Source organism: Osmerus mordax, chromosome 6 (genome assembly GCF_038355195.1).
Source record: "Osmerus mordax isolate fOsmMor3 chromosome 6, fOsmMor3.pri, whole genome shotgun sequence".
In the NCBI taxonomy this organism is placed as follows: domain Eukaryota; kingdom Metazoa; phylum Chordata; class Actinopteri; order Osmeriformes; family Osmeridae; genus Osmerus; species Osmerus mordax.
In genome coordinates this window covers 3785402-3896019 of record NC_090055.1, presented here as the reverse complement: position 1 = coordinate 3896019, position 110618 = coordinate 3785402, and the positions used below count along the sequence as shown (strand labels likewise).

The window sequence follows — 110618 nt, the reverse complement described above, 5'->3', positions numbered from 1 at the left end:
GGAATGTTGAGGCTTCATCAAAAACATACTTGGCTAAAAACTTGAATGTCCTTTGCAATGCCGTAAGCCTTGTGTAGTGCACTGTAGCTGATAACAAATACAATCACCTTCTGACAACAACTTGAATACTAGTTTGAACATTTGGAAGGACATGTCTGAACAATCTCCTTAGTTTGACACGGACAGAATACGAAACATGGATTTTCTACAAGTACACGGGAACATTTAGTGCTTTGAGTTTCAACAAGCAAATCGATACCCACTCCAGCTACTTCTACCTGCAATTTTGATACAACAAAAGACAATATTTTCACTTTTCAGGTTGCACAAAACGTGTTTGCAGCCCTGTTTTTATGACCAAGCACCCTGTCCAATGTACAGTACTGTAAAACATTTTACATTATTATGTACTATTATATGTAGTGTCCACATTATATGACATAGAATTGCAGCCACTGGAAAAGACCCCTTTGTCTGCAAGTAAACATTTTTAGCCTTGCCTGTAAGGCATATTTTTTATTTGGGTGGAATATTGAGGTTATGTTATGAAAACGTGTTCATATAAAAATGTTGACCTTCATTAAATGATAAACATATTTACCATGCACAGTGATGCATGTGAATTATCACTGACTTCATGTACAATTGGGCAGGACTCAATGAACACTCTGTTTCATTTGTTCTGCAGTCCCCTCAGCAAATTATTTCCAATTATGACTCTCGATAAGTGTAATAACATCATATTGTGGCCTGAGAGGAAAAAAGGTGACGCAGCATTTCTGGGAGTAAAAAACCATTACCATACAAACGAGAGTCTGCAATTGTCATGTCTCACACGCTCATACAGGCACGGACACAATTTACAAGAACATAGTCATTTTCAAGGCATAATCAAAGTAATAATCCCAAATCCTAAGAGTGAAATTGCCTTGGGATCTTCTGCAAACATGAGAGAGAGAAAGAGAGAGAGAAAGAGAGACAGAGAGAGAGACATACAGAGAGAGAGAGACATAGAGAGAGAGAGACAGAGAGAGAGACATAGAGAGAGACAGAGAGAGACAGAGAGAGAGAGAGAGAGAGACAGAGAGAGAGAGAGACAGAGAGAGAGAGAGACAGAGAGAGAGACTGAGAGCAAACCAAGATGAATATTATGGATGATGATGGATGCACACAGTAAGAAATGTTTGCAGACTAACCTTTTGAAATGTACCATGTGAATCCTGTTAATGATTTTGCAATTTTGGCAGATATTTGGTAATATCTGCCAAATGTTCTGACTAGGTGTTTCAAAAGTAAATGCTTCAAACATATTTCCTAAATGACACATGGAAAGTTGGGCTAATCTAATTTGTGTTTGTGGATGAGCCTTTATAAAACTGGCATTAATGATAGTTATTAATGACAGCATTCATCAGTTAAGTTATGTTGTAGTCAGACTGTACTGTGTTTTTTGAATAGCACTGCCTGTTTTCATTGTGTTGATTTTAATGGTCAACAGTAAAAAGCTGTACAGTGTGACTAAGATTGTCTTACTTGAAAACATTAGATTTGACATGCTTTTACATGGCACATAAACGTTGGACATATACATGCAACTGCAATGGCTACACATATCGTTATAGTAGTTCATCTTGAGGTGGAGGAGAAGCACAGATGGTGGTTATCTCTATGCAAGCAACATGAGACAATTAGCATTTGAATTGATGATGATGCTGGCTCAGTACTAATTGGAGGCTGGTAAATGAATGCAATTTCTCCTTGCGTCTCTGTGGGCAGCAACATCAGGTAGCAGTGTTATAAGTCTATTTCCATAACCAGCTCTGGCAGCATATAATGGGCTGATCATATGCGAAGTGCAGCCAATCTGCACCCCAGTCACCAGTACTAATCACACACAGATTACATTAGTGAGAACTAGGATACGGTTTCATAAAAATGAAGCATCCCATTCCACACGTACTCGCCTCTGTTCATCTGATTTTTTTTTCTTCTTCCATAGCCTAGGAAAATGTGTCAACTTTGGAGATGACTTAGCAATGTGTTTGAATATGCAATTCCCTGTGCTGTCATTCATAAGACAAACCTGTGCTGCTACTTCCTATTGAGCTAAATGCTTGTTCACGCCACAGCTTTCAAAAGTAGAACAGGTTTGAGGCAATTTGATGCCAGCCACTTCAGATGTAATACATCTACTGTGTGTCCCTATTCGAGTAATCTTATTAAGGCTTTTCTAAGTCTCCAAATCTCGTACAGCACAATTTTCCTTTTCTTGTTTGGAGACAAACAAGAAAAGTCTTAAGTAATTTAAGATGTGAGGGAATATCCGAGCTGGCGTTAGGTAGGAGACATCTGTGCAGCTTGATGACGCATGAAACCTCAAATCATGACTTTCCTCTTTGATAACTTCAGTGGCAGTCAGGAATTAGCACAGGAACTCGGTCCTCAAATTATAAATTGACTTAACATCTGTTTCTTCAGGTGTGTGTCTTTGTTTAGCTAGTGCAGACAACAATTGTGACTTCCTGCTGATGTTCCTCTTATAAAGTACTGTAGATCTATTCTTTACAATTGTATGTCCTCTGATTACAATAGGAGTCAAAACCAACTAATGTACTGTGCACACATTTGAAAAAAGTGCATGGTTTACTGAATATTGGCTAATTAACGCTATTGTGTACAAATTTGCTGCTCAATTATTCCTGCATGATTGTTCCTGAAGCAGAGAGCCTCATGGGAAGTCTTGCTTGGAAATGTTCCCTTTGCCAAGTGGTCAGGCCTTTTTAAGAGCTTGCAGTCCACTCCAGGAAACCAGTGGCAAGGAGCAGTAAATCAATAGGAAACGCAGCAAGGGCAAATGACAACCCGTTTAGTTTGGCGGCCTACTTCGTTTCACAACATGTGGCCTGGCCTTCTAAACCAAAAGCAGGGTCTCGGGGAGAAAATATTTCCCTGCACTAAATCAGATTTGGCGGCAGGTGGTCCTGAGGGTTGGGATTGAGCTGCCCTCTTCTGCAGTGATATAGGCCTAGCAGAGAAGCAAAAAGAAGGGGAAAAAATACTCTCAGCCTGCTTTACCATGACTTCATGAGCTCAGCAGATTGGTTGTTAAAGCTTGGCACACATTTCACACTGTGATGTCTGGGTGACCATCATGTACAGTAGGTGATCATCTTGTATAGCCTTAGTGATTCGGTATTTCAATCGCATACTATATTCAGTGTGTCAAGTCAGAAAATTCAGTCACGGTACGTGAACAAAGGGTGTGAAATGTTCACATGATGCCTGCTTTTTACATTTATTTGAATAAGACCTTGGTGTGCGTGTATACAGTTTTGTGATACTACTTTTACTCTACATACTGAGTTAGATCATCTTTTGAACTATATGTTCCTAAATACACAATGATTTAGCAAACTCAACCCAAGTAAAACATTTTGTTGAAGCAAACCGAGATGAAGAATGCATGTACGATAAAAGGGGTTTTATAAAACATTATTTATCTGATTGACTGGTGCTCTGGCTTCAAAGTTAAATTTCCGCTGCCTCACACACACTTCATAGCCCCTATCTCTGTGATCCACAATCTTTACTTTGAAAAATAGTGCAAGATCCTTTCTCTTCCCTACCACTTGTTCCTCCTATGCTGAACAGTTGTCTCCTGCATCTCCCTGTAGTTGTGTGTGAGATATTAAGAATCAAAAAGCAATATGCAGCTTTAACTATATGTATATTCTGAACTAGGTTTTGAATCTTTAAATACGATGAAACATACAGCATGTGCCTAGGCCAACTTCCAGGGGGGTTCTAATAAAAGTGAAGACAGATCTAAATAGAATAGAATTAGCCTCAATAACATCCCCCCTCCCCTGTGTGTGAGACCCTTTAGGCCTTTGCACACCGAGTGCGAAATTTTCGTATGCGTTTTTTGGCAATCGTCAGCCTCAACATTCGGTGGCTCTGAATTGCCCAAAAACCTATCAAAATGCTGGCTATGGATGCGAAAAATGCATAAAATCGAACCTCATCTGAACTTTTTTTTGACGGACCAAAGTTTTGGAGGCAGTGTGTAAGCGCGATTTACATAACGTGAAGTCGTATTTATTTTTTTACGTGCGAATATTTCGGACACAAATTTCGGACTCAGTGTGCAATGGCCTTAATAGGCTACGTATCACATTTTAAAGGACACATTGCCCGTGATGCAGTCGGTGATTATGATGTCGGTTAGACAGACAAACAGAGATTCATTGAATTAGACAGTGCAGTTTTGACATGCACAATCGACTGAGGAGCAGGCCCGAATCATGAAGTTACAGACCCGGTGCAGTGCCCCGTGATGCAAATGACTAGCTACACAACCTTCCTGTTTCGGGAGTACCTGGTGAATCCAATGTAACAATGATTTATTTATGTAAGTTAAGTTTATACCAATGCATGTTAAGCAATTGTAACATATTTAAACAATTCTAAACAGTGTGATTCATGACATAAAGCCATAAGCCGAAATAAACTATAAACTTGTAGCGGTTTTGGCTTGACTATCAGTAAAGGCAAAGTAAGCAAAGAATCATCACAATATTTTGTAACACATTTCATGACTTTGAGGTGGAACCTCTTCTTGTTTTGGCTGCCTTCTGATAACAAGGCCTCGCCATGCTTGTAAACTGTCGAGAGTGCAGCACATTGTCAAATTGCTTTTAAGAGCCTATAGATGCCTGCACCATGGCTCTCAAACCTCCCCAGATTATTCAATCTCACAGTCCTATTGCTGGCCAGTGATAAGATGGAGAATCCATGCAGCAACGGCTTATCTGAACGTAACATACGCTCCCTGGAGTATGGGATTTCACCCCAAATTCATTCCCTGTGCATAAGGTATGACCCAATTAATGCGGGAATCTGCCTTTACCACAAGGAAGGCCACGTCAATAAGTGATAAGAAGTTCCACTCGATTTCGATTTCGACTTTTAGCAAAAATATCAATTTGGACTTTCAAGCATGTCTCTCGTTTCATATTTGGTGAATGAAATGATTTTAGGCTTCCAGGCCTGAAGTACTGTGTAAAGTAAGTGAGTTTATAAACAGATAGTATTTGTTCACAATTCCATTTCATCTATACATTTCTTCCATTACCACAAGGCTATGTTCAGACTATATTCAGTCACAAGAAATGCCATTCCTTTTTTGCACTGATTTTCTTTTTCACTCAGGCAAAATATTAAATCTGAACATATTAAGCAAATGAACAATCTCCTCTTAACATCTCAAATGACTACATTCTCAGATCAATGCAATCCCTACTCAGGGATTGTCTGCACCCTGTTCATAAAGAATGCCTCCTTCTTTTTCCATTATATGGATCTCCACTGTCTAGTCCTCTGAGACATGTAAAACAAAATGGTATTAAAGATTTGGCTGGGAGCTCTTTGTTGCTTTTCAGCTTAGTGAGATCATTATTGTCATTAGTGCTAATCTGGGGGCAAACGCCGGAGCAGCTGTCTGTCCTAGGCCTAAAACAGAGCAAGGATTGCTGGCAGGAAAAGAGTAGTCCCACAGCTTAGACACAATGCCATGAATGATGGTCAGGGCCTAATCTAGGCCAGAAACTCACTAATTACTAACTGTTGCTGTTCATCCCTCCTCCCTCTGAAAAAAACGGAATCAAGAAAAATAATGATCACCTATGGGATATGAAAATTCATGGCTTCTTGTGCTTGAATGTGCAAATACAGTCTTGAAACATTAAAATGTCTTGTATTTCTTTCTTAAACTTAAAGTTTGTTTCACAAACACCAACTTTGTTTTGACCCGCTCAGTAAAGCACACATCATGAACTTCATTCTTGCTACCGGTCTTCATAGATAGTGTGTGATGACAGAAGAGATAGTGGCGAGACTCTGCTATGTAGTTCCCCATTCATTAATCTTACCTGGAGTCTTCCATTGATTTCCCATCAGCCAAGTTGAATCAAAGTGCCACTCACACACCATCAGACTAGGGTACGGGTGAAATTGGTAATTTGAACTCAAATCCTCTGTATGATTTGTATGAAGGTTGTGTACAGTGCACGTTGGCGTGCCTGTGCTTGCCCCCTAGGATCCTTACAATCAAAGAAAGAGAAGATAATAATTCAAATGACCTCAATTGTATCATAGCCCACACTCGTTATTCAGACCTGATGCTCTGTCCTCTGTTGAATGGTACCTTTCAATTTAGTTCACCTAACAATAGCTTAGGTGTATTTTACCAAACCTACTTGGACAGGCTTCCCCTCCACCCTTTATTTACAATTCAATGACAGGAGAGCTACAGAAGCATTTGGGGGGGATGATGGGGTGGAATTGATTTCCTCTACAGATACGAGTATTAAATCACTTTCCTCAAGCATTTCTATTGCTTGCACTTACAAGTTACATGTATTCTAAAGAGTTGAATAAGGAAAGTGATCAAAGATGCCATAGATTCAGGAAATTGGTTCTGTCAGACTTCAACAAAAGGCTTTTTGTCCACTGTAATGATCTGAATTCCTTGAGTCTCTCTTTCTGTCCGTTGCTCTTGAGCTTGATCACATTCACATGTGCATGTAAACAGTGCACTTGGGGCTTTGCTGGATGTACTGAAGACTGTTCGATGACTTGAGAGGTGGCAGACCTCAAAACCAGGAAGTCATGATGGGGGTGTGACCGGTGTTTTGATGGAACAAGGGGACTCCACTTCTTTTTACTCTGTATGAGCACAACCATCAGGATGCAGCAACACAGCATCAGAAACAAGATAAATGAGTACAACTAACTAATCTAAATAGATTATTTAATGTGCTCAACTCTAATCATTTATAAATAGTTGAACACAGATATTAAAGTAAACAAGAGGGATATTAGGCCCTTTTCGTCAGGTTAGCTTGAGCAAAGTTTAGTTGCCAGGGGCAACATAAATTGGAGAGGGATCGCTCACCCTCTACCCTGCACACAACACCCACCATCCCACCCCAGTCCTCTCTTCTATCTGTTTGTCAGGAGTTAATAAGAATCAGAACACCTTCCCCCCCCCAACTACAGATTAGATGCCACAGAAAGAGGAATTGCGTTTTCCCCACAAATCCTTTTTTCTCTATTCCTCTCCATTAGGGATGCTAATGGGGTCAGATGTGAGTATTTCTTCATCTCTGCTAGACTTTGAGCGTGTCCACACTGCCCTGAGATTTACATGTACAAGTCAAGTAATTGCTGTAAGTGCAGCTTGACGTTATCTCTAATCAATAACATGAAAAGACAAAAGACATAACATGTGAGGCTGCAGTTGCTTCATGGTGTCTTAAACGTAAGTTTGTCAATAAAACCAGTGCTGATTACACCACAGCAGTCTTTAAATCACAGGCAGGGAAATGTCAGCAACGACACAGGGTTGTAAAGTACATTTCTCTAATGTAGTCACTTTCGTCTATTAATGAAAAATGATTTGAATTGTGAGGACTTGTGTTCAACCCCTTTGTTCAACCCTGTGGCTAGTGGAGGTTAGCACGTCAAACCATTTTGAACTTCTACACTGTGGGTCTCCTAATGTGCTATGACATACTGGAAAACCTGGAGGTGCGACCAGGCCAGAGGGTGTCCCAGGGGAGACAAGACCCTTTAACCAAGGCTCAGGCCTACTCAAGCCTAGTCATATCAGGGCCCTCATAGCCTCCAACCAAGACACAGAAATGAAGTTAGTGAAGTGGAAGTCACAGATTCGAGTTCATGATCCAACAGACAAAAAAGATCAGAACCCAGCTCAAGGCACTTGTTTACTGTACAGATGGAAACCTATTCAGCATGTTCAACAAACTGTACTGAATTATCAACAGACTGCAACCTGGTGGCAGTGCAGAGGGAGGAAGGAAAACGGGGGTGGTGTTGGGTTCTGATTCTAGAATCAGAATCTGATTCTGATTCTACTACATAACAAAATAGAAAACCAGTTTAAAAATGTTATTTCTTGTTGAACCCTGTACATTTCTGTAAACTGTAAACAAACAAAAAAGTTTACTCTTTTTTTTTCTTCCCAAATGCTATTAATACTATTAATAAAGTTGCTAATGTTGCTTTACGTGATTTACTGAGAATGGTTCATAAATTAGCATAGCTACCTCCTGGTAGGCAGATCACAGACCTGCTAGGCTGCTACCGGAGTGACAGTAGTAGCAGCAGGAAACAGTTCATTACAGTTTTTCCCTTTAAAAAATGTCTACCTTGCAACAGTTTTTTGTCAGCAGATATACAGTATGGTAACAAGCTCGCAAGGGCAAAAGTTTGTAAGTATACTGTAATAATTGATTTGGTTACTTACTACAGTACATGGTGGAAAATGTTAGTCACATGGGCTGATTTATATGATTTCGCTACTTTGTACATGTGTACATGGAAGTATGCAAACATATTTCAGTAAGTCAAAATCATAAATAAAAAACAAAAAACAGGACAGGACCACAAAAGAGAAAAGAATCACAGTTTGTGGTCAGCATTGGTCCGGGCACTGCTTCCAAAAATGTTGGTTCGTATCATTTATCTTTGACAATATTCAAATATATAAAACAGCTACACGGTGCACTGTAGCTTAGAAACTGTACAAAAAAGGGAAAAAAATTGAGGAAAGGACATCAATGGATGTCAGCCAAAGTACCCTGTTGGGAGGCAGACTCGTTTTTCATTAAGATTAAGTGTGTAGTGGGGGCGGCCTATCTCTCTCTGTGCCTCCAGCTGACACTTGTCTTCCTTTTTCGCGTGTGTGTGTGTGTGTTTGCATGAGTGTGGCGTTTTCTGTGTGTGTCTCACCATGGTCTTAAACAATAAGAGTGTTGTCAGAGGTTGCCCTAGGCAAATTACAGGCACAGAGGGGAATATTTGCCTCAAATCAGAATGTTCCTCAAGAAGTAAAGCACATGAGCGGAACTGAAATGTCCCTTTTCTTCAAAACTTTTTTTTTAAACTATAGAATGGGAATTGTAGAGGCTTCCTACAGTAAATATAGCACAACAAAAGCTGAATACGTCGGTTAAAAGCTTTCCAGGAGAATGTATGTTCATATGTCATATATTGTTGTTTTGCAACATAGACTAAAGGCTTTGGTCATTACACTACTAGACTACATAAAGCTTTAGTGTGTGACTCCAGGGGGTATTGGTGCTCACCCAGTGCAGCAAAGATAATCATTGCTTTTTCTCTCCTGTCTTCGAAGACACTTTGGATGGACACAGACCGAAAAGTCGAACTCTGTTTTCTTCCAAATCCTCTTACCAAATACCAAATCATTACATTACAGTTAAAAGGGTCAAAAGTCAGAATTAAGTCCAAAAATAGAAACATATTTCTTTTACACTTCCCAATTTATTTCTCTCACAAAACGTTGCCGCATGAATGTCCTTCAGAATTGATAGTTCTATCTTATCTTAAAGAAATCTGTTAAGAGTCTTTAGAAGACAATTATGCTCAAAAAGGCATGACACACCATTAGATCTTATACTGTAATCTCTCCCTTTATTTGACCATCTGATAAATACGATAGCGTTCAGGTTGCTCTGAATTGGAAACTCAATCTAGACAAACGTTGGTTAGTATCAGTCGTTTCAGGTTTTCATCCTCAATCCTATTATGAGATCTTTGCTTTTTCTTAAACAGATACGTTACAGGATACGTTAATTTATCGCACCAGGTGAATGTGCCAGCAGATGGTAGCTCAGGCAGATGCTAAGAAGGAAGTTTTCACTTTTTGGTGTTACCTCTCACACTTTCTCTTCCTCAACATATGCTTGACTAGCATATTGCGCCAAAGCCAACCTTGCCAACTCTGCTGCATAATTTGTTCATTCTCAAAAGCTTACATTGGAACTGTCATTGCATTACACCACGCTTGAAAAGAAGTATCAATTTCGGGAATTTAGGTAGTCAGGTGGCTGAGTGGTGAGGGAAGCGGGCTGGTAATCAGAAGGTTGCCAGTTCGATTCCCGGGCCGGGCCAAAATGACGTTGTGTCCTTGGGCAAGGCACTTCACCCTACTTGCCTCGGGGAGAATGTCCCTGTACTTACTGTAAGTCGCTCTGGATAAGAGCGTCTGCTAAATGACTAAATGTAAATGTAAATTTCAGGAATGTGGGAGAAATTTTTTCTCTTATCGTATAACGCTGCCGAGCAGTATGTCAACCCTACCCTGAATAACGAACACAACAGCATTTCTTGCTATTATGTCACATCTTCCTTCTTGGGTTTGGTAAAAGCACTTCAAGTTTGTAAATGTTAATGCCGTCCTTATGATAATCAAGACAAGTTCGACTCTCAGATGCTTTTATGCACTCAGTGTAGCTACCATTGCCCTCCATAGATCACCTGGGAGTAGCAAGTGGAATAATGTGTCACAGTGATGTAAGATAGGGTTCAAGGAGTTATGGCTAACTCTCTCCTGTTATCAGGTTGTTTGTGTTTTAAATCAGAAACTGACTAACTCACACAGAGATAATGAAAGACAAGACTAAGGTTGAAATTTTTGCTGCCACTCTTGTCACAGGCAGCAGTCAAATGGGTGATGTACCAGGCATTACAAGATTTTCATGCCACCTAACGTGCTTTGTAATTTTCAACGAATTTCATGCAAGTCCTTAAAACTAACATCTTTGGTTGTTTATACAGAAGATCCTGAGAATACAGATCCTGTAAGGCTGCTCTTTAAAACACAAACAGCACAGAACAGGAGGACATCTGCTACGTTTATGCATAGAATCTATACAACACTAAACAAAGTAAATGAAGCCTGAAGTCATTAAAATAATTAAATCTGGGAAGAACAGTACACTGTGCACAGTAGGGGTTTTTACCGCTTAAGAAGCTCACTGAGTTCATAGTGTTTGTAAATTGAATGGACGTGATACAGGGACTTGTCCATGGTGCTTAAATGGAAGACTAGTACAGTTACAGTAGTGTTCTTGCCTTCACACCCTCCACCCAAATTAAGTCAGACGAGAAGAAAGAACAAATTATTGGCTAAATAACCGACAGACTTATTTTTCTCTTAAAAAAAACATATTTATTAATTAATGTGTAAGTTATGGTAATGCACTGTCAACACAATGAGTTGAAGAAGAGAAGAAAATGTCTCAATTCATTAGTTGTGAAGAAAAACAACTTAAAATCAAACTATTTTACCAGCAATAGTGAAAGGTTAATGGTTGCCATTTCACTACAGTGTTTGTTCATTATCCAAATGCCAAACAAGCAAACTTTAATCAATGTTTGGCACGATTTGTGGGTTATGTGCCAGATTCTGAATATGTTCATTAGATTTCTCATGTATTATTTAAGTAATCAGAGCGTAATCTACTTCTATTCAAGTAGACAAGTGGCTGCTTTGATTCAAAAACAAGAGAGATAAATTACGTTTATTATCATAGTTTTAGGGTAATGAAATACCATTTTTTGGTATGAGATTCTCAATCATATAAAAGCAGACATTAATAGACCAAAGCAGACCATCTCTGTATAGGTCTGTCGCAAGTAATTTACTTTTACTGTTGCATGTAGTCATTTAAAAGAGGCTTTTAACCGAAGTGACATACAAATAGTGAATGAAGTGCAACAGATAATCAAGGACTAGAAGTTCACAGTTCTAACAGTATGCCCGTGCGTAGTGCCAAGGGACTATCGTTTTTAAAGACACAACAATAGCCTTATCTCATCTAAATGTTGCACGATTTCTGCAGATATGACGGCAAAAACGGTGATGCCAAATATAACATTTCACAGATGCTGTCAAATACATGGCCAGTTTCTCTAAATACAACATAAAAAATTTACATTTTGCTGAGACCAAGATAGGTACAGTAGTGCACACAGATGCAGTGCTGCTGGAAGGGATCTCTCAGGTTAAGTGATAAGTCCAGATAGAGTTTGAGGAGGTATTCAGAACTTGTCAGAAGGACTGCAGTGACTGAGATAGGATGATGGGGAGATCATTCCACCACAGCAAAGTTGAGAAGCCCCGCAGGGTGGATGAGCGACAACACTTCCCACTGAGAGCCAGAGTCACGTGATGTCTTGTTGCAGAGCGAAGCGCCCAAGGCGGAGCGTGCAAGATGTTCTGCAGGTATGGGGGGGAAGTCGTGTTGGCCACAGCTTAGGTGAGGGTTCAGTTTTGTACTTGATCCTAGAATCAACTGGCAGCCAGTGCAGCAACCCCAGCAGGAAAGTGATACGTGAGAACTGAGGGATATTTATTTATCCGCTATGTTTCTCCATGGCAAACAAATTCTCTAGTTTGACATTTACATGAGACACTTTTCCTAATGATAAAGAGGTCTGTTGAAACTAATGGGTGTAGGCCAACAAAAAAGAGACTTCTGTTTGTTCGTCTATGAAATAAATGGCAATTTTTATCAATGCATTGAACTTCAGTAGCCTGCATTCAGCAGCCACTTATCCCAGAACTACAGTTTACTCAAGAGAGTTCAAAAGCTTTAGCATTAAAATTAAAGTTGCCACAAAAACACTTCGAAAAATCGTTCCCCAAAAATGTATTCCATCTGAGAAACGTAATTCATGGTGTAATTAAGTAAAAAATGGAAGAGAATGTGAGAGAAGTATGGAGAACTAGAAGTTAAAAACCTCCTCAGAAAGATGAATGCCATTATGGAGTGAGTCTGAGACGACTGGTGTGGAATAACAACTTTCCCCAGCCGCATTATGTTAGTGCACTTCTGATAAGATTGTTTGAAAATGGCAGCTGTTTGAAATAATGCAATTCATTCTGTATTGCTCCAGGACACCACAGGGACCTAAATGAAGCATATCTTCTATTAGACCCCTAAAGAAACAAACTAATAGCCCTGCAAAGACTTGCCATTTGTAATATTACTATAATTCGCATGATTCATTAAGCAGGAATAGAAAATGATAGTATATTCTGATTAAAATAGTCCTCAGGGGACATTCGTACATTAGTTTACACTTAAATCTTTCATTGACAAAGCAACTTGTTCTGCCACTGTGTAGATTAGCTTCCTGGGTTGGACTGCATTGTTTTTGACTGATTGTCTTTATGGTATATAAAATAGATTAATGCTGTTTACATGTGTTTACAATTGTTTTGTGTCTGGGGACTGTGCAAATGAGTCTTCCTCCTACCATCCTACTTATGGTTGATGACAGAGGAAAAAGAGCATATTTAAATGAACATCATTTAAAGACTCCACTGTCACAGCTCATAGCAACAACACGTATTAGGCAAACAGCTTGTTAACTTTCTTATGAAAAATGTATAAGATTATCGTAAAACAAAAGGAAATCGACTGTGAGTTGTAATCTCAAGTGTGACAAGACTGCCCTCCAAAAATAATGCTGTCCCATCTAAATATTGCAATCACTCAAACTCATGACGCTCTATCCTCTCTTTTTTTCTACCTTTTAAAGAATTGAACGGTTTGATCAGCCTAGCTTCTTAGTCATGCCATAATAATAACAAAACTCCTTAACAAAGTAACTAAGACTAAGGAGGCACGGTACTATATACACACTGTGTACAGTAAAGGTTCCTTTAAAGCAGGCAGGATGAGGACTTGGGAACGAGCAGAAGGAATCCACCGTCAGCATCTGACAGCAGCAGGGTTCCAGACCTCAGCTGGAAAAATGATCAGGCCTCCCGCATCCTAGGTCATCTGTCTGGAGGATAATTGGTATCCTCTTTGCCATCTTTCACCTTGCAGCTGTATGCAGTCTCCATAAGGGGGGATGTGTGTGTTGGCGCAATGGCTGTGTGTGAGTGCATATTTGTGATGTGTGTATACTGTTGGTGTGTGTGTGTGCACATTGGTTGATGGAGGTTTCATGGGTCCACCTGCTTGGTCCACACCATAGTCCATTCATCAAACTCTATTAAGCAGCATCCTTGTGTGGGAGCTTGCTGGGGGGCTCTCTGAAAGTGATGCATCCCCATCAAGGCCATGCTTTGTTAGCCAAAACATCATTTGTTAATTACCTTTTAAGCCCGGCTATCCTGCTCATACATCATCGCTTATCTGCTGTAAACACCATAAGGTGTGCAGCCATGAAAGATCACCTCTACCCTTATGTCATTCAAGGGCAAACAAAAAACAACAAAAATGCTTCAGCTGTGATTTTACATTAAGGTATTTGTACTGTCCGAACGATGAGTGCATGGATCAGTATCTCTTGTAATGCTTTGCCGAAAAATGTATCTTCTCTAAAAGTCAGACCTGATATAAGATGTGATGGACATGCATGTTTTGTTGATTGTAATTATTTGATTTGGAGTGCATGACAGAAGGGTATTAGTATCAATAAAAAATAATGTAATCAAGCTAAAATTGAACAGCAATATTCATGTCTAGATATCAAACTAGATATCCTCTAACGAAATTACAAGAACTAGCAACAAGTCACAGTTGGAAATATAGCCTAAGATTATTAATTGAGCTACTTGACGATTTGGCTGAGCTTAGCTACACCAAGCAATGGAGTTATGAATCACTCACACGGGCACTGCACTCGTTGTTTTTAAGATGTTCGCCTACCACATACATAAATGGTTCTGGTCAAGCTGCTCTACATTACATTTACATTTAGTCATTTAGCAGACGCTCTTATCCAGAGCGACTTACAGTAAGTACAGGGACATTCCCCCCGAGGCAAGTAGGATGAAGTGCCTTGCCCAAGGACACAACGTCATTTTGCACGGCCGGGAATCGAACCAACAACCTTCTGATTACTAGCCCGACTCTCTAACCGCTCAGCCATCTGACCCACCGTCTGCTCTACACTAAGTGTGTCTCATCATAGTAGCAAGTTTGTCACCTCAGGGGGAGAAACGAGACACGCTTCCCTCGCAGTTGCCACCACTAACGGAGAATAAGATCCCTTTAGAAGCCTTCCTGTTCCATCTCCCCTTAAGGCGAGAGATGTGGTGTGACAATGACCAGGGTTTTCTCTTAGAATATGGCCTTCTCATTGAGGCCTTGATAACTGTACCTGACACCTGGCACTGAGTATGAGATCCCACTGGGTGACTGAGGGCAGAAAGGTATGTTGTTTTTGTCTGGTCTGGCAGTGCCGTGGTCTAGGTTCAGTCTGAAGCACTTACAGACATGACTTTACCCCAGATGCTTATAGTGCTACTTATGTACATTTGACCAAGACTGACTCTTTTAATATCTTTATAGGTTGTAAAAGCCCAGCTGATTATCTGTTAGATCATCTATCCATGCTTAGATATTTAACATTCAACTGTTTGAGGCAGTATGACAACAAAGATGGTGTTGGTAATTGTTTGCGGCAAGGTAGTTGGCGGAATATATTTGAGAAACTGTTTAACTTACAAGGGTCCCAAAGGGGTGAACCCATAAGCATTAACGGTTGGCAATTTTCAAGTTAATTTAACTTGCAGTGCTCAAAGAACATCCTATAAACGTGTAGTATTAGCTTCAGGCTGCTCCAACTTTGCAGATTCATTAACCACAATGGAACAAGTAATTTGATCAGGGCTAATTTGGTTATTAGTCTGATTGTGTCCTCTGTCTGACCCACACAAGGTGACACTGATGGATCAGAGGGTATTTCCAAAGCTATGCATGCAGGAAACAACAAAAAAACTTTCATTATTTTCAACGTGAAGGATTTTCACGTAGAAAATGGCTATTCGAACGTGTATTAAAAAAGGTATACCTTTATAATATTAAAATATTTGAAGTGATGATACAGACCATGAAAATAGTGTGCCAAACAGGAACAAGATCAGTTAAAGCATCAAAAATATGCTTCAAAAAATATTATTTCCTGAACAAACCACTCTTCAAAGACTGCAATCACACAAATTGATTGCCCTCAATCACTCCCAGCTGCCTTCCGTTCTCAAAGGGTCTAATGCTTCCTCTCTCACTAGTACCTTCCTGATAATGAGCTATTTGTTCTAAAAGAGCTGTGCGTCTTTGCTTCAAAGCAAATATCCAGTAACCATGGTAACCATATATTCTTAATCACATCTCAAATAAATGACTCGCACCTTAAAAGCTAAACATTTAGTTGGGATACACACAATGTAAGACATGGTTTCGGATAGATTAAGCCACAAACGTTGTGGTACATGTGAAATGCATCCAAAAAGTGGGCTGATACACTGCATTTTCATTTACATAAGTACATTCACTGTAGCAACAGCCAATTTGCCTTGGTGGTATTGAGATGGCCTCATCTTCTCCTAAGTCTGACCTGACTGTCTCTGCCTTGGCAGACAGGACCCCTGCATGAAATGATGGTGGGTCTCGAAGAACCTTGAGCGATGCATTTCCATTACAACCTAACTTAGTATGACATGCATTCCCACAGCAAAACTGGATTTGATGACACATAATCCGGCTTTACTGACTGTAAGAATACAGGGTCTTATTTAAAATATAGTTCCTGAAAGAATACCTTCCTTTAGCCAAACTGACAATGCCCAAATTGAATCCTGGAATCAGTATCAATGACAGCGTGGCTGAGTGAAGCATCAGAGTAAAGACTGCAAGAGAGACTTTTTTATTTTTGTTGAGTGAAATACCTATTCCCTTTCTGTTCACCAAGCAAAATGTGACTGCCTTAAAAGCTCAAAGGAATAGAATGTCAATCTCTCGTGAGTCATACATTAAATTACAGTTTATGGGACAAACTGCCCCCTGCCCAGATTTTCTTTTAAAGAAGTCACTGTGTCACTTTCTTTTATTTAAGAGCTGACCACTGATTTCTAGCAGTCTGTCACAATGAAGCTTCCATCTTCAAACTCTTGGTAAATAGTTAGGCGGGCCCAGCCAGCAGTACATATTGTCCTACAACCGTAACTTACAAGACATGGCTTCTGGTACAGTATGCCACTGTAACTGAGAGCAATAACCATGGCTATCAGCATGTACATGATGCTACCGCTGTAAAAATGTTATGCTTCAACATCCAGCAGGGTGTGAACATCTGTCAGCCTACTAAAGAGTTATGTCGGCAGGTAATCGGAAGCATGATTATCGCCACTAAAATAAGATCCGGCGACAGTGATAATTCATATTTTCAACGTCATGCACAGTGTTTTACAGTGTGGTCCTTCTATTATAGTCACCTCATTACCCTGCGGTGCAGATTTCTCATATTTGCTGAGACGAGAAAATCTTTCCGTGTTTGTTGTCTCATGGATTGCCATCTCAGCAACTAGGTCTTCTAAAATTGTAACTGGAAGGTGAAAAGACAAACTCATCTCACTATTTATGTTTTGATTTATTGGGCTTTGTAATTACAATAACCGTAGGGACTTGGTTTGATGTGCAACATTAAAAGACAGCAGGCTGACATATTTGCTTCCAACAAACCAGTGTGTATTATAAGTAGAAAGAGAGAGACATTTCATTATTCATAGATTATCTAAAATAACAGTTGTCGGATAACGCTTAAGTTAGGTAATGAAATGTTCGATATACCCATTCACTAAAGAATATGCATTTTGTGTCTATTTTTTGTCATCATGTGGAATGATTAAACAGTAAACGTTGAAGCTAGGGACTCCAAAAGTAAGTGTAAATAAAGTATGTAAATCGGCTTCTAGAATAAATAGGTTCAGCTCTCTAAATTCTGTCAGACTTTGGAAGAAGCAAAAACAAAATGCTGATAGTTCATTAACGAAGGCAATGAGAAGCATTATTCTAGTCATGGGTCTGGCTTCAAATGTGATTTCCACCAAAAAAACAGGACCTTGATTTGTTCATACCTGAATGCTTTTTTCAAATTATAAAAACTGCATGCCTCTTTAACGTTCATATTAGATTTTCCGGCGGGTGTTTTTTTGTCAGAGAAAGGTTATCTGCCCTTATAAGATAACTCAAAGGCTTGTTTCTCAGATATAAGAGATTAAGTTAGTTTTTTGGTGTTGTTGTTTTTAAGCTTTGCTTTGTTTAGATTAGGAAAATAGATGTTTCTGATGTTGCTGTTAGAAGCTAACTTTAACAAGTAGAAACATTGTGTCAACTTTAAATTCCTGGGGCAAAACATATTCAAATTAGAAACCGTAAATTAAAGGTCTTGACTGTCATTAAAAAATTAGGACTCTTTTTGCTCTTGAAGCAAAACATGATAGGCCTACAGTCGTGTAATCAGATAGATAAAAGAAACAGAGACAGTGTTCCAGCTTAGTTCTTGTTGATTTGGGATATTTAGTTGTATTGTAATGTACAATATGTTGTAGGCTTACATATAAAACCAAGAGTAAAACTCTCAAAGATCCCTATTCAAGTGGTATTCCTCTAGATTTCAGAAAAACTGAATAAATATAATTAATGAACACATTCCCATATTCAACAAAACTATAATAGAATAAACATAAATGGAATATATCACTTTTGCATTTACTTGTATATTGTTGATGGTGATAATACAAGGTGAATTTACCATTTCATCTCCAGATGGCATAGAAATTTATGGCATTAAAACATATGCAAATCATCCTGTGCAAACCTTCCAGCTCATGTCTCCTGTCGACTAGACCCATCTGTTGTGTTTTAGCAGGTTTTCCCTTTACACCGCACTGGTGACTGTGTCTAATATTTAACATGATAAAAGGCAACCCCTCCTGTATTGCTTGATGGAAACAGATCACCAATAATTAGAACAAAGCAAATTCCTTGTCTGTGCAAACTTTCATGGCAAATAAATCCCTTTCTGATTCTGAACATAAAGGCAGAAATGAAAGTCAAATTACTGAACATTTCCTTACACAGTGTGTATTACTGAAGGGTGAGGTATTGTATTTGGACAGGGCAGACAATAGGGAAAGAAGCAGGACAACATTGTAACATTTGGCAAATGCAGTGTTACAAGACAACAAGGCAGAGTTTGAAGATGAGAAGTTAAGATGTGCTGACCTTTTCGGAAAGACGGCAGTGACAGAGATTTGTAGTTGAATGGGGAGGTCATTCAGCCACTGGTGGTAAACATGCATTGTGATTATAAGACCAACGTGTTGGAAGACAATAAACACAAAACAATTGTACATTCACTAGCCACTCTGTTTTGCCATATGGTTTGCAGAATTTTCACACATCACATTTTCACCAGTCACAAGAACAATCTCCAGTTGGCAGTTTCCAGATCTGTAACCATTTATACTTCTCGGACAACATCTTCTCAGACTGTGTCAGATTGTATTGGTTCAGAAACCACCAAAGGTTTGCGAGACAAACGTATCTATCTTTTCGATATGTATTAGCATCTGTAAAAGAAGCAGGTGGATGAAAGACCACAGTGTGACAGGTAAAGTAATACTCACCACCATGTTTACTTGAAGATTTCCATATCTGCTGAGGAGGTAGAACATACACACAAGACTGAAGCCGACAGCCCCTCAGTACATGTCACCTTCTCATCAACGTACAAAGCAGATATGAGAGAGAATAACATCTTAACTGGTTCTTTGCCTAAGGGATTTGGTTAGCACCAGTAAAAATACTGAACCTTTTCGACATTCAGGCCTGGAAGAAATATGTGAGATTTACAAATAAATGGGTTCTTTACAGTTTTCTCTTCTTGGAAATACCATATAGCTGTAAAATGTAATGGTTTATTACAGTGAAATTAATAAATGTCTTGTGTGAAATTACACAAAGCATTTAATCAATTTTAAGACAATGGTCAGGACATTTTGGGGCATCTACCACTTTCTGTAGGATCTCTGACACAATAGCTAGCTTTAAAACGCAGACCAGGTTAGAAAAGTGTGAAGTTTGTACCCAGAGGGCTGCCCATACGAATCTTGCTACTGCACATATTCCTCTAGCAAAATTAAAGGCTAGCAGCTAGCCTAGCCTACAATAGTCGGTTCCAATCTCTCTAAACATATTAGAAAAGGATCTTACTGCTTTCAACTCATACATACATGGATCCCTTTTAATTAAAATCTAGCTAAAGTGGATAATACAGTTATATCCGTAGGAAGACAAATTGCACCATCAAACTCTCAATAGGTTAGGTCAGTCTCTTAGTCGCGGTCTTAGCGAGGACGAGTAGTCTGTATCCTGATGTTGTTTTAGGCGTTAGTGGGTGTTTGACGACTAAAGCGCTAACGAGATAGCGATCATAGGGATCTTGACTCCAAAGGCAGCCTGGTTGCCTGGCAGCGCTTGATAATCTGCTTCGTTGGTTTACTCGGTTTTCTTTAATCTGACTTCACATAATCCTTTATTTTCTCCTGATCAAGTGAACGCTTAATTCTGGCTAATGAATTCCATTCAGAGCATGGGTAAACATGCCCATCAAACAGGATCGTGCAGAGTTTTTTCAGAGCAAAGAAAAAAATGGCAAGGAAAACATTTATAATAGGTAAAATAGCAAATATAGGATTGCCTTCTGTTTAGAAACCCACAAATCTTAAATCTTTAACCCTTAAATTCTTTCTATCAAAGACTGTTAGGGTTACATACATGGTTAAAAGGATCCATCCTGATCCTCCCACACGGTTTGCACTCAACTCCTACTCAATAATTCAGTCAGTCAGTTTTTGTTAGGTCAGGACATCTTTCAAAACTGACACAGAATGCTCAGGATTGGTCATTCCACAGTGGTCACCGACTGGTGTGAGTCATCTACCCAGTCAAGTCCCTTGGGTGTCGTAAATTCCAAAACAGATGAGTATTCTAATCCTGTCAGAGGTCTCAGGAGGTCCCCAATGTGCATGGTGGGTGGATAACACCACAGTAATAGCATGAGACCCCTTGTTTATTCTTATGGGAATGGGGAACCCCCTGCCCCAGCCCTCCTGCAAATCAAACATTTATCTTAATTGCAAGACGATGGGCATGTCTTTTGCACTCACGCAAGATTTAGCAACTATACTTTCCAGTGTGTGTTTCAAGGGTATTGAATTGTTTACCCAAGCAACCACACTAGCTATGCTACAGTGGCTCTCAAGTTGCCAGCATGATACACATTACTCCATTAACTCAGAGACCACGGTGCACTTTTCCGTCACACTCCTTGGTTCATACTGTTGTTTATTGGAGGATCCCGCGTGTGTACTGGACACCAGTGTTTGATAAAAAATAATGTAATTATTTAGCTGACACTTTAATCTAAAGCAACACACAAAGGGGATTTGAACATTTTACATTTGGGTCTGCAGTCAAATGCCTTACCACTGGGCTAGACCAATCCAGCCCTTGAACTATAACTACAGTATTCCTAAAATGTGATGTTGCCATTGTCATTCTCTTCATGCTTGTCAGTTGGGCCCTTGCAATTGTTTTTGGCATTTCTCAGTACGCAGAGCCCCCCACCCCCTCCCCCACCCAATTCTCGTTGATCCACCGGGGGTCCTTGATGCGCCACAGTTCAAATGTTAATCACCCAAGCTACTTTGGCAATTTGACAGTGCTCCATTCAGCTCTAGCTCTGTGAAAACAGACTCGACAAAAGCTAGACTTGTATGTCTACATGTGGGAATAGAAAGAGGGGGGGGGGGGTTCCTTGCCTTACTGCCCTATTTCACAGTCCTCAGCTTACCTCTTTCGTTTTTTTTTCTTCTTTTTTGGCATTAATGGACGGAGGAAGTGTTTCCCCAGAGTTTCACCCTAGGGACGGCACTGTGGCCAGCAGACATGGCCCTATCCGGACTCCCTCCATCATCATGTCAGCTTTCACTAAGGGTTCAGCCTCACAAAAGACACTTGTTTATGCATCTAAACTGTCTTCTCTGGCTGTGGGATGCTAAAACCAGTTCCAATGAGGAACATCATCGACTATACAGTGTTAAACAGAATTGTTAGGGTTGATCTAAGTCATAATACAAAAATATATAATTTTGTGTCTTGTATGTTCATAATCAAACAATACACCTCAACTACTGGCAACATGTACTGGCACCGATTGGCTACTGGGTATTCTTCATGAACGTCTCATTGTTCCCAGTGTCATCAGTGGTGCAGTGTTGGACTGTGTTACCGTTTTCTCAAACAAACAAAGCTAGCTTTAGCATTTTTGGTTTGTCCACAATCATAGCCCCTTAGGTCACCGTTATGGATTTTGCTCTATTGAATGCAGACCAATCTATATTTATATAGCTCTTTACCAGCAGGAGGTCCTAATGATTCAGTGCTGGCCAACTTACGGTTCATTGAAGTCCAGGTGCTCAATCACATTGTGCACAACATGCCCATACAAATCCCAAGGATTATGGCTGTTTATAACCCATGTTCATTGCCAGGCTAGCTGGAAGACTCTCAGCGGTCCTAACGACCAGCGACAGCATAACTCCCAGTAGAGAGTTGATGAATTGCAGCAACCAGAATATTTCTGTCCTGTAAATCTGCAGCAGATCTCGTGTTCCATGGTCTCTCTCTCTGGTGGGAAGGTTCTGGTTTCATTTCAAGTGAAAATGGATAGATGTTGGGATTTGTGATATGCAAGCTTTAGCTGATGCACTCTGGCTTTAATAATACAATGCAACCTACTTTACCGTCATGTTGTTGCTCCAGAGTGAATGGGCTTCTCTGCAGCATCTCCAGTGTGAAGGAGTGCGATTGAGACATCTGTCGCTGACTATGATAAAACATGTATTTAACACAAGTCGACAGCCGCCACCTGAAGAAACATCACTATCGCAAGGTGTGGAAGTGCTACTCTCATATTGCAAATAGCATATTCATGTGTGAGATTTCTTTCCTGTTTTAAAACTTGTTAAATAATCCATTACTCTTGTGCCACGAAATGAATGTGTGAGTTGAAGATGTTGTCTTATCTACATTAATTGGCGGAGCTAGTTCTGGCAAGACACTCAAGCTGCGTGTCATGACGTCAGCTGATGTCACTCAAGCAATCAACTTCACGTGTGCTAACTGAAGGTCTAGGCCTTCCCCTTTAGAGGACTTGAATACTTCATGCCTTCACAGACCCGAACATACATGCTCACACATCATGCGTTGCTGTGTACCTGCATATTGTACTATTGCTGCCACTCTCCACCATTTCCAGCTCTTCCATACTGGAGTGTTTGATTTTATTTGTGGCGGTAGGCAGGGGCGGAGCCAGACAATGTAAAAATGTGGGGCTGAGCCCAAAGCTATGTCCTAGTATCGGTTAGATGTGAGTGTAGATAGGGACTTCTTTGCATGAATTTTGGCGCTAAATAGTTTATCGAGCTTTACGTAATATAAACATTACGTTGGACTCATATTGTTATATTTTCCGAATGTATTTAACTATGAAAATTATTATATTTAACTTGAATGTATCCCTTTTGGACACGTGTGAGGAGAATCATGATACTGACCCGTTCGTAACCTCCGGATTGACTCTCCTGCCGTTTCTCGGAAAAAGCCGTTCGTCCGGCGCATTGATTCAGAGCGTGCACGGAGAGAGGGGGCTATTATGGAAGCAAATCAGTGACATGTTTTGAATTTTAAAAGGCATTGAATACTTAATATTGAAATTTAAACACCACAGAATTTGTTGGTTTTGAATTCACCTTTTCAAAATTGAATAAAAAATTCAAGGTTCGGACATTCATGTTGCTTAAATTCTAACAGTAAAATTCAGATCCCAAAACTTTTTTATAGATTTAGAAATTCAAATAGAACAAAATTCAGGCTGCTCAAATTCTAATGGTGAAATTCTGATCCAAAAAATCCAAACCCAAAAAATGTGACCCAAAAAATTAGATTGCAACATCAAGGATTCCAAGGATAGGTAAGGCAATCAAGCCTAAATGCAATCAAACCATCTTCTCCGAGAAAGGTCCAACTGCAGACCTCTCTCCTCAGGCCAGGTGTAGCTGCAGGCAGTCTGTATCGTCATACCTTCTGTATTGTATTACAAGATGTTGTTAATGCTCTGTGAAGCTTTTTGACTTGCTTGTTACAAAGTCTAGGATGATCTTATATCATATGCTTCCTTCCTTGTTTTTGTATTATTTTTCTATGCTATAGCTATGCTCCAAGGCAAGGAGTTTCCCCTTAGAGAGAACCACACCACCAAAGACAAATCTATTTCCATTGGAAACATTTGTTGAATCAATCATATTGAGTGTCTGAAATATGTCAATATTATAACATCAAGGTAAACTTTGTATATCTGTCAAATAACTTGTGATGGCACATCAATTTGTCAGATTTAATATTCAGATTCCCATCATAACTGTGATTTTTGGAATCGCATTTAACTATAAAGTGAGGATGTCAACACACCATGGCCCAAAACAAAGGCACTGCATGCCAAAATCAACTTGCCTGAATTCAACCCACAAACACAGATAATAACATCCTAGTTTATGGCAATATGCTCTCATAAGATCTTCAGCAATACAGTCACTCTAAAACTCCCCAGTATTTTCAATCCACAATAGTTTAGCACACTTGTTTCCCCAAAAAAATTCAGCAATTGCTAATAAAATGTCATAACATTTTAATAAACATGTGCTTTTTTGGTTCTTTCTTGCCTTCTCCACCTTAACTCACCTTACCTCTAGACATACTGACCAATTTGTGAAGTTTTGTAAATTATTCTTTCTTTCAGGTCGCCATATCATGATTTATTAATTTAATGCTACCTACAGTAGTTATGTTTTATGCACTTCGGAGTCCCTGTTTTGGTGCAGCACAATTATATTTAAGAGTTTATAGGGATGAGACGATAAGACTGTATGAGAGGAGAGGGACTGGATATTGTGAAGAAAAAGGGAGCTTGATAACACGATTGGCAGGTGTGTTACTGCTTTCTCATGGACCTTGCAGGATATGAGAAACTCAGAAATATAATTTTGCAATATCCTGCTAACACTTGACAGCTAAGATGGAACCAGCATTCATGTGATTTTACAACTATCTTCTGTATCTAAAATTAGAACATTTTAAGGCATCCCTATAGGGCCTCAGCACATTCATAAATTGGTTCAGTTTTACTTTTATGGTCCACTTGTCCTTTTATTCTGATATTAGTATGAACATGTGAATGACCAAGAATTTGAAGAAGTAGGTTAAACGCACAAACAGTTTTCCCAGTTGTACGCAAGTTTCTTACATACATTCCTCCCCGGCCGGTGGAACTTATAAGGCAAGTCTGCAGGGGAGGAGAAGGGAGGCTGTGCTCTTCATGCAAGAGCTCACCTGGGAGACTGACAAGAACCTGCTTTATGGGTCCGTAATTCCCTTCATGTACAACACTTGAGTTAATAGAAGTCTTCATCCTTGACCAACCTCATCAGGAGCTTACTGCCAAGGAAATTATGGGTCTAAAATTGGCCACATGGCAGCGGGAGGAAGGCTAAGAGGAGGAAGAGCTACTGAGGCAAGACAAGTGAATATCATTACAAGGTTAGATAAGGAATATTACATCTTGCAGATCAGACAGCAATGCTTAGCCCTAGGAAGGGAACTTGAGGGTGCAGGTACTGTAGCTCTATTTGTCGTAGTTCTGTGAGTTACTGTACATAGTGTCTGGCATTCAAAAACAAAAGTTAATGTCAGGGATGATGGATAGTGATGTGCCCAAATAATGGATTTTTTATTATTTGACTCATGCAGCTCTTAGTATGTTAATACTTCTGTTCTAACTTCAATATCAATCATATGTTAATGCATATTATAAAACGTTTAGTCATGTTCACTCTGGATTGTTAGGCCTGAACGTTTTCATTGCTTTTATTTAACCTAGAAAGACCCAAAAACTAGCTTCTTATTTACAATTATGGCCTAGCAACTGGGCACATGACCTTTTGAGGGGTGAGAGACAGAGAAGGATATAGGATCAGAGATACACCACAACACGACGACAACAACAACAAGAGGATCACCAACAGCATTTAAAGGGTGACTTTCACGACAAACACGACAGAGAGAGAAAACAAGAGAGACACTGACATATTACAAAACGTCATAAAAACACAACAAAAGAACAAATACTGTATTGTAAGACTTAAAAGTAATGGCCCTAACACCACTGCTGGCACAAGCCCCACGCTTTTAGTCTCCAATGCTTATAATGTGAGTCTCAAAATGAGCTTCTAGAATGACGCATTACGGGAAGAACAAGGGTGGTGCCAACACCATGCCGTCAGTGCCACTTGCGCCGGGGAAAAGCTCAGGATAAACATATGGCGTATTCAATCTTGCTAAGCCTTGGGGGGCACAGCAATGAGAGATACAGTGAAAAGTTCCATTAGAGACCGGCTGCTTCGATTTGGGCTTGATTATAGATACCCTCCCTTTCTATTATATTGTCTTCTCCTTTGAGAATGCTTTGCAAGCCCTTGTGGTCTTCGCTGCTGTCCTAGTACTGTCGAAAGTGCTTGTGTCCTCCAGTTTGAATTACAATCAGTATCCTACAGTGTACAGGTCCTGATTGTGGTCAACATCTGTCCCTAATAATACCCAATTTAATCCATCATGTATGATCTCAGGATATCTCAACATACAAGACCTAAAACAGATTTATACCAGGCGTTCTTTAGAAAATATGGCCTAATAGTTGAGAGAGCAAGAACCTCTTGACCTTTGACATTGTAGATTTTTTTTAAGAAAGAACAAACAAGTGGGACTCAATGGGAATTGCGCAAAGTTACTTGACAATTGCCAAATTATAGACTCCACACTATACTATCGTAAATTAATATTTCCTATCAGACATATGCATTAAAGAGCATCCTCAACACATTGGCTTGTACTGTAGGAGAAACATTTGCCACAAATACGAAGAAAATAGAGGGAATGCTTTGACACTTATTCACTCCAGTAGTTTGCTGGAGAAATATTCAATTTATTTTATACAGACGCAGTTCCCCATTTCCAGCCAGACTCAATGTGTCAAGGAATTACAAATGACACCTGCCATGTTTTTCCGCAAATAGGAAATGATGACCTCTGCAAATATGAACAGCTGTTGTTATTCCTCAGGAAACACCAGCAGAACTGACCGAGTACGTAGACACAGTATTGTATGTAGCTGCTTCATTTATTGAAACCTGTGAAACCACGTAATTACCATATCTGAAAAAGAAGCCAGTGAATTCAGCCCTAGTATTATTTTTTAGGTGTTCAATTTTCTATGCGTCAAATGGAATGTATTTTACGGAATTGTGTTAGTAGATGTATAGTGGTAAATTGAATAACTCATGCCACAGTCTGGGAGAAATGGGAGGGTGTAATCTGAAATCCATGCGTCCTGAATGTGTAACCAGCCAAGGGCATAGCCACATGCTGCCTGGTGCATCCATAATAGTGGAAACGTGTTAGATGAAATGCACTTATAGTATGTGTTCCAACATTATATTTTGGGTTCATAACATACAAGGGTAGACTACTTAACTAAAACAGAACATCGCATAACTGTACTAACTTAATTTGTAGGCCTATATTCTGTATTTTAGAGCCACTAATAATAATCAGTATGTTACAGGATTGAAGCCAAGTGAATGAATGAAAAGGAGGGGAATCAGGATGGCAGGTCTGAATGACGCCATTCCCTTAACGTACGTACAGTGTGTTCCAGCTAAACAGAATGTTCCCTCAACATTCAGGTCATAGTTGTCAAATGGGAGTCAGATGGCTGAGTGGTTAGGGAATCGGGCTCGTAATCAGAAGGTTGCTAGTTTGATTCCCGGCTATGCCAACCAAATGACGTTGTGTCCTTCACCCTACTTGCCTCGGGGAGAATGTCCCTGTACTTACTGTAAGTCGCTCTGGATAAGAGCGTCTGCTAAATGACTAAATGTAAATGTAAAGGGCTGGCAAGCCATCGGGAGGCACAAGTTTTAGATCCGGCAATGGTTGTTGTTGGGATATGGGATTCAATTTAGAGATATTTATTGCTGATTTGTGTAAAAAAGAAGAACTCCTTTAGTTTCAAGCACTTTGGCTTACTGTGAGTTTCGTGAGGATGTGTGAGGATTTTACTATCTAAGAATGAGCTCAGGAAAGGGATTGTCTGTGCTCCAAGATTCTCTAGCTGCAGTAAAATAAGATCCTCTATGCAAATGAAAGGAAGCGCCATGATCTGAGGGATTTGTAATGCGATGTAATTTAACTAAGCATCAGTACTAATATTTTTCTTGTTTAATAAAATTGTAAAACAGGGTAAAGCACACAAGTAATTAGTTTGCATCATTTAATTTAATAATGAACAAGAAACATATTAAAACAAAAACAAATGAGCTATCCTCTTAATTTATGCAATTAATTAAAATTCATAGTGTAACTGTCAGTATTCAGGGTTTAGTGCTAGTACATTAAATGCTTGTTCTTTCTGCCCCTGTCAGATATCGTTTTCTAGTAAAAAAAAAAAAAAGACCATGTTGCAATGCACATTTACTCTGAGCTCAGTTGCTCTGAAACAACTAATTATCAAAGAGGCGTTGCAACCCAGTGGATATTTTTCTATGCTTTCATCTGCAAAGGTGTCAAGTTGTTCCTTCAAGCCTTTCCACACAACATAATATCAAGGCTTGCAACCAGTGACCTTTCAGAACCCTTTGACAAAATCGACCGCACCATCTCAATGCAAAGGCTCATCCAGCTCTTGTGGGTGTCAAACAAGCTCTGGCAGCATGGCCTGGTTGTGTTGTTTTATGACTGGCCCTAAGAAAGGGTTCCACAACCAGAACTGGCATGAGGTGATAGTGGGTGTGTCCTTCGGAACATTTCCAGACCCTCTCATTTTCCTTGTTGTCATGACAGTGTAGACCGTGACATTGACGACCAATGAAATATTGTAGATAATCTCCACATGGTCCACACCTGCATGTTGCAATTTTGGGTCACTGGAAATGTCTCTCTTCCTCTCTTTGCTCTCTGTTGAAACAGCTGTCTCTGGAGAAAGGGATCCCTCGCTAGATTTCTCCTCCCGGGGTTTCTTTCATGTTTTCAGTCTCTGAAAGTTTTTTGGGGATTATTTTTTCTTGACTTCTCTGAAGGTTTAGGTTGGTTATCGGTGCTAAACTGTAGGATTCTGTGAAGCCCTTGGTCAAAGCCCTTTTAGGAAGAGAAGAAATACAGTTGTATTTGATTTAATGAGATCTGGATTATTATGTCACACATGAATAAACTCTGTGTGGACCCTACCCATGGATTTACTTACTGAGATCCTATACTGACTGCTAAGCGAGTAGTACGAAACATGTAACTTGGTAGTGGATGAGCAATGGGGTGGTTATGGTCAAAATTATCAGAATGACTGTCATGCTTTATGGTAGGTCCCATAGTTGTTGTTAAACGTGCCATAAAAGCTGTCTGTGAACTCTGCAAGGAAAGTAAGAGAAATTACAAGACCTAAGAGCTTCCCTATGTAGCTTATAAAATATATGAGCCAGCTGTCTATCTCAGAGAAGCAACGCAGGTTTTCTGTACCTCATATCTTGTTAGACAATAAAATCATGTTTCTATTGCTAATGATCTGACAATGCCTGCTTGCCACACCTCAATAACTCACCCCAATCTATTTTAGCAGTAGAACATATATCTGTCAGGACCATTCCAATAGCAACTGTCAGGAAGTTAAAGGGATCCAGGCAGCCGGAGGTATCTTCCCTGGAGAGGAAGGACATATGGTGTTGAGATGGAGCGACTTGTTATTCCTCTTTAAGGGGTCCCAGAGGGCCTGTTAAGTGGTAATGGCACTGTGGAATAAATTGACAGAGTTGTATTTCCACAGGTATTGCTTAAGCCACAACCACATACAGCTTGATGTGTTTCTCCGCTTTATCACATACAATGGCGTTCCTTCGCGAGTTGAATTATATCTATTTAATTGGAATAATACTGCAGTAGGCTGACGGTTGGAATGACCCACCTGAAGGTAGTTGTTGGGAAGCCTGTTCTCACCTTCCCAAGGCTAATAAGAGCTTAATTACTCTTAGCAGATTCCGCTCCGCCAGGCCAACAAGCGTGTAAGAACCAGTGTTCTCATTAGAGCAAGGAACATTGATTAAGATTACATTTAAGATGCGAGACGGCATAGTGAAATCCAAGGGCCAAGACACTGGAATACCATCAGAGCCAAGTACACTGGATCAATTTCTGAACCCTATTTCTCATTTATTTTTCCTGCTGCTTCGCATATGACTTCGCATATGACTTTTAAATCTGCTTTGCACGCAGCTTTGAAGGCGGATCGATTCGTAATTGTCGGAGGTCATAACCTCAAACATCAGAGTGCATCCTGGTCACTCCTGCACATTGTTTGAGACCATATGGTGAGACTTACCACGTTATCTGTTTAAAGGCAATTCATTATCATTGTCAGAAGGAGATTCATCAACGTGAGCATCTACACAGGGAACCCTGAACTTACCCACCAATTTAACAACAGCAAACATTGCATGGTTTTAAAGCAACGGGGATGTTTGGCGTGTGTGTCTGAGACACAACCAAGTGTAGAGTTTGTGCAGTGCTGCAGAGAGCAAGTGGCTGCTTGACTATCCTGGCTCTGCTGATTACCATCAGCTAGCATCAGGCAGCTCCCCACAGATATCAGCACATTATCGCAGGTTTAGTACAGCCTCTTAATCACACCAGGCACAGAAATCCATTACTCTCTGTCAGTCTCCCCCCTTACTCAGGAAGCCAGATCCCTATCTGCCATTTAAATGTTATGGTCTCTCTCCTTCTCTCTTTCTCTATTTACCCCCCCCCTTTTCTCCCTCGCTTTCTTTCTCTCTCCCTGAAGACCTTTCCAAATGTTGGCCCCATACCATTAACTTTTGCGTTGCTCCATGCATTTCCATTTGTGTGTCTGAACAGCAATCTAGGAGAACATCGTCTCAGAATTCCACGTGTTCAAATCCTCAGAAAAGAACGTTGTGTCCCCATGTCAACGAGATGTGTGACAAGCACTGCAGGGCCCCCGATTTGAGGGCTGACATTCTGCCTGTGTTGTGTCTCAAATCCTGTGAGGCTCTATGATTCACATACTGTATACAGTACTGTGAGCAAAGCCCTTAAAAAAACACAAAAAACAGGTATACTGACACTTTGTTTATGATGCAGCTCAGACTATTTTTGCTCATAGAAAAATCAATGGGGCCAGAGTTATCAAATCCACCGTGTGTTGGATGGGGAGCCAAGGGGATAGAGAGCAGCAGGAAAATCGATCCTGAGATATTGCCTTATTTAACAGGTTCCATAAATAGCAGCATTATGATGTTAAGCATTGCTGAAGTTATCATGAGGACAAGGTTAGGTCAGACTGCCTGTAACATTCACTTTTTCACCGCCTTAAAATGTCTAATGTGCTTTTTAAGTCCTGTTTCTGTGGAAGAATTAGTCTATACAATACATGGTTTTGGAACTGGGTTAAGACAGGGAAGGAACGTGAAAACATATTAGTGATTTTAACAGTCAACAGCAAACTGTTTGCTAGATACACTCTTACTTTAGCACGAGGATCAATATATGAAGCACAGTACATTGGGGAGTGACCATATGGCAAGTGAGGTACAGTTTATTTATTTAAATTTTCTTGAAGCCAACTTATGAACCAGTTGCTGAAAAAGGGAACGCTGAAATTGGTTAAATGTACAAGTTAAATGACATTTGGTGGAAGATTAATTAAGGGAGATAATTCGTGTGAACACAAGCAGTTTACAGAGATGAGTCAATCAATAACAATGGGCCTAATACACCGTTTATAAGGGAGCAGACAATACTAAGTAGATTCCAGTAAGTAAATGAAGGCGCAATCAACATGATTGATGGCCCCCCTGACGGACAGATGAGCTACGTTTGATGCTAGAAAGTGTTATAATGAAACTCAAGGGATGGTGTGCCTCAATAAGAGAGAGAGAGGAGGAAAGCGAAACGTGCCGAGAAAAGCATAATGTTTCTGAAATGGAGGATACAAAATACCATACTGTGAGTATACACTGTGGGATAGTAGGCTAACAGTCCACACAGATTGAAATATATCATATGTGGAATATTCATACAGTGAAAACCTGCCCCAAAGAAATGCAGAAAACATGAAAAAAAAAAAACGAGGACCCCTTCGTTTGAGGGCGTGGAGTTGGGGTAAAGTGTCTTAAGCCTCTGACTGTCCAGTAGTGCTCTCAGATTGTCCCACTACAGTAAGCCACAGATGCTGCCACTGAATCTGTCGCCTTCAATTGCCTTAACCGTGCGCACACTTGGCACAACAGCTGTGGAAAATTGTCAATTTGAAAACGGGACTCATCATGTATAACCACTGTGCAATGGAGTCAGTGTTCTGATAAGATGTTTGCAAACTGTGTGTCCACAAGACACTCTCAAGGTTGAGCAGGTGTGTCACAAGCGAGGCTATAAAGGATCTGTGCACCACAGAATGCCCAAGATGGAACACCGGGCATGACACAACACAGTGCTGTTGGAGTTACATAAGTGAAGGGATCAAAGTACACAAAGAGAGAAATCCTTACCTCTTCTATCCATGAGGGATAGAAAGAGTGAGAGAGAGTGTGAGCGAGAGAGGTAAAGAGAGAGCAAGCGAGAGAGGTAAAGAAAGAGTGAGCGAGAGAGGTAAAGAGAGAGAGGGAGGGAGATTTTTGGTGGTTATTCTTGTTTCTCCCGGAGAGGCCAGAGACGGAAAAAGAAAAGCTTGTAGGCTACAGATGCCATGCTGCAAATGTCACCAAATAGATGAGAGTATAGTCTCCCCAACAGAGAGGAAACAGTAGGTGAAATGGAAGTTTCAACCTTGGAACCATGCTGAAAACATACAAAGATGCTGGCCAAGAAAAGGGCAGAATTGCAGAAAAACATGTTGGTGGTGGCAATTATGGATCAAAGCTCATCCATTCAAATTCCTACCGAAAATAAACACTTCTTCCTAAGAAAATATCTACTGTGCTGCTGAAGTTGAGACTCAGTCCAAAAGTACACATCATTTTCTGTTTAGAGACACATACTGTAAAAACAGAGGATCATTAAGAAGCCCACAGGAGGAATCCATACAGCCCTAATTACCGACGGTTGTGTCAAAGTATTTTCAAGTTTTACCAATTAATTTGACTTAATTGCTATCGCCATAGTATATGTTCACTCAGATTTGTCTCATTATTTTGCAGATCTGTTTTTTCAGTTTAAGCCAACTCATTGGTGGCTAGAGCTCAACAGATGAAGTCTCTTTCTCCAAGCAGCTGTTGCAGGTTATTGATGACCTCATTAGAATGCTGCCTGCGGCACACAGACCCATTCTGAAGGACTTCCCATATGCAACGGCACAAACCGCCACCACTGCTGTGACACGCACTCTATGCCAAACACCATTTCCTAACGGCTATTTCAATTTGAAAAGTCAAAAGGAGAGAACCCATAACGGGGGGTAGGGGAAGTGTGGGTGTTTTCGACTCCCCTCAGAACACAGACCTTTTCTGCTTTGGGGATAAAATATTTTTGAGTTTTTGGAAGTCTTTTGACTAAAAAAACGAGCTGTTCATGTTCCTGTGATGTGCACACAGCAGAGCATCAACACTCCTCCTCCTTTGCCATTTCAACCTTAAGTTTGTACATTTACATTTAGTCATTTAGCAGACGCTCTTATCCAGAGCGACTTACAGTAAGTACAGGGACATTCCCCTGAGGCAAGTAGGGTGAAGTGCCTTGCCCAAGGACACAACGTCAGTTTGAATGACCGGGAATCGAACTGGCAACCTTCGGATTACTAGCCCGATTCCCTCACCTCTCAGCCACCTGACTCCCCTTTGTAACCTCATCCATGTCACGTAAGTGTGGCCTCTGATTGTAAACTTCAGGTTTGGATTAAGGACATGTTTATTGTACTAATTAAACAGTGTTATGCACATTTTTCAATGTCCTTGTCCTTGTTCTCCGTCACAAATAAGGTGAAACAGTTTCATTTATGCACAGCTATGGGCACTTTAACTTTAATATCTGAGACTGGCACACAAGAATGGGCTCATTGAGCAATAATACTCTGTAATTAAATATGACTTTTCTGCCCCCAACCCTCCCCCCCCAACCCTCCCTCCCCCCACCCCCCCATCCCTTCATAGGCACCAGAAGACCACAAATGCTGTAATGCACATTGCAGCCTTATATTTCAAGGGTTGTGCATTTTGGTGGCAATGTCCAGCTATTAAATGCAGCCTAGCACAACCAAAGTAAGCAACTGGCTGACATAAATAATGTGCCACTTAAACCGAGGCGCACATTTTAATAATGCATTTTATTGCTACATTAACTGTTTGGCTTTGTTTACAAGAGCATATTTGAGATGGACAGTTCCAATTATGTTTATTTACTGGATTTTGCAGATGCCCTGCCAATGTCCCTTTATTTATACATAAACCAAATGGTTTAAAAGATGAAGAGCTCTGAAGCATTGTCAGGAAGCCAATGATGGGCACATGAAATTGTAAAGTAAAATATAAAAGAAAAGTACCTTCACTTACTTCCATATAGGCCAAGGTACTGCTGAAGTTGACTTTGATTGTGGACTATAACTTTGATCATTGAGTGTACCATACAGAAGGAAACAGCAGCAATACATCAGGTCAGGAATCAATCAACTCAGATTTGGTTTGTGCATTTCACGAAACAGTACTTTTAATAATGTTAACTAATAATGCATAACTATTGTTCTACCAGTTGGCAGAGATGTTGTTTTAAGTGACTAAAGTTCCTGTCAGTTGCAGACATGTGCTCTCCTCCATTTAATTTGGTTTCCTATTTACATTAATGTGCTGTACTCTACAAATCCCAGAGATGGTTACTGTGTAGATGCAGTATTGACATTCATTGAATATTTGTATTTGGTTGTCAGTGTGCTCGGTTCCAAACAACATACTGTACAGTACTAGTTAGGCTATCTCAGTAGGTCTACCCACTGTGCCCACCTTCTGTCAGACAACAAAACTCTTGGAGGTCCAGAGCTGCTGTTTTTGACTTAAAAACTGCAAATTGAGCCAAACAAAGTACTTGGGCCTCCATTGGCAGTGCCCTCGAGGTACCAGGACACTATGCCAAACCCCTCCAACTGCCACTTCCGATTTGAATATTAATGAACAGTCTACATTGCATTGAAAAACCTGTCGCACCACATCCCAAGTAGTCAAAAGCGAATGTGCCAAGTTTGCTCAGAGCAGGGGATTGTGTGTCGTTAGTGATATTGTAGCCTTCAAGGCCCCTGATGGAGAGCAATGGAGGGGGTGACACAGAGAGCCAGTACTGTGAGGGCAGCTCAAATTGGCCTTCACAGCCCATAAACCTCCCCCCCCCCCAGCCAGACAGACAGGCGCCCTCCAGCTTCTCCCTGGTGGAAGAGCATTATAAGTCACGATAAATAAGAGAGGGAGAGAGAGAGACAGTCAGACAGAGAGAGAGCACAACTCACTAAACAGTATTTCTGTGTCCTTTAAAGCGTTATGCATACCAATGCATGGACCAGTACTACCAATGCTGACCTGTCTTATGATGGTGGACATGCAGTACAAGCATGCTGTTGGAAGCCCTGTCTGCACCCCAAGCTAAGAGATGCAATGTAGGCATTGCGGTTGATAGTAGAGAAGAGTGAATCAGCTGCTGGTGAACCTTGTCGATCTTGTGGAACAGAGAAGCTGCTGGTTCTGGGTGTACTTCAAACAGCATTGCTGAAGGCAGCAAGCAACCTTGGGATAAAACGCTGACAGTATCTCCTCCGGTAGAATTGAAAAGAGAGGTCAGAAGTTGGTGTTTGATTGTACGCAAAACCTGCTTACAAACGAATTTTAACGAAAACACCCATAATGCTGAATTGTTACAGTTAGCACAATGGAAATGTGTATTCCTGATACAGTACATACTGGAATACTACCGTATGTTCTTCCTTTTGTCATGACAACCATTTTGTGTATAACTAAACCAATTGGTTAACAGACAATATGTAAATATAACAGCCGTGCTTTTTGCCAATATTCAGCGTAGTGAAGCCAAACTGGACCATCAAAAGTCAAACGCACATGACTTGACATACCTCTGATATCAACCTGTGTATGGATCCAGAATAAACAGCGATCTCCTCTCATTCCACCATTCTGCCATATGGTTTTTCTCTTTACAGGAGTGATACATGTTGTGCCAGGCTCATTATGGGCAGAAGAATATTCATAAGTATTCCCTCTATGGGACCTCTCCATTGGGGCACTATGGTGTACTGTAATTACACACCAATTAATTATTCACACTTACTAATGTTATTGGGCTGGTTGATTTTGGCCACCTTTTATAACCTTTATATTTTCTGGCTATGGGCCCATGGAATAGTTTAAACTAGGCACTAATATTAAACCTTAGAAGCTATGTTAGAATACTGACTAACAAGAATTTATCAACTGGTGTCATTTTTGAGTTTCTATGCCCTGTGAACTGAGGAAGGATTTAGATTTTATGTATGTACATTTATGCATGTACAAAAAAAACAAGTTTGGTTGGGTTACATTATATCCATCTTTGCAGATTCTGCAGTATTGTCGGAGCAAAACTTCCATCTGCAATATATTTTAAAGTAATTTTTCCAAGCCTCTGTTTCTTTTACATTCCTCTCACATGGTGCCACTTGCTTCCTCAGCTCTCAAAGAGGCAGTCTTGTTTTTAGATATGCCCTTTAAGTTTATATCCTGGATTTCCTGGAGGGGAGTCTGGTTTCAGTCCATACTCCATGTTAAGGTTCACTGCACAGGCCCCCTATCAACAAACCTCCAGAGCATTTCCAGCTGAAATGGGTCTTCAAACCCTGTGGGCCCTCAAAGATGGGCACAGCCAGGTTTGGTAGCAGTAGCAGTGCCACTCACCCTCAAAGGGGTCGATTCTTGCATGGCTGCTGGGCATGGCAGACCCCGGAGAGCCTGTCAGAGCTCACCCGTGGTCACGTGTTTGGGTTAGCGTGTGTCAAGGTCATGTGGAGGATCGCTGGACATCTGCATTGCCACCGACAAGCATGAGCGATGGGGCAAGTTAATTCCCGTAATGGCAAATATGGTGATGTTTTCAGAAATGGTAGGTTTTGAGATAATTTATTGTGTATTCCAGTTCACAGAGAAGGAAGATCAACCGTAATGGTTTAATGAATAAGAACATTAGGTAAATGCAAAGCATATTTACTAAATTATGTTTTTTCAATATCTCATCTTGCTTCTGATTTTCTTTTTGTTACTGCTTTCACTTTGTGTTTGTCAACTCACATTCTCACTTTTGTCACATCCCCTTTCCTTCCTATAGGCCTATGCGTTCATCCCTTTTTCTCCTTACATACGTACAACGTAGCATTATTCAGCTTTAACCCTGCCTTATTCTTTTCCCTCTTCTTTCCCATCATTCAAGATTTATTGTGAAAATCTTCCACTACCCCCTTCTTCCTATAATTCTTTTTTCCATGTCGCTCCACCTCTCACTCCCTCCTCTATATAAAAGCCTACGCTCTTCTCCTCCCTCCTTTCTCTTGCTCTTTTACAAACTCCTGATGCTCTCCTCCTAGCCCCTGCCTGTCCAGGGGGGATTAATTGATAGTGAGTGATAATAAATCTTCCCATTAGGAGTGAGGCCCCGTGCCCATCGCTCATTATGCACCCGTTGCTCCTCAGCGCGTTGCCCGGGGTTCCCCCAGCTTCTTTAACACAGTCGTCTGGCGTCACCACGCCAACAAGGTTAATCTCTGTCTCTGTCGCAGTCTGTTGGCTGGGATACATTGCGATAGGCACAGGCCTAAGATGTTACCATTTCAGAGAATTCCCCGGCCATATAATTGGACTATGATTGTATATGTTGGTTTTGTCTCATCAAAATCAGGTTTTCGTATTTGCCACATGCCTATAATACTATTCGACTGAGAACAAGCCATCACTCTCAAGTTAGCAAATTACACGATCAAACGCAATGTGAGAGTCCACCAGTACAAATCCATTTCTGCTCCCACATGTCGATCGCTCTGTACGTCTCATATGCAGCCGTTGAAGATGGAACCTTCAAAGGGCCTCCATCAAGCTTTATCACTATGTAGGGTTCCCCCCACATTAGCCTGTCACTAACCACCCCAACATGTACTTTCTGAGCTGATGAGATGCACCAGTGAGTCACAATTAATATAGGACGCCTCCATCTCCTCCGCTACATCTTGCAAGTTAAAAAAAATCCAGTTTTTCCTCTGCGTTTGTCCATCCTTACATATACAGTAAGTGGCGACTTCAGTGCATCTGAAGCAGTCCTTTGTTGTAGAACATGGCTTCAAAGAGATTTTCCACCTTGAGCAAATGGATTTGCATGGCAGACGGCAACACCGTTTTCCTTGAAACAGCTAAGCAGGTACAGGTAGGGCTAGTTCAGGTCCTCTAGAACTGTTACGACTTGTAACACAACTGTGTTGTGTTAACTATGGAAAAAACAACATGGCCAATGCAATGCCCTGGTGCAGGAGTGATGACGTCTTAATTGCAATAACTGTTGGTACAGTAAAGATGCTTCTAATCTGACAAATGTTTTGCCTTAAGAATCATCAAACGGTAATCGAGTAATCATGTTTACATTTTTTATTTAAAACTTTAAAATCATATAACCCATACAGCAAACTGTACAATTGAATTATTCACAGTGTGTTAAAAAGAAAATAATTCAATAGCTTCTCTATATTTTTGTTTTTACCCATGTTTTACTTCAGTGTCTGTTATTCTAATGGTCTTCTCAAAACACATACAGTTACTAGGAAAACAAAAATAGTTACAAAACATTACAAAAAACTATATTCATAGAAATTCTGCATGTCCACAAAGAAAACCCTGGTTGGCACCAACATAGTCATTGTATTGTTTGAGAAGTTTTCTGCCAAATGATAAAAGCAGACAAGTGCAACTCAAAAGTAATCATTACTTAAACATAGGCATAGACTGTAACTGCAGCTCATTAGTAACTGTGACTAGGTATTGTTTATGGAACACATACTCAGTATAACTTACTCTTCCCCAACCTCTCAATGTGTTAAATGACAAGTATTGTCAGTTGGCTGAGCAGTGAGGGAATCGGGCTAGTAATCCGAAGGTTGCCAGTTCGATTCCCGGTCATACCAACTGACGTTGTGTCCTTGGGCAAGGCACTTCACCCTACTTGCCTCGGGGGAATGTCCCTGTACTTACTGTAAGTCGCTCTGGATAAGAGCGTCTGCTAAATGACTAAATGTAAATGTAAGTATTAATTTTCAGTTACAAAAAAAATGGCCATTCCTATACTCACTCTACGAATGAGCTGGTTCAAACCCTGTCGTTTTTTTCATCTATTAGCAATGCTTAGGGAAGTGAAGACGGAAGGTGTCTTGAAGGGCGGATGGGGGAGCAGGAAAGGGGGGGTGGGGAGAGGTGCAGGGGTAGAAGAGAAGCTACTTTTACAAGGCATCCATCAAGGCTTATGACCAACTGTATAAATGGGCACGCAGCTGAAGAAACGTCCTATTCTAGGGGAATTTTGGGGAAGTTCAAGATAACAACAGCACATAACACCTTATATTAAAGTCTAAAGGTGTTTTTAAAGAAAAACTGTATTTATATATTTATAGAGTTTTTGATGATCATAATCCAATATACTATAATATAATCCATTTCTATCCAAGAGATAAATGGGGGTTGGTGATATGGGAGAGGGGATAGGGTTAAAGTGAGATTTCCAATCAAAGTAAAATCTATATCAAGTTTGACTGTGAACAAAATGTATGTATTTACCAGTATAAATTTAGCAAAATACATTTTTCTCCTGTTCATCTTATCTACATATACTCTACTTTGCAGAAGGGAATTGTTAAACATGTATACAATGAATTTCTACCAAACCAATGATAAGTCACACAGATTTAAGTTTCCTTTGTAGAATTTTACATGTTTATATTGAAAAAGTGGAACCAAGGATATATTTGTCTTGATTTAACAACAATGTAAACCTCACAGAGGTTTGCTGTCTCTTCAGCTCGCTGTTCCGGCAGTTCATCAAGGTTAATGCCGACATACACTACTGATGATCCACCGTCTGTTGATATCATCATCAACATTTAGACATTATAAATATTGATAAAGTTTTTGATCTCTATCTCAATTCACATTATGAGATTCAAATGTAAAAACAACAAGTGCCTCAATAGCCACTCATAGCTATCCTGTGGAGTAAGTCAGTTCCTTGTCTCGTTCTCATAGGCAGATATTACACTATGCTTACAGAAAACCACCTAAGAAGCAGTGCATTGGCACAAAGCTGTTGGATGTCAGTAATAAAAAAAGAAAACTGAAGTGGTGTGTGTGTGTGCCAAGGACATTCACTGGTGCTGTGGCCACACAGTTAACACATGGATATGGACAAAGAACAGAATGTTGTTGAGCAGACGTCATAATGACAGCTTTCAAAACTCTGTCTTATGCCCAATATTCTCCATCAAAGATAAGACTGAGCCAAGGGGAGGAAGTCATGTCCAATAGTTTGAAACACAAGTCAAGAAAACATAATACATTTATGAAATGTTTTATGTAGGGGTTATTCCCAGATTGAATCATTCTTGTATCAATACTTTTTGACATTTTGTCAAAATGTTTTGTAGAAGAAATGTTAGAGACCAGACAATTAGTTTTGTTTAGTTGTTTGTTTAGTTTGGACACTTTTTAGGAAGTAGATTGTGCCCCTTCAGGCAAGACTACAACTACATTGTAACTACTGCAAGAAAAAAATATCCTTAATTTATTTGATGGATTTCTGGGATGCAAAATGTAACTCCCATGCAGCCATTCTATGTGTTACAGGGAGTCAGGTGGCTGAGCGGTGAGGGAATCGGGCTAGTAATCCGAAGGTTGCCAGTTCGATTCCCGGTCATGCCAACTGACGTTGTGTCCTTCACCCTGCTTGCTTCGGGGGAATGTCCCTGTACTTACTGGATAAGAGCGTCTGCTAAATGACTAAATGTAATGTACTGTATTATTTACCATCAAATTGGCTTTTCTTTGGGAAGTGGCATGTTAATCAAATATCTAGCCTAATGTATCAACATACAATAATGCAAATTGTGTGTTGGAGCGAATATACAAACATGACCATATCCTGTGTTTGGATTTCAACTACAAAATTGTGTAGAAACGGCTTATTTTAAAGTAAAACATATGCAATATAATATGTTTACTGAACTTGTGACAGCTTTTTTTTATTGAGGTTATATTTCTGTGTGTATTCAATTAGTCAGTTTAAAATCTCAATAAGTGATCTATGACCATCCGCAAACAGTAGGTGTGGGTTTCAAATGCAGGTTCTAATTGATAGATTTCGTACAATATTATAAATGCCCCAAAGGTTAAGTCATACGTCCAAATGCAGTATGCCAATAACTTGTGTAGTCCAGTATCATTGTTCAGTCCGGATAACATTTACAGTAACAACAATTTCTGCTGCCAAAAGACACCCGGGCTTATTAGAAACAGGGTAAAAGATAACCGGTAAGAACTTTGTATAACATTGATGTGCTATGCATAACATAACTGATCTTCTGTGAATACTGCTCCTCCTCCTCCTCCTGTATCTGTAGTTCTTTTATTGCCATGCTCAATGATGCCCTTTTCTGACTATTGTATGTGCACGATAAAAAGCCTCCATATTTGTTGTTGATTGAGGATTTCCTTGGATATTTCCATAAGTGTGTTTTTGAATTGACACGTAAACATCAGACGTGAATACAGATTTTTTTGGGGAGATGTCGCTTCCTTCAATGGAATCCATCCTCCGACCTCTTATTTATTCTGTTTTGGCAAAATACATCGCTGAACGATGTCATACCTGTGTTGCAGATGCCGCCATTTTGAGTTGACCATGTTTCGTTAGTGTTCCCATGTTGCTGTGGTTTATGGTGAACCTTGTGATTCCCTCGATCCCGTTGTCCCTGGTCTCTGGCACGGCCCCAGTCATGTGACTCAGGAGGCTTTTCCCCTGAGAGGCGCACACTGTCACGGGAACACAGGGGTCATCCCAGTGTTGCATGTCACGTTGTCCTTTCCCGGGAGTCGTCGGTCGTTGAAGGTGTGCATGTTGATCACTGCATCCGTCTTCACCGCGGCTGGGGGCTGGGGCTTGTGTTTCACCCGCCTCTCGCAGGTGAACGACAGTCTGATCTCGTCCACCATGGCACTGCAGAAAGACCTCTGGGCAAAAAGGGGAGGGATGGGGGGTTGGGAGGACAGGGAGGAAAAGGGGACGGGGAAAGGGACGGGGGGTAAATGCCTTAGCTTTAAATTGTTCTGACAGTTAACAGTCCAAGAGTGCAAAACATATTACCAATGAACATTCATGTTTCATGTGTCACGGCTCCACAGTATATGGCTCACAGCAATGTCAAACCATACAACAAGATATTACATACAACCCAGATGATATTCAATGTCAGATACAGATAGACTAGAATCAAACAATTTCCATATCTACACATAAGCATGCTTGTAGCAACCCACATAGTTGGATAACTCGACTCTTGGTGATTCACAGCCATTGGGTTCACATGGATCTGACATCTGCAATGACTAATAAAAGATTAATTCTCTATGCTCCAATTTGCAATTATGACGGTTAAAGTATAAAGTAAATGTTGTGCTTTTGTGGGCCAAATAGCACTAGGGATTAGCTGAGCGATTGCAAATCCCTTTATGGAGCGTTTGAACTCAGTACCATGGACAGAGAACTGCTCTGATTTACACCCTGTGTCACTATCATCACCGCATTAGTCCAACAGTTAAAATACTAGAACCAAAAGACGGATAACATACACAAGGGTTGTCATACAGATGCAAGTACCGTGAAGTAATTTTTCAAGATATTTACCTGGTCGCGTTCCGCCGTTTTCCTCAGCTTGTAAACGAACTCGGCGATGGCCACAAAGACGGATAGGACCAGGCCTGAGGCCAGCACGATGAAGATACCGCCCAGGTTCTGAATGCCCATAGGGCCCGTCTCCCGGCGCTCCTCGTCCAAACATCTGCTCCCACTCCACCACTTCTCCTTCAGCATGTGAAGACGGCCATCTTCAAGGATACTCAGGATGGCTATGGTGATCTTGTCCCTGTATGGGGAGCCTGCAAGGAGGAACAGAAGAACTGAAAATAAATGCCTGCTGGATCCCTGAGATATATATATATTATTTTACTTTAAATGAATTGCGCAAACTGTAGGCTTGTAACATAGTGTGGCATAGACAAACTCCTTGTGATTTACTGGAATTTCTTTGTAAACTGTATAAAATTGTATTCCTATTACATGAAGTATGAACTGTAGAGTATACATTAGATCATTCTATCAGATCTTACCTAAGGGAGTGCCGATCCCATAGCCTTTGCTGTCAATAATTCCTCCAACCTGTGTCAGGTTGCAGTTCCTTTTTGTGATGTAGTCGATGGTTGTAGACTCCATGAGAAGGGCATAGTCTGACTTGAGAACCCTCTGGATACCATCTTCAATAGACTTGACCAGCGATGTGCTTGGCTTGCTACTCATAAAGGCCCACATCTTCTCAAAAGTGGAAACCTTAGATTTCTGAATAGGACATCAAACATTAAAAAAAGTTATTGCTTTTCATAGGCAAAACCTTAGCACTTGCCTGAATGAACTCTCTAGAAAATACTATCAACCTTGATCAACTTCAATCCACTACCACTGGAAGATAGATTATGTTAAATCATCCAAGAGGGTGTTTAAGATGTTTTCTGACACTACTACAAGACACTGATTTCACTGTCACTTATGTCCTTCATTTTATCTGTAGTCAGTTCTAAACACTGATATTAGAGAATCTTAAAAAGATATTTAGATCTTACATAATTGTGTTATGTTATTGTAACTCACTGAAACATATTTTATCTTATGATTATAAAATATTGTACTGTAAACACATGATTAGAAAACATTATCGTTTCCTACAAAAACATATATTGTATTTATTTATTACCAGTTCACTTATGGTGAACCTTGGTGAATTACATCATGAGGTAAATAACCCTGAGGTAAGCATCTGTCTTATTTTCCTGAAACCCAGAAAAGGGCAGTATGGTTGCAAAGTTACTAGCCCCCCAAAAACTATGTGTACTACAGTGGACAAAAATGAATTTCTGGGTCTCAGAAGCATGTAGTCCAAGTTACATGTAGCAGTAAGTGTCCCAGAAGAAGGATTAGAGCAAGTCCAGAATAATCCTACCAAGACTTTAGGGAATAAGTAACAATCCAACCAGATTGCGCAATATAATCTGGGGAATTCACATAGATGTGCTCTTTACCAGACACAATAATATTACATGAACTACTTATGAACTAGTTCAACTGAGATAGTAATGAATAACACTGGGACAATCACTGTAGATAAAAGCATTTAGTTATTGAATTTTTTCACTTATGGCATTTTCTATTGCAGTAAAAAGTATGTAAATGTGCAATGTTTTCAGTTTCGTATACAGAGAAACAGTAACCATCTTACATGTGTTATTCAGTACCATAGCAGCAGCATCTGAGGCAAAAACTCAAAATAATAAAATAAAGTGAAAACCCCTGCAGGCAAAAGCTGAAACTTTGGAATAAAAAAATCATTATTGAGGAACACATCAAACAGCGTAGAGAAGTGGAGAAGCTGGAGAATTTACTTTTGCAGTGGGAATTAAGATCTAACTGGGAAAGAACTTTGTGGAATAGTATTGATTTCCTTTCTTTGAGAGGCATACTGTAGAGAAGAAGAAAAAAACTTTTTTGAAAGTCTGCTTAAAAGTTGATGATTCAACATCTTGTGTCAGTTCTTCACGAGTTGGCAACAATACACCGTGAGTGTACCCAGAATGCATTTGTTTAAATGGCTGCTAAGAAAAAACTAAATCCCATCGTGGTTGTAATTCCTTTTCCTAATTACTTCTTAGTTCATCTCAGTATTAAACTCAGCAGTAAACATAATAATTCAGTTTCCCAAACATGGATTAAGCCTAGTCCTTGACTTAAAACAGTTTTCAGTGGATATATAGAATATATGTCTCAGTTTTGTACTAGGCTTAATCTATGTCTGGGAAACTGTCTGAATATTACTTCTGATAACTGACGTTCTACTTCTTAATTTACCTTAAAGAAAGTCATGGTGGCTCCATCTTTGACCACTCCGTATTCAATCTTGGTCTGCTTGGCAATGTCGTCTGCTGAGTCCACAGGTGAATCCATCCTCTCCACGGTGAGGAAGGCCGCCAAGTTAGCCGTGTAGGAGGAGATGATGATCAGGGTGAAGAACCACCAGATCCCCCCTATGATCCTGGTGGAGAGGGCTTTGGGCATCAGCTCTGAGCCTGCAGGGTGAGATATGATAATGGTAGCATTATAAAGGCTTTGAATGGACTTTGTCTGGCTTTACAGATAATTGTAAACATAATGCTACGGTATCTTTTAAGCATTAATTAATGAGTGACACAACTATAGAAATACATGGTAACACCTCCAGTAACAATGTTATTTTCATACAAACAGCTACAGTATAGTGTAGTATTTTTTGCTGCACAAAACATGTATTATATATTATATATAGTGACACACAATGGTTAATTTGCATCCAGTAGGCAAAAGTTTGTGAGAGGCTTTAAATATTGCACCCAAAAAAAAACCTCCTATAATAATTCACACGAGGAGTAGAAAATTTGCCTTTGAAAGTCGGCATGAGTGAAGGTTTTGAAAATCCTAAGGGGTTTACAGAGTTCTTAGTTTGAAAATTGAAGGGAACCAAACTACTTCTTCAGATTGTCAATGTACAGTTCCGAAAGCTGCCAAGCAATCTGTGAATCCATCTCAAGCTTTGCACAGAAATAAATGGTCAGCATGGGTTGTAATTCTACCAATTAGAGTGCATACTGTACAGTATTTCAAAAAGAGTTCATAATGTCATTGGGAAAATTACATACCTGAAAATTGCATGGCACAAAAGACACATTTCTGTCTTTCTTATATAGCCGTGTTGGTATTGCAATGACAATCTCACCAGAACAAAGTAATTTTGTTTTGACTTCACTCTTGAAGCTTCTTAGCTGCTATACTATAAGTGATATATTCTCCTAGCATGTATCAACAACTGTATTTTCTTGACCTCAAATAGGCACATACAGTATATTAAAGACAAAGTGTTTCCCCAAAAGGAACATGGAAAGATGGTCTGCTACACAAATACAGTTGTATTACATACAGACAAATACAGTTTGTCGAATAACACATCTTTCAGGTATGAATCTGAGCTAGGTTGTGTGTATATACAGCCTTTTGACTTTAGAATAACAGTTACTTTATTTTGTCCATGACAACCTTTAAATCTACCTCCCCATCAAGAGACTGTGTTGGGTACAGTCCACTACTTCACACAGAAGATTTATGAGGGCAATTTTGCAGAGTAACTAGCGTACTAAGAGAAGTCAGAGTAGTCAGCTTCTTAACCTCTCCTACCAACTTTCATTAGTGATTCTTGAAGCTTACATGGTGGCAACAAGGGCAGGGCTGTACTGTTTAGTAATATGTTATATTTGCAGTCGTACTGGGAGAGAACTGGATTTACTGGCAGCACAATTGGATTCCAAGCTATAAAATGCTGCTGTCAGCTGAAACTCGTCTGGCATTGCGCCAGAACGCTAATAAATACAAAAACAGATTGGTCATATAGAGTTGAGAGAATAAAACTGTGTCAATCTGCTATGTATCTCCTTGAAGAAGGACTCATGTCTTGTAAGCCAAAGAAGTATGAATGTCTTTTCAGGGCAGAGGATAATGATGCAATCCCAGTGAACAAAACACCACATCCATCTCACTGACTGCAGTACTGCTACAGCTGGTTGGGTTAGATGTTGACATCAAATATAGTGGAAACATTTTGACAGTACATAAAAATATGAAATATGTTTGTAACATATCAATGTTTCAAATACACGTCATGGTGAGGCTTTGAATGTGCTACATTAGAAAAATGTGTATGCTAAACATTTCATTTGGACTTGTTAACGTACAGTTAGATTGAATACTAAACTACTTGTTTTCTACAAGGTTTTGTCAAACCTATCCATTACTTTTATACACCTACTGATTGTAAAAACAATTTAGTTTGCAATAATTCAACATTAAGACCGTAAATGGACTGCCTATAGAACTTGCTGTTTTTAAAGCAAGATAACTGCTAAATGACATTCAGACTAATTAGTTCACCATCCCTGAAGTGATCAAATCTCTGCTCGTATAAGCCTATTTATTCCGGATAACCTTTTTCTATGTTACTGGCTCCCCTTTGTCCATGGATTTACGTCAAACTCACTGGCAAATAACATTTTGGGTTGGACCAAGTCATCAACACAGACCACAGTATTAGCTGCATCTGTTTCTATCGTTAACCGGAAGAGCTCATGTGAAACAGTTTAAAAGTCACTTTCGTGAAGTTTGAAAACTATAAAGACCTTCTCAAAAACAGTTTGACAAAAAGCATTCACAATCTGTCAGTGAAATAGAAAATAGAGCACAAACTTTGTAAGTACTGAGGAGTCTAACCTTTTTTTTTGTATCCCACACTACAGTATTTCCATGATAGCACCTATGCCTAGTGCAAAGCACTATTGCTGAAAAGATATGACATATGTTTGTTGTGAGAGCCTACAAGGGCCTTTGGCGAAGCCATCGTGAAACACAAAAGGTGTGTGTTTTTGCACCTCTTAATTATTCGTGTCGTGTATGACACCTTACTCCCACAGACAATATGACATATTTTCCACACTTCATTGCTCTTATCCCAAATCTAGCCATTTGCATTTAAAGCATGTCAAGTGAAATGGCTTCCTCCTCAGTTGCTGTCAGCATCTTTGACAGTGGAGCATAGGCTGTCTGTTGATATGCCACAGACAAACTGCATCCCAATATAAATATTTGGACCATATTTGTTTCAGGACAGCAAGCATACAGTAGGTTGTACTTTGTTATGACAGACTCCGTAGACAAGCTGAATGCACAGCCCCTGGATGAATGCACTCTGTTAGCCCACCAAGCTGAAGGTGTGACATTCAAACTAGTTTAATAATTATCTCACATTACAGATATACAGTACTGGAGAAACATTTTCTAATGAGAAGCTGATGATATTTAATTGAGGGATGTGCTAACATCTTCTGTAGAAATGAGCATCAATACTGTTAAAACTGTATAATGAACCAACTTGCTCATTTAGAAAAAAAACGGACTCGCTCCTGCATGGTGTGCTGCTGTTAAGATTCTCAGCCTGGGTTTGCTGTGGCAAATTGGCAATGCTGCCGTGCAGTTTTCGGGAGAGCTTTTTGTGCTTAATGAATTGCAGAGCGTGTGAGCTATCCTTACGGGCAGAGATCCACTGTGGAGTCTCACTAAGCCTCCATGATCTTTCTTGTTACACTGAGGATAAATTGTGTTTTCCCTCCCCAACTGACATTGCTGTATCTTGAAATAGTATTGGGGTATCAATGTTACATATCTTAGAGGATTTAAGGGCACCGCACAATTATCTTTTTTTCCTGTACTGTCCTGAAATCTAAACCAAAATTATACAAACAGTAACATTTTCACACAAACACTTATGTTATCATAGAAGCATTGAGTGACATCGTAAAAATGACATTTGGAGAGTGAAGGATTTAGATCGACCACAATAGGTCCTTGATGTAAACCTAAATCGTTGTAAACGTCAGCCTCACTTAAGCGAGCCCCGACAGCTGGCATTTGTTAGACATCTTCAACTTACCCTTTTGTCTCAACGCGCAAACCGCTCTTGAAGGGGGCCAGCGACTGCATTACGGGGGAAACAAACGCTGAAATGTTTTCTTCCTAGCCTGGCAGTCTCTGACAGGTGTCTGACACCTATACTTGCCTCACCATTCCTGTTTCTGAGAGCAGCAGGAAGGTGACAACAGCTTGCTTTTGTCATGTAAGACTGAGCTACAGTTGTTCTTGACAGGCAAGTGTCTCACAAAACAGTCTCCGAATGGGAATCAGGACTGCTTGTCAGTTAAAGAGGTAGAGCGAAAGGAGAGAATGGGTGAGTCGGGTGGGTTGTTTTTGAACAGGTGAGGGAGGGTTGATGCCACTGTTACCTTGCTGCATCAGGGAGCCCACACCGAACCAGAAGCTGTTCAAGAGGGTGAAATTGTTCTCCACAACATCCGATCCTGGGTTACAAGGATGGGCATCATACCATTCGTAAGGACTGAATCTGGAAAGAAAGAAAAGGGATTGTATCAGAAAGCAAAACTCCAACCTGGGTAACCCAGACAGAAGGACGTGCATGAAACAGTTAGCAGCCAAATAACCCAACATAGCTGTTAGTTTTAGCGTAGAAAATTAACTATGTACATTTTATAGTTACAGTTCATTGTTATAGTCCTTATACCGATGTGAACTGCCTCCATCTGCACAACGTTGGATACAATTTGAACAGTAGACATTACAGTATATGGCATGAAGCAAGGTCCTTTGCATAACATGGTGCTTGAACAAGTGACAACCTTTCATCCGTCTGCTTGCTTGTTTACGGGGAATTTGACAACAAATTTGTCCGTTGTTTTGACAGAAAAAAATGCACCTTTGACAAAGGTTGTCTGTATTCAGATTCTAAGTTTCAAAGATAGTTAAGGTTTATAAGTGTCCTTAGTTCTCTACTCTTCTCAGCACTCAAGGTAGCTAACATGATACAAAAATACTGCTGTTAGGATGATAAGTATTAAAATGTAATCTGTGTAAAAAAAGATGGCATAAGATTGTGAGATGGCGTTAAATGTTGGCTGATCCAGATACCTCTGCCATTTATTGTAAACTGTTCACCATAAATCCTTTAACATATAGATGAAACAGTCATGTTCAAAGGTAGATGGAGGGATAAAACATGCTAAATGTCAGTGCTTTTCCCTCCTGAAATTAATTTTGAAAATGTTTTTCCACAAGATTCAGATTATTCAAATTTAGGCTGTCTGTTTTGATGTTAGGAGAAGAAGAATTTGTAGGTCTTCTGAATCAAGATATCATCTCCTTAAAATATTATGCCATTAGCTCTATTTCCTTTTCATAAAATATGTCCAATCCATAGCAGAGGTGGCTCTAGTGTCTTTTCTAACAGAGAAAACAGAAGAGAATAGACCTCTAAAGTTACCTTTGAAAATGTGCAAGGCCGTGTTAATACATTTGTGAAACTACATTATGTGTATTGTAGACTACTACAATATCAGTTGAAAAGATTAAATTCATATTCATAAGATACTTACTGCATCATTCAGACATACTATTCACAAAGATGTAAAGATGATTTAAAACACGTCAACCATCTTTAAACCATCTATAATGAGATTAAAAACCTCCTTCCTGTCTGCTTCTGACTTAGCACCAAGACCAACAGTGTGCTAACTCCCAGAAAATTGAAAGTTGGCCAGTGTGTTGGTCATTGAGGAGATAAGGAAAATGGGATAGGTGTGACTCCATTACACACTAGCTGGAGTGGAAGCTCTTATCCACATTGTTATGGTATAAAAGTCTTCAACTTCAGCATCCAGAGGCCCGTTTTTATCTTTAACATTTCTAATGTATAATTTACAGGTCCTGAGCGGTTTATTAAAGCAGGGCTTAGAGGGATTTCTACCTCAACCCCCCTTCAGCCCCCACCCTCCAGTAGCATATTTAAGGTAATCCCAGGTTTTAAATGGAACTATGAAATGCCTGTGAGGCAATAATTCATACTTACAGCATGTTTGGCAATGATTAAACCTTCCTTTTACTTGCCATGTTCCTTCAATGTTGCCATTGTGTTCTGTAGAAATATCCTCCTACTTCAAACTACACATGCTCTATGATGCATCCTCCTGGCTCACGGCTTCTCAGCTGGCTAGGCTGGCCTCCAAAAAATGAGACATCAGTCTGAGATGGTTTTGAATACTTATACAACGGTGCTTCAAAACGTTCTGTGTGTTTTGAAGACAAAGAGGAAAGGGTTGACGAGTGCAGCTGCAGGCTCTCAAACCTAGAGCCCTTTTAAAGCCTACTTTTGTGGAACTTCCTCAAGCACCACTTTACATGTAGAGAACCAGGATATGGAGACAATGGCCGCCAAAGGCGAGAAGGAAGACTGCGAGTGACACTTCTGGGTCTTTTCTGCTTGATGATATCATCTGAGCGCAGAAAATTCAGCCCTTTTCAGCGAATCACCTAAGATTATTGCAATACAAGATGATTTTATACATAAATTAAAGGTGGAGGATTGTGTGTGATTGTGGAAACATTTGGATCTGTCATGTCATATGGGCGTTGTATGCAGTATGTCACCCTGGTACCAATACTCAACTTCCACCACCTGAACAAGGGCTTACAGTGGAGCTAAACCCTAGCTTTTCCCTGATTCAAGTTCACCGCCCCAGTTCACTGACAAAGAAATGCAAACGACTTACCTGGCGATGACGAAGAGGACACAGCTGACCCCCAGGTATGCCAGAAGTATGTACACCCAGATGTCGGGGGTCATGGGGTTAAGGAACGAGAAGAAACCATTGTTGGTGACGTTGGGCTTGCGATATAGGATGCTGATGCCCATACTCAAGAAAGGCTTGGAAAAGTCCACCACTTTCTCACGCATGTAGGTGATCGTCAGAGGTGCCACGGACAAGTCTGCTCTCTAGAAGAAAACAGAAACAAGACAGTTCTAGAGATTATTACATTTTCTGTGACCTACTATATCTGATAAAAATGTGTATAATGTTATCATATAATCCCAATCAAATCAGTGAGAAGTTTAGTAGAACTTTAACCCCTTCTTGTTTTGAGGGTAGTTACTTCTGAGATTGCACAAGTAACCCTGTCTTATTTTCCCTTACTGATTTCTTTCATAAGAAAGAAATCTATGCCATGAATAAAAAAAGGCATGTTCACAGCTACAAAGACAGGGGCTTCTAATCCCACACTTTTGGTGTCTCTGAAGCTTCTGAGTAACCTTAATATAGCCCTCTTAAGTGCCCTACGAGGCAGTGACATGGCAGGGTTTGGCGGTAAAGTTGCAGTCCCCGATTATGTGCGTCTGGCAGCATATTCAGAAGGTCACTACTGGCGGCTCCCACACCTCCCCCGCTCCAGGGGTAGACAGGAGGTTAATGAAACCAGCTGCTTGGTTCACACTTGGATAGCTCCTTCCTCGAAAAATGACGCAAACTCACAATGAGGGTGTAGACCTTCCCTTCTTGAAAAGCAGAGGTATTTGCTCATACAGCATCACCGATGTTGGCCAGTTAGTAGGGACCTACGTTTTTCTGAAGGCATTGTATGACACACTTTGCTGTGAAGCTTAAAAGACTCAGAGTGGTCAGGCTGGCTGATTACGTCAACATAATCCTCACGGCCAACTAGATATATGGAATTACCAATATTGTGTTTTTCTCGATAAAACACCCTGAAAATGCTTTCTTGACCTGTTTCTTCAGCAGATTTTGCAGTCACTATGTCGCGGCACATGGGTAACATAAGAGGTGACCATTGCCAGTATCTCCTGCTCAGATAATCCTTCCCTTCCAACAGTGGTCCATTAGTCTGATAGGATCCCCAGTGCTACATAGTGGTCTAGTTACCCAGCAGCCTAACCTGTGTGGTCCTACCTGCCACTGTGGTCGACACCGCAGTCACCAAACACACAACGGGCCTCCGAGGAGAGCGTAAGAAAGAGGAAGGGGGAAAGCCAATCGTTCCTACAGCGCTATCCACTGTGTCCTCGTTAAGTATTTACATTTACAACACATATGGCTCGCTCTATTCTCTGTTACCCCACTGCCTCTCCTCCGAGCAAGCTGCCACTCAATTGGAAGATCAAGCAGCGGGAGATCCCAGACATCCTCATGGTGGGCTAATGTACATGCCGCACGGCCATTTTCTGTTCAGACACATATGCTGGTCACACCCCTACTAACCTGATAGTGCCCTGCTGTGTTGCCAAACGGCTCGGTGTTATCTGGGTGCACAGATGGTGAGCTTACAGCTGATCCACCTCCACTCTGAATTGCCTCACCTGATATGACATCCTCTAGGATTCATACAATTATTCCTAGATCAGTCTGGCCTGCGGAGGTGGACCAGCTATTACGTTCGTCCCATTTCTGTCACGGCCACAGCCGTGCCCCCCCCCCCGGTTTCAGTTTTTTGTCCTGCCCTAGTGTTTCCCTGTCATTGTCTTCACCTGTTCTCGTTAGCGTTATTGTGTCCACCTGTGTGTTGTTTGGTTCTGTGTATTTAGGTTTCTGTTTTGTGTCCAGTCTTTGTCTTGTCCTTACCATACCTGTCTGTGTGAGTACCCTATCTGTTCCCAGTTTTTGAGAATAAACCCTTGTTTCAACCATGCCTCGCATCTCTCGTGCATTTGGATCCTACCCCTCCTCACACCCTGACACATTTCAATCTCGACATTTATGTGATTTACATGAGTTTGATTGTTTACTCGTGTGGCTGTTTAGAATAATGACTGGGTAGTAGAGTACATCTGCTTCACATGGTTTCCGTGTATTTCTCAATCATCGAACTAGATGCATGATACAAAATAAGATGCATTAAACGTGATACAATTACTAGATAGTTACAGGCTTTACGTTATAAGTATTGTAATATTGCTAGTAACACCTACTTGCACCTCACTCTACTGTAGGTGCTCTAGTACTACAGTATCCAACAGTATACGATCCTGTACTATAATCTACAGTAGTCTCAGCTGTACACCCTCTAGACAGGATCTGCTCGAGACTATCAGATGTTGGGCAACAGGAAATTGAGACAGGAATGGTAAACGGAGACTGCGACTTCATGTCGTATGCATTATGAGGCCTATCAGAGATCAGAGCACCTTAATGTCTGCCTGAAAGAAAGCTGTACTAGAGGACCTGCCTGTCAAATTGACATGCCCCGTCACATTTTACCCTCAGTAACTGAGAGCTCCTTCGGCACTGATGTAAAACCACTCAGGTCTGCAACCCTCAGATAAAGACACCAAGCACACGCGTGCTCCTCAGACTACAAATAAAGCAGCTTTTCATTACAATATCTTGCCGAAGGTTCAAATCCAGTGCACTTTCTCTCTCTGCGGACAATAAGTGTGGCTTGCCGTAACCTTCCACGTGTATCTGTTGAAGAGGAGATTAATTGCCATGACAGCAACAAATGATGTGTTAAGCCCGCTATTAATACTGGCATCACTGCATGATTAATGGGATCATCTATTGTGACTAAATCAAGTTTAACAAGGCCTGTTGCATCATTTAGCGACTGCCTACAATGCCCTTTGGCTTTGTAGTGGGCTTTGTGGATATGCAGAGGAAAATAAAGGGCGTTATGCTACATGGCACTAAAGCCCTTTCGCATTTAATTAACCACACCATGAGCTCCACATGCTCATTCAAGAGTTCTACAGACAATGGCTAGCCACCACCACACACACACTCCTAGAACACACGTGCATGCATGCCAACTCTCCACACAGATATACAATGGCAGACTTGTCGACAGTTCAGCAGTTTCACCCACATTGATCACAGCCACAAAATACACACAACACCATTCCACCGTGTGCATGATTTGTATTCGCTCAAAAAAAGAAATTGGAGAGAGAAAAATTATGAATTATATCTGAAACCTCTCACTCCCACACACATTAACATGCAAACATATTGGACGCTAACAAACATGTTTGCGCTCACACATACATCTTTGTTTCTGTCATTCCGTATTTCGTTCTTTGTTTGACGTGGACTCAGTGACCTACAAAGATGAATGAAGGGGTATAACTGCTTTTAATAAACCCACACGAGTCCTGCACAGTTAAATAGATGTGCTGGGCCAAAGGCTTTTTGTAATTCAGTAATGAAACTATGATTTATGTGACCATGTGGGTTGACAAGACGAATGTATGGGCTAGTGATTTAACACCACTTTATCAGCTAACAACAACAACAAACTGCTTGTTTTTGCTTGTGGTCTTCCTTAGAACCCATTGAGTTAGGTAATCTTTTGACGGAAGTTGTAGCTAGTAAACTGTCTGGCAGTGTTGTAAAGTAACATGGTCACCCGCGTAGCAATGAGGAAGTAATCACATAATTTGTAGGGGGTTGAGAACAAGCTGTCATGGAAATTAAATTTGAGCGATAAACAACTTTGATGGTGCTCATTTGTTTTGTCCTTCAGCACTGAAAACACGACAAAGTGACTAAACTCCCCGTACAATAGCAACTGATGCATAGATATCCTGGTATATGCGATGGGCAGGAAAACAAACCCAAACTTGGGATCCCTCCTTTAGAGATAAAGCTGTTGTTGATTTACTCATATGGAAAGCCATCCTGGCTCCTCGTGGTAAATCCCCAGGTCAGTTCTCTCACGCTTTCCCTAAAGTTTACATTTCAGGTCTGCTGACTCAAGATCGGCTTATCTATATAGACAGGAGGGAGAAGAGCACTGAGCCACATAATAGAGCTGGCTAAGGATCCACAAAGCAGTGGTGATGCAGCCTTGGGCCAACGGATAAGGAGCCAAGCCATAATATAGACTGTTAACCCCTTTTGAGGTGTTGAAATCAATGGTTGTGCAAAACAAACCTTACCTTTTGTCTATAGACACATAACAGAAAAGCAATGTAGGCGGTACAGACACCATAACATTAGGAGTTTCTCCCCCTAAAAACACATATACAGTACCGCAAAGAGGTTAAAAGTAAAGCGCAAAACACTGGACTGGAAAGAAGTGTTTTAAAACTTCCATCCTACCGTTTGATCCTAGTTTATGTAGTTTTTCTTCATATTACATCCCTGTCTTCTATGGGTAACTTGCAAGACAATGCTTTCATTTACATTTGCATGCAGATTTTGACACAGAACTGAGAGATGCTCTATGTTTTTTCTCGGTTATCAAGGAGGCCTCAGTGTCTGTTTCCAGCATCTTCTGCCCTAATCCATTTGTTCTCCTCAAGGTTACCTCTATCAGGTCTGATCTCACACAAAAGCTTAGGGAAAGATAAAGTGCTTCGGAGATAGTCCACCTTTCCCAACCCTTTCAGTACCTAACCATTGACTCTCCCCATATATGACTCCCTCCTCTAAATGCCACTTAAGCTATTACAACTTTTCAGCCGAGCAAAGCGTTGACTCACAAGGGCCAAGGACACTTTTCAAGGGAAATGGGAGGGACACTTTACAAATGCCAGCAGGACACTCTTCTCAGGAGACATGAAGCCTGCCTCATAGCCTTTGATGCTCTGGTGCTAAAATGAAGTTGTAGTTGAGTATTTGAAGTTGAAGTTTGAGTATTCCAAATTCCAATAAAGTGTTTTTTTTCCCTCTGAGGAAAAAGTTATTTATCCATGTTGCTATTTCGATACTTATGGAACTCTGTTGCACTTCAGGAGACACATTTCCAATATCAACGTTGACAGTCATGATATACTGTAGCTAATACTGTAGTTTTAGTGTCTTTGTTTACGATACCATATAAGGAAAAACAATAATACACACCATTTAATACAGTGTGAACCTAAGGGCCAATGTGTCTGAAATGGCATATTAACACCAAACAACAGTTGAACCTACTACATGTAGGTCACGAACAACGGTTCTGCCTAACAGTCAGTTCCAACACCGGCGATCTCACTCACATGTTCCATCAGTTCCCTGATCATGCCATTCCACTGGCCCTTTTCATCCTGGGAACCGTACTTTCCGTCGGGCACTAGGCGGATCTCGTAGGTGAAGCCCAGGATGTTGGCCAGCTCCTTCAGCAAGTCGATGCAGAATCCCTCAAAGCGGTCGTTGCCCACCAGCGCCCTGTCAGACTTCTTAAGCATGACGTATGGTTCTTCCTGCGCACACACAAAACATCAAATGGCCACCGGTGCCGAGGTCAGCATTTTCATTTCGTTCTCTGCACGAGCACCTAATTGAAGCAAAGTGATCAGAACTGATAAGTCGCTGTTGCCCTTAACAGGGAGTGACAAGGGTTCCGAAATGTAATGCCTGGCAATGCAGAACGTTTAAATATGGAAGAGTGCTGAAGTTCCCCCCCCCCCCATACATGAACAGGATTTTTGCAGGATGATGTTCGATATGCATGCACCATTTAGACTGGGAAATGTACGCCACTAAATTAAATGTGCGTCTGCTGTCGTGAACATTACAGGTGACTGTTTAAAGTGGTGCATCGGTTTTCACACACACATATATTTCCAACCGGCAGATCTGTTCCTTACATGCTGCCCTGGGCAGTCACTCTGAGTGCAGGTTGATGTTCTTTATGGCCTGGTAGCTGTCAGTCTTTACTGCCCTGTAATATTCTCCCTGGCTGCTCATAATTTTGGTCGTATAAAAGCTTGATTAGGAACAGAATGCCGCAATGAAACGGAGCATATCTGTTATGTTGTCTTCATCTCTCACTGGTCTCAGTATCTTCGGGAATGGCCTACGTTGACAGTGACTAAGAGGCTTAACTAGACACAAGCTTGATGTTTTCCTCTTCATGGCGTCTGTCTCGATTTGTCAGCCAGATATTCCTTTGTACCCTACTGTGCATCACAAAACACAGAGACCTACCAATTTATGGGCTATTAACCAGTGTATAGCATCCAATGGGCAGACTCACAATTCATAAACTCAGTTCATAAGCAAAGTAATTGATTCTCTAGTGAAGGTCACCTCTGTTTTGTATTCCCGACACCTACTATTTGCCTGACACAATGCCATCAGACAGCTTCGAACGAAGATCTGAAAATAACCAGTCATAACTGCATTTCTCACTCTCCCAGAAACCCCATGTCAACCCGTGTGAGGACGTAGCTGGGCTTGCTTTATGGCGGCCAAGAATAAGGTATTAAGTTTAATAGCGCAAGGCTGAAATGCTGAAATCTTTTTCTATGTATTTTTCTTCCTGTGCTATTGCCTTGATGTTGGAGCCTCAGAGGGACGTAAGAATAAACAAACATTTTAAAAAGATTTGCTCCGGTATCTTACTCTGTCACTACGTGTTCAAGTCACAATGCCATCTCAGCGATGGCAAGATGAACTTCTTTAATTGCTCGTCATTCTTATTTGTTGCCAGTTGTCCATAACAAATCTAGTCTCAAGTCATAACCAATGCATACTTGATGACAATGTGTACAGATAGGAAACTTGTCCAATTAACTTGATCAAAAAGTATTTATTCTAAAGGAAAAAAAAGTAATTACCATCTGTTCTTACACTCTACTTTTTTTTTTTTCTCTGAGGTTTGGACACAAATCAAAGAGTTAAAACCATCTCGCCACACTTGCTCGCAGCATGGGCGTAGATAAGAGAGAGAGGATGGTGCTGGGCCTGGGTCTGCACAGAGACAGCAAAAGGCACTGGAGTGCAAAACAATTAATGTGAGAGAGAAACACATTTAATTATTTTTTATCTCTTCTCCAAAAGCGAAATTTTATCTCTATAAAAGTGTCAGACATCTTCTTTATGCATCGATGAGATCAGTTTGATGCAATGCCATTAAGCTCTGTGAAAATACAGAGGGGTTGTATTCGAGTCGGAGCTGTCTTAAAATATGCGGTGCTTTAAAGAAGAGTTCACGTCCCAATTTCTAGGAGATTCTGCGTGCGCTCTCCAGTCGCATGCAGTTTCACTGAACAATTCATCATTCATCAGTGTGCAGGTGAGCCATTCTGTGTGTGGACCACAACTGGTCATGACTTAACAATTATCCATGTTTGGAGGGCGTTGAAAAACACCACCTGTTTCACAGTTCCAATTCTTCTTTTTGTGATGGAAGTTGTTAGGGCCTGTGCTTGGCATCAGAAAGGCACTGATTATATATCCCTGCTAGACCTCACTGGGTCCTAATTACAGCCTGGTAGTCCTATCCAGCCTTAATGACTGTGTTTATCATTGTTGATAACTTGTGCGTCTGTCCAGAATAGGCTTAAAGGGGATGTTCATTGTCAGTGCGTCCATGATTGTTCCACAAAAATCCTGATACAACCTTCCAGTGACAAGCTTAAATATAGACAATAGAAAATGATGTGGAGATGGGGGGGGGGGGGGGTTCTGTTTATAACACATAAGAGATACAGATCTTCTAAAATTCCAAAGTATATTTACTCTTTTTAATGGATATCCCAAATCTCTATTCAGACTGAGTAGCAGGGGTTATCAGTCACTTAAAAATGATGTTTGTGAGCAAACATGAATGACGGTGTTTGCCTCCAGGATTTCAGGACTTTTTCAGTATTATATAAAGTATAATATAACCAGTCGCTGCTGATGAATACATCTGGGTAGATATAGAGAGAGTTGGAGCGAGAGAAAGAGGGAAAGAGAGTAGGAGAGAGAGAGAGAGTCAAGTGTCTTTCATGTGCAGGGTGATCTCAGGCTCGCCTACCAGGATGGTGGTGATGACTAGAGAGCGGTTGGCCAGCGAGTCTGTGATGTTCATCCCTTTCCGCTTGGGCACCTCTGTGATGTTGAGACCTCCGGACGCACTCCACTTCCCCACCTGCGGAAGATGAAAAGCATGTAGCTAAGTGTTCCATTCCCCCGTGGTGGCTCCTGACCTCTCGGGCTACCCACAAGCCATTGCTCCTGCATTAGCATCCATTGGGAGGGCCCCCCTGGCAGCATTAGCTGATTGGTTGGGAGACCTCACTGCCACAAGGTCAGATGGATAACAATATGAGAATATGGTCGGACCGGAAGGTTTTCTAAAGGAAGTGAGCATGAAGGGCAATTTTAGCAAATTAAATAAACACACAATGCGGAGCTATGTTGACATTTTAATGGATATGCCTTACAAACATTCTTGACTTGAGTGAACTTTGACTGACTTTGACTGACCTCTTTTGCGTTCTGCAGATTAGATTTGCTACGCATTTATATATACGCTAATAGTGTTTCCAATGGGAGCCCATGATTGGTAATTTCTCTTGGTTTGTCATTTGTTTATTACAATAAAACTCAAATCGGTTTGTAGATTAAAATGATGTTGTGTTCTTTAGCAACTTTCCCTTATCAAACGATTGTATCTGTATCAAACTAAAACCTGAATCTGTCACCTGTCACATTCACCATTGGCCTTGTTCTAAAAATACCAGTACCTTATGAATATCATATCTTATGAATGTTGAAATCAAAAGAGGAGCACAGCCTCTGTTCCTCTCCCACACTTCAACAGTCACAACTTTCACTCAAAACTGAAGCTGCACTCATGGCAGACACAAAAGGAAATTGATGCAGTTTTGTGAATGCAAGGAAACAAATGATGTATTCGATTATTAGTGCAACTTGTGAAGTGTCTTGGGTGTGGGTGTGCATGTGTGTCCACAGTAAGAAGGCACTGTAAAGAAAGAAATGACAGTGGCCTAAGAAAGCTCAATTTTGTGAACAATGGTGTTGATTTAGACTCCATATTAATCTCCACAAAGAAACCTCTCCTTTCTGGGGTTTAAAGTCATTAAAGAATCTGAGCTGTAAAAATAGCAAGTTAGATAAACATCCTTGGGTGATTATCATGTGGTTATTTTAGGTCTGGGATCTTTGCAGTTTTGTGCCCTTGGATTATAGCAAAACACAAATGGCTACAATTAATTTTGAAAAAAACACAGCATGGGGTTTCAACAAGGGAATGAAAGGCAGAATTATACTAGGAGAAGTTGTGCCGTGGAGTAATCTGGCTAAGATAAGACCAGAAATCTGAACAAATTGGGAGTTGAGAATAAGAGAAGCCTTCGGGCTAAAAGCTTCTCCCTATTGTAGAGAGACACTCTGGAACATTATCACAAGTAGTCTTGTGGCTGTCGGTAACAATTGACTTCTCCATCTTGAGCTCTCCACCAAACTTCCCTTATCCATTCTACTCTCCCTCTTTCTCTCCCTCCCTCCCTCCCTCCCTCCCTCCCTCCCTCCCTCCCTCCCTCCCTCCCTCCCTCCCTCCCTCCCTCCCTCCCTCCCTCCCTCCCTCCCTCCCTCCCTCTTTCTCTCCCTCCCTCCATCCCTCCCTCTTTCTCTCCCTCCCTCCCTCCCTCCCTCCCCATCTCTCTTTTACCTTCATAACTACCAAAGTGGTATTTAATATTCATAGGAGCCAGCAGTAAAAGAAGGATCCTTTCAAAGTCACACAAACCCACCACAACTGGCATTAATAACACCTGATAATATTCTCCTGCCAGATGCAGGGGATCATATGTACCATTACGAAAAGTGTTTTGATTCCATCTTGCGTGACACAGGCAAAGAGGCTTCCAGAAGAGGGGAGCATTGAAAAAAGAAGACGCATAAATGTCCTCCACTTTGCGCGCCCGACAATTCCTTCTAATTGCACTCTTTTCACTCAGTTCTTTAAACATGATTAGCCATCTGAGAAATTCAAGTTATTTACATTTAAAACTACAAGGGTGTGTGTTTGGCGTTTTGCTTTCTCTCTCTCGTTTCTTATTAATATTAATGTCAAGGGAATTTGACACTGAGGAAACCCCTTGTAATTCCGGTACAAGCTCAAACTTGTAGGCTAATATTCAATTAGACTGGATTAGTCTAAACCTCCCTATCTGTACGTGCTATAACGGTTAAAGCCGATTCCACGGATATAGGGAAAAGGAATCCTATGAATCCATTACAAACTGCTGAAAATGCAACATGGATGAGGAAGGCGGAGCTTGCAAGGCACCACAAACACATATGAATATGATTTTTTTTATTCCTCCATGACAAACACTAGAATAAGGGTTCAACCCATAGGCATTCCTGCTGTCCAATATGATCATTAAGTTCCACATTTGCAACTCAGCAACACCATTTCAGTTTGTATCTTTTGAAGTGAGACATGTTTTATACCTCATTAGCACCTAAGAGCATTGTGGGGCACCACCTCAAACTATCATTAGGAGAGACTGCAATTAACACCCTAATGTGAACCCTAATCCAATGTGCTTTATGATCCCGTCAATTAAACTTACGCTTCAACACTCTATTTGCTTCCTTATAAGGGGTTAAATGTGCTGTCAAATGTGCTTTGTGCATTATATGTTCCATGTTCCAAGAGCCCCCCCAAAAATTGAATATGAACTTGCTTGCAGCAGTATGAGGAGCATCAGCGTTGTTGTTGTGTGGGGGGAAACTGTACAGTATTATCATGCTGCCATGATAACCATGTTACCTACCGAGAAGCCAAAGGTTTGACTGAAACATAGACCTACATATTGTGTCTATATCCTTAGGCTTTTCTGTGTGTAAAATCATAACTTGTGAGTTACCTTTTCCAGACCTTCCTCTTTCAGACTAATTATGTCCAGGTCAAAGTCGGTGCGTAGGCCACTAGTCTTGTTGAATGATAACCGGCCGGTCAAACCTTCCCAGTGGGACTGCAACAGAACAAAAGTCAAGCCCCATTACACAATGTAATCTACGTGAATACATTCACACACGGCTACAGTATAACACAGACACACAGTAGGGTCCCAAAATCTGAGACCACTCAAGGGAGTCAGGTGGCTGAGCGGTTAGGGAATCGCGCTAGTAATCTGAAGGTTGCCAGTTCGATTCCTGGCCAAATGACGTTGTGTGCAAGGCACTTCACCCTACTTGCCTCGGGGGGAATGTCCCTGTACCTACTCTGGATAAGAGCGTCTGCTAAATGACTAAATGTGAATGTAAGTCAAGACACTTTGCATTTGTTTTGAATGTAATCATATTTTTTCAGAATATCATAATTTCAGAATATCTTAGTATTTGGTATGTCTCCTTTTTGCTTTGCTGACAGCGTGCAATCGAGCTGGCATAGACTCCATAAGTTTGTGCAAAACCTAATGAACCATGTCCTCCCAGCATCATACACTACGAACTGTTCCAAATCCGATCTTTTGGACAAAGGAGTTCAGTTTTGTGGAAGAGTGGTGCATGCCACAAATTTGCTTACATTTGATTGCTGACCTAAAACTAGTGTAACTTCTTTTAAAATGTTTCTGAATCCTTAAACTTCCTATTTCCAGGTTTACGTGAAAATATTAAGAGATATTCAATGTGGAAATCCCTGATTTCTCCCACAGTGGTCTCTCACTTTTGGACCATGTTAAGCATACACACACAGACATACTCATTGGCACTCGGACACATACTAACACACACACACAAAAAACACATACACAACAAACACTGACTTACAAACAAAACACACACTGGATGCATTTCCTCTTTAATTACATTTTACATCCCAACGCCTCCGACACATTTCCCCTCCAGACCACAGTGTTAATTAACGACCATCTCCTTTGCCTGATTCCCCATGAGGAGGAAAAAAAACACATTATTGTCCTCCGTTATGAACACCCCCCCCGCCTTCAACCACCACACACACACACACACACACACACACACACACACACACACACACACACACACACACACACACACACACACACACACACACACACACACACACACACACACACACACACACACCAGGGCCCTCCTACAGCTTTTTCAGCTCACAGAGAGATGTCTGTTACTGCTGGCACTGATGGAAACCATGCTCCCTTCACTGAAAGCCTCTTTTTTCTATTCTTCTTTTTCTTCTCTCCCCTTCTCTCTTTCTCTCTCTTTCTCTCCCCCTCTCTCTTTCTCTCTCTCTCCCTCTCTCTGATGTTTGGTACAGTGGGTGCTCGGTGCATGGCATCATGTTATACAGCCTCGATCACACTACTCTGAATCACCATCACACGCTCCTTTGTGAGATGAAATAAGAGCTGATTATATGTTTTGTACTTTCCAAACAGTCTTACTGTGTAGCAGACTGCACAAAAGGGGCGTACCAGTATCCTTTTTCAGAAAATGGGACTCAATGACTCACTGTTTGAGTTGCCATCTGTAAATAGGTTTCGAAAGCAGGGACTTATTCATGTTCAACAATGGTGTTTTAAGACGTATTTAGTGTAAGATTCTGATACAAAAGGAACTTCACCAAGATCCCAACTATTACAACTACTAGACTATTCCAATAGTCATACAATTCAATACCACAATCAAATTGTACTATTGACATATTACACTGTACTATTATACAATTGGTCTTTTCAATCAACTGCACTGAGATGAACTAGTCATTAAATCAACTAAAAACACGGTTTCCGATCACCTCTTTTATGAAACTCATGAACCTCCCACCGAAGCGCCAAGGTTTGTGACGATGGCACTGCAGGGAGTTGACCGTCATCTGAGGGGCGTGCTGGTAGGATACGGACACAATGTGGACCGCATCGTAGGTCAGAGCTGCATCTGTCTGGAATAAAGGGAGGAGATTATTTCAGTTGATGGCTGCAGTCTAGGAGGACATATTTTACACCAGATGTGGCTGAGGCGGTGCTTTAAGCGCTAAAAGGACCTGTTTTTTCCCCGAGATATATTTGTTGCTCCAAAAAGGTAGCACAACATTTGCCATCACTCCCTCTTGTGTTCAGTACCTTTTTAAATAAGGATATGAAGATTTGCAAGTTGAGTAGAAATAAATTAAAGTCAGCCTACCTTGAAGCGCATGTCACCTTAATACTTTTTACAGTGTTATGGGAGCAATTAAAATGGCATGTGGTGCATACGTTTTTCCCATAAAAACCTAACTATCTACTCTGCCATAATGAGACCTTGGAGAGGGTTGTGTGGAAGTGTTTGAACCCAGTCAGAAAAAATCATAGATAAACAAATCACAAAGACATATCACACTATAATTCAAGGAATCTCTGTGTATCTGTGGCTCGATTATCTCACAAACAGGTCATAGGAAGTTGAAATGTTGCAGATGTAGGCCAATGGCTCAGGCCCCAGGCTAGGATAAGCTGTTTTGTGTTTGCGACAAATGAAATATAAAGACAATACATACATTACATTTACATATAAATACATAAATGCAACCAATAAATATGTATGGGATAATGCCCTCTGAGGTGTCAATTATTGCAGGACAGTTCAGGCCTCCTCGTTGTTCATTATTTTCTGATAATGGACAGCTTGTCAGGCATTACATAAACGGGTTCAACACGTAGTTTTTGGCTAAAGGGCACTGCAACTGGCATTTGTTGAACCACAGCAACAAGACTCAGAAAGTAGCTACTGCACACAGAACAGAGTTCAAAAGAAACAAACTGGTACTGACTGCATTTTCTCAATGAACATTTTATTTCTCACCTTGAAATGGGCAACAACTCAAGGATAGGTTTCATGTTGTATGAGGAGGCCATAAAAAGGTAAAAGCTTGGGTTGGCTATCCATTACCACATAGCGCTAGCTACTTAGCAATAGTCTGGTTTTCAAGTTTCACAGTTAGTTACTGTAGCTACCCACATAACAGATTGTGTAGCCATTTGGCCAACTGAGAGGGTTTTTCAGCTAATAGTTATTTGATTAAAATAGCTTAATGTCAAAGAGAAATCACATGCTTTCTGTTTAACTAGAAGAACTAGCAACCAGTCAAAGTCTGAAATGTATACCATGGGCACTGCACTAAGTTATTTTAAATTCACCACAGGTACTTTAAAAGTATCCCTCATTAGTTTCACTCTTATTGGTTTAAAATGCAGAGGAATGCTTCATTGAAATATCGGGAAAGGAATTTGTGATGATTGGATTTGCTATATTTTGTGGGGATTATTCTAATACAATACCTCTGCTCTGATGAATACACTGAATAAATTAGATTAGAATTTAGTAGTGTGTGCACCCCTGAATCTAAGTGCATCTTATTTGGCAGCAGAACAAATATGAGGCTCAATACAATGATTAAGGTGATTATCACCATTACAAGACAGGCCAATTAGAAATACAAGAGGCTGTAGTAGTTTTAAAGATATAATCGTTTTTCTTCTACAATTACAACCCTATAAAAGTATATCCTCCTATCTTCATGCGCCACATTCATAAGCTCCACCTCTCCACCACCAACGAGGTGTAAATAGAAACATACCGTCATAATCCCCTCCAGCAGGCCTGAATCTGGCTTGAGCGGTATCTGCCTCTCCGTGGACCACTTCTCTACGATGGAGGCCACGTGAGGGTTGTCCACGTTGAGGATACGGAAGCCAGTCATGTTGACGCCACAGTAGCGGTACGGCTCCAGGTCGATGGCCATCAGGTCCTTAGAAGGGGATACAGACGGATGGGGGGTACCTCATTTAACCGGCTGGGATTGGGCCTTATTGTTCCGGTAAGAGAATCATCTGCAGCTTTTGTCCTCACATGAAAAGCTGGATGATGGAGCCGGTGGTAAAAAGAAGATGTATTAAGGCTACATAAAGGAGTGGATGGGATGATTCGGGGCTTTGAGCTGTGTGAGCACAAGGGGATAAGGTTTAGGTGTGTGCCTCACCATGGAACTGATACATTTACATTTACATTTACATTTAGTCATTTAGCAGACGCTCTTATCCAGAGCGACTTACAGTAAGTACAGGGACATTCCCCCGAGGCAAGTAGGGTGAAGTGCCTTGCCCAAGGACACAACATCAGTTGGCATGACCGGGAATCGAACTGGCAACCTTCGGATTACTAGCCCGCTTCCCTCACCGCTCAGCCACCTGACTCCCTGACCAAGACCAACCTGATACGGTTGGTCTTGGTCTCTATATGTGTTTTCCCTCCCCGCTATTAACATTCACAGATGTCATCCTGGTATTGGATGGGTAGTATAGACTGAAACAAGCCTCTTACGCTTGCAAACACTACAGTCAGTTAGATTGATGACCCAAAGTGGCATTATAGAACTCTCTCAACATGATGGCTTGCAGTACACTGTAGCTGTTGTTGTCAGATTAAATCCTAAAGCAGGGCTAATTTTAAATGTCTCATTAGTAAACTAACCCAACCCTGTTCATTCGCAGAACTAAAGGGGGAAAACCACTTAATCTGCTGGAGCAAATTAATAATACAGAATCTACAATCCCTCTGCAACCTATAAGCAAACACTGATTTAATCTGAGCAAGTGTAATTTCAATGGCAACCAACTCTGGCTCAAGTGTGAAGCAAAATTTTAACACGTATCTTGTTGAAACGGGCCGGAAGGGGCCTGGAAAAGACACTTAGGAGGAACATAATAGATATTTCATTAGCACCCTGTGGGGTTTGGAGGAGCGTGTAAGACATACGCGGAAGAACGGATGCCTGCAGATACAAAATTTCTCTTTCACCCTCAACCCCCCTCTCCGCCATTACGGAGTGCGTACTGCAGGTTTACACAGCACTCCATTTCCTTGATGGAAGACAAGAGGAGGTCTCTTCCATACTAAATGGGGTTTATGAAGTTCCCTGCCAACTTAAAACAGGTTGTAGTGTATAAACTCCAAATGTAGACAGTTTTTAAGATGCATTAGATATTAAAACCAGAGTTCTGTCACTATATCCAAGTAAAACGACATTAAATGAATGGCCCACCCATTCATGAGACTAAAATCATAACTAAGATAAACAGGTTTCAACATTCTATAAATACTGCACGTGTCCTGGCTTCTGAAATCCCCTTTGTTTCTACAGCCTAGCTTTAAACACATACATGGCAGATGGAGCCAGCTTAACATTAGCCTACTTATGTAATTAAAATGGAGACTCCAGCCCTAAAAATATGCAACTTCACACTGTTGTGTTATGAACAAAGAGGCAACACAGACGATAGAGTTCTCCAGCAAAGTTCTTGAAGATAACCTTGTAGGGTTGAAAGGCTTGCACCATGACAGACTCATTTCTGTGGACAATGCAGCTATTACCCCCTACTACTCCAATGTTGCCTCTTCACGCTCTAATAAGTTGGCATCTCGGTCACCCCCCCGAGATGATAAAAGATGAGCGTTATCGCAGAATGTCATCAACGGTGAATTCTGTTGCCAAACATGTCATGCATGTATTCATTAGATCAAGTCAATCGGGGCCGCCAGGTACAGTATAATCTTTTTAATAGTGTGTCCATCAAAATGACAGTATGATACAGTTTTATATGTATCCCACAGTCAGGTTCAGGGACAATATTCAACAGTTTTTGAAAAAAGTGATATATAGAACATCTCTCTGAAAGCCGATGATTTGAGACGTGTCTGAACATTATTAAGAGATGATGATAAAAAATATGTGGTAGATATGATGATATTCAGTATCATTAGTGTGTTAATGCTTGCTCAAAGACCTGCAGCTCCATGTGTTTTCAGCCTAATGCTTTTTGTCAACAAAGAAAGCTTGATGTCCTTCACCATGAAAGCTTTGGTTGTGGTACACAAACAGTGATGTGTGGCAGAACAATGGCATTTCCACGCTGTTGAGTGTGAAAGATGACACACGTCATGCCTGGCCCCGTACGTCATATCACATTATAACAACAGAGTGGCCAAGTCCATCATGCCAGGGACTAGTGTGTGTTGGTGTGTGTGTGTTTGTGAGAGAGAGCGAGAGAGAGCGAGAGAGAGCGAGAGAGAGCGAGAGAGAGAGAGAGAGACACTGACACTGAGTGAGACAGTTTGCATAAGGGAGAAAGCAGCAATGAAATATCTGTCTTGGCATTTCTGCCTCTCCTACACTGAAGTGACATTCACTATTGACTTCCAATCTGTTGCCTTTGTATTGCCTCCTCAAAGACTTCAGTTGACTTTAACAGAGAGGGAAGTGTTTGCAGCAGAATACTGAAGACTCCATTATGGTGCCAGTTTGTCAAACAGAATTGATATTATGGACCAGATCCAAACCCCATTGGCAATTAAACAGCATTCATCAAAAACCCGGGTGGAGAGCGGAGTGATGAGAACAAACGAGACTCAATTTGCATTAACAAGCAAGGGACATTACCAGAGTGGTGAAGATATAGTGGTAGTACTCTGTCATCATCCCCATGGTTTGGGCCTGCAAAAGAAAGAGAGAGGTAGATAGATAAAGGGAGGAAAGTGGGGAGAGAGGGATGGGTAGACAGGACAGAGATAATGGTCACTTTGTCACGTCGGGCTGATTTGCAATCAATAATACCATCAAAACAAACACAACAGAACAAAACTAAAAAGCAATCTGTGAATACATTACAAAAAAAAGTGTCATCCTGTATGTTGTAAAGTATATTCACCATTGATGCTCGCCATTCGGGTGATGTTTATGCTATGCCAGTTGCAAATTATGACCTCACAAGTGCATTTAAACATTTAAATCAGAAAGAAAAAGTTTCTCAAGCGGCAGAGGCTTTTTTTATGTAATACATTTTTACGGTTTTAAATAGCTTAACACATGACTTTATCCCAAGGGAGAAGGGGCCTTCAATCAATAGAGATCCGTAATCTTGTTGCTTTTATCTTTGCCGCCACCCCGCCCCCCCCCACCCCCTACACCGACACTTGTTTCACTCAATCTACATTCAAATGCTTGATTTTCCCATGGCAACAGCCTTGTTCTTTAATTGTACCATCTGTTGTGAAAAATACCCAAGGTTACTTAAATATGTTTCTGCGCTTTACAAAGGCAAAGTAATTTCTCCATCTGCCAATGGTAAAGAGGGTACATGACATTAAAACAACCTCTTCTATATTCTTTAGGAGAATCATTCTCTTAATGGCATCTTAATCTTTGTGGTTGTGCACAATGGCCTATATCTTTACATCATTTTTTATATTTGGATTTAGGGCCCCTAAATTTATTTTTTCTCCATCAACCTGATTTTGAAAACCTTCCATCTGCCCCCTGGTTCCACACTGATAGAGCCACTTAAAGAAACGAGACTAAATGCCACAGGGATGGAACCACTGCAAAAGAGGTCAGTGCTTTTAAGAGGCACCTGGGACATGGCTTCCAGACGGTTATAGACAGAAGGTCTGCTTGTCCTGCAGTGTTTTCCCATTTTTTCTCTTTTACCTGGAGGGTTCAGGTGAGACTGTCAGTGTGAAAAGAGAACCAGAACAGGCCCAGACTGATACCATTTAAAAAAATTAAAGATTCTCTGAGGCCTAGATCAAACAAACAGAAAGAAGGTTTGAATGTTTAAATGATATAGCCTACAATAAACTTAGTAAAATCTTAACATGTTTGTTTATAGGGTGCCGGGCACTTTGCAGCAAGTATTTGTCCCTGCCGTAAAACAGCTGTGTAAAGCTGCACTGCAAATACAGTTGGATTATTTCACCTGTTTGAGGATCTGGGCGGCCATTGCGTGGCTGCAGTCGAAAATTATGCGGAACTCCCTGCCTCTCTTCATCTCCTTAAGAAGGGGTCTGGTGTCAGTGGTGTCCAGAGGAAGCTGGCGAATCTTCAGCCTGATGTTGTACCTGGAGGGGGCCATTATCAGTTCCTGTAGTCTAATAAGACCTTTAGGAGACAAACAGCAGAAAAACTCTCAAAAGGACGGCATCAGACAGAAAGGTGTAAAACCAAATTCATTATTTCGCTTGCATTACATTGTAAAAGGTATATTAAATCATGCTACGCTAGTTAATTTTTTCTATCAAATGTACCTTTGCGGCTTAAAAGGACATTCATTCATATTTTGTAAAAGTTTTCTGGCTATGTGCTAGGACTCACCGGTGCTGTCGTCATATACAACAGTGGCTGTTTTCCATTTAAGGAACTGCACAAGGTCCAGAATGGCGTAGCTTAGAGAAGAATAATCCGGGTAGAGGTTGGCATAAAAGGTGTCCCTGTTGTCCATTGGGTGATGTTTCCAACGCACTTGAATGTGTGGCACTTCCAATGCGTTGCAGATGGACTGGACAGCATTTGAAGATGAGCTATGAGATGGTCCAAATATTGCCACTACACCTAACGACAGTTGGTCACAAGCTGGGATGAGGGAAGTAGAGAGTGAATTAATTTCATATTATCATGCAATTTTCATCAACATGTTTTATCAAAATAAAATATACAATCTTTTTAATATGATTTGATATCCCGTATAATTGTTTAAAGGGCCCTTTTCTCCACTTAAATATTAGCATTTGTTTGGCAATTTACTTATTTGTACTAAAGCCAAAGGTTACTTTACGACCACTTGTTGCCCTTGCTTCCTTTACAGCTCGGTCACTCACCTTTTCTTGATGCCTCAAAACTGTCATAGATATTAATCCTCTGTATGTCGTACGTTAGGGTTGTGTTTGGCAACAAAGTCCTGTTTCTGTTGATGTTATTGACTGCAAATTTAAAGGCAAGCTCCTCGGAACTGACAAATGGAACCGGTCCTTCAGTTTGTTCGAAAATCCCCCCTGCAAAAACAAAGTAGAAAGTTGCCTTAGCAATTACTCAAACTCTTTTCTTACTTGGTTTTCTGGCTATCCAACCACAGTGAAAATACATGTAGGGTTTTTTACTCTAAAAAATGTGAATTGTGTGTATTAGGTCTGGCATTACATTTGCTCTCCAAATACAGAGAGCCTCACTCCCACTTTTAGGAAAGGCTGTGAATACCAACATCGGCTTTGAAGTCTGGAGCAGTAATGGAACTGGGGAGAGTGAAAAAAGAAAACGGCTCCATCAAAACAAGAGCGTAAACTCTTTTCCACCCATTAGGGTAACCTTTTATTTTTCCTTAAAACAACACTGGTAGAAAAGTAAGGCTCAGAACTAGTAGGAGCTTTCAGGTATAGCATGAACTACTGAATTAAACCAATAAAAATCTTAAGATAAATAGAGTAATAGGTACAGTGGAGGACTACAACAGCCTAACAAGTAATATAAATACAGGTCATGGTCAAAAACTGGAGGTGGTGGAAGATAGAATTATTGAAATCTGGGGGGTGGGGGGGGGGTGAGTTGAAAAAAAAAATCATGACAGCTTGGAGAAGTATGGGAGAGCCAAGACACCAGTATACAGTAGGATCTCAAACTAAGCAAAAAAGAAGGAAGCTCCAATCGATACACCTCACAATCAATATTTCAGTGTTTGCTTGGAGATGGCATAGTAACAGAGTGCAGAGAGGTCAGGAGAAGCAGCACCTGGGTCCCGCTGATGCCTCTTAGCCAGAGCGTGTGAATGGTCAACGGCCTCACAGAGCTGTCTTACTGCAGGGTGAACAACCAGGAAGCCAAGCAAGCATTTCAGTATTTATGACTCAAGGCCCCTCGGATCGGGAGAGTATGCGATGCATAAAATGCCTGGTGCAAGACACTGCAGCATTAAATGAATCCTTCCGTTTCATGAGGAAAGCTCATTAGAGTACATTAAGTAATTGCTGGAGTATATATAGTAATTTGACTGTTAAGAGGATAAAATGTGCATTTCTCTAAAGCACTTTAACAAATTTAATAAACAGGGGGAACCTGTTCCTTGGGTGGAAAATCCCCAGGCTAATTTGCATCGCCATTTTCAGAAGCCTGCCATAAGCACAATGGCAAAGCTTAATGTGCTAGGAATCCTCAGACTTACATCAAATAATGAGGAATAAGCGATTAATTTTGTACACCACAAAATCCACAGTGTAATGGCGTATAACTATTGAACTAATTCACACTTAAAGAACCACTCATTGTTCTAAAAAAAGATGCTACTCATTACAAAAATATAAGGCAAATCAAGATTAACTTGACTTGGAAGTTTGGAATTTTCGTCTCGTGAATGTCGGTCAATAGACTAAACTGATTTTTTTTATTGCATAGTCTACTTCGCTACGGCCTTTAATTAATCTCTAGAGTAGTAGCCTCGTTCACAAATCAGCCAATAATTGCAGCAGACGGTTTTTATAATTTGGCTCTCTGTGAGCATTTGTGGATTCAGCTGTTGTTAAAAGCTACAATAGTTAACGCTAAACAGAATGAATTCACTGCCTGAGGGAGAATAGCAGAGACAATTTAATCTTAATATTAAAAAGGGGGGGCTTCCCACAATACCAACCGTCAGCAGTCACAGCTAGACCATATCCAGTCCAGGATGTGAGAGGGTTAGTGATTGGCTCAGAGGATACAAACCTGTGTTAGGTATGGGATGTGGTGAGACAGGGGGCACTGATATAAAATTGTATGGACTATTATTTTTCTCTCTCATACATGCAGGCATGCACACGTGAGGGAAAGTGTCTGTTTGCCCTTTACGCATTATTTCCATGTCCCCCTTCTGCAATGTATATAAACAGCTTCTGCTGATTGAGTATCTCAGCTCCTCTCCAGAAGATTCTGTTTCGTGTTATACTGTACTCTCAACCCTTGTTTTTTGGTGTATCAAGATCTCTGTGACGTGTGTTTTCATTCCACTTTGAGAGTAAGTTGATGTTAGTTAATTCTGTTAATAAGGTGTTATTTACCAGTTATTTATCATAAAACATCCCAAGTACGTGACCGTGAGAAACTGATCTAATTAGAAGACTGGAAAAGACAAGCTGAAAAAGCAAAGCAATCCATGCTATGCTGGTCCCTGTGAAAATCTGCCCTCTATTGTACCACACAGTATGCTTGTTCTCACACTAACCATAGCCAAGCAGACCAGTGCCAGATCCCTAACAATGAGACGATTTCATTTTACTCTTAGATACATGTGCGCTTACCCACTGCATTTTGGAGAGTACTCTTTTGTACTCGCTTTCTGGGAGTATTCCCAACATGTCTGTGAATAGCTTCCCCTCTCTCTGGATGTTGCGAAAGCACTCTGCCCCACAATGAGAGAAAAAAAGATGTCTGCAAACAAAAACCTGTACGAAGCGCTTGCTAAACACTTTGATCTTTTGGAAGAGAAACCAGTCTCAGGCTCGATATGTTCCTCATTACAGTAGTTGCAGTATTGTTAAGTACAACGTAAAGTACAACGTAATGCAAATGTTTGATGTGACTGCTGTAGAACACCTGATTAATTGAATAGAGTGCACTTGAGAAATATAGAAATGCTAAAACACCATCACATTCTTTTCAATTAAGGTGACTCTTTGAAATGGAAGGTGCTATCTTATTGTTGACTTTCCAATTAAGGCACATACAGTGCATTACTTTCTGCTTGACTTGCAAGAATTGAATAAAAGCATCCATTCATCATTCAAGCGCAAAACCCCTCAGTTTTATATGCCTTGATGATATATCCTGTACCTCTCTTAAAACCACTTACGGCATCTACTGTAGAAAAATACTGTAAATACAGAATTGGCCAACATCCTTACAGTGACATGCAAAATGACAACAATTGTATCTTGTACTTAATACAAATGCTGTTTTGGTGAATATAACCCCTTTCCACCAACATGAAACTAGTTCTGGTTCTGAGGTGTTAATGCTGGTTTCCAGTTGGTTCAACTTGCGAACCTTCTAAGGTCCAATCCGGCAATTAATCCGGTCTGATGGCAAACCCTACCCTACCACCTTAAATAACACATTTTCTGCAGGAAATCCTGAAGTTGGTTAGTCACTGTTACTGGAAGAGATAAATAGAGAGAAATGCATAGAAATACCAGCCTAGGCTGGTAGGCCTACTGAACTCACTTCTGTTTGAAATGTGGAATTTTCCCCACTATCGTATGCCCTTCAAATTCTGAAATCGAGCTGGACGTGACACAGACAATGCACTGTAACATTACTCAAACAAATGTGACGTAATTGGGCAAAGCTTTCACCAAGCCTAATATATTATCATATAAATTACATTTCGCCATATAATGTTTAGGTCCATAATGAGAATGGGTCTTTTGATTATGTTACGCACCCCTCGAACTCACCGTCTAATATCGCATATACATCTAGCTCCATCAAAGCTTCTAGCCATTCCTATTTATTTGATATGATTAGTAATACTCATGCAACCCTATAATGTTGTGATATCTCCCTCATCCAAGGACTGTCAGGTAACAACACATTTGTAAAATCTAATTTTATGCTCAAGTGGTTCTGCTTCTGCAATTTATCGCAGCTATCGCGCTCTCTTTCCCTCCACCTCTTTCCCCCTTTCTCCCTTCCTCTCCTCTCAGCTTAGCCTGGTGTTTTGATCTCATTATCATTCTCCAACATTCACACTGGATAATCTTTCAGGGTGGGAGTTTTGCGCTCTGTGTCACACAGGCATCCCTTGTTATAATCATGGGGCAAGGGGTGCACTAGTTAGCAGCTCACCTGAAAAATACCTGTGTCTTTGTTTCTTTTTATAAGGATGAGAAGTGCCTACTATTTTACTGCATGTAAATAGTTATGGCCTATTTACCTTTCTTGACAGCAGAGGCCAATAATGTTTGTGGGATGGTTCATGGTATATTGTGACAAGAACTCGAGGACTACCCAGGGGGAAAGGAATTGATTGTAGTATCTAAGAGGGTAAGTAAGTAAGTAAGTAAGACTTTATTTATATAGCACTTTTCATACGAGAATTGCAGCTCAAAGTGCTTTACATAAAATCAACAAAAACAATAATACAAGTGTTGATCTAAAACGTTTAACAAACCAAACTAGCCGCACTCTATCTGCGGTCTCTCGAATCCATCTTAGATCCGAGCTGCCACTTGCAGTTTCTAATGGGTGGGAGTGGGGAGACACAGTTGCCCTTTAAAAAAATCTGAAATCCCTGCCCAGAAACACGACATAATGTGCTGCACACCTCCGATGGACAATCCACTTACACAATGCAAAGGAGGAATAAAACTCCCCCATTTCAGATCCATTGTTAGTACAGATGTGCCAAAACTCACCTCCAGGCTTGCTCTGCCAAAGCCAATACAAGAGACAGAGACAATGAAAACTAAAGCCAGGTGGATAGAGGCCCAGATCTGTGCCAACCCTCCCCACCACCCCCCTCCATACAAACCCCCTCCTCCTCCTCCTCCTCCACCCACCCCTAGTCGGCCACCCTTCTTTGTCCGCATTCAGAGGTAGAGGTAGAACCAGACCTGCAACCCTGGCATCTTGTCACATCATGACACAAAGGTGGCTCGCAGCAGGGGAGAAACCCCTTGTTCACCAGCAGCAGCAGCTGGAGACTGTTGCTACTAAGAGGTGTAAATAATGGTCTCTGTCTCCAATGCCATTCTCCTAGTGTGGGACGACACAGGAGGGTGGCTGCTGAGCTACTCTTTATGCAGGCCGACCACATCTGTGGTTGCAGCGATAGGTCGTTTATTAGAATCTGAATCAGAAAGGGTTTTAATCGCCATGAAAGTTTGCAGAGACAAGGAATTTACTTTGTCAGGAAGGTGCATACATTAAACATGTAGGAATGTTAAAAACTTAAATATGTGGTCTAACTATACTAAAGGTACATAGTCCAGCAAATACTAAGGGGATTTAGAATTAAAATAAAATATACAATAAACTATAAAGTAGCCATAATTTACAACATAAAAATACAAAAAATACAAATAGTACAAAAGATACAAATTGTGTAATTATAGTGCAAATTGCACATATTCAGTTTGTCACCTTAACGCATGACGTCATTCAAACATCAAAATTCCTGAAGCCAAGAAGATTTTGCTAGGTAAGGATCAGAGCTTTGAGTATTTAGTATTTGGGCCTTGAAATTGAATCGATTAAAAACAATGGTAATTTCCACAAAAATTGTGTTTTGGTTATCCCTGTGTGCAATGTTTAATGACTGACCAGACTCAGGTTATTTGTGAGTTATAAACTAACTGTAACATTGAGGTGGAAAGTAATAGCCCTTTACTGCAGAACTGCCAAGACTATGGTTTTATGTGCATATTCTGTGCCATGGGTCAATCAGTTGCTCGGGGGCACAATTTTCATTATCGGTACTTGAAAAGGCCCTTTAATTCTGATGTCAGAAACCTGTTGTAGGTGGGTATTGACATATCCTGGGGGTAACCTCCCTGATGAAAATGGGCTCTAAAACAGATCAAAAAGTTTGATGACTACCTATGAGTCGCAATGACTTGGGTTTAGTGCAATTGACATTGATTTTCCAACTAAGGATGCAATTAATATCTGAGATTGTGTTTAGCCTGTGGATAGCACTTTAGTCTTCGTACTATGGATGGGGCTGCATTGTTTATGGTGGGCCAAATTATTACAAGACACATTAAGTTTAAAAGGGGGTTCTTACCCTCAGCACCATTATCCTCAGCCTTGGCCTTGATCTGAAAATAGTGTATTTTGCCAAAGGGTAATGAAAAGAAAGTAGAAGTAACTTTTTTAATGCTTTCTTGATCTTGAACTGCAAGATTGAAAAGCTCAAAACATTAAAGATCCTGTAAAGCAAATTCCATGATTTGCTTCTCAGTACATTATATACGTGTAAAATTAGTTCCTGAAAGCGTGTGCAAAGCGCGAAAACTTTGTCGCACTGATGTGGAGTTAGACCGTAGAACAGTTTCTCTTCCGTTTTCAGCTCAGGTTTTGTATAGGCGGAGCCAAAACCAACCGATCTACGTCACAGCGACCGATCTACGTCAGATCACAGACGGTTGCATTCTGTTACTCAGCTAGCACGATGCAAAGACAAAGTAATTAACACATAAAACACTAAAAGACTGCAGGTATGGCTGTTCTGATACTGGAATTGATTAAGCTAGTGTTGCTGTTGTTGCTAAATTCAATAGATTCGAGGGGGCGGAGCTTCAGCTCCTTCAGGCGACACGCCCCCCCAGTCTCAAGCAGCGAAGACTGCTGATTTTCTCACGATTTCCAAGCCTAATTTAACATACTTGTCGTTTGTTTCTCATTTGAATTTGGATGGGTAGTAAACAACACATTATTCTGTGGTGTGATGAACTTAAAACTCATTTTCAATTCCACTTTGCAGGATCTTTAAGAGTTTGCTATAAAGACATTAAAACATGTTACCTGGAGATGGTAAGAAAATAGCAACTATTGCTGGCAACAGTTTGTGGACAATAGTTGACAGAGGTTCAGTAAGACTAGGTAACCTTCTTTTTCAAGGTGCTTGCGGACAAGGCTAAATATAAAAACTGGCCCAGTTATTACTGGACCTACCGCACACAGGCAATGGTAATGTAGACAAATGAGGGGGAGGTGCAGGGCAGACCGCTTGGGACACCAGTGGCTTGAGAGGGATAGGAAGCGCTCAAACAAAAATTACCTTGGTCTGTGTCTGACAGATTTCACTATCAAGACCAATCACCAATGCCATTGCACCCCCCCCCCCCCCACACACACACACACACATCCCCTCCCCCCAGTTCTTCATCATTTTGTGTATTGATAACTATGAAAGAAAGAATATTAGTACCAACACCATGGGTCTATAGAAGACTAAATTTCAGACTCACAAAGTGTAGCAAACCTACCCACCTTTATCATACACGTAGCAAAAGGGGATGAAGCAATAAACGAATGGTAAACATGGCTATAAACAACTTGTAAGCTAAATAAATGTATTGGTGTTTACATGGGATTGATAGCTTGACCTGGCACAGCACTGTCTATGGAAATCAAGCAATGCTGTGTTGAGTCCTGCATAAGAGGCAATTATTCAAGAGGTGTAACAACATGCACAGAGCTTAAATTGTAGTTCTTTTTCAAACACTGCTTGACTATTGTAAGTTTGTAATAAAATCCTGCTGTTTTATCACAGCACACAACCATTATTCGTGAGCACTCACCAACGTCTTTTCAAAGCCGATTAGTGTAGAGAATGGGACGAGCTGGAGCTCATCGTCGAGAGGGCGGGATATTCACATTTCAGGACCATGCACATCGAATTTAATTTGACTACTATGAACACTACTGCATCTTTGTGGTTTCCCACACGAGCAGTTAATGGCTTCGTTAGCGTCCTTGGGGACTATCCTCATTAACTGATATGGTCAACTCTGACAGGTGCATCCAGTCTCGTCACTGATCTTTGTTCGTGACGCCAAAGTCCATCATGCCGCGCTAAGCTCAGTGAAATCACAATCAAAGAAGCAAGTCGAAGGGACACAAAGCGAAACGGTAGTTCGAAAGACACCCTGTTCAATGGCACACGGGAATACTACTAATGAGATTAGTGTCCTTGACAGAAATATATGGTCCAATATTAAATGTCTATATTTTTTCTCTTTTGCCTTCCTGAATATATTGGACTCAGACCAAGAACTCCATTAGGCCACTTTAAACAAATCCATTAAGCACGTGTTTCATTACACAATCGCTGATAAAGATCCAAGTCAAATGCCTTTTGTAAAATCATTCAGGTTTTTATTTGTTTCCCCATATCAAATGCATCCAAGCATGTCACATTGTCAATTAATAGGCTACTGTAGTCTGCCATTGAAGCAACAACAAATACTGCAGTAATAAATATTACATTATTTGATAAAAATCCCTCAAAGAAGCATGTTCTGCAATGTTATGTTGGTGGTATACAATTCCATGAAAATATGCTTTTTAGGTGTAATGGGTCCACATTGGTGTAGCACCACCACTAGATTCGGCCTACACTAAGTGACAACAATTTCTGACTGCTACTGCGTCAGTTGAATAACCGTTTGCTATGTAATGTTAGGGTTAGTGCATCAGCTAGTTTAGATGTTACTCAATGTTACTCAAGAAAATAAAAATGTCTCCATGCAAAGATTTTAGGGTTGAGGCCATTATGTCCACTACTATTACCACTTGTTTCTTTTCAGTTCGCTCAACCTTTCCTCCGCGTGCTGGTCACGCTCATTGCATAGCATAAATTGTTCTCTCTGATCCCTAACATGGACACGAAATCCTCTGACAGCTCTACGTGGAGCCCTGACGTCTGACACAACAGAAAATCTTTGTTGTTCAAATAACAAAATGGATGAGAGCATCTTGCAGATCTCACTCACGTCATCCAATGTGAGGTTTATGAGCAGAGGGTGCTACTGTATAGAACTGCATGAAAACCATACACCCAAGATTAAACAAGCTCCGTCCCAAAGCATGGGATCATAATAGATACCCAGACAAACCAAATGCCTTATGAATGTAAAATATAGCATCTAATAGAAGAAGCAGGCATTGGTATATTTTTGGAACTTCCATATGCAAATGTGCAAAAATTGTTCTTAAAAGAAAGTTAGTTTTCTAACATCCAGTGGGTCTCAACATACATATGTTAACCCACAAAGGGTATTCTATGTACTCCTCGCCTGTGACATCAACCCGAGAAAGGCGTAAAACACAACTGATCTGTCTCCATGCTGTACACACTGCCCTCACCTCCTTGTGCAGTCAAGTCCCTAATGCTTTTATTGGCCAAGGCTATAATGGGATGTTGGTAAAGAAAAGAAAATCCCTCTGCTTGTAAGAGGGTTTTGGCTATTTAGCATTTGTGGGAATACTCTGCAGTGGCATTATGGTAGCAGATTATTTGTTTAGAATGAGAGGCTATTCAATACTAAAGGTCTAGGGGGAGAGGGTGAAATGTGTTCCTCATGCAAAACAAAAGGCAGAGTGTGGCGTTTGAAAAATCTGGTCAGGGAGAGGAGCAACCTCTGTGCTGAATTGAATAATATAACAACAAACCCCAAACTCTACAGCTTCAAAGCTGACAAGTTCATTACCAACCCGCAGCTGCCTTGCGTGTGGGGACCTTCTCATTTTTCTAAAGGTTTACTATGAAGGTTCCTGCAATAACTGCATACTCTGCAACTGTGGTCACCAACAAAAAGCCTGTCGGTGTATTTCAGATGATATTTTTTGTGAGTTGTGAGTAGTGCTGTAACCCTCGTACTAAAGATGTACTGTATGTAACATAACAAACATTGCGCATAAAACCAACATTGTTTTTGGCCAATGATGTTGTTAAATTGAGCGCTCAGTTGCCGAAACATAGATTTGGGCAAATGGACTTGAGTGAGTCAAACTCGATTTAACAATTTTTATGTCAACGATAAGCTTTAATGTTGTATGGGGATGCCTGTATGGCCCCACGCACCCTGTGGAGCTGCAGAGGTGTGGGCACTGGGGGCTTCCCTGGGCTGGCCCCTGACCAATCGCGGCGAGGCGTGCTCGGGTGTCGTGGGAGGTCGCTGTGACTGAGGGTTCTTAACTGTTTTCCCTGATGATTGTAACACAGGGGAGTCAGGTGGCTGAGCGGTGAGGGAATCGGGCTAGTAATCCGAAGGTTGCCAGTTCGATTCCCGGTCATGCCAACTGACGTTGTGTCCTTGGGCAAGGCACTTCACCCTACTTGCCTCGGGGGAATGTCTCTGTACTTACTGTAAGTCACTCTGGATAAGCGCGTCTGCTAAATGACTAAATGTAAATGTAACACAGCTAAAAGAAAGGCGTGTGCCAGGAAGACAACCTTTAAATCCGCGTAGCCAATCTCGAGGGTGCTTGTGGGATCAAGAGACCAAGGCGAGCACGACTCAAGGTTTACAGCGAGAGCTAGGAAAAGGAGAGAGAGAGTGTGAAGAGAGTCGCGTGCGGAGAAACAGCTGTGATGTACTCACCTCCTTGAAGATAGCACAGGGTTAGCTTGTGCTGCTTCAGTGACGGAGCTTGAAACTCAAGGACTGAAATAGTAGCAAGCTGTAGTGGACTAGATAGTAGCACAACGCTGCGTTGGTAAACAAGAGAGCAAAGGCCGCAAGCATCTATTTGAATGATGACATTAGTGCATCTATTTGTCATGTCGTGTCATACATCAGCCATAATTTAACAGTCACTCGCTCCCTAACACGTGTTCGTCATATGATCTTACAATATGTATGCCACAGACCCGTGACAGCGGTCTCTAAGCTTCAATGTCATTATTTAAAGGACACTACACTAAATCATAACTGGTGTCTGGTAGAATCACGGGGACCGACTCATTACGTGTGATGTGTTCTGTTTCAGGCACTGTCATTGCCGGTTAACAAACTTAATTAACAAACTGAGGGACTAGGCAATCATAACTCGGTCCACTGCCGAAGTGACACTTCTTATTTATTTATCTAACCTGGATTCAACTGGGATGGTCTCTGATAAAGTCATCATTGATTTAGAGTCTAGTGGGTAGAACTGTACCAAAGGGTTGCTTGGTATGTTTAGAGGTTAAATTTAAGACCACACTATCAGTCTACAACTAATTTGGCATGGGAGATGAGCTGTTCAATTATTTATCCTGTAATATTTCCCAGCAAATTAATTTTAACATGTTAGGAAGGAGAGTGAAGTGGTTGCAAAGCAAGTAATTTGCATACAGTATACTATATATGTCCATACTGTTTCTGTAAGTAAGCAAGGTTTGCCTTAAAAAAATTATTGTGCTTTTACTTTTTTTTTTGCAGATTATGTTAAAACTCTTCAAATATAGGTTTCCCACATGAAAATGTTTTCATGCAATTAATCAACTAAACAGACTAACATAAATTAAAAGCAATTAAGCTTTCTCAGCAAGACGGTGACCCACATTCAACGTGTTCACCAGCTGTGAACCTAAGGTTAAACATATTTTAATTACAAACTTTCTTTGTCCCAAAATACCATGAGAGTCAAGGAACGTTACTGGTGATTTGTCAAAGAACATTGAGATGTAGCTACTAAATCAATAGACAAATGTATTTTCCTGATGTTTCTGCACACATATTGTGAAATAAACGTAGTTTGTTTTCTGGAACCAAAATGTTACACAAAGTGAACCAGAATGACTGGTTGTTCACAGTCCGAAAGCACTGGTTTCAGAATAGTCAAAACAAGCAGAGTGCAATCCTTTTTTCATGTAAAATCTTTTCCCCCACTAACCTTTGCCACATAAGGTAAATGCCTAATTTTATCAGTATTTTATTTGTGCAACTTGGAAATGAATTTGTTCGTTCTAGAGCTGTCTAGAATGAGCCATCCTCATCGGATATAAAAAAGCCTTTAGGGCTTAGAATAAATATGTAATTTAGTAAAAAGATTACGTAAAAAAACTGTAGATGTTGCCTATTCTCGGTGGCGAACATTCCAAAGTAAATATACATAGTTTGTCAATTAGATCATTCAGGTTTTGTCACAGTTTAACATTTTGATAACGTCTTGAAAAAAACGTTTTTACAGCAATAAGATGGAATAAGATGCTAAGGATCAGTATTTACAACAGATGATATAGAACTTTTCATGTACACAGTGTGGACACTGAGAATCCAGTGGCAAACAAAAAAACTGTCATGTGAGAACCAAAGCCTTTGTTGATGTGAAGTGTGTAAAATAGTTAGACATTGATATAACTTTAAAAGAGGTGTGTGTGTATGTGTGAAAGGGGGAGAGGGGGGTAGCGATTCGGTTCTGGAGCAGGCACGTTCTTTTTACCTGCTGTCTACCTGTCAAAGCCCCTTTCTGTACTCCACTCCCTCCTCCTTTGCTTCCCCCCCCCCTCCCACCCACCCACCTCCCCCACAGAAGTCAAGCTGATTCACAATTGCAGGACCCCTATTGCGGTTTGTCAGATGCCAGCCTCAGACATAGCGCACCACTGCGTTACAGTCTCTGGAGCTAACTGTCACTTATTTCTCTCCTTTTCTGCCTGTGAGAAGCGGAAGCAGAAAAAAAAACCAAGTCTGTCTGTCTGTAAAGACGGCCAAAGCTGTCAGGCCGTGCTAGAAATCGTTAAGACGTACACATGTTTGGAGGCTTGTAACATTAATGTCATCTGTGATGTGCCGGCATTCCGGGGCCAACAGAATGGGCCCCGAAGGCCAGAATAGCCTCAACCCTTGCCTCCCCTCTCTCACACACTCTCTCCTCATTCCACCACCCGAGGTATTGCCCAACAGAGTTAATCTGTTTTCTGCATCGGCGGCTTGCAACAAGTCTGCTCTCTTTTTCATTAACCGACTGAGGGAGTCTGGAGGCCTAGCAGCGGTCTGGATAGTGGAGCTGCTGTCAAAGCGCCCTGCCTGACCATCTCACACATGAACACATGAACTCCCCGCATTACTCGTTGCACACTGCGCAGGAAAAAAGAGGCAGTTTACACATTGTAAACACATACAAACACAAGTCCGTGGGCGAAAAAAAGGTCTTTGATAGTGTAATATTCTCAATGTGAAATGCCTATGTACCATATATTTTATTAATTAATGCATATTTAATTCAGTAATTTGTATTATATATCATTGTGTCATTGTTGACTTGTCTGGATGGTGGTCACTTTTGCTGCTGCAACAATTGCTCTGTAATTCACCCTGGGGATCGGTAAAGTACTAGAGTATGGTACACTACAGTCCTCTACACTACAGGACAGTGGAGTAGACACAAATGTGTCCACCATATAACGGAAACATCTGGAACCAAATAGAATACTCACCTTGAGACTATCCTGTAACAAAAACAGGAATACCATTCAGAGATCTTTTTGTGCCAATTTTTTTTTTTGCCTTTCTTGGGTGGAAAGTGATTGTTTACAGCCTCCCTTTTCCCCAATATACTGTGGAAAACAGGAGGGATCATCCTCCATGGCCATGAGGTGCCACCATCTCCTCTCTCCATCTGTCTGTAATGCTCTTCCGGGGGCTAATTATCCTAATCCCTGGAAAACAGAAAGCAGGCTGGTGCCTCACGTGCATGTCCCAGGACGCTAGTATTTTGCCTCGCAGTTAAATGTGGAAATTAATTACCGCCCGCCCCGGTGCCGGTTTTGGGTGTGTGTGTGTGTTGGGGGGGGGGGGGGGGGGGGGTAGAGGGAGGAGGGGTTTTTTTTCTACCAGGTCTGGTGGTGGTTTGGTGAGGTTAGTTTCAGGGGCATCCCCTTTGGGCCTGCATGGGCCAGGGCCGGGCCTCAGATGAGGGCCTAGGGAGGAGCATGGAGCAATTATAATTTTGTGAATCTATTGCTCTTTGGCAGTGGCGAAAATCTGCTATCAATTTTGGGGGGGACAATTATATGACATTTTCTCAAGAGCAATTCCTGAGGGGGACACCAAAATTACTGCTGTAACACATAGCCTACATTGTATTATGTTAAATGTATATTATTAATATTATTATAATTTTTTTACAGTGATTTATTGGGGGCGCCAAATCCTATTTTTCCCAGGATGGGGGGGTCGTGTCCCCCCTGTCCCCCCCGGGATTTCCGCCTATGCTCTGTGGTATTCGGTGACAGTCACTAGCAACATTCAGTATCATTCCACCTGTAGGTGTGTATGTAACAAACTGCACTGGCCACAAACTAAAGTGTGTACATACATTTTTGTAAAGAACAAAAACTCTAAACTGACACCTGAGAGGAGCTTAATTACAACTCTCCAATCTACAGTGAATTATTCCTCCATTTAGTTAGGACAGGAATACAAGACAATGACATGTCACTACAGCATGCCAGATGCATGCCAATTATCATTCAACTTACAATGTGTATCAACAAGAACAAAAAAAGTAAGAAGAAAAGACAATACCACACATCAAAAGGAAACCCTGTGTTTCTCTACTGAAATAACCCCCCCACCCCCTGTTGTTCTTCTTCTGTGGTATACAGTGAACCCTGTCATGTTCAGTCATATCACATGAGAAAGTAATGGAAAGGAGCATTTTCCCTGCGTGGAGCAATTAACCCCAGGGTAAGTCCCACTTGTCACAGGTCTGTCCAAATACAAGACAGCACATCAAGGCTGGGTAGCCTGCACATTACCCAGCACTCCACATCTCACTATGTGTGACCCAAAACAATGCAGTTATAAAAGGAGTATATCAGGAGTCAATGTTGGGCATAGGTTGAGGATGCCAGTGATATCAATGAGCCTTGCAAAACAGAACCCCAAAGGAGGAAACATAGGAACAAGAGTACAGGTCGTGTGTGTCTGACAAAGCTGCATGCAGTAGTTATTTTGTGTAGCTGTAGAGACAATGATGAACAATCTTCCCCGAGCTTTTCATACTTACATTTACATTACATTTAGTCATTTAGCAGACGCTCTTATCCAGAGCGACTTACAGTAAGTACAGGGACATTCCCCCGAGGCAAGTAGGGTGAAGTGCCTTGCCCAAGGACACAATGTCATTTTGCACAGCCGGGATTCGAACCGGTAACCTTCAGATTACTAGCCCGACTCCCTAACCGCTCAGCCACCTGACTCCCGTCATACTAAAGAAACAATATCTTAATTTCAAACAACAAGAAACTCATTAAATTATAGACAATTAACATTTTATTAATTTAGGAAACGCTTTAATCCAAAGTGACATACAAAATACTGCATAAAGAAAGTACACAAGATCATGGATCAGAAGTGCATAGTCAAGGAATGGTCTGTATTCACTGACCACTTTGCACAAAGGCAACATAATGAACAGAAGGGATCAATATTTCAGTCATAATAAGTACATTTCCCAACATTGGTGCTCTCCGGAAGGTGTTAATGGAAGAACAATCGTGTTTTCATGTTTTTGCCCTTTTGTTTTTTCATTTTTATGCCCTTGAGTGAGTAACACCGCATGCATTAAATAAACCTCATGTAACCTTGAAATGGAAAGTCATATTAACTTCTGGCACATTGTTATGCTCTTAGACCCTTTAATCATAAATTTGTGTGATCCACTGGGACTTAATGAAACACCATCAAGCAGAGTGAAGTGTAGTGTTGAGGACAGCGGAAGAGAAATTACATTTGCAATTCAGGAGGTCAAAGGCTTCCAATGCCCTGAAGTACAAATAAATAACATTTCTTGAAAACATAATTCAACAGGGTACGGACATCTGTGGAAAATATATATCTGCAGCGCACGGTTCTGCGTGTGAACGAATCAATCTACAGCCACTGGTGTCTCCTTTTGTTGACTCCAAAGGGCTCTCTTGCTCTATGCGCCTCTCCGTGTTTTCTATGGCCTTGTGTGAGATTGTCAGGAAGTACATCTTATTTGACGCAACATGGAGTTGACCTGTGCACCAGATGGGTAATGGGGTCACATCCGAGCAGGTCGTTGCCACAGAGATAATCAAATAACCCAGCGGCAAGGTACAGGTGCCGGGTGTCAGAGATATCACGCTCTCTCCTGCCCAGACATGTGCGCTTCATAAAGCCCTCAGCAAGACGCCTACCCTCGCAGGAATACCTCCTCCATCTTTGAATGACAAAGTATTTCTGGAGCACGGTCGGAACAGTTTTGAGTCGACTGCAACATTACGTATGAGATTGTACATCCTCAAGTCAAAACAAAAAAAGGATTACCAAGTATACACTCTACTGTCAATAGGATTCATCTGAAAAGATCATTAAATCGTACAATTTCATAATGCCATGCCGAAGAATAGAGTATGTTCGGTAAAAATAACTTTAGATTATAATGTGTTAACCTTGGTACGTAATTATACTCATGTTTGATAGAGGTTATTTCAACTAGTGTACTGTATCACCTTCAGCACTCAGCCTTCTTAACACACCACTCTTGACTCCTGGAGGTGCAGTCCCACCTTCAGTTATCCTCATTAGAATCCTTCCGCTGATCATTAGCACCATAAGTGCCTTTAATTGATACTCATCTCTCACAGATGACTTTCACTTAATCTGCTAACTTGTTAGCCTGGCAATTCGTCTCCTCCAGACCCATCACACTGCTGCTTTACATAACGTCGGCGTGAAGCTCCAGCGATCCCCGTGATGCCTTTACCCTACAAAGATCTTAGCACCGTACAGTACATCTACTCTCCATGAAATGGGAGTTCTGGAAGGCTATCAGCTTTGCTTCTCTAAAATCATTTCACCATAATGGCTATGTGATGGCTCTGCCAGCGTGGATCATTTCAGCAGCGAGCTGAATCAGACGCGCTTGATATTTGGGTGTGTGGGGCCTCTTCGTGAGAGAATGACGGAGTAACTGACAGATGGAGCTATAGGTGTCCGTCGCGGCTGCACCCCCCCCCCCCCCCCTTCTTCTTTTTGCTTCTCCGACAATCCATCTCTCACTTTGTCCACCTGTCTTTCCCTCTCAACCAACTCATGCTTACGATCCATCTTCCTCTCTCGATCTGTCTCAGTCACTGTCTACCTGTCCTTCCACCAACATCGCTCTTTCTGACAACGAAGCCTTCATCATTTCCCGCCATTGTTTCGCAATATATATTAATGCCATGCTTTTTGCGCTCTGTTACCCCTATTAAAGCTGGTAGCTAAAAAAAAACAAAGAACAAGAGAGAAAACAGAGCACTGCCTGGTTCACCCCATCTACAGCTACAAGCTTTGATATTTGTTTCTTTCTGTATGCCCAAGTGCTCTGCTTATTTTTTTGTTCCTGAGCGATACAAGGGAGAACATATTCTACACATTCTGCTCATAATAGACTCTGCGATGTTGAAGCTTTAACAACAAAGTACAGGGTCACAGCTTCTCAGTCCTATGCCCACTTATAGGACTGACAAAAGGCACAGATTCAAATACATTTTGCCTCCTCAAAAGGCTTATCTTTCACTTCATTCTCAGAACCAACACAATGGCCACTGAACGAGTTCCCTGTATTCACCTATTCATGAAAACTACGTAGACACAAAGAACCAATAAATACATTTACAACTGAAATGATAAAGGGTCCATATTGTATCAGTGGTGTAACAATGATCTATATTGCCATTATCCAGATAATTGTATCATTTTGTTAACCAGAGTGACATTTCAAATAATGATGTAATGTGGACTGGTGCATTTACTGGAGTATCCAGAGAAATTTGTGATCTGTAAAGTGTTAGTGAATCACTTTTATCTGTTGTAGTCCAATTCAATTATGATGACATGGTACTGTACTGTAGCACTAGATGACACTAATACTAAGAACCTCTGTACAGTATAATTTTACAACATGTTCAATCAAAATCCCCCCCCCCCTTCGCCCAAAACCAACATTTTAAAACAAGTACCTTTCCCAAGTGTTGTGAAAGGTACTCGTGTCCTGTCTGTCGAGAGAAGAATGAATCGCCATCTGGTGACAGGCTTGCTCCAGCAGGAACACAGCAGCAGCAAGTGTCTGACCTCCAGGCTTGCTAGCAGGCTAACGATGCGCTAATGTGTCCCATTACACTCGATTTGCCGGGAGGGGATTTTCTTTGTTGAGCATCATGCTGCTGGTGGAATTTCAGATGGGTGCTGTATAATGATGCACGTCTTCCCCCTCTCCTCATAAATGATAAAAGTCCAGTCCTGCTGAGAGTCATTAGAAGGGGCATTTGCACATGTGAGGTTCTCGCATCCACACACCCCTAGCATCGAAGAGCTTTGGCAAGGCCACAAACCTATTCAGGCACCTTGAGAATGAACCACAACAGACAGTAACCAATGGAAGTCTCCACAGATCGAAAGGGCCATGGACGCTTCTGCCTTTATTCACGAACATCATCATAAAATTACCGTCATCCACGGTTAAAGCTTTTAAAGAGGGAGAGCACTTTGAAAAATCCCTTTGAAAAACACTGAAAAAGGGAAGTCTAATAGAGGAGTTATGGTGGAGGGTTTAGGGAGAAAATATAGGCTTGGCCTGCATTTGCAGAGCATGAAACATGAATTAGCACGGTGGGACGCTTCCGGGTAGAGTGTCACACACTGCTCTCTGCCTCCTCTCTCCGGCCTCCCGATTACTATTCTGTCTACAAATTGAATCTGAGACTGATTTGAATTCCGCTACTGTATAACCTCTTATTTATTCATTGCTTTTCTCTCCCCAACATGCCATTAAATCTAATAATTCGTTTTCAATACAGCGGCCGCAACTGTGAACGGTCTGGCAGTCTTTGATTCCTCCGCGCCTGGTTTCCAATAGAAAGAAAACTCAAGAAAATATACCCGATGGTTACTACACTCTTAACAAAATTGAGGGCAATAGGGGTAGGTGATTAAAAATTAAAGACCATATTTGGACATTCCTTTTTATCTTCTAAGAGGTTGACCTCTTTGCAGAGCCATGGTATTGGTTAGAGCCCTTTTGCAGTCCCCCACTGCCCAGTAATTACCCCATTACAGTGATACATCTGAAATCTGCCCACTGTTTACACTGTGCTTGCCCTCATATTAGGCTGTCAGCTTTGCTGGACAAGAAAATTATGAAGGGGGGGGGCCTTTGCCAAGAGGGGGTGTTTGGAATGTGTGTGCGTATGTGTGTGTGGTGCGTTTGTGTGTATGTAGAGGGGGATTGGCTAACCAAAAGTGCATTCACCGTCCTGCATCTTAAAATGAATATCATCCTTTAGGACTATTACATTAATGGCTCTGGTTGAGACTTTACTAAATGTTTTAAAACACTAGAAGTCTGTAACCATGGCACTGGGAAGAATGTTCCTATTCCACACAGAGGGCAGAAAAGGAGCCAGGCTTATTTCTCCTTGACCTTAAATGGACCCACAGCTTAATTGCAGTTCCAGCAGCCCCTGGACATGTTAATCATAATGTTCACATGTCGACTACCACCCCGCTGTCTCCCACGTGGATGGGGGGTGTTCTTCACATCGAAATACTGGCTCAAACCGTGCAATGATAACCAGGGTTCCTGAACATGCATGCTCACAACCATATTGGCACATACTGTTAACTTGTCAACAAAATTATACGGTTTATTTTGATTAGCTCCCAGTGTTTGGTCACCTGCAGGGAGACAATAACAGGAGTTGTGGGGCGGCAGTTTGTACATGCACACAGTATATGGACGTGTTAATAACGAAGCTAAGAAATTGCTGGTGGTTGCTCTGGAGTCATTTGGCTTATCCTTGATAATTAGGACAGCAAGGGTCCGAACATAATCCTGTAATCGTTTCAGGAAACATAAAACAAAAGGCTTCGCAAAAACTAACTCTTAGTTAGTAAAACATGTTCTTATTGTAGCAGGGATCTCTCTAGAGGCTTAGAGTCTTACCAGCACATTTTACATCCACAGGTTGGAGAGGTACTACATCTTATTGGATTTGTTATGATTTTATGTTCAGTGCTCTGCTGCCCTTGAGTTTGATTAACAAAAGGGTGTATTGCCTTTCACCATTGCTCCTGCAGAAATAACCCAGGAATACACAAGGCCTCAGGAAGAATTTCAGTTAACTGAATGGTCAAATCTAGGGTATGGACTTCTACCATTCACAATTGACGAGTTTTCAAATATGCATGCAGTCAAGCACTCGGAAACAAAAGCAATAATGTTTATAATAAACAGAGAAAACACACAAACTGTCTATGCCATAACCCATAAATCCACAGCTTAGCTTCTAAATTATGACAAAACACCGTACATATGTAGATATTCACTAAAGTACTTTAGTGAATATGTTAACATGTGTCACGTCAGTCCCCTCTGATACGGTACTCTTCAGGAACCTAAGGACTAAGCCAATATTATCTCTCAGGCTTCCCGTTCCTGCCGAGTTAACAACTTTTACCCATTCTTTGCTGAACAAATGTATAATGTTACTACAAGCCACTCATCTGCTACAGCCTTCCACTTCTTATGCAAATGAGGCATGGAATAATATGATCATGGAATACTGTTATCCTCAAGCACCGTAAGTCTTTCATCAACACAGGAATAACGTGGCCTTTTTCCTCTCAAGTGTGACACTATAATCTTTCTCCTAGGAAGACCAGAGAAAGAGCAGGTTTTCCACAGAATGATTGTTATGACTGTAAACCTACAGAAAGAGCTATGCACTAGGGGATGAGGTGAAATGACTGGCAACGTAGCCGGGTAAACAAAACACAGGGTTTGAAAATGTATTTTAAATTGTAGGGCGAGGTGGTGAGAGAGAGGTAAGAACAACTCGAGGTAAACTCGGTGCTCGGAACTTTTTCAATTGGGATAAGCAAAAACGAAATTAATGCTGCTACAAACAAGCAGAAGGCTTAGATAGTACAGTATGTGATTTTATTTACAGCTTGACAGCGCAGAGGCACTATATTTTCGGAATAAAGAGACTGGACATGAATGAGCCTTTGGCCACAGTCACCCTGACTTTGAAGAAAAATAACATAAAAGCTGGCAGCCAGTTAAATGCAATTGCACACATCAACAACGGGGGCACAGTAATTCACCGAAATCAGGTCGTCTTTTTTACAACAGAAATCTCACCCCAGGTCTGTGCAAGCGGCATTATTGGTAGGAGGCAGCAGAGGATTCTGGGAGCCACAGCAGGATGGTGTCATCCTGTGTGTCCTGTCAAGGGGGAGTGAAGGTAGATGCTGGGCAGACTGACTGGAGGTCTGCCCAGCTATCTGATGGGTCGACAAGCCTGAGATTGTGGGTGGCTGAGGCTGGCCTGCTGGGTTCAGGACTTGGGGCAGAAGAATAGACAACAGGGCAGCAGTGCTGGTGTGCCAAGTTCTGCCAACCAGAAACCCCTCAGTACCAGTGTGTGTGAACTGCACCGAAGACGGTAGGCTCTGTTTTTAGCTTGGTCCGTGTGCTTGTGTGCTAATAAGTATTGTGATTCAGGTAAGTCTAATTCACAATGTAAAGTAAGGCTATGCTGTACAATACGTATGGCCATTGCTTTGGATCTATCGTAATCCAGCTGAACCACAAAGGGGTGCCCTATTCCTGGAATACAGTGCATTATGGGTGTATCAGTGTAACAACAGCCGTCACTGAAATGAATAGAAACTGTCACAAATGATGAGGAGAAAATTCCAGAAGTGGAATGAAAAAAATGCATTGGATCGAATGGAGTCTCTTCCACAGTTCATATAAATGAGCAACATAAGAAGCAATAACCGGAGCTAGCACTTTCAGTTCTCTTCTTTCAATCATGTCTCCAGAAGAAATTATTGTGAAGGCCATTACAGACATTCTATTAGGATTGCCTTGCTAAGAAAGTCATTAAAAAAGTCCCATTTTCGGCTGCTGGCACAAGCGACAGGGGGATAGAGAGACGGCCTTCTTTGACATCTACTGCTCAACTTCAGATACCCAACCGGGAGAAAATAATTCATTCCCTTCTCTGCCAAAACATAATTTGGAATTACATTGTTCTGAACAATGTCTTTTAAAGAAATAATCGTCAAATATTTCTTCCAAATCAACCAGGGAGTTGTGATGTGTATTCAGGCTCACATGGGGCACTAGTTTCCGTTGGCAGAGGGATATATTTGCCAATAATAGTACTGCACGGTGCTCTTTTGCGAGTTCTATGGTAGTCATCCCTCGATACATTTGAGGAAACCACTCCCCCCCTGGAACCATCTGACTGACAGCCTAATCATCCCTTCACCATCTCAAGAGTATGACTCCTTTCAGATCTACATACTCATAGGAAATGGGGAAAGTCATGGGCTGTGCACTCTCTCACCTGATAGCATATTACAGTAGGCCTGTTGGTTGAGGCAGAACCAGAGAGTGATTTTGAAGAACCCTGCAATCACTGGGTCCCTGACAGCCTGAGCCAGGGCTGTTCAGCCAGCGTGTCAGTGTGGAGCGCCAGGGCTCCACAGCTAATCAACCCCCAAGGAGGGGCTCCGTCTGCAGGGAGAGATCACTCAAACCCTCCATCAACCCAGCAAGCACGGGGAGGAGGCAATCACCGGCCCCATTTCCATGTGCTGTTTTTCCTGCCATCAACTTGTACAAATCAAGGTGTACAGAGAGAGGAAGGGGGGGGGGGGGCGGGCAAGCAAGGATTTGGTGGTGCAATCAAAAGTGCAGAGAAAAAGCAGAACAAATGGCGATAAGTTATTGGATTGGTAAAGAGTCTCCCCATTGTTGGTGCGTCAGTTGACCCCAGTGTCAAAAGTGTCACCGACCCGTCCTCCTTAAGACCAATGGGAAGGTTTTCATTAGGGTCCATCTTCAAAAGATGATCCCATTAAGGTACTCAAGAGTATAATAGGCCTATCATATTGGTTTCTGATCACTTCCCAGCAGCAAACTGAGGAAGCAGGGATACCCTGAGGGCTCTATTGAAGTCCTTTCAGTTCCACTGTGAGATTGAATGGATTGGAATCAGAATCAGAAGATTGAATGGGCAAAAGGGCCTAAAGACCAGCTAGAAAATGGAAACAAGAGCACTACCACGAGAAAGAGGAGGGGGGTTGGGTCAAGGGACAGATATTGGAGGGGAAAACCCATTGTGATTGAGTCCATACAAGGATAACTACAGCGTTAATTACTCCAACAGGTGCATGCCGAACAATATGGCATTACAAGAATGACAAGCAAAGAAATAGAGAAAGAATCCCAAACAAAAGCATCTAGTTTCCCTTGAAAGGGACAAGGAGTTTAAACGATCAGTTGTTTCGCCTCACAAGATGTGAAAGGAAGACGAGGTGAGTGGTAGGGGGGGGGGGGGGGGTGGGATGTAGAGGAGAGGGACCCTCTTTCTATCATCCATGTCGTGTCAGAGACGCAAGATAAATGAATTAATAAATGAACAAAAGTGTGACATACCGACAGTTTGACAGAGCTCAGCCTTCACAGTTATGCCAAAACCCATAATTGGAGATAATATCCTTTCCTGTTCCTCTTTTAAAGTTTGACAGTGGCTGGAGAAGATTCCTTCTCTAATAGGCTCCACTCTGAGCTTGCAACACAAACACACACACATATACATACACCAGCACACACACCGTGCTGGCCCTGTCATCTACACAGTAGCTCATTCCCCACAGCTTGCTTTGAATATTGACGTAAAACGTGCAGGCTCTGATCTACAGGCACAGCTTGTGCCAGCCCTCATTAATGGCTGGAAATCCAGCTCACAATCCAGATGATAGTCCCCTGGCCTTCAAAAGACCATGAGTTGGAGAAAAAGTGTAGTTCTTCCCTCTTTTCCTGTCATCCTCATCTGTTTAAATCTGTCCAATTTCTGCCCATTGAGCATGAGTCAGACTAACCAGTCTGACAGCAACCAACTGTGGACGTGTTTTGAATATTTCTCACCTAGTTCCTTCTTTGAGCCTTGCACTGAGCACATATGTAAACCGAAAATACCCACTTATTTGAAGTATTTAAGTGACATTACCAAGGTTTGGTTTTCTTTGTCTCCATGCGTTTCTTCAGTAAGAGACCTAGGCCCATTCAAGGTATTTACTCCTTTCCATATTCATACACACATTTTGACAAAGCAAAGAAGCTGTACAAAGTGCTACTGCTGCATCCAGAAAGGCCAATTATTAAAGTTTTGGTCTAATCTCTGTTGGACATATACTGTATAACTTGAGTCATAAACATAAAACTCAAATTGCCACAAGCTAAAAATGCCTCACAAATTGATTGCTTGTATTCAATCACTGCAATGCAAATGTCTATTCACAATCGTTCGCTGTTTAAGTTGTTTTATAAAAAAATACCCTGGCAGCTGTATTTCACAAACCAAACCTCAGACCCATCGGTGTCTAAAAAGCAAAAGGCCTGTTCATTATTTACTGTCAAACTGAGAATTTTTCTTGTTTTTAAGCCTAGTGTGACATTTGCAGTAGATGGCTTCAGACATTCCGAATATTGCTATTTCCCATCTGCGATGCCCTCCCTATTGCCCTAATAGACTTCTAAATCCTGCTTTCCTGTCCCACATGTTAAGTTCCGCTTTGGTGGTGGTGATGTCTTTGAGTGCAATGATGGGAGGAGATAACAGTTTTGTTGGAAGTGTGTATTCTAAAAGACTCTTGTGGACAGGTGCTAGCAAATACTGGAGCAAGGAATGTAAATAGTTGGTACTTATATTACAATAAAAATGTATTAGTATTAACCCTCTTTCATGGTCTGCTTTTTAAAAATCATGAGCTGAAAGAAAAAACGATGTTCACTTTAGAACAGAGAGTGCATTGCTGATAATTTCATGTGCCATGGTTGTAAAATAATTTCAATGGAGTCCTGTCAACCATTCAAATAATACTACCTGATTATAGAGTATTATTCATGCAATTATCTTCATCTCAAGTACACTCTATGTTTTGAGCAATTTGCAGTAAAACCTTTAGCTACCTAATTTATTGGTTTACATTTACATTTAGTCATTTAGCAGACGCTCTTATCCAGAGCGTCTTACAGTAAGTACAGGGCCATTCCCCCGAGGCAAGTAGGGTGAAGTGCCTTACCCAAGGACACAACGTCATCTGGCAGAGCCGGGGATCAAACCAGCAACCTTCTGATTACAAGCCCGCATCCCTAACCGCTCTGCCACCTGACTCCCCCCCCCCCCCGGTTTAATTGCTGTCTTTGTGCTCGATGGTTGTAAAGTCCAGTTGAATAAAATCTTAAAAGATGATACGAAAGGGGTTATTTGGTGCTACTGAACTAACCAGCAGTCCTTTACTTTTCATAGGTCATTGGTAAGAGTTTATTCAATGCATTATGAATGCAATGATAGTCTTACATAAAGGCAACTTTCAAACACAGCAAAACTGTACTCTCAACAAAAAAAAAGGCATGTCATTATTTCACGGCTTGAGAATGAAAAACAGGATTAGGGAGGGGAAAAAACACTTGAGTCAACTTCTCTCATTAACTCTTGTTGATGGAAAATTGATTTAGAGAATCGACGTCCTTCAGGAGCAGTGGGGGAGGAGCCTTCGAACACATGCAGTGTTCCTGACATTGTGTCACAGCCAATCACAACACTCACCAGCAGGCACGTGACCTGCTGTTAATATGACTGCCATCCCAGCTCCGGCAAGACTTTCTTACAGTACTTCAAAAAGAACATTTGAAGTGAAAGACCTTAGGGGACAGTACAACTGGAATCAATTCCTCTTTTCTAGCACATTCCAGGACCTAATTCCTACATGCATCCCTAATAGCTTATCAGAATGGTGGCTTTTCTCCCAAGCCGCACACTATCCTTTGTGCCTGGCCCTCCCAGTCAATGATAATTTCCATCTTGAGTCCCATCTATCTTCTGTCTGGTCAGATGCAGACAGCCTGTCCTCAAATGATTCACAGGCCAGCGGTCTCTGTGGTTAACCACAATACACCCTGGGGATGGTAAGACAGTGACACGGCAAACAGAAAACAGCATAGCATTCACTTAGGCCAAGGTCTGCTCTAGAGCGTCTGCACACAGAGCACTAGTGGAATCGAGGAGGCTTTTATTGTGTTAAGTAAATTGACAGTGGCGTCCAACCTCCCGGCTATCAGTCAATGGAGGAAGGGAGGAAAGAACAGAGGCTCCAGAGGTATCTCTAACACTCTGTTATTGGTTGTTGCTGTTGCCTCTGGGGGGGGGGGAGAAGGTGCAAGGCGGAATCTGGCAGAGGAGATCACAGTTTCTTTAGTGATAGCCATTCATTTGCAGTGACTGGAGCCCCAGAGAGGTTAGTCTCATCTGTTCCTTCTCTTCAGGGGGCAGAATGGAGGTGGAGTTTCTCTGAAACGCTCGCTCACCGTTGATTAGTAACCGATGCAGCGATTCTGGAGCTGCTTCCCACATCTCCAATTCCACTCTACACACACGCGCACGCACACACACACACACATTTACATAAACATTTGACATACATACACACACACGCGCACACATTACATTTACATTTAGTCATTTAGCAGACGCTCTTATCCAGAGCGACTTACAGTAAGTACAGGGACATTCTCCCCGAGGCAAATAGGGTGAAGTGCCTTGCCCAAGGACAAAACGTCAGTTGGCACGGCCGGGAATCGAACTGGCAACCTTCGGATTACTAGCCCGCTTCCCTCACCGCTCGGCCACCTGACTCCCTACACACATTTACATAAACACACGCATATACACACACACACACCGTCCTCCAGTCATGGAACCACAATACAGGCAGAACTCACATGAGCAGACATGACATTTGCAGTACCGCCCATAACAATGAGGCCCCGATTAAAAGGGCAGCAGGACACTGCTCCACCTCCTCTGTACTGTGTTCCCCGCTAAATACGATTTAAACCAGCGCAGGCCACATACCTTACGTGTCAAATCCTGATTATTATAAAAGGAGAAAAGGAAGAGAAGGTCTTTCCATTGTAATGCCTGTGTAACAAGGGACGACCGCAGTAACACTAGTTTACCCAGGCTCAGTCTGGGCCTGGACAAGGACATGTTCTTAGGTAAACGGAAGGGAGGGGAAGCTGTTTCCCATGAATGCCATGCTGTTTGAAAGGTGACCGAACAAAGGCCCCGCTTTATCTTGCTCGGAGCAATTCACAAAAGACGCCGGCATTGCAATGCGGCGGGTTTTAAAATTGAGATCAAAAGGTTCAAGCTAATTAACAAACTAAATAGGAGTCTTCCAACCTTTTCTTTGCTATACTGTCTCTCAGTCACTCACCGCATTCAGGTGGAAATCACGGGTGTGTGCACACTTATGTGTGTTTGTTATCTATGTGTGTACACTAGGGTGTGAGTGTGTTTCTGTTTGTATGTGCATGTGATGAAAATCATTCAGAACTAAATTACTCCTGGTGCTGAAATGTGGCAAACGCCCGACTCATTCTTGCCAAGATGATAGTTCTAAGTAAAGCTCCAAAGCAGCGTGAGCCACAAAGAAAACGTCTTATGATCAAGGTTGGTCTTTCATAGTTTTAATGTTTTTGACTTTTCCAGTAGAGGAAGTTGGGGAAGGGAAGGGGGGGGGGGGGGGAGTCAAACGAAGAGGACAAGGGCACATAATAAAGACAAATGGCTAGAGCATGAAATTTGATTCAGTGCCTCGGTACGGAAACATTGGCTGAAAAAAAGGAAAAAAAAGCCAACATTGACATTCATGAATATCAAAACACTGTCAAATCCAGGAAAAGCACACGTCCTGATATAATGACATTTCAGTCCCAGGAGGAGACTGCTGGGATGGTCCAAATATGGTGGCCTGATTCTATCAGCACTGCTGTTTCACCTGCCTTTCACTCTCCAGTAAGGGTCAGAACGGCATATTGTTGATTTCTTCACAAAACATCTCTCTGGAGGGAAATAAATAAAACCACTCGGAACGAATGAAGCCACAATGGGAAAAGTCCACCTCCTTCTCATCACGCTGAAACCCAATGACCAAGGAGTCTTCCTAACTTCTAAATTTAATTAGATGAACGCACAGCACAAAGGAAAAGCTAACATACGGGTATCTCCTTTTTATATGTTTAAACAGTTATCAGGAGCATATGCTTGCTGCAGACCTTTTGCTGTGGAGCACACACACTTTGTTGTATGATATGAAAACACCATCTGGTGTGGGAAGACTAGCGGGCGCTGCTGTGTCACACAGTGAGATTGCTTTAGTCTGGATATCCATTACATTAGTCTCCATTGAGTTACATTAAACAATCATTACTATAAGTCATCGAACTGAACCAAAGCTGGGAGAGAGGAAAATGTGCTCTCACTGAATGCAGATAAATCACAAAAATGGCTCTGGCACAACAAGGTAACACTTTGGCAATAATAATGCACGTGGATATACTTCTGGAGTACTAATTCACCAAAATGGAGAATCATAATAGGATATGATGCGCCTGAAATAGGACTCAAGTGATAAGGTCCTTCCTGTTGAGTGTGAGCAGTAAGTCCTGGTGACAAGCGAGGACAGGTACACTTGAAGACAGAGCCCTGTGCAGAACAAAACGAACATCTGCTGTTGCTCATCAGCTATATTGTAGCTAATGATGAACCGCGTGTGTGCTGACAGACTGGATGGAATTGGATTGCGTACAAGGGCCCCTGTGAGACCAGACATATGTTTAGGAGAATGCTAGTTGAAGGAGTGTGTTATGAAGAGTGGTTTTGTGTGTGTGAATGCATGTGCATGTGTGCAAGTGCACAGTGTATGAGACAACCAGAGAGACAGGTAGGCATAAAAAGGGTGTGATGTATTTCTATTTTCGAATTGTATACTGCTACTGTGATTTCCTACTGTATTCGTCTAAGTGGGTGAGTAGTGTGTCGGCATAGGTAAAACAACTGTTGTGTTGCCTCTCCTTCAATCTTTCCTTCGGCCCACTGACTCGCAGATAGAGACCACTGAATCATACATCAAAGGAACTTCTCTCTGGATCCAATTCTTCTGTGACCTCTCAAAGCCTTTGTTCATACACCCCGCAACAACTCCCTGGCCCTCACTCCGCCAACAGGACAGTTCCTTCCTCGCTCTCACTTCTGTCTAGGGACAGATTACATTAACATGAAAATGAAATATTCATTTCCACTCAGCAACCGATGGCCATCTTAATTTTGATACAACTTTTGATGTTGCACCTCGAGTTGTCATCTTTCTTCTTCCCTGTCTTTCTTCTACTGCCTGTCTTTTGTGGCAAAATTCTCTTGCATGTTAGTCTCGGGCCCAACGGTTATAAATAGAATGCCAAGTGCTGTTATGAGCTTTTGCGCAGCCTCTTGAAATATCTCCAGTGTCATTTCAGAGGACAAGTTTACATGAACCACAGTGAGGAGTATCTCAGAGAATTTGAAAGCAGAGTTTGTGTGCTCTCTCTCTCTCCCCCCAGCCTGCTGTAGGGGCTGATCACATGACCAACATTTTCTGGTGTAGATAAAGAAAGCTCTCTGAAGTGGCTCGGCCATGTTTGAAGGATGAAGAGCGTGGCTCCTGGTACCGAAGTGAGGCTTCGAAGTGGTCAAACAGACACCAATGCAAGAAGACCTAGACGTTCAAAACGAAGCCTGACCGTCAACTTCTAATAAAGGATTGGCTTATCCTAAATGTTAAATTTTCTCTCACCATAAGTCTACGTGTTATGTTATGTTTCTGTGTGAAATGGTCTTATATTTCACCTTTACGAAATAACAGCTATCAAAAAAACGGTGATCCTATTTCAGTTCAAGGTAAATGAAGTCAAGTCCCAGAGTATTCTGAGTGACTATCTAAATGAGAACGCCTTGAGCACCTCTTTCAAGGAGGAAAAATAGAGCTAAGGAAACGAAAGTGACACAATATCATGAGGGAGATTGATTAACTGGCAATGATGAAGTACTTTAAGTATTAGCTAGATAAAGTAATTGATTATTCAATAAATCCCTGCCTGGCACTGAATAACCCAGTTCAAAAATAAAGAAGACAGGAGACCATAAATTAGTTTAATCAATCCTTGCTTCCAACGTAAATGAAAGAGATTTGGTTATTTTCTGGAATTCAAGGTAATATGGAATTTGCAGGCAGAAATTGTATGTGATATTGATGCAATAATCATTTTCATGTCAGAGGCAAATTCTCCCTGCTGGAGTTAAAATCCACATTGGCATTTCACATATGCACACTTTTCATTCACACAGACCAACCGACGGTTCTTTAAAACATGCCTGAACGCTCCGTGTTTTGTCAGCTACTTTACCTTATGTCTTTGGATGCAGCCATGCCACATTAACTATCACATTATGCAAGTTGGCATGTTACTGGTCTGGCTTGCATGCATTAAAGAAATAACTTGATCATGTGTACTAGTGCCTACAGGACCTTCAATGAAGACAGGCAAAATCCCAACCAATCACAGTATTCCACCCAAAACTTGCACCTATCACACTGCGCCATCACATTATCCACTTATGTCTCGCCAAGACGAGATGAGACAGTTAGGCGTGTTTGAAAAGGAAAAGCTGGATAAAAAAAATGAAGAGGAGAGATCCGTCCTGTTAGAAAGACAGACAGAAGAGACCAGAAATAGTATTTTCTTCTTTTCGACATCTACAGGCTCACAGAGTGAGTCTGATCGACCATCTGGTCTCAGTGTGGAGAGATGCACTGTAAAAGCACTAAAATCAATGGCGTCAAACACAACTTGTTTGGCCACCATTACCCATATGGTGTACTTGGAGAGGTGCTTACCTACCTAACCAAGAGCAGTCAACACACAGGCAGAACCGAACAGGGAGTCAGGTGGCTGAGCGGTGAGGGAATCGGGCTAGTAATCAGAAGGTTGCTAGTTCGATTCCCGGCTATGCCAACCAAATGACGTTGTGTCCTTGGGCAAGGCACTTCACCCTACCTGCCTCGGGGGAATGTCCCTGTACTTACTGTAAGTCGCTCTGGTTAAGAGCGTCTGCTAAATGACTAAATGTAATGTAAATGTAACCCCAACCCCACGGCCCCCTACCATACCACTCACTTCAATAACAACGGCATGGCTATGTTACATGGTGGCGTTATCACCTCTGGTAACAGGTGCAAAGGTTTCGTTGGCTTTGGTGCACAAGCCTGAACGGAGCCCTCTAGTGGAGTGAAGACAGCCACGCACACGCACGCACACACGCACACACACACACACACACACAGTACCCACACACACACACACACTTGCGGCAACACATCCGCATACACTTTCACAGACCTTCCACACTTTTATAACAAGGTATCATGTTTGCCATGAGCTTGCTATGAAAGTTATGATTGGGAAAAGAACAATAGCAAAACAGTATTTGGCTGCCCACGGATAGCAAAGTGGATGCAGCACACACAACACAGGTTCTTGTATACTGCAACCACAGAGGACATAAAAAAGGGATATTGTCCTTCTTCATTTCCTTCATGACATCAAGGAACAGCAACATCCACTTGTACTGTATGTCCTTCTGACCCTTTTTGACAGTTGTCAAAAAAGACTGACTCAAGAATACAGAAATCCAGCCACACCTGCTCTATCCATCCACAAAAAAAGAACATTGGATGAAAAGCTACAATGCTGCTGTTGCACATTTCAAGGTAAATTTGTCTCTGTGGCATTTCAAAACCAAAATAGGTCACATTCTATTTTATGAAACCATTACATGTGGAGCTGTAGTAAAACAAAAGTGCACTGTATTCATCTATAAAATTACAAAGAGATCACAAGTCTTCACAACTGTCAGTCTTGTTCCCTCTTCACAATGCAGCAGTCCAATCCCCAAACATGGGAAGCCTGCATAACGGATTGGTGATTCCTGAAGAAGCCAGATTTTATTCACTGGTCTGCTATAATTTACATCAATATTTTACATGTTTATAAAACATATCAGCGCTATACAATGAACTATTTTGAAGACATGAGTCCACCAAGGTTAATTGTGATTCATACAGCTGAAATAACATCGTCTCAATAGCAAACAACGTATTCTAAAATTACCATTAGTTTAAATCAAGTAGCTTACAACAGTTTACTCAATCTTAAGTGCCAAGAAGCAGCACTATTTTTCCAGGGCCTCATGCATCAGTTTATCTGGAGCTTTATGGCGATATGTTAATGTCAGTTAATACCATTGTGAGGATTTGTCCTGCACGGCACAGGGCCACTTGTCAAAAACGATTTGCCTCGAGACAATAATGTATTGATCTTTCATTCTGCTCGGTCTCCAAGCAGCACGTTTCATCGCATCGTCGGTCTCCGAATGAAAATTCTCACTTTATTTTCCACGTATTGATACCATAACAATATCACGTGCTGAGCTTTACTTTTTAACCTTAACGAAGAAGCGGGAAAAGACATCCATTACAATTATAGGTGGATCTGATTAAGAAACTTTAAGATTCTAACTGCATACTTTACATTTAGCCTACCTAAAGTAAATGCGACCCTTTTATGACATAAAACAATCACGTTTTCAATTTTTACACATAAAACGGTTGACTTGATTTGAATGTCAGACATACCCTATTTGTAGTAGCCTATACGCAACACAAGTGCGCCTAAGGGGTCATGTCCAGTTTATTGCCTATTACTTTTTCTGAACAAACCGTATTATCAGATCTGCAATAGGTTATTCGATTCCTGTTGTTTCTAGAAGTACGATGTTATATACCATTTTATATTGTATAACGTGGTCCAATCTAGGCTATCCTCTGAAATAGTAAGCACAAATTTTAAAAAGATTGCTGAAAGAGGAGTCCGTAGGCTACCACCGTTAGTCCAAAAACTGCTGTTGCGCACTCACAGCCGACCCTTTCCTTTATTATTACGGTGCAACTTTGAAAAATGTCACTGATGTTAGAACTTCTATACAATTTACCAGGACTTACCTATTCGGATAACATGGGGCATCCCGCAAGAGTATTGAATCCAAAAAAGACTTAGAAGAGCCTTTGTCCAGTATTCCAATAACGAACTCCGTGGAGACAACCAAGTATTTCGCATGATTGTAAAGTCGTGGGATCCACTTTTTAAGATTCCAAAGACGCTTCAGAATTGCTCATCAAATTTAAATTCGACGGAGTCATATGTGGATTTGTGCGATTGCGACAAATTTGCGCTCATTGTGCAAGGTGCAACCTTCTCCCGGTTTTTTTCCCCACCCTCAAGTCTCACAACGGTTCTTCAAGATAAAGCTCCAGTTCCTCTCACAGGAGGATCAGTGTTGCACCTGCGAACACTGGCTGTTGCAATTAGCCTGCAGGAGTCTGTATCCCCTCCTACCGTTGATGCTATCTGTCTGTTGGCTCAAGGACCACAACAACCGGTCTGGATTCCCGAACAATGTGGAAGGGAACTGCGCCTGCGGTACTGTGGGTCGCTTCGAACGTTTCTGTGAGCGCTTGGAACCGAAGGGGCTTGCAAATACGTTTCACAATATGCACTTCATTATTCATAGACTTCAATGTCCAGATTTAGGATGTTTAAATATAACAATATATCGAAACCGAATACTTTTGAAATGTGAACGATACTAATGAAGTCGTTCTGCCATAGAAAATACTTGATTTCTTTTTAAACATTGGAGGGATATCAATTTTGACATTTGGCTGTCTTTTGCGCAAAGACGAAAATTGCAATACATAAGTGAAATACCTGGGTCCGTGGAAGAAGGTATTAAATAGCTACATTTCAATGTCCATTAACAAGCAATTGACCCCTAGCTGGACGCACAGATGCATGAGTTGACGGTTGAGATTTCTACTATTGAGACCTCGAGTAAGCCGAGCGTCAAGAGCCTTCTTCTTCATTGCCACTAGAGGCACCTGAATCATTACGCATGGGGGTAACTACCAACAACATTTTGTATAATCTTTTCCTCAACTCCGAGGTCCCTTTTCCTTGCTTGTCACAGTGTGAAAAAATAAACAAAATAATTCCAACTGAAACTTTATTGCTGTTTCTCTTATTGTATGACAGAAACCGGGATGAATGGCTGGTACAGTAGGCTCGTGACAGAACACATACCAAACGAATTTTCACAGCACCCTCCAGTTTATATTTGAACATTATTCAAAGTAAACGTCACGATGAGGTGAGGAGCAACACGTCGATCAATACAAAGATCTGTCAACAGTGCCTGACAAAAGTCGAATGCTACATTTCTGGCTTTCTGGTATATGTACATGGGGGACAAAAACCAATATCCTCTGGCTGGGGCCATTGACAAAGCAGCCCTCTTACTGTATTTATTCTGGGGCTCAGTGTGTGTCTCAGAGTATATTAAGCTCCCATAACTGCTCAGTGCCTAGCTGTCTGTCTGTTTTTCATGGTTTATGCAGAGTTGACTGCTTGCAAGCTGTGAAATATGATTGCATTCACATTGATACTGTGGCCACACCAAGCACTGAACAAAAAGTCACCCCCTGTTCTCCTCTGTGCTGAAGGTGTGATAACACAGGGATGGAAGAAGGGAATATTCATGTACTGTAGTAGTCCGTACGGGAGTCAGGTGGCTGAGCGGTTAGGGAATCGGGCTAGTAATCAGAAGGTTGCCGGTTCGATTCCTGGTCGTGAAAATGACATTGTGTCCTTGGGCAAGGCACTTTACCCTACTTGCCTCGGGGAGAATGTCCATGTACTTACTTATGGATAAGAGCGTCTGCTAAATGAAAAAATGACTAAATGTAAATGTACAGATTTAGGTGAACACAAGGCTTTCTTGTGCCACACAGTATAAGAAGCAATCAGAAAGGTGGATGCTGGTCCCAGAGTCATAAAATAGGCCACTGCTATGCATACAGAGATGTGTAAATTGCACTGGTCAACAGCAACCCTTTATACATCACAAAAGTTGCCAATTTTGTGTTTCTGTTAGAAGAGAACGTAGTAGGAGCTTAGTCTACAAACAAGTTCACGCATGTGACTACATAATAATGTTCAGAATTAACATAATTGTTATGACTGGGAGTCAGGTGGCTGAGCGGTGAGGGAGTCGGACTAGTAATCCGAAGGTTGCCAGGTCGATTCCCGGTCATGCCAACTGACGTTGTGTCCTTGGGCATGGCACTTCACCCTACTTGCCTTGGGAGAATATCCCTGTACTTACTGTAAGTCGCTCTGGATAAGAGCGTCTGCTAAATGACTAAATGTAAATGTAAATGACTGACAAAATGAAATGTTTGTAGAGATCAGAGAAAAGTATAATTCTGTATTAATGCGAGGATGACTCAACTATTCAAAGAAAGCTTTGGCCCATTGACTTTGTTTTCCTGTTTTCAATGGGAGAGAAACAAAGTTCTTATATCAGAGGGCATGCGAGCGAGAAGGACTGGAACTAACTGCCACTGCATATTCATGTCTCAGGGAGCAGATTTATCGCGCCTTGGCACAATGTAAGGACTATCAAAGTGAGTTATGTGGCCCTGCCCTCTCATTATCAAGATTCATTGACTTGCTGCTCTTTCAAATACAAAATGTACACAGCTTTAGCAAACAAGACAGGTCTGTTGGTGCCCTCTATAGAAGGACTTGTGACTGCTCTCTCAATCACCCTGACTGATCTACAGTATGGAGCTGATCTATGGCACTGATCAGAGCCCAAGTCATGTGCATGCCATCATGCTGGCTGTCACAGTAACCCAGAATCGTTTGTCTGATATTGGATAGATCATATTAGTTATATTCATTCACAATTTATTTGCAGTTTTTGCAATGATCGCATTAGCAATAAGTCCTCAAAGTACATCTACCGAATTTATGTTGAATTGAGTGAAGAAGACAAACGGCCATCGTTTCTGCCTGCTCATGGACATGGTAGCAATATGTGATATTGAATGTTATATTCTTTCATAGAGGAAGAGGTAAATCCATCTGACTCCTTTTAAGAATCTCATACATCCAGACATGACGACCTCAAACGCCTGCACCAACGACAAAATGTCCACTTCATGAAATGATTGCGGTTGCTTTTATTAACTAGCAGACCGTAGCAATCAATGACTTGTCTGGCAAGTCATTCATAGCTAATGGCTCAGAAAACAACAGGTCTCCATTGTGAAAACTAAAAACATCGACAAGTGTTTCACGTAGTTGACGGGATTGATCAACACATTTCGTTTTACTTTTCGAGTGACGCAAATAGAAGAGAAAGAAGCGATCAATGCTTACAAGGAGCCTTTCAGTCGCCTTCAGTAGTCTAGGCATGTGATTGGCTAGGAGAACATGTGCAATTCAAGATGTTGCATTGTTCGTAATTATTTGAAGAAATTGCCGTGCTGATATTGAACAGCAAAAAAATTATTCATGTGCAACATTTTCCTCATTGATTTTTATTCTCACTTCAAGAAGAATATAAAAGACTCTACCACCGGCTGGAAGATAATGTTGGAGATCGAACATCTCCACAGAACAAAAGGTGAATATAAACCTGCCAGAAATATTTGCTTTGGGTTACGTTTGCTCGCTTGTCTTTGATGGAAACAACGTCTTTCAGGACAATAGCTTCCAGACGTCTTGTCAAGTGACATTTGTTACACAAGCTCATGATTGTTTTTTATCAAAGGCCTCAAAATTGACTTTTCAAACAATACACTATTTGTTTTGTAGCACAAATAAAAGTTAGACAATTTCAAAGTTGACCATTTTATGTCTATGGTTTTATTTCTTTTGTTATAGCAATGCACTGATTTTTGTTTTGTCTAACCTTTGTTGATGACCTTAAAGTGTGCCCTTTTCAACCATCTTCAATGGTCATGGACAAATGTCAGTGTCATATGTCAGTGTTATTTGTCCTTCTGTTACTGTAGGGTGAATTCGAGTAATCTGGCAAATCTTTTGCATGCATTTACTCATGGGAGCTTCCTGATTGACAATTGACCTGCCCCTTTCTGTGACACCACATCAATCACGTTTTGTGATTTAATTCACAGAACATCCATGCTAAACCTAGAGTAAAAGTTCTGTGGACTAGACATTGTAACAGCAGGGAAGAAAAAACTGGAGCTTAGGTGTCCCACATTACCCAATGTCTCAGATTACCCAAATTCACCCTACTAGGGTTGTCAATGCCAGGATCTCTCACCGACTCACACAGTGGCCCATAATGTCCTTGCAGCTTTAATGGGTAGACACAGATAATTAAATGTCGATTTACTAACTTCTCCAGTAGCGGAGTAATATTTCAGATTTCTTTTGTCTGTTGACAGTTTGAATGTCAGCCGTGGCCTCGCACAGTACTTTTCAAAGCAAGGTGCCATGAGCCGCTGAGGTTATGAGGAATCGGCACAATTCTGGCACTGATCACACCGTTTACCGTGGACCGCCGTAGCTGGGAGTTGGAGACCGCTCAAGATGTATGTCCTCATCCGAATGTGTGTCGGGTGGTGTGTGGGAGTGAGGGGAGACAATCACGAGCCTGATCAGTCATGCAGACAGTGTGGAAGATGGGACAGGACTGCTAGGGGGATACAATCCAAACGTTATAGATGTGATAGAGATACAGGAGGGACCCCTGCCTTTCCTTACTCTGAATTATTATCTTTATCACCATCGAGTCTTGATAGATGTTGGATTCATGCTCATGTTTGAATGGTAGAGGCTCTCGTGATTCTTTATGGTGTACTGATGTGTCGATGCTAAAGAGTATGTATTGCCACAGTGATTTTGCATCAATCTTGCAAATGACACATGTCTATGTCTTCCTTAGCACAGCCAACACTCCTCTTTGTCCTGATGTCTGTTATTAGAGTTCAGCTGCACTGGCAGGAGAGCACTCTGGACACAAGGCTGTTTACATTACATTTAGTCATTTAGCAGACGCTCTTATCCAGAGCGACTTACATTAAGTACTGGGACATTCCCCCCGAGGCAAGTAGGGTGCCTTGCCCAAGGACACAACGTCATTCGGAACGGCCGGGAATCGAACCGGCAACCTTCTGATTAATAGCCCGATTCCCTAACCGCTCGGCCATCTGACTCTCTGTTTGACACCAGTGACTCGGCAGATGATCAAGTCAGTTTCCATTGGTCCACTCCCGCTCTCCCCCTCTCTCTCTCTCGCTCTCTCTCTCTCTCCCTCCCTCTTTCTCTCTCTGTCTTTGTCTCTGTCTCTCTCTCTCTTTTGAGGAGTGTATCCGATAGCAACCAATCCTTCCTCTCTAAAAGGCCCAAAAGGCCAGAGTCCAAAAGGCGAACGCTCTCAACAGGGTCCTGTGGTCAACAAGTGCAAACAGACACAACAAAATGATTCTTAACTGTTCCCGTAACTGACCTCTGGGAGACTGATCAAGGAGCTACTCATTCTCTCCAAACAGATCTTCCCCTTATTCTCTCTCTCTACAATTATATGTGACCCCAGTAAAACGCTGGCAACGGCGGAGCAGAGAGAAGTGTGACCAGAGGGGTCAAAGGTCACAGACTTACACTCAGGTTGTCATCAGACTGTGATTAGAAGTAATGGAACGTGGAACGTGTGACCTGTCCTGATGGATATGGGGACGTGACGCATATTTGCATACTTAATAGGACCTCCGAACAGCCTTTTGCTCTAAATTAAACCACACTCCCTCATCAACTCATCCCAACCTCTCATGATAGTTTAATTTCTCAGGAAGTGGATTTTAATTCATTTTTGTCTATTGACTGGAGTGATGCCATGTCTTAACTACCTAATAATGTCGAGCGTACCAACTCAAAATAACGACGGGGTAATAACTTTAAAACCAGTTCACAAAAACATTCAGACAATAACTTTTTTTCATCAGTCTCTAAACATAAAAGGCATCAGTAAAACTTATATGAAATGTGTTTACTATCTCTAAGAGGGTTCCTCCAAATCCACAAATCCACAGAGAGTAACCAGCAGAGCACACTATATCACGACAGAAAATACACACTCTGGCAGAACCCCTCCCCCCAAAGACTTTGTTTCTGAGGTTATCTTCATTCTGCACTCATTTCACTTGAGTATATGTCTGTGAGCGAGAGCAAGCCGTGGTGACAGCCACTGTCCGATTAGCTACTATGTCGGCTAACATTACTCAGGCAGTTGAGCGGGCCAGCCTTTGTTGTTGTTTACACTTTGTTTGCCCATCATTAGGCTTGGCAAGACTTGCTGCTGACTCCTTTTATATTAATTAAAATGGATATACAGTAAAGATATGACGCACAGCCCCCAGCCAGGATTGTAAAGTAAGACTCAATTAACCTGAATGACCCTGTCTAACACAAACAATGAAAAATTAATTATATGCAACATTCATCCCAGGCAGGCTTAGTACCTTATAAATGGTTTAGAATGCGATACCATTTTATTTTTGTTTGAGGCTGCCAAATCAATGGACCATTAATATTCAACCAAGAAGCATCAAAAATATGACAGGTGTTGAGAGAGTTTGCAGTCATGGACAGTCACTGTTAAGAAATGTGATGCAGCTTTTTAACCAAATATCCAGTCGCTTCTCTCCAAAATTTGTATTCTATTCATAGCCACGCAGTTAACCAACTCATTGCTCTTTTGTGAATGTGCATTAGTGAAGTGTGTTATATTCTAGAAGTTCATTTTCAGTTATCCTCTAAGGTCAACATTTGCAATTTTGGATGACAATGAGAACTGCAATTGAGTTGAGACTGGCTGTGCAGTGCAGTGGCTGTGCAGTGCTGTGCAGTGCAGTGGCTGTGCAGTGCAGTGGCTGTGCAATGCTGTGGCTGTGCAGTGCAGTGGCTGTGCAGTGCTGTGGCTGTGCAGTGCAGTGGCTGTGCAGTGGCTGTGCAGTGGCTGTGCAGTGCAGTGGCTGTGCAGACTCATAACATACACACAGCATAGTGCATGGTGTCATATGTCAAACGTCATTCAGGATGACA

The 110618-nt window shown here is 41.3% G+C and overlaps 1 protein-coding gene across 1 annotated transcript; it reads right to left on the bottom strand.

Moving 5' to 3' along the window:
• Nucleotides 1-41891: 41891 nt before the first annotated feature.
• Nucleotides 41892-103760, bottom strand: grik3 (glutamate ionotropic receptor kainate type subunit 3). The gene is made up of 16 exons (XM_067237157.1): nt 103646-103760; nt 71033-71206; nt 70530-70787; nt 70135-70316; nt 68820-68873; nt 65961-66131; nt 64143-64286; nt 62266-62373; nt 59400-59513; nt 56653-56856; nt 51431-51654; nt 49094-49212; nt 45087-45304; nt 43301-43526; nt 42819-43069; nt 41892-42145 (listed from the first exon to the last, which is right to left on the bottom strand). The coding sequence occupies exons 1-16, from the start codon at nt 103758-103760 to the stop codon at nt 41951-41953; spliced, it is 2757 nt and encodes a 918-aa protein (XP_067093258.1). The 3' UTR covers nt 41892-41950.
• Between the last annotated feature and the right edge of the window lie 6858 nt (nt 103761-110618).

Coding starts and splice junctions, on each gene's coding strand:
- grik3 (XM_067237157.1), bottom strand. CDS start 103,760: ATGCGAAATACTTGGTTGTCTCCACGGAGTTCGTTATTGGAATACTGG. Junction 49,213..51,430: donor GTCCTCTTCGTCATCGCCAG/GTAAGTCGTTTG, acceptor CTTTCTTTCCAG/ATTCAGTCCTTACGAATGGT. Junction 42,146..42,818: donor AAACGGCGGAACGCGACCAG/GTAAATATCTTG, acceptor CTTTTTGCCCAG/AGGTCTTTCTGCAGTGCCAT.